General features: G+C 32.3%; 6 protein-coding genes, 1 long non-coding RNA gene, 1 other non-coding gene and 2 pseudogenes across 8 annotated transcripts; 5 read left to right on the top strand and 5 right to left on the bottom strand.

The window, feature by feature from the left end:
- The first annotated feature begins 919 nt into the window (after positions 1 to 919).
- LOC145604287 (organic cation/carnitine transporter 4 pseudogene) lies at positions 920 to 6,667 on the top strand (annotated as a pseudogene).
- Positions 6,668 to 33,202: 26,535 nt separating this feature from the next.
- Positions 33,203 to 37,685, top strand: LOC145604286 (organic cation/carnitine transporter 4 pseudogene; annotated as a pseudogene).
- Positions 37,686 to 39,385: 1,700 nt separating this feature from the next.
- LOC145606036 (uncharacterized) lies at positions 39,386 to 42,995 on the bottom strand. The gene is made up of 2 exons (XR_014105199.1): positions 42,449 to 42,995; positions 39,386 to 39,577 (listed from the first exon to the last, which is right to left on the bottom strand). It is a non-coding gene; the product is annotated as an uncharacterized LOC145606036 (long non-coding RNA).
- A 5,030-nt stretch (positions 42,996 to 48,025) lies between these two features.
- LOC145605684 (organelle RRM domain-containing protein 2, mitochondrial-like) lies at positions 48,026 to 55,104 on the bottom strand. Its single transcript, XM_081661757.1, has 4 exons — positions 54,842 to 55,104; positions 49,836 to 49,904; positions 49,647 to 49,753; positions 48,026 to 48,397 (listed from the first exon to the last, which is right to left on the bottom strand). The coding sequence occupies exons 1-4, from the start codon at positions 54,984 to 54,986 to the stop codon at positions 48,293 to 48,295; spliced, it is 426 nt and encodes a 141-aa protein (XP_081517883.1). The 5' UTR covers positions 54,987 to 55,104; the 3' UTR covers positions 48,026 to 48,292.
- Positions 55,105 to 58,059: 2,955 nt separating this feature from the next.
- LOC145603704 (putative beta-glucosidase 41) lies at positions 58,060 to 62,810 on the top strand. The gene is made up of 13 exons (XM_081659664.1): positions 58,060 to 58,380; positions 58,487 to 58,553; positions 58,709 to 58,767; positions 59,952 to 60,027; positions 60,261 to 60,332; positions 60,506 to 60,593; positions 60,708 to 60,963; positions 61,232 to 61,347; positions 61,437 to 61,660; positions 61,759 to 61,790; positions 61,873 to 61,975; positions 62,087 to 62,195; positions 62,287 to 62,810. The coding sequence occupies exons 1-13, from the start codon at positions 58,237 to 58,239 to the stop codon at positions 62,483 to 62,485; spliced, it is 1,545 nt and encodes a 514-aa protein (XP_081515790.1). The 5' UTR covers positions 58,060 to 58,236; the 3' UTR covers positions 62,486 to 62,810.
- A 526-nt stretch (positions 62,811 to 63,336) lies between these two features.
- On the bottom strand, positions 63,337 to 63,409 carry TRNAA-UGC (transfer RNA alanine (anticodon UGC)). Its single transcript has one exon. It is a non-coding gene; the product is annotated as a tRNA-Ala (tRNA).
- Positions 63,410 to 63,976: 567 nt separating this feature from the next.
- Positions 63,977 to 70,929, top strand: LOC145603743 (mRNA cap guanine-N(7) methyltransferase 1-like). Its single transcript, XM_081659719.1, has 13 exons — positions 63,977 to 64,209; positions 64,929 to 65,068; positions 65,149 to 65,217; positions 65,315 to 65,386; positions 65,495 to 65,596; positions 65,794 to 65,850; positions 66,268 to 66,406; positions 68,087 to 68,151; positions 68,273 to 68,323; positions 68,790 to 68,852; positions 69,602 to 69,722; positions 69,941 to 70,002; positions 70,525 to 70,929. Exons 1-13 carry the CDS (start codon positions 64,143 to 64,145, stop codon positions 70,618 to 70,620), a joined length of 1,104 nt encoding a protein of 367 aa, XP_081515845.1. The 5' UTR covers positions 63,977 to 64,142; the 3' UTR covers positions 70,621 to 70,929.
- Positions 70,930 to 73,685: 2,756 nt separating this feature from the next.
- Positions 73,686 to 78,069, top strand: LOC145605550 (uncharacterized). The gene is made up of 4 exons (XM_081661619.1): positions 73,686 to 74,332; positions 76,023 to 76,170; positions 77,278 to 77,371; positions 77,489 to 78,069. The coding sequence occupies exons 1-4, from the start codon at positions 73,986 to 73,988 to the stop codon at positions 77,788 to 77,790; spliced, it is 891 nt and encodes a 296-aa protein (XP_081517745.1). The 5' UTR covers positions 73,686 to 73,985; the 3' UTR covers positions 77,791 to 78,069.
- A 4,573-nt stretch (positions 78,070 to 82,642) lies between these two features.
- On the bottom strand, positions 82,643 to 84,075 carry LOC145604928 (uncharacterized protein At5g01610-like). The gene is made up of 2 exons (XM_081660916.1): positions 83,501 to 84,075; positions 82,643 to 82,911 (listed from the first exon to the last, which is right to left on the bottom strand). Exons 1-2 carry the CDS (start codon positions 83,940 to 83,942, stop codon positions 82,859 to 82,861), a joined length of 495 nt encoding a protein of 164 aa, XP_081517042.1. The 5' UTR covers positions 83,943 to 84,075; the 3' UTR covers positions 82,643 to 82,858.
- Positions 84,076 to 113,308: 29,233 nt separating this feature from the next.
- On the bottom strand, positions 113,309 to 116,322 carry LOC145603663 (indole-3-acetic acid-amido synthetase GH3.6-like). The gene is made up of 3 exons (XM_081659611.1): positions 115,820 to 116,322; positions 114,734 to 115,665; positions 113,309 to 114,245 (listed from the first exon to the last, which is right to left on the bottom strand). Exons 1-3 carry the CDS (start codon positions 116,155 to 116,157, stop codon positions 113,650 to 113,652), a joined length of 1,866 nt encoding a protein of 621 aa, XP_081515737.1. The 5' UTR covers positions 116,158 to 116,322; the 3' UTR covers positions 113,309 to 113,649.
- Positions 116,323 to 144,179: the final 27,857 nt, after the last annotated feature.

Raw genomic sequence — 144,179 nt, 5'->3', positions numbered from 1 at the left:
GGCCTAAGGGGAGAATTTAGATCACAAGTCTTCACAGATTTGGTAAGATTGAACCAATAATTCAATGTGCTATAAAAGGAAAGAGAGCAAAACATTATACATGTATGATGTATCCTCATAGATCCCCCAAATTAGGGAAAAAAATCATATAAATAATTTATTACAACAACCTATTAATTAAGTACTCTGAATCTCAACCTCAGCTTAAATATGTTGCCCTCAAACACTTATTATGAACTCTAAATCAACCACATTCAAATGAATCAAATCCGTGGGTTCATGATAATTCTATTTGGTACTTAGTAATAAAACGATAATTCTATTCGGTACTTAGTACTAAATCTACCCTGTATATTTTTTTGCTTCAAATAGGAAAAAAATAAAATAAAATAAAACATAAAAACTGTACTCACTATTGTTGTAAGTAATAACAATGTTTGGCACAATTTTAAACTCAATAATTAAGCAGAAGTTTTTTAGAGTACTTATAATTTGAAGCTAATTGTGAGTTAAACTACACAAATCAAAAAAGATATCTTTTTAAAAAAAAAAAATCAAACAAGATATTATATTCATTGGAATTAATAAAGAATTCAAATAAGATTATCAATTTAAAACTTAGAATAAAATCAAAAGAGTCTATGTAGGATCATCTATTTCCTTCATAATCACGATCTTCCCACGATTATTGAGGGACACCAAGTCATCAGCTCACAGCACACCCCCATTATCACGTGACCCATTCTTTTCCTTTTTTTAAAAAGAAATAAAAATCAAATTAAACTAAATTAGATATAAATATCAGATTTTCTGTTTTCCTAAACTCCGTACAAATTTGAGACAAGGCTTTATAAATAAGTACGAAATATTCACAAAAACATAACCCCATTAAAAAACCCCATATAATTTAACATTAACAATGCCTTCTCAAACACTCGGGGATCTCCAACAGCCGTTGATTCTCCCGGCCAATGGGAAATCCAACGTCGTAGAGAAGCTCACCATTGACGCAATGCTTCTCAAGTATTGCGGCGAGTTCGGAAGGTGGCAACTACGACACTTCGTTCTAACGAGCTTAGCTTGGGCGTTAGAGGCCTTTCATACTATGGTTATGATCTTCGCTGACCGCGAGCCGCGATGGTTGTGTACTGGGCCGGGCTGCAGCCCGGCCCAGACCCAGGTTTGTGGGCTACCATCGGGCTCGTGGGATTGGGTTGACGGGCCCGGTAGCTCGACCGTGGCCGAGTGGGGGTTGGTGTGTGGTGAGAAGTATAAGGTTGGATTGGTGCAATCTTTGTTCTTCTTCGGCTGCATGATAGGTACACAAAATATTATTCTCCTTATCTTTCGTTATTTAGTTCTATCTTATTTTGATATAGTCTAATTTAAGTATTTGGCGATATAATCAATCCGTTTCTAAATAATTGCGACACTATCTTATAATGATAGATTTCTAGAGTATCTGATTCTTTCTTCAAATTATTGTTACTTCCGTTTTTCTAGATTTTACCGATATAGTATATTTGTTTAGTCAAAATTACATGATTGTAGCAATTGTTTAACGTTAAGAGTTTAAAAGCAATCTTTGATTTTGTAAAAATCGTTCCAAATATGAATTTTAAAGATGTAATATTTTTCTTAAATAACTTTTAGTATTAATAGTGCATATAATTGATGATTGTCAAAGATTTTAATTGGAAACAATTCAAATGCACATGACTAGATCTCATGAAAATAGTAAGAGTAAGAACCGCCATTATTATGAAATAATTCATGCTACTATACTACTGTTAATTAGTTTATGTTAGTTTCTTAAAGTCCTAATTACTATACTACTGTTATCTTCTTATGATGGTGCTAACAACAGAACAAGTATAACATGTTATTTAAGTACAATTCAAATATTTGATTCAAATAAAAGTACAATTCAAATATAATAGGAGTAGAATTGAAACTTAGGGAATTTTTGGATCAGAAATATGCAATATCAAATACTCATAATTGAGTCATATCACACTCGAATGTTTGTATATTGGTTATTTTAAGGGTTACCAAAACAGAACATGGTTTTTTTAAGTAGTTGTTGGTCCCTTTTGTCCCCGCAAAATTTGTCATGAATTGAAGGATCGAGTATTTTATTTTCTAGGGTAATATTAAGTATAAATCTCGTAATTGTTAATTGTTGTTCACAAAACTATACATAAATTATACTGTACTATTGAACTCTTAATATGTATAAGAGAATATGATTTAATTTGATTAGGGATCTTGTTTTGTCCTAGCTGAATCTAGCTAATAAATTCAATTAAGGTAGACTTTAATTAGCTTCTTGTTTGCACTCTTCTTATGACCTCACTACAGCCTTTTATAATATTTTTATAAATTAATTAAGTATAACCCATGTGCTAATATGTACTGTAATTGCTTAATCCTTGTTTTTATAGGTCTTTCCGAAAAGAATCAAGTAGAGTGGGTTGGGTTGAATTAATATAAATGTCAAATTGACTAATTTTGCGATTAAATTTAGTACTCCATGAAATAACATTTTTTTTTGGAGCCACTGTAAATTAATTTAAGTGACTATTATTTTTGAGAAATATGTTGTGTGTTACCCTTAACAAATTATTTGCACCCAAAATTCAATTTGAAATTTCATCTCACATTGTGTTCTATCCTATACTATTGCACATTTGCACACAATCATCACAATTCACAATGCAAGTACTAGAATGTTCAAAGTTGTTTTACTCTTTACTTTTTCAGGGCTAACCTAGAATATTTCATTAGAATGAAAGCATGCTTAGTTTAGTTGATTTTTATTCCCTTTTTTTTTTTTTTTTTTTTTTTTTTTTTTTTTTTTAAAAAAAGGAAAAAGTATGCTTGGTTTGAATGTCTTTTTACATACTATGAATAAGTAATCATCCAATTGTTATAAAGATGCTACCAATTAAACTTAAGCATATTCCTTTGTACCTTATAATTCCATTGTTTTGCAAGTTGGACATGTTGGCATGAACATTTTGTTGTGCTTGCAATCTTTATGAAGTCAACTTCAACACGTTCAAAACTATGGGACCGAGTTATAATGTTTCTTCTAGTTCATGATAATTTAACGTGTTAGGTTTTTCGAGTGCTTAACTATATATATACATAATTTCTTCTTTCCACATTAAAAACTATCATCATGTATATGCAGATGTTACTAATTATTGTATGGTACGGAGTATTATTGGCTAGACATCTATTATTTGAAATTGGTGATGAATTAACAATGTCAGAAGATAGATCCACATGATGCACGTTTTACAAAAAGACATGTTCTTTAAGATAAGAATAATGATAGTTTTGCTAATTGGAATTATGACATATGTCAACTTCTCATTTTCTTAACCGTATATGTGTTATCCCTTGTGTTTCAAGGCCATTGCAATAGTATCTGTAAAAAAGTGAACACGTAGTTTAAAGATAATTATTGCGTGAAGACCAAAGGGAAAACAAACAACCTTATAAAGCTATAAGTGGTTCAATGTATGAGAGTAAAAACTATACAAAAATTAGTACTAATTTCGTTACTGGTTATGTGCAATGATTAGACATTTTTGCACATAACCTGTAACGGAAGTAGTATAATGTTAGTTTAAGTGATTAAAAAAAAGCTATGTAACTTAGATATATGATAGAGAGGAATAAGAAAATAATACAAGTTTTTTATATATTTTTTTTTATTTTTTAAGAAAATGTAACAATTATTTTTTAAGAAAATGTAACAATAATTCTAAAACCAATTATAAAAAAGAAAATGTAGGGATTGACATCAAACGAAGCGATTCCAAATTTTCTTTCTTTCAAAAAAAAAAAAAAAAAAAAAAGCGATTCCAAATTTTCTAGATGATGAGAAACAGATAAGTAGCAAACTAGTTGAGTTATGGTGGATTGGTGATAAAAAACACACGTCAATATACGCTTCTTTGTTATATTGACGGGTGTGACGAAATGAACGTCTTCAGTCATAATGAGATTGATATTGGTCGTTTGGTCTTACTCATTAACACAAAAGTCTAAAGATTGTGAATCCGGCTGCTACTCATAGTCCAAAAAAAAAAAAAAAAAAAATAATAATAATAAAAAAAAAAATAAAATTGCTACATACTGTCTTTAAGCGTTATTTATTTGACATTTTTTTACATGAGGACGGCCTAGTATGATGGCCTAGTATAAAAAAAAGTGTTAAGTTTCTTAAATATATCATTTGAATTAGGTTTAATACAGGTGAATATGTTTTGTATTGATTTAAAATGACAATCATTTGGTTATGTTTTGTTATAATCACGAGATTTGGAGATTTTGAATGATTACGGCTGCCTGCTAGTGGTTTAGAGTATTATTTTTAACTGCATCTAGTCACTCCTGCTAGTAGTAGGAATTTGTATTTATTATAGTGGTCACAAGTTGTACCAATTGCATGACTAATCATGTCTAGCACTAATGTACTATACCTTAAATAACACCTTATCCTAAAAAACATGGAGTACAAAAGTATATTCGAATCAAGATTATTCCTTTACATTGCCAGCATTGACTCAATTGATTAATTTCGGTGTTTTTTTAGGAAAAAAATTCATTGCTAGCTGTTAGGTTTAATTTAGGCTGTTAGTAGATTTTGATCATTTGGCATTACTCATATTATTCATCTTTTCTTGAAATTAACATTCCTTCTGAATTCGTATATGAGATTATAAAGAGAATTGACAAATACATTAGACTCGATTTATATTCATTCGCTATGGTCATGTTTAGGTTTAAGTTAGATCGATAGATTAAACAAGTCAAGACATTTGATTCCATTGATGATAAATTAAGATATCTATAAATTTTTTGGATTGGTTCAATATAAATTAGAATCTTGTTGTCTTTGTTAATTGGATCTAGATCTGACAATTTCGATAAGGCTAGCCGAATATGGTTTAAGTTGTCTAGATCTAAGTTTGATTGTCGTAAATTGAAACTACTATTTATAAATTATAAGCTTGTAAATTATGTTAGAGGCCAATCGAGTAGCTTATAGTTTTCCTTGTTCAATGAGCGGTCCATCACATGCTATTAACTTGTTAGGCTGTTACTTGGTACCATTAATTTCCTATTGTTGGTTTGTGCTTCCTTTGTTAGCCTCCTTTTGTCTGCTTGCTAACTCTTCACTTAAGTGGCTTTAAGTTTGGATTCTAGCTAGTGGCTACATACCAATTACCAACCTCGTTTGTGTTAATACTCCAGTCCGAAAGTAAGATGTTAACTGAGTGTAATTTGAACTACTAATTAATAATATGTCACTCGTAACACGTTTCAGACAAACTACTTAATTTGTTACGTAGTGGCATACATATTCAGTCTTATATTATGAAATACTCTACCAATAGTAATACAAGGAATAAAATAGTCTCATTCTAATTGTAACTTTGATTTATCTACAGGAGCAGGAGTCTTCGGTCATCTTTCGGATTCATCACTAGGAAGAAAAGGCTCACTAACCATAATATGCCTATTGAACGGGATCCTTGGTTGTCTGACCGCGCTCTCTCCAAACTACGTCGTCTACACCCTCCTCCGGTTCTTGAGTGGTCTTAGCACCGGTGGTGTGGGCATGTGTGCATTTGTCCTAGCCACTGAGCCCATAGGGCCTAGTAAACGTGGTGTTGCCGGTATGTCCACCTTCTATTTCTTCTCAACCGGCATTGCTCTCCTCTCCGGAGTTGCCTACATGTTCCCAACATGGCGATCCCTCTATGTTGCATCCTCGATACCTTCCATCGTGTTCATCACAATCGTTATCCCTTTCCTCTCGGAGTCTCCTAGGTGGTACCTTGTACGAGGTAAAACCAAGGAAGCAATGGAAGTCATGCGACAAATGGCACATTCTAATGGCCGGATTATCCCAAAAGGCGTAGAGCTTACCCTAGATGATAATGCTAACAAGAACAATGATGTCGAAATTCTTAAAGAGGATTCATTTCTTGAAGAAAATGAGGCAATGAAGGGCTCTTTAATAGATGTCCTAAAGTCACCCATCACAAGAGTACGCCTTTACTTAGCCTTTGTGATCAACTTTTGTTGCGCGGTTGTGTACTATGGACTTAGCCTAAATGTTGTCAATCTCGACACCAACCTCTACCTCAATGTACTTCTCAACGCGGTTGCTGAAATGCCTGCCTTCACATTAACCGCGATTATGTTGGATAGGTTCGGAAGGAAGCCACTTACAATAGGGACAATGTGGTTTAGTGGGGTGTTTTGCTTGTTAGGGAGTTTGATGAAGAGTTATGGAATATGGAAGAATATACGTATGATAAGTGGTATATTAGGGATTTTTGGTATGGCAGGAACATATAATTTGTTGTTTATTTACACCGTAGAGTTGTTCCCCACGGTTGTACGTAACGCTGCCCTAGGATGTGTTACACAAGCGTCTCATATGGGGGCTATTTTAGCCCCGCTTGTGGTGGTGATGGGTAGTACATATCCCTTCATCGTGTTCTCGGTTTGTGGAATCATTGGTGGTTTGCTAGGATTTTTTTTACCTGAGACGTTGAATCGGCCTTTGTATGATACCATGGCTGGTATGGAGGAGGGAGAACTAGAGAAGCCAGATTTTGAGCCATTTTTAGCAACTTAAACTATACCCTCCAACTTTTTGTTTTTCTTTTGGTGAATGACTAGTATAATATAGAGGAGTATATTTATGTAGTATGTAACATCTTTTTGATAGTTTTAAGTATGTCTAAATTTATAATTACCAATACAATTCAAGGTGTACTCATCAATAGAGGAGTAGATTGGCATGCATCACGCACTTAATGTAAGGCAATGGCTGTCCTGAAAATGATTGGATGAGTTATTGCTAGATGCTATTGGCAAGAATTGTACTCCAATGAGGTGTTTATGCTCATGCACTTGGTAATCTAATCTATGGTACTTCCTTTATAATTTTAACTTTGAAGAATTTAATTCTATATCATTCTATGTCCTAGCATATAAAAAAATTCTATGTCATTCTTCTGAAATTGAATGTTAATCATATGAGGCTATGCCCCATCAGACGTACAAAAGGAACATAAATTTCATTATCAAATCTGTGAAAGGGATACATTGTCATTAACTAAAACCCAATTACTCGTATAATTCCGTGGAAGAATATCAAATCTTACATACATACTTTCAAATTAGAGACATCTAGATGGTGCACATCATACGCAGGATCAACAAAGTCAACATTGAGGCCCCCAAATAGGTTTTCAAGCGACTGATCAATGGAAGGAAGGCGATGGACAACTACTTTCAGGAGACCGCCTTCATTCTCATAAACAACAAGATGGTTCTGAAAAAGCTGGAAGTCACTAATTTTTACGCTGCACAAAAGTGAACCAACCAGAAAGCTTAGGCAAACAAAATAAACTGGAGGGAAACATATTATTAGTGGTACATACACCCGATGGTATCAATACAATGATTTTATAAATGATATTCCGTGTCCTTTGGTTATTTACACAAAAGCCAAGAGCCGAATCATCTATAAACATTAAAGCTCTATTATTAACCATACAAGCACAGTATAAGCATCAACCAAAGGAAAATTTCAACTTTGATAAGGACTAATCATCTGTTATGTATATGAATAAGATCCTTTTAATGAGCTTTAATCATCGAATTCTATAGCATCTATTTGTGCACATCACATACAAACATCCAGAATTACAGAGAATGACAAATACAAAAAACATCCACTTCACAAGTTCACATCAACTGCCATCATTCATCCCTCCTGCTGCCATCATTACCTTAGCTACCCATTGTTTATTTCTTAGGTAGTATAGGTTACGATCGTGATCAAAAACTAAAAATGCGACCTTCGCATCTTGCGTGTAGTTGTTTTTTAGCCAAACATCGAGAGCTTTAATTCCCTCCAAAATGTCATCTTCAACCAAAAAGACATTTTCATCTTCTCTTTGAATTAGTATGTAGAGACTTTATTGGGTGGATGATGCAATGAACTTTCTAGCACGAACCTACAATACAATAAGACAGTCTCACAACAAGTCAGCAATAACATTAGTGTAATGAATGTATATAGAGAAATATTAGTGTTTTGCTGTCAAGTTACCATGCCGTCACGTTGCTACTGTAAGAACCAGAATTATATTACAGTTGACATTTAGGTTAGTTGCTAGAGATTAGTACAGAAAACAGAGTATTCAAGCAAAGCAAGAGAAATAATCAGCCAAAATATGATAGATTGTATTGCACGTTAGAGAAACCACAATATTATTGCTTTCAAAGACATCCCCCTTACTTTCACTCTTTCAATACAATCTTTTCCTTAGGAAGCCATTGAGCTGTGATCGTTTGAAAAGACATGAACTTAATATTTAACGTAAATTGCCTATCTGTATTATAAATTTAATGCACCTGACTAAACTCTGGGTACAGAGTATGTGATCGTGACAATGAAAAAAAAAATTGTTGCTGAATTTCTAGAAATCTGTCAGAAAATTTTTCTTCCCTTAATCTTCATCATCTTCTATTTACTTCTGCCCAGCTAGTCCAGTTCAAGCAAAGGTGTAGGTTACTAAGCTTCCTTTTATAGCCAGATCTGTCCTAAACTAGATTCTCCAGACTTTAGACAACGTCAGACTGGCTACTAATAGCCCGCACTAGAACTTTGTATTATACAGTCAAGCATTGAGACTTGTGGAAAGCCTGTAATCACATTTAACAGGGTTTAGAAAGGATATAAATTTGCTTGTGCCGATGAAACTGTGAACCTTATTTGTTGGAGCTAGCAAGATAGACTTACAGAAGCCATAAAGCATAAATTTGGGATAATAGTAGACAGTGAACTGAAAGAGAACATATGGAAGAACCTCGTCATAGTTGGTAGGTTGAATTGAGTATGGCTTGCTTTCCTTTCATTTGATGAAATGGGAAAAAAGGACTGATACAAAAAGATAAAAGAAAAAAAAGACTGATACAAAGTATATATTTGAAGGCCAAGGTATGAAATCATTCACAGTGGGAGCAGGGTATGGTTAAAAGAATAAGAAGGAAAGACTACTTATGGCCTTTGTGGTGTCATATGGCTTGATGGTATTTAACAGGTTTTTAGAAAACGGAACATTTCATCACAAAGAGTAGTGAAGTGCAAATCAAACGAACTATATGATGTTTGTGAGATTTGTAAAATTCTTTCAGGTGAGTTTCCAAGTACCTGATTTAGGCATTATGTTCAAGGGGAAATACAGTTTAAGAAGATTCTTTGACTCTGCAAAGAGCAAGTGAGACTATGCAAAACAGACAAACTTTCTTAGAGAATCTATAAAAGGTCTACCGGAGAGAATAATGGTTATGGTTGAACAATCTCAAGAAAAATATAAGGTGTATACAGAGTCTTATAGAGCTTGAGTGTGTGTCAAGGCGAGAAAAATAAAGAGCACAAGTCATTTAGATAAAGGCGACTGCTGTTATGAAAAAATCTTATCTGGATCAAGGGTTGTATAGCCAGTTTGATGCAATGGAAAGGTGATGATGAGGCTATTTTAGAACCGCAAAGAGTAGAATATGCTTAATTGATGACTGTTAAACTCTTCAGATGTGAAAGACTTGCTAATTCTATCCAACATATATAGATAGGTCAAGATTTTTTTTACCATGTTTTCCTGTCATTTCTTGAGGGTCGCAATTGAATGTCCGACCCACTTAAGAATCAAATACATGTCTGATGGGTATGGAAAGATATTGGTGTATTTGGAATGATGGATATGGGAGTGCGGGAGGTAAGATTACTTGATGCAGAATATATAAAAGTTGTTGGGTTTGAGTGTGTTGAAGGTGAAAAGCAAAATTAGAAAACTCGAGATTTGTGGAGGTTGAATAAGCAAGTTGGCATGTCAGGTTGACCGTTACAGTTGAATAAGTAGGTGGAGCTATGAGTTAAAATTAAATGAGCTGTCTGAAATCAAAACGCAGGACTCACAGTTAGTAGTTTACTAATTCCATTCTGTAGCAGGGTGGTTAATAATGATTTTAGTTTATTTAGTATCAGTTATATATGCTCAGTTGATTATAAATGGATATCACTTCATGCATTTTATATCTGCACTTATCGGCTTTCCCTTTGTTTTCTATTTCACTTGGAAAGAGGTCATATTGGTGCTACGATGAAAGCAAATATGTAGTGCTGTCAAATTTCAAACCGAAACCGTTTAACTGTCCGAAACCGACCGACCCAAATGAGAACCGAACCGATTAAAAACCGAATTTTTTGGAACCGAAAACCGACCCGAACCGTATTTTAGTAAACCCGAAACCGAATCGACCCGAGTAATGGTAAACCGTTTAAGAACCGAAACCGTTAACAAACCGAACCGAATATAAACCGAACTGAATGAAAACCGAACCGAAAGAGAACCGAACCGTATCTAAACCGAAACCGGTTCCAACCCGAAATCGTTTAAACTGGCAAAAAAACCGATTACACCGAACCGTTAGCAAACTGCTACCCGTTTGCACCGAACCATTTAAAAACCGAACTGATTGTAAACCGAACTGGTTATAAACCGAACCGTTTATGAACCAAACCGCTTCTAAATCGAACCGTTTACAAACCGTTAGTAATCAAAACTTATGAAGAGTGATGAAGAAACACAAATTCCATATAATGCTAGACACTCTGAGGTGTGTCTCTGATATCTTGAATCTAGATAAACACGTCTATGAGACTATGAGCATGTCAGAATTTTGAGATAATGCTTTATAATGGATGAAAAGCCTGCTGAAAGACCCTTAACATTCCCTTCAGAATGAAAATCTGTCTTGCTGGTAGAGGTATGCTGAGTCCTTTGTACCATTTGCCTATCAAAGATCATCATCTTCATACCTTTTGCAAAGACGCTGCTAGCTTAAAATATTTTCTTCATACCTTACTTTTTTTCATTTGCTAGTTGAAAGTTGCAACCAGTCTACATTTTACTTGCCATAGCTCTACAAATTATGTCATATTTCTATTTTTTATTGCTTCACAGATTATGTACGTAGTACTTGCAACCAGAGTCGAGAGAATGTTAACCACTTAGTGATTTGCTTCTTCTTATATTCTGACTTTTAGGAATCTTTTTCCTCTGTTTGCTCATTCAAGTTGAAAAACAATATATTATTTGAAGGGTTGATCATTTTTAAATGGAATATGTACCCGAGTGGTAAAAGGACTACATAAAGACCAATTGCAAATGCCATATTGAGAAACACAAATTCACATTAAGCAAATTTCAAATGCTTCAAATAGAAGGGGGTAAAAAAAAAAAAATACATATTAAGGGCACATCCATAACACCATATTTGATAAAATTAACCAAAGATAGTCAAGTTACTCAAGTTCATAACATATTGTTCCCAGGGGAGGAGGTGGAAAATAATGGTTAATTACTCACATGAAACTCATTGAATTGCACTGTGCTATTTTGCTACAAGCATATATGAAGTCTAACAAAGTCCTAAAACTATAGACATGGCAGCAGCAGAACAGCATACAAGCAGAACAGCAGAGACACAGCAGAACACAGCAGAACAGCAGAGACACAGCAGCATGGCCAGCAGCAGATATGGCAGAACAGCAGACACAGCAGAACAGCAGACAAGCAGAACAACAGCAGCAGAACAGCAGACAAGCAGAACAGCAGCAGCAGAACAGAAGAGCAGCAGACATGGCAGAATTCACCCTAATGTAGCATCGCCTAGGCTTGAGGAAAAAGAAAAGCTATATGTGAGCAGAATTCAGGAGGGAGGCAGGAGGAAAAAAAGCTATTTAAAAAAAAAAGATTAAAGGACGTCAATACCTTCCGAATTAGATGCAAAACTTTCATCTATCACTTCTTTACCAATTTCAAGGACGTCTTCTTCAATATCACAATCATAACCACGTAACCAATTTTGTGTGGTAACCAACGCCTCAACATTCTTAGGCAAAAGCGCACTCCTATACTTGTTTAAAATACGACCACCCATGCTAAAAGAAGACTCAGAGGCTACCGATGTTATAGGAATGGCCAAAACATCCCTAGCCATAGCAGCTAATATAGGGTACACCCTAACTTGAGATTCCCAATACTTGAGAACATCATAATTCTCCCCTTCAATATACGGTACACGAGTAGTAGTCAAATAATTATCAATCTCCATCGATGGTCGGTTTAATGGGCCATCATCATCATCATCATCATCAATATTCTAGAAAAGTTCAAACAAAATGCTTTTATTAAATAATAAAATTAAAACATACAATTATTATTATGTAATTTTTTTTAAAAAGAAATTAATTAATTACCTTGAATATGTCATCATCGTCACCATTTGATTTATCGGTCACAATTGGGATGGAGGGGGGAACAAATGTACTTGAGTTAAAATCGGAAGACATAGATGAATAAAAGTTATACAACTCCAAAAGAGCATCTTTAATCACCTTTGCCTTTTCATCACATGCCTCCTCAACATAAAGCACTTTCAACATCTTTCTCACTCTAATAAGCTTACAGCGAGGATCAAGAACAACAGCAATTGAAAGGATCAAACTATAATCATCCCAATAGCCCTCAAATTTTTCAAGCATCACTTTTGCCATGGGTGCAAGTTTAGGGTCTATATGGGCTTTAGTTATCGTGTGCTCAATTTTCAAGACACTAGCAAAATACAAATTTGCAGTAGGATATTCTGAACCAGAAAATAACACAGTGATTTCATAAAATGGCTTTAGGAAATTACATATTTTTGCAATTGTATCCCATTCATCATCCGAAAGTTTGAATTCATAACCCATAAACTTATCGATAACCACTTTCAAGGCTTCCTTTGCTTCTTAAGCTTTTCGGAGCATCGTATAGGTGGCATTCCAACGAGTCACAACATCAAGACGTAGCTTACCATTAAACACACAATTAGCCTCAAAAAGAGCATGCTCAAATTGAGTAAGCCTAGAGTCCGAAGAATCAATATATTTACAAACTTCACGCAATTTTTGAACACTATTATCGACTTCTTTCAAACCTCTTTGAACAATAATGTTCAACACATGAGCTGAACATCGAATATGAAAAAATTTACCATTACAAGGAAGAGGAGAAGTCAACATTAAATCTTTCTTCAAAAGATCAACCATAAAATCCATGGATCGAGCATTATCAACAGTAATTGCAAAACCTTTACGCTGAAGCTTCCACTCCCCAATAAGTTTAAACACAAATTTTTCTATCTCAACACCAGTATGAGGAGGACCACAATACCTAAAATTCAGAATTTTAGACCTTAGACACCAATTTTTGTCAACATAATATGCAGTTAAAGTGAGATAACCTCGATTAGTGCATGCTGTCCACTGCACAAGTCACAAGTGAAGCTAACTCTACCTACAATTCCAGAAAAATTTTGCAACAACAAGGACTTAAACTTATCATGCTCAACAATACAATATTTCAAAATAGTGTTTCTACACACATGCTTCACATTAGGGTTCAGATTCGTAAAAACTTCCCTAAGGCCATGATGCTCCACAATACTTAAAGGATAGGAATGCAAAATTATAGCTTTAGCAAGCAATTGTAAATGACGAGTTTGATTAAACAAAGGCTGAACACCACTTTCTTTATGTCCAGGATGATGTGGATGTTTTTTCATGCATGAGGTAGTATGAGCTTTACAAGTGGAGGTACCAGTCGTACCTGGTGCTTTATATTCATTACCGCAAACATTGCATCGGGCATATCTTATCAGAGCAACACCAACCAACTTATCAAAAAAGGTGTAATGCCTCCACACATCTGATGTTCGTTGACGCTTACTACCACTAGTGTTAGTGACTTGTTGTTGAGAAGAATCTTGATTCTGAACAGTGTCTTGAGAATCTATAGTGTGCTCATCATAATTTCCAAACTCTTGCTCCATTACTAAAAAAAATAGAAACAAAACCATATTTGAAACAAAATCAATACTAGGCCACATATTCAGCAATCTTAACAAGAATTACAAATTTACAACACATTCAGCAATCTATCTTGATGAAAATGAAGCACATGTTAGAGTTAAAATGCAGCATATATTCAGCAACAATAAAATGCAGCATATATTCAGCAACAATAAAATGCAGGCACATAGCAAGATTAAAATGCATAGAACAGGTTTATGGCAGGCTAATTACTACTTTTGGTAATTTACTACTGATTTACTAGAAAAATTACTGATTTTAACAGGTTTCTCAGTTTCTGCATAGTAAAGATATCAAAGCTATTCTTATTGCAGGGTATTCTTACAGTTACAACTTGGAGGTAGGAGATGTATGTGTTTTCGAGCTTACTGATGCAATAAATTATGTGCTGCATGTTCATATTGCTAAGAAGTCACAGATCAAGGCTGCTGCTTGACAACTCTTAAGCCCCTTGTATCATTTTGGCTTAATTTGAGCTGCATTTAGATAGTAGGATTATGTGTGTTGTGTACTTGCATGAATTCTTTGTTAGTATGTAGTATTATGATATATTTTGTATATGTCGAACCATAACAGTCGTGCATTAGGTGAAATCTTTGTTCAATCTTTGCGCTTTCTGAATTTCAATTGCATATTTGGACATACAGATGCAGACAGACAATATACTTCAAGTTTGTCAAAGATATACCACAGCTTCACAATTACATATACTTCTAAAGTGAATTAACAGATAAACAGAAGATATCATCATGCTTCATCAATATGTCTCCTAATAGACATCAATACACTGTAAACACTTCCATATAACAAACCATTACATCATCAAACACTATAAATACATATGCTCGTGTAAATAAAACCAAAATAGGAGAGTACAAAACCAATATATCCTTAATTCCTTATAAACAAAACCCATGCATTACAACTTTAAGAATAATTATAATTAGCTATGTTACTATCATATTATAAATTAAAATTAATCGGAGTATTAGTTGTAAGAAAGTGAATAGTATATTTGCTTAAATTTCTCATTGATAATCGATTACTCAATTACTGCATATCTTGTTATTAGTATGCATTACTCAATTACTCAATTACATAATTTCTTCAACACTTTCAGTCAATTCATCCATTCATCCCCAAATTTACATTTTCAATTGCCATGCATTACAACTTGTAATTTACAAGAAATACATATACAAAATATAAATAATAAAAAATAAAAAAAAACAAAACCAATTCATACCATGATACCAACAACACATATCAATTAAAATCTAGAGAGAGAGAGAGTGGTTACCTGAATTTGGAGCAATTAGGGCAGCAAACACCAATGACTCCGTGAATGAGAGGCGCCAGGACAGCTTCAGAATAAGGACAGCAAACACCGTGAATGAGAGGCGCCATGAGACGGAGAGGTGATGAGACGGAGAGGCGATGAGACGAAGAGGCGCTTAGCCGTGAGAAGGAGAGGCGCCGTGAGGATGAGTGGTAAGGTGAGAGTGGTAAAGTGAGAGTGAGAGTAAAAGGGTTTCAAAAGGGTGATAGTGGTTTCATGTAAATCTAACCATTGATTTTTTAATCTATGGTTCAGATTGGTGATCCATGTGTGTTGTGGGAGAAAGAATCTAACCATTGATTTTTTTTAATCTATGGTTGAGAATGGTGATCCATGTGTGTTGTGGGAGAAAGAATCTAACCATTGATTTTTTAATCTATGGTTGAGAGTGGTGATCCGTGTGTGTTTGTGTGTTGTACATTCATCTACAAAAATATTATTCCCTCAATTCTTTAGTATTTTTTTGCCCCATTTGATCGGGATCAGTGCCCAAAACACGTATTAAAACATCTACTAGTATATCTTTATTTTCATACACGTAAAAATTATAAAAACGTTATATTAATAAAATGTATAAATAGATTAATTTAAAAAGATCACTAATGAGCTACTTCGTATAACTTTGTAGTTTGTACTAATATATACGAATAACGATGATACGAATATTTATCTATGAGATATTGAGATGGTTAGATACCACGTGTTAATAATGTGTAGTACATATGATCGATTGAACTGATCAATATGACCTTGTTAATTAGTCATTAGTGTTTTCTTTCATTATACAAATCAAAGCACTTTGTAATATCTTCATAATTTCATAAAAATATATAATGATAAACGAGTCATAATTATCAGTCTTGTTGACTAATCAAGTATCGAATTACCAAATTGCAAATTTCCATTTCACAAGAAGTCAAGAACTCATCAAGTCATGATTATGATTGTATGCGTAGTATATAAATGATTAAATAAGAAGCATATAATAACCTAATTGTATAACAATAATACATTAATACACTAACTCTTATAATCTACTTCGTAATAAACTAGCAAAATCAGTATAACTAAACTTGAAACAGAACATAATATGTATTTATAAAATAAATGAGAATTTGTTTATAATATGTTGCCTAAATATGAAATGATTCGCGACTTGCCGACTTTATTTAAAACTTGTGAACGCAAAAGGTTAGCAAGTACTATCAAATTTCAAACCAAAGCCATTTAACTGCCCGAATCCAAACAACTCGATAAACAATTTATTTTTTGAAACCGAAAACCGACCCGAACCGTAATTTAGTAAACTTGAAATGGAACCGATATGAATAACGTTAAAGTGGTTAAACCATCGAAGAACCGAACCAATTATAAATTGAACCGAAAAAGAACCGAACCAGTAAAAAACCGAACCGAAAAAGATCCGAACCAGTTATAAACCGAACCAAAAAAGAACCGAACTGTTTCTAACCCGAAACCGTTTCCAACCCGAAACTGTTTGAACCGGGATAAAAACCGTTTACACCGCACCGTTAACAAACCGCAACCCGCCTGCACCGAACCGTTTACTATCCGGACTGTTTACAACCCGAACCGAATTAAAACCGCTTAAGAATAAACCGAAACCGAATCGAACCGATAACTATTTAAACCGAACCAAAACCGACCCGCGAGACAATTAAACCGATTCCAAACCGACCCGATTAACTACCGAATCGATTTCAAACCGAACCGAAACCGAACTGTCAAACCGTTTTGACAGTGCTACAAATATGTACAAGTTATGCAAGCAAAAAGCAATTAATTGGTATTTCCATGTAGTATTGTTCATAGTCTTATACTGATTGCTTCTTATTAGTCCGTAAAGCTTTCTTATTATGCCTATCTTTTCCCCTTGTATTCAATATTTTGTCATACCTTTGTGAAGAGGAAATGGACCATGTTTGTTCAAGGTTTATGTCCAATCTGATGGATAGTATACATGTCTAAGATTATGCATTTGTTGGCTAATAAGTGAGATCACTTACAGCAGCAGCAGCAACAACAACAACATTAAAAATAACATCAACAACAAAAACAACAAAAACATCAGCAACAACAAAAACAATGTTAAAATGTAATCTAGAAAAATCTAAGTAATATCTACACTTAGCTAGATATTTCTAGAATAGCCTAGTACTCTAGTTTATGTAAGTAAAGAGAAATCTAGGAAAAGCTAGTGTAAACCAACATACACCACTATAAATACTAGCAATTTGCCATGCAAATGTAAGCTATCCCCATGCAATAATACTTCAAATTTTATCCCACCACTACTTCCACTCACCTAAATTCTAACAAACAACAACAATAACACACCTCAGCTTCGTCAGTAGATACCCTCCTAACGTGCGACATCATCCTATAAGCTTGAAATAATGGGTCGTATCGCATAATCTATGCTCCATTAGATGCAAACACTGCATCAAAACAAAAAATCAGTGATTAAAATTTTTTTTAAAAAAATTAAAATAAACAAAGTGAAATTATAACTAACACTTACTAATTTTGGATTCTTTTAGAGAATTGCACAGTACAAAAGAATTCTTTGACAATCTAGTTGCATGTTGAAGAACAATGACAGTCTGAAATAAGTTATAACTAAATTAATTTGAGTATTATAAACAAAAATTAAAGATGAACAGAATCAAAGAAAAACAAAATTACTGTATTAAACAAAAATAAAGAATTAATACCTTTAGTTCAAGCTCTTCAATTGTATTTCCATTAAAGAATAAGAGCTTGGAAATTGATTTACCCCTTCTACTTTCATAATAATCCATAATTTGCTGGGCAATTACATTAAACTTTCGGTATGTCTGTCTGATTTGAAATCCCAGAATTTCGAGATACCTAGTTCCCCAATTAGTAAATTCATGAGTTCTTGACCCCAAAAGTTTAAAATGCATGCAATCGGAATCTTCTTCATCGCAGGAAATTGTGGACAAGAAAGATAAAAGGTCAGCTAATTGCACCTTCGAATCAGAATCATTCAAGCATTCTTTGTAATAAATTTTCAGAGCGTTATAAGCTAGATTCAAGAGCTTAACGTTAGGAGAACTCAATTTTCCCGATTGCAAGAACGACTCAATAACATCCTTCATCTTCTGAAGAAATGTCGAGTATACATTTCGAGTATGCTAGAAAATTCATCTGGTGATGACGAAGAAGATGAAGACGCTTCCATTACTGTCTTACTGAAGAAATGTGAAGACGAAATGATGAGTGTTTTTGATTTCTTGGAGAAAAGGAGTATTTTCGGATTTTGGGTTTTTTTTTTTTTTGATCTTGAATATTGAAGACAAATAAGTAGTAAAAAAAAAGTCAATATTTCTTAAAGTCAAAGTTTTAAAAAAAAATTTATTTTATTTTGTTTGTTGGTCAAAGTTAAAATTTTTATAACAATATTATATATTGATCGTAACCATCAAATCCAAAATTCTCCAAAGGAACAAAAATTTGGGGATGGGAAATTGTTGAGCCTATGAACAACCCACATGTGAGCATTCTCTTGTCCCACACTAAAAACACTAAAGGGGGAGTGTAGTGGTAATGAAATCCCACATTAAAAGAATTCAAGAGTTACCACCATAATATAAGGCTAAGGGGCTACTCCCCTCATTGCCATATGGTTTTGAGGTGGAACCTCCTTGGTCTTGTAAGTGGTGGACTTGCACTCTCCTGTGAAGGGTGCGGCCCAAACCCGTATTTAACAGAAATGCAGCTGAAGGGAATCGAACCATAGACCAATGTAGTTAGGACAGTCCACGACCGTGTTATAATTAAATGTTACTGACAATGTTATGTATTGATTGTAACCCTTTTAATTCTATTCATATCCTTGTACAGTAATGAACTAGACTTTGTATATCCTGGAAAAATAACTTAATAACATACTCCTTATCAGTTTCTTGTTAAAATTGAAAAAAAACCTTGCCTATAAATCCTATAATACTTGCACGTTTCCGTATTTACTTACTATATTTACCTTTTTTTAATTTTTTTTTTTTTTTTTTTTTTTTTACATTCACCCAACCTTTTACTATAGTTCATATTATTTGTACTTATTTAGGAAAAAAAAAGTTTGGATCAAATCAGAAAATATAAGTTCATATCAGATCATAAAAAAATAATTAATGACACACTTTATTGTTGAACGTGGTTTTATCACTAAATATCTTTAGATTATATAATACCTTTTTTTTATAACAGACTACATAATACTTAATTGACATACGTAGTATATTTGGAATTCAGTAAGGTAGTGTTTGATGAAGGAATTAATTTAATTTGAAATCCTAAATCAATTCCATGTATAATAATGCTTGAATTTCAATTGTAAAAATTGATATTATTAGGAGTTATGGTAGCCCTTGTATCTAGGATTGCCTTCAATGAATGAGTTTCATGATTTCTTAACTTTTTACGATTTTTAAGTGTAAATTTAATGCTTATATGTAGCCGGCTATGTATAGCATTTTCCATTTTTTTTAAACCGTTAGATTTAATGGTATTCTTGACGTTTGGTGGTAAAAAAACAATTACTGTTAAAATAAAAGTTTTGGTGGTATTCTTTCAAAAAAATAAAAAAGTTTTAGTGGTAAAAAAGAATTTTTTTGATTTTGTTTGTTGGTAAAAGTCAAAATTTCATTATTAAAAAAAGGAAAAATTAACAAAAATAATCCAAACTATTAACTTCCTTCTCATTTTAATCCCAACTATGTTTTAAATCAAAATAATCCCAAGTATAGGAGTCCCTTCTCAAATTAGTATGAGACTTTTATTAACCTATTCATCAGGTAATATGAGCAACATGTCAACCTATTATTGGTTAATTAACATTATGTCCTAAAATTTCACAAAAAAAAATAAAAATAAAAATAAAAATTATATCCTAAAAAGTCTACTCTTAAACGCAAACTCCCACCGGCCACCGCCACCACCACCATCTACTCTTAAACGCAAACTCCCACGGGCCACCGCCACCGCCACCTCCACCACCACCATCTACTCTTAAACGCAAACCCCTCCCCCCCCCCCACCAGTAGGGATGGCAATCCAGTCCGAATCCGACCCTACTCTGCCCCGATCCGAGGTAAAAAATCCGCTCCGAGTCCGAGAAAAAAGTAATCCGAGTTCAACTCCGTTAAAATAATCCGACTCCAAGTCGGAGGAGGGTCGGAGTCGGATCCTAAAAAAAATCCGAGAAAAAAATCCGACTCCGACAAATGTCTGACTTTGACGGATTATCCGACTCCTACTCCAATAGATAGTGGATTTTTGTGTGGGTCATGGTGGCCCAAATAGCCCAACATCTCAAAGTATATTAAATAATGTAAAAGAAACTCGGAGTCGGGTCGGATCGGAGTCGGAGTCGGAGGTCGGATATTGAAGTCGGAGTCGGAGTCGGATTTCGGAGTCGGATGTCGGAGTCGGAGTCGGATGTCAGATTTAACATCCGACTTCTTGTCGGATCGGAGTCGGATTTAGCATAATCCGCTCCGAGTCCGACCCGTTGCCATCCCTACCCACCAGCCTCTCACACCTACCCAACAAAGTCCATCCACTAACACCACCTTTACATTCATCCCCAGCAACCAAAAGTTAGTATCTTTCCAACCAAGCCCATCCACCGAAACCCCCTTTCTTCCACCCTCTGCGGTAAATCACCATCAATCAACACCAACAACAATCACCATCAACCACAATTTCCCCTGTGAAAACCTCACCAATGTCTGCAGAACGAGAAAAGGAGAGAAGAATGGGATTGGAGAAGGAGGACATGAAGTGAAAGGCGTCAAAGGAGGAGGAGATACGGTTGATGGCGGGGGAGCGAATTGGGATGTAGGTGGGTCAGGGGGTAGAGGTGGGCGAGTGGTACAGGCGCCGCAATTGGGAGGGCCGGGGAAAGGAGGTGGGCTGATTAGGTGGTGTGGTGTGGTTTGGCTGTGAGGAGGTGGTTGGTCCATGGTGGTTTGAGGGAAGAGAGAGATAGGGGCTGGTGGTTATGGCTGAGGTTTAGGCCAGGTGATAATGATGACAATAATTAAATTAAATAAATAAAAAGTTAATTGTATCAAAAAAAAAAAACAAAAACTTAACCGGTATTACAAGTTGTAGGTAAGAGAGACTAATTTGAGAAGAACTCCTAATAGTTGGGATTATTCTGATTTAAAGCTTAGTTGGGATTAAAATGAGAAGGTAGATAATAGTTTGGATTATTTTTATTAATTTTTCCTTAAAAAAATGGGTGTATGGGGAACACAGCTGTAGACACCCATTTGTGTCTCCCCAAAACCAAACCCAGTGATGAATACCTTGCACGTTGTGTTATTATCGAATTAGGTGAAAGTGATTCGAAAGTCGAGTGTTGCAGTTTAGTTTTAATTAAATTTTTTTCTCTCTGTTTTTGAAAATGACTTTATTTATTTGAAAACGTCCATTTCAGTTTATTTTGGTCCATGATAAGGGTCCAATAATGGTGTAGATGGATGGGGTTTGAAGAGACCTTTCCAACGATATATTATAAGCCCGATTCCGATGAATATTGAGGAAGTTATGGCCAAAATACTAAACTGGGCCCAGTTATTTGTTTTAATGCGGCCCAATGATCTAGAGGAGGGTCCAATATTAATTGTTATTCCTAAAATTATTAGGATTAATTATAGTTTTCTAGAAGTTTCTAGAAAGTTCTTTTTAGTTCTAATATTGTTAGATTTAATAATTAATTATTTTTAAAAGATTTTTATTTGGAATAAAATATGGTTTTGTTATCTTAAAAATATATTATCTTCTGTACGGATTCCGTAGATCAAGTTGATTAAAGATCGGATTCCGCGTGAAGAAAACGCGCTAATACAGGCTGTCGCCAAACGACAAGTCTGTCGCCGCGCGACAGAGTCAATTCCTGGCGACAGCGTGGAGTTTTATTCCTTATCAAATTCTATGTTTTTCCGGATTATTTTCATTATAAATAGCGTCCGAATCCCTGTTTTCAAGATCATCTACCAACAATCAATTCATCATCAACTCTTTCTCAATTCTCTCTATTCCCTCTCAAGAATTACTTAATTCTTTTCTTTCCCTCTCTTTCTAAACTACCTTTTTACAAGATACAATATTCCGCATTCACAAGATCTTGAGTCTCTTAGCCAAGTTCGAAGTTGCCTTCGCCCTAGACGTGAAAGGTTGATATTTTCTGAGGGTTTGATCCAAAACTAGTCAAAACTTTATTTAATTTGACTTCAATTTAATTCTTTAATTGTTGTTTATTATTTTCATTGAAGTTACTAACTTGTGTATTTTGTTATTAGAAAGAGGTACGAGGCTTCAAAGTATGTAATCTTATTACTCTCTTTCAATGTAGAAAGCATGCTTATTATTGTTTTATGATTCCTAGTATCATGTTAGGATGTTATTTTATGCTTTCTAGTATCATGTTTAGGATGCTCTTTACTCTTTTCTAATATCATGTTAGTACCATGTTAGGTTTAAAGCTTTGATCTTTATTGTTTAGTGACATGCTAGGATTTGTTATTAATCTTGTTAGTATCATGCCTAGGATCTTGCTATTATTATTGAGCTTTATTATGCCTTGTCATGCTATTATCATCACTATTGATTTATTTATTATGTTGCTTGTTTTATATTTTATTGTTATTGTTTGATCACACCTTTTATGCAGGTTTAAAGGGAATTTGTACTTGAAATCACGCTTAATAAGATAATTATTAATTTGGTTTAGGCTAATGTGATTTTAATTCAAGTGATCGCCAATAATAGTATTATTTGTGCATTAATATTCAACCAACATAGATTAAACATGCTAGGTTTAATATAATGTTTGTATGTTATTCGAAAAGCGCACATGAATACGAGCAGAACAAAGTAGAGGCCTATTTTATAGGGCGGGTCCTTTCTTTTGTAGATTGGATTCGTACCTTCATCCCCGGACCCTGTTTAGTTCAAGACCTTATGGAGTAGTTGATGGTCCTTTTGGATTGTCTTTTGGGTTTACAAGTTCCTAAAACTTGTTGGCGACTCTTTTTGCTCTTTGTCTTTCCCTTTGGAACGCCACCGTACTTTAGTGTATGATCACAGTGGGGTTCAAGTTTGGGGTTATCATAATGCTTGAAATATTCCCTACAGTTTTTGGCGACTCCACTGGGGAGGATTTCTATTTATATTCCTGAAATTTATTTAATTTTGGCAATTATTTAGAATGAGCGGATGAGACTCGAAAAATTCTAAGTATTTCATGTGCGTGATTTGATTAACATTATTGTCATATGCATTAAAAGGTCCTCATGGGAGTACCCCATGAGTCAATCCATAGGAATTTTACACGTAGGAAATTTGAGAAATATCTTTCATGACTAGAATCGAAAAGATGATGCGAAATCTGGAAAATTCGAAGAACACAGAAACTTGCCAAGGCATGTAGGAACTAGCGTCTAGAAAACAGGGCTTGTCGCCCGTAAAAAGTTTCTGTCGCCTGGCGACAGGAGCTTTTTTGCGGCGACAGTCCCTGTAGTCTGGCGCCAAGTTCTTCCAATACCGAGCCAGGGGTCTGCCTTCTTGCTTTGACCATTTCTAGTGTTGTTGGCTCGATTTTGCTTATTGATTGAGTAATTTTCTCACTTTTCTGAACCCATATGTGTTCTACATATGGAAATAACCCTCTGGGGGGTTCCTGCTTCACCTGCCCAATGGAATATCCCACTATCATGTGCAAAGTTCAGATTTGGGTACGTGTAATGTTTGTGAATCCACCAAACCATGGAGTCGAGTCCGATTTCATCTCGCACTCGCGGAATCCTGTCCATTCGCTCCAACCCTCCTGGTAGGCTTGTGTGAAATGCATATGGATTCATAACCATGGACCTTTTTTACTTAACCCATATCCTCGAACTTTAGAGAACTAGAGCCATGGTTAGGTTGCAAACTCATCTTGTGACTATGTGAACTACTTGTGCACCCTTGCTTGTATATATTATATATGTGTTAACCGTTTGTTTGACTTGTGTTCAAAACTAAATAAATTGACTAATGACTAAAAGGACTTTGTCTAATTAATTAATTAATCTTGAATTAATTAAAGGCTAATAAATTAATCAATTCGACTTAGTACGACTTTAGGCATGTCCATTTAGAGTAAAATTACTGGAAACAGTCCAGATTAATGTTCCAGCAATGGCACAGGAATTTGGACTGTGGCGCTGCAGTTTAGTGTCTGTCGCCTGGCGACAGTTTTGTCGTCTGGCGACAGGCTCTAAACAGTGGCGACAGTCCTGTTGTTTTAGCGACAGTCCAGTTTTCTTGCCCGAGTCACCACGACGAGTCTAATTAACAGTCTACTAATCGGATTAATCAGTTTATCATTTTATTAATGGTTCAAACCATGTTTAAGTCTTTAATTGAGTTTAGGCACTTAAAGTCCAATGGTCATACACTAAGAGTAAAAGACTTTGTTTAATTAATTAATTAATTAATTTGAACTAATAAATAAGCCTAAAGTCGAGTCATAGTTCCTTTAAGTCAACCCGGATTTTTATTCCCGTATACTGCACATATGTCAACTTGTTTTGGTCATAGCCGGAGTTCTAGGAAGAACCACGAGTCTTACAACCTATGGATCTGTAGCCCCGAGTTTTATCTTTAATTAGGCGTTGGTTTCGTCCCAATCAGAGTCACATATTAAAAGTTATGACTAAAATACCACAGCCTGTCCAGTTTAATGCACATACGTGAAGTCTTAATTTAGTTTTTGCTTAAGTCTAGTCACATAGTCTAGCCACATGGTCATGACACAAGTCTTAACATTTCACCTACACTCACTAGTCTTAGCACACACTTTGTACATGTTACCATGACCATGTCTTAGGTTCATGCATGAGTCGATTTTTCCGTCATTTGAGTGGGGGTCCATTCTATTCCTATTTCTTCAATATTTCTTCATCTACATCTTCTTCTTATTCTCCACATACTTTCTTCCATATTTCTTCATCTACATCATCTTTCCACTCTCCACATACTTTCTCCACACATACCATTCCCTTCATTCTTTCATGATCTCTTCCCATCTATGCATGTTGAATCGAGTTCGAGTCATGTGATTGACAATAATAATAATAAAAAAAGGAGTAATGATGAGACAAAACACAAGGCAAGCTTCTCACTAAGATTTCATGCTTTCTTCTTCTTATTTTCAAACCTTTCCCCCATAAGTCTAGCATAGGCACCTTTTGTCTTCCTTAGATTTATTACATAGGTTTTTTTTTTTATTTTTGTTCCCCTTAATAAAATGAGCATTTTATTTCTTGTATATGATCATTGCATTATTTAAAAAAAAAAAAAAAAAAAACGCCGAATTAAGCACAAGGTATACCAATGATTTGAGGCACCCCTTGTAGCCATGTCATATCATCTTCACCCTTCAAATATATAATCCTTTTCTTGATAAACCACTTTGAGCCTCGTCTAACGATAGACCTTTCATTTTTTCAACCCACATCTACTAACCTTGGGATGGGATGGTGTGTAACTTATGCAAGTTCCAAATATGAAAGCTTGAGTGATCTCAAAAAAATAAAATAAAAATAAGCAAAAATGAATAAAAGTGTACAAAAGGGCAAGTGTTCCAATGTCTATGATATAAAAATACCTTTGATAAGAACATGTCTCAGATTGCGTTTCTTATCGAGTGCTCGGTACCGTGCCTGAGAAACATGAATGCCAAGTGAGTGATAGACCGCATGATCGAGATTGCCCACACTTATAAAAAAAATGCGAATATGAAAAATGCAAAAGCAAAATAGAAGAGCAAATAAAAAAAAGAAAGAAAGCTCAAAAATGAGAAAACTCAAGCATAAAAAATACAAAGATTCAAAAGCAAGGTTGCACACCTTGGGGGCTTATTTAGGGTCTTGAGCCTTTATCCCCTTCTTCTCTAACCTTTAGCCTAACCACGTTACAACCCTTAAAAGACCTTTTTGAGGTATACACACACTTGTGCGAGGTTCGGCTAGAGCTACGTTTGGCCTGATTCCTAACGGATACGTAGGCAATCTCACATTGAGGTGCGGCCATAATAAAAATGCATTCATTTTCACATTCACACACTTACACCATGATCATATCAAGGGATCTCCAATGCTCATCCCTATTCACTTAGAACTAGACTTGGGGGCTTGATCTTTACATCATTAGCCTACCTAGCCTAAGAGTCATCATTATTTGACTCTTATCAAATAATACTTTTCCATACCGTTAGCCTTTGCAGTTTAACTTTAGTGTCACTTTCACACACTTCACAGATACATGACCAAATAGACTTCCAACTAGGAACCCTTTGTCATGAAATCTTAACATAACGTTGAAGCATGCTTTGTCATATCACACATCACTCATCACTTATAACCATCATTGTATCAAAGTATGAAGTACTTAGCCTCCGCGCCTAAGTTACCCAAATACTTTCATAATCAAGTCAACTAAGATAGTTTAGGAGGAATTAATCCTTGCACCTTGAGGGATAGTATCAAACGCATATACTTGACTAAGCTCATTCAACATGCACCATCAAACACTTCGATTCTTTTTCGCATCTTTCTTTTTCGGGAGAAAGTCGGTACCCTCCACAAAAATGACGGAAATTTTTTTCTTTTTTGCATTTTCGAGTCGCACATTACACGAGTCATGTACATTGAGTCATGTCGTGTCAATTCACCTTGGGTCAACCTCAAGTCAGTCAGTCACATTGAGTTAACCTCAAGTCAATCATTCACCTTAGGTCAACCCTAAGAAACACATCAAGCCTTAGGTCAACCCTAAGAAAAACACTAGCAAAGTCTTTTGGCAATTCTTTTGATTTTTACAGGATACAACCATTCAGCAAAGCTCCTGTTCGCAGCCAACCGAACGATCACAACAAACATTCAAGTATCAAGCTCTTTTGTTCAGAGACGCGTGGACATATCATCAAAGCTCTTTTGTTCAGAGACGCGTGGACATATTACAAAGCTCTTTTGTTCAGAGACGCGTGGGCATTCTATCAAAGCTCTTTTGTTCAGAGACGCGTGGACATATCATCAAAGCTCTTTTGTTCAGAGACGCGTGGACATATCATCAAAGCTCTTTTGTTCAGAGACGCGTGGACATATCATCAAAGCTCTTTTGTTCAGAGACGCGTGGACATATCATCAAAGCTCTATTGTTCAGAGACGCGTGGACATATCATTAAAGCTCCATTGTTCAAAGACGCGTGGACATATCATCAAGCTCCATTGTTCAGAGACGAGTAAACATTCCTCAAGAAAGCTCCATTGTTCAGAGACGAGTGAACATCAACAACAGCAAGATGGCGTTCTCTAGCTTGTAGAAGGTCGTCAAAATGAAATGCAACAAAACGGTTACTCCAGAGACGTGTGCGCGACGGTGCAAGATACGCGTTTCTTAACTCTTTTATCTGTTTTACTAATGATTAGTTTTGCAGGTATCGACGTTATAAGAATGATTTGGAATCGCAGAACGTTTTGAATCATTCTTCGTCCCTATCGATACTTTGACTTTCGTTTTCGAAACATAAGTTTCTCCAAACTCAGTCAAAGTGGGGGCTTCTGTAGACACCCATTTGTGTCTCCCCAAAACCAAACCCAGTGATGAATACCTTGCACGTTGTGTTATTATCGAAATTAGGTGAAAGTGATTCGAAAGTCGAGTGTTGCGGTTTAGTTTTAATTAAATTCTTTTCTCTCTGTTTTTGAAAATGACTTTATTTATTTAAAAACGTCCATTTCAGTTTATTTTGGTCCATGATAAGGGTCCAATAATGGTGTAGATGGATGGGGTTTGAAGAGACCTTTCCAACGATATATTATAAGCCCGAATCCGATGAATATTGAGGAAGTTATGGCCAAAATACTAAACTGGGCCCAGTTATTTGTTTTAATGCGGCCCAATGATCTAGAGGAGGGCCCAATATTAATTGTTATTCCTAAAATTATTAGGATTAATTATAGTTTTCTAGAAGTTTCTAGAAAGTTCTTTTTAGTTCTAATATTGTTAGATTTAATAATTAATTATTTTTAAAAGATTTTTATTTGGAATAAAATATGGTTTTGTTATCTTAAAAATATATTATCTTCTGTACGGATTCCGTAGATCAAGTTGATTAAAGATCGGATTCCGCGTGAAGAAAAACGCGCTAATACAGGCTGTCGCCAAACGACAAGTCTGTCGCCGCGCGACAGACCTTGTCGCGTCGCGACAGAGTCAATTCTTGGCGACAGCGTGGAGTTTTATTCCTTATCAAATTCTATGTTTTTCCGGATTATTTTCATTATAAATAGCGTCCGAATCCCTGTTTTCAAGATCATCTACCAACAATCAATTCATCATCAACTCTTTCTCAATTCTCTCTATTCCCTCTCAAGAATTACTTAATTCTTTTCTTTCCCTCTCTTTCTAAACTACCTTTTTACAAAATACAATATTCCGCATTCACAAGATCTTGAGTCTCTTAGCCAAGTTCGAAGTTGCCTTCGCCCTAGACGTGAAAGGTTGATATTTTCTGAGGGTTTGGTCCAAAACTAGTCAAAACTTTATTTAATTTGATTTCAATTTAATTCTTTAATTGTTGTTTATTATTTTCATTGAAGTTACTAACTTGTGTATTTTGTTATTAGAAAGAGGTACGAGGCTTCAAAGTATGTAATCTTATTACTCTCTTTCAATGTAGAAAGCATGCTTATTATTGTTTTATGATTCCTAGTATCATGTTAGGATGTTATTTTATGCTTTCTAGTATCATGTTTAGGATGCTCTTTACTCTTTTCTAATATCATGTTAGTACCATGTTAGGTTTAAAGCTTTGATCTTTATTGTTTAGTGACATGCTAGGATTTGTTATTAATCTTGTTAGTATCATGCCTAGGATCTTGCTATTATTATTGAGCTTTATTATGCCTTGTCATGCTATTATCATCACTATTGATTTATTTATTATGTTGCTTGTTTTATATTTTATTGTTATTGCTTGATCACACCTTTTATGCAGGTTTAAAGGGAATTTGTACTTGAAATCACGCTTAATAAGATAATTATTAATTTGGTTTAGGCTAATGTGATTTTAATTCAAGTGATCGCCAATAATAGTATTATTTGTGCATTAATATTCAACCAACATAGATTAAACATGCTAGGTTTAATATAATGTTTGTATGTTATTCGAAAAGCGCACATGAATACGAGCAGAACAAAGTAGAGGCCTATTTTATAGGGCGGGTCCTTTCTTTTGTAGATTGGATTCGTACCTTCATCCCCGGACCCTGTTTGGTTCAAGACCTTATGGAGTAGTTGATGGTCCTTTTGGATTGTCTTTTGGGTTTACAAGTTCCTAAAACTTGTTGGCGACTCTTTTTGCTCTTTGTCTTTCCCTTTGGAACGCCACCGTACTTTAGTGTATGATCACAGTGGGGTTCAAGTTTGGGGTTATCATAATGCTTGAAATATTCCCTACAACAGCTGTAGGGAATCGAACCATAGACTAATGTAGTTGCAAGATAGCATGTAAACCAGTAGGACAGTCCTCAACCGTGCTATAAATGTTGCTAACAATTTTATATTTTGTTTGTAACCTATCAAATCCAAAATTCCCCTTTTCTTTCCAATTGAATGAACCAAACTAATTCCCCTCTTTTCCTAGGGTTTATATTTTTGTTTGATTTTTTAATAATCGAATATAATTTTCTCGATCTTGGGTTCCTTTACAATTGTAATTCAATGGATTTTGTGTGTTTTGAATTCAAATTAATCTTTATCAGTAGTAGACTATAAGTTATCTCATCTGAGTCTTCTAATTAAACTTCTGGGAGCCAATTTGAGTCAGTTGAGAAGAATGGGGTTGGGAATCGTTTTGACGTTGGAGAATTAAGATGCAGTCAACATTCACTTGGAGGTACAGAGATGTCTGGTTTTTTGGACTTTGAGAAATTGAGTGAATTTGCAACTTAAGAGTAATTTTTGAGTAAATTTGATTGATATTGCTTTTGATAAATTTTTTTATTTGAAATTGATTATTTGTTCTAGGTTGTTTGAATGGAATATCAATTTATTCCAAATTTTTGCAATTTTAAGAAAAGTGTTGGAGAAATTAGTTTTGGGTGTTATTGTATATCACTATATCTAGGTTCCTCATTCATGTGGTGCAGCCGTGCAGGTGGCATTGTCACATTTGTAATTGGATTCTGAATTTTAGAATTTTGGGTGTTATTGGAAGCTAGGAAAAGAAGGGGAGGGAGGAAAAGAGGAGGAGAGTGAAGAATGGTGAGTTTTCCTTCCATATCTCTCCATTGTTGGAGGGATTAATTTTCTACAATTTAATCATTTCATTTCTCTCCCCTCAAATTCTCTCCCTTCCTCATTTGCTATCCAAATGAAAGATACTCCATCTTTCCATTTCTCTTCCTTCCTTTCCCTCCATTTCCTTTAATCCAAACTCACCGTAAAACTCACTGCTATCTCCCCAAAAATCTCTGTCAAGCTTTTCTTTTCATTCCAGCTGCCTTTAATGATTTTTCACCAATTTTATGTCTTATTAAAAGTATGCTTCAACAAAGAAAATCATCTAGAGTTCTCAATTGACAATTATGATTTGGCAAATTTTAGAAATTATAATATTACTTGCTACTCCTCCCCCTTCTCCTACTTTCTTCTCAATACATTTTCATCTACAGGTTGAAACATTAAAGTGACAACATATACCAATTTCAATAGTCCAATATTTCAAATTCAGATCAAGTAGCATTATCACTAAATTAAAGCTAAAATCAATCTTCAATCAAAGTAGACATTCAAATTAGCTGCCTTGTTTATCTAGTGATTAACTCCTAAATTCCTAATCCTTTTATAAGTGATCAGAATCATTCAACGTATAGGAATCATTATATTAGAAAGCCGAAATAAATTGTAAGCAATACAATACCAAAACATAGTCATTTCGTGGTTTGCAGTGAGAGAGGGAGGGGGTGATTCAAATGGTAGGGAAGGGAGAGGGGTGGTTTCGGTAATAGGGGTGGGTCGGCCGAGGGTGTTGGGAGGGGCCAGTTGTCCATCTTTGAGGGTTAAGAGGGGGGGCGGCCGGCTGTTTCCGGTGGGGTTAGGGTCTAGGCTAGGGTTTAACAGTGGGGAAGGGGTTTTTTTTTAAAAAAATTTGGATCAATAATGGATTAACACGTATCATGATTATTTGTAATAATCTGTCGCTAATCGATTGGAATTGTTGTTGAAGGATTATTAAAAATAAATCGCCTAAAATTGGAATTATTAAAATGAATTATTTTTCCTATTATATACAAATTACAACCTTTGTTATTAAAATCTATACTAATATATTAAAAGGCGTTTCTAAAAACGTCTATATGCCTCCCGTCAAAAAAAAAAAAAAAAAACGTCTATATGCCACGTAGACTCCTCATTGCGCCACGTCATATACTCAATTCCTCAACACGCCATGTTGCTAACTTTATTCCTTAATACGCCATGTCACTCATGCAACTAATAATAACACTATACGATGCCTCAACTAAATTGAAAAAAATGTGGATGAAGAGGTTTAAACACTCAACCTCTAAGTAGAAATGTCATTGTTTAACCATCTAAGCAATTGTCACTTATGTTATACTTGCACACAAATTTATGTTGTAGCACAAAAGTATTGAAAATACTTACAAATTATTAAATGTCTTTTAAAAAATTAATAGTTGCATGACTAAAAAAAGTAGCAACGCGAAGCAACGCCCGGGCTATACACTAATTATATTATTATAATAGCGTGTTGTTCTTTAAATAAATAAATAAATAATACTGCGTGTTGTATACTTTTATGATACTTCGTATTTTACAGTGTGAAATTGAATTAATTTACTAAGTCAATATTAAAATACAGTCTAGTCTCATCTGATTGTTTCTAGCTGTCTAATATTAAAATACAGTCTAGTCTCATCTGATTGTTTCTAGTAGTCGATTTAATTTGCTCTAATTTGAAATTAAAGTAAAATGTTCTAAAATAAGTTGAAGAGAACACGTTCTATTATATCGAGCAAGGCCAATTGACTAGATTGGTAAATAAAAAAGATCCATAGCGACAATTTGGTAAAAAAAAACTTACTCCGGCGACAATTTGGTAAAAAAGAGTTAACTTTAAGCGATAATTTGGTAAATTAAATAATCTCAGGCGACAATTAACTCAAAAATTACAATAAATTCCGATAAATTACTCGCAAATGCTTAATTTAGTTCTTTTCTTTTTTTTTTTTTTTTTTTTTTTTTTTACCAACCTTTTTTATGGAAATAACAATTTAGTATTAATTTTCACTTAAGTTTCATACCCCTTATTAAGGAAATTTTTTAAAAAGGGCTTGGAAATAAAAAGGTATGACATATATTCATCTATTGAAAATCAAACCTGTTTATGTCACTGAAATATTTTTATGTCATTGTAATTCTTACGAGTATATAATCCCATTATTATAATTCTCGTGCAGCACAAGTGTAGATTAATTTTGCCATCTCAAGTAGGTTGTCAAACATTAGGAATAAAAGTCTGCAATCGGCCCATCAGTTTTCACGTGCAAGTGTCCTAGTATACTATAATCACAAAATATTATAACTATAATTGTGTCAAAACACAACAAGATTCCAACGTATATATTGGAACATTGCAACTTAGTAGAACGTCATAAGTTATGATTTGAAGATAATTTAACATTAATCTTTTTAGTAATTAACATAAATTCTCTAAAATAATGCCTACTCAAAACCTCCCGGACCTTCGGGATCTTAGACAGCCGTTGATTGTCCCGGCTAATGGCAAATCTAATGGTCCAGAGAGGTTAACCATCGATGACATGCTCTTAAAATATTGTGGCGAGTTTGGTAGGTGGCAACTAAGACATTTTGTGTTAACAAGCTTAGCTTGGGCCTTAGAGGCTTTTCATACTATGGTTATGATCTTTGCTGACCGTGAGCCGCGGAGGTTGTGTACTGGACCCGGTTGTCAAGCACAAGCCCAGCTTTGTGAGCTGCCACCGGGCTCGTGGGATTGGGTTGGTGGGCGTTGCAGCTCTACCGTGGCTGAGTGGGGGTTGGTGTGTGGTGAGAAGTATAAGGTTGGATTGGTGCAAGCTTTGTTCTTCTTTGGTTGCATGATAGGTACACAATATATTCTTTCATATCTTTGAGTTCGTTTATTTGATTAATCTTTTCTTATCTTTTCATTTCCAAATAAAAGTTTCATTTATCTTTTGTTCAAATTATTGGGTAGGTTGAAAAAAATAAAATAAAATCGAGATTTGATTTATTAAAATGTGTAACAAAAGGTTATTTTACCATTAATATGGACGAAAAATTATTTTATTTAATGTTATTAGATTTTTATTTGTAGTAAATATAATATTTAGTTTTTCAATAAAATCCATTTAAATAATAGGAATATTTAACAAATTATATTCATTCAACTCCAACAATGCGCTAATGTAAGTGTTGGACGTTAAAAAGAATTATAGGAAATTTGCACTCAAATTTTCAAATTCTAATTAGATTAATTTTGTACAAGTGAAGCATACAAAAATTTACTTTTAATTTAATTTCTGATTTGTTTTACATTATTTTTGTACAAGTGAAGCATACAAAAATTTACTTTAATTTAATTTCTGATTTGTTTTACATCTCTCGCATATGTTATAATAGTAACAATTTTATTTAATTTACACCAATAACGTTGTTTAAAATAAATAAAAATAAGTTGAACAAAATAAGTCAAATTATTAATGTTTGGCTTTGAGTGCTTTGATAATAGTTCTAGTTGGGCCGATTGAGGGAAATAAAAGCACATTTATTTTGTGGCGTGCTGACTTCCGTAAAATGGGCCGGCCTTTACAAATTTGGGCCTTTACAAATCTAGTAACTACTTGTATTTTATGCACTATTTCACTGAAAATTTTACACTACATCCCGGTGTAGCTTCTGCTACCTACACCCCCCTCCCAAGTGACGTCATTTTGCACATATAATATTTCAAAACTGAACATATTTTATTAATAGTTGTAAATGAACATACAATTATTTATAATTGAACATTTAATTAAGGAGCATTATTATAGATGAAAAATGTATAAAATTTATAATTTTGTACTTGTTATTGAAAATTTTTCAAGGTAGCACACACTCCTTATTGTAATTGTAAGAATCATTTCCATGAAAACTACAACATAGCACACACTCTTATTGAAATTCCTTATTAAATTTTTTAAAATAACTAATTCATGATATAATTGGGTGCTTTAATTAGTAGTATAAAAATGAACTTTTAAGTATATGCACATATTCATTTTAAAATTAATGCATTTACTTGTTGATCATGAATAAGAACAAAAATGAACATTTATCAATACGTAAATTAACATTTATATATAATGAAAATGAATATTTATCAATACGTAAATCAACATTTATCATCTATTAAAATGTGAATGACGTTATACTAATATATAAATGAACGTTTAACAAAATGAAAATGAACATTCATAAAAATAAAAAAATTAAAGAAATAATAATAATAATAATTAAAAAAAAACTACGAACTATAATCTTTGTTTCTCTTCTCTGAAACGGTTTCCTTCGCTCTGCAAACAAAACAGAAGAATGTATAGATATAATTTATTAGTTCTTCAATAAAAATTGCTAAGATTATAGTATAATACTTACATTGATTTACATTACTATATATGTAAATGAACATTATGAATTTCATATATGATCAAAAGATTTCATAGTATGCATAAGTCAGTTTCTCAACTCACATGAATGAATATTTATGCATTTCATAAATGTGCATAACGTATCATAAAAATGAATATTTTTTATTTTGGCATATAAAGTCAAATATAAACTCAAATAGATTCAAATATACAAATGAACATTTATAATTCAGTATATGTTCATATATTACCTCGGAATTGTAGAAATGTTAACATCTATACCATAAGTTTTAATATCTTTTAAAAGTTCTTGAACTACAATAGGAGATTTTTACAATGACTATGTAGTAATATATAAATAAATATTTGTACTAATCATTTATTAACATGTGAATGATTGTATACTAATATATAAATGAACATTTATCAAAATGAAAATGAACATTTATTAATTTTTTTTTTTTTTTAAAAAAAACCACTACAAACTTATTTAATTAATGCTTACTTTTCTCCAGATTTTTTTTGATGTTCTTCTCTGAAGCTATTTCCTTCATACTGCAATAAAAAAAAATGAAGTACTTCATACTCAAAATTCAAAATGTACTTGTTCAAATTTTTAGTTTTAAAACTAAAAATAGTAAATGTTCCTGTAACACAATTGCAGCAATAAATTATAAAAATTAGGGTTTATACTCTTTTTCGAATTAAATATGAACAAAATCACTTACTCCTTTGAATTTCGACCTTGATTTGTTGAATTATGTAGCAGTTGAACAACTTTTTTGGATAATTTGTCGCAAAGTTTGTTGAAAATTTTGGATTAGAAAATGCTGAAAATGGGTGTAGAGAGTGAAAATGCAGAAAATGGGCGAGGAGAGAGAAAGTGAAAAAAGATAAATGGTGGTTTGATTTTTACTGTACAATTGCAGAAAGTGGGTACATGAGGGAGATTGTTAAACGCATCTTTAGAGGGGGGGTGTAGGGTGTGGTACCTACACTAGGGTCTAGTGTATACCAATTACTATTTCACCCTTCCAAGATTTTCTTTTTTACTAAGATGCTTATGAAATAGCAATAATAGCAAGCAACTAAGGGCATGTTCTCATACGATTATTTTCAGTTCAGTTCAGTTCAACTCTAATAAGTTCAGTTCAGTTCAACTCCTAATTTCCTTCTCTTATAAAATATTCAGTTCAGTTCAGCTCCTAATTTCCTTCTCTTATAAAATATTCATTTCAGTTCAGTTTAGTTTAGTTCAGTTCAGCTGAGTTCAGTCAATGAGAATAGGCCATAGCGTATATTTTCATTTTAATGACAACTTTAATCAATTTCAGGAGCAGGAATATTTGGCCATCTCTCAGATTCATCTCTAGGAAGAAAAGGCTCACTAACCATAATATGTCTATTAAATGGAATCCTCGGCTGCTTGACCGCCTTCTCTCCAAATTACGCCATCTACACCCTCCTCCAATTCCTAAGTGGCCTAGGCACGGGTGGTGTAGGCATGTGTGCCTTTGTCCTCGCTACTGAGCCCATTGGACCAACTAAACGCGGTGTTGCTGGTATGTCCACCTTCTATTTCTTCTCGGCTGGCATTGCACTTCTCTCGGGAATTGCCTATGTTTTCCAATCTTGGCGATCTCTCTACATTGCATCGTCGATACCTTCAATAGTCTTCATAGCAATCGTTGTTCCTTTCCTCTCGGAATCACCTAGGTGGTACCTTGTACGTGGTAAAACAAAGGATGCAATGAATGTCATGCGACGTATGGCATTGTCTAATGGTAGGACAATACCACAAAACGTCGAGCTTATCCTAGACGATGATGCTAATAACAATAGAAACAACGTTGTAACACTTAAAGACGACGACACACTACTTGATGAAGAAGCAAAAGAGGTAATAACAAAGGGCTCTTTACTAGACGTCCTAATGTTACCAATCACAAGAGTACGCCTTTTATTAGCTATTATGATCAATTTTTGTTGTGCAATTGTACACTATGGACTTAGTCTAAATGTCGTCAATCTTGACACTAACCTCTACATCAACGTACTACTAAACGCAATTTTTGAACTACCATCTTACACAATAACCGCGATAATGGCTGATAAGTTCGGAAGGAAGCCAGTAACAATAGGTACAATGTGGTTTAGTGGGGTGTTTTGTTTGTTAGGGAGTATAATAAAGAGCTACGGAATATGGAAGAATTTACGAATGTTATGTGGAATATTGGGGATTTTCGGTATGGCGGGAACGTATAATTTGATGTTCGTTTATACAGTGGAGATGTTCCCTACAGTGGTGAGGAATACGGCCTTAGGATGTACCACACAAGCGTCTCAAACCGGAGCGATACTAGCACCAGTTGTGGTGATGATGGGTAGTACATTGCCCTTTGCTGTGTTTTCTATATGTGGAATTGTTGGTGGTTTACTTGTGTTTTATTTGCCTGAAACTTTGAATCGGCCTTTGTATGATACAATGGCTGGTTTGGAGGAAGGTGAAGTTATTTTGAGCGATATATAAAAGAGTTGTTCTTATACGATCCTCAAGGGTTGTTAATATCATTTTCCTTTTAATTTTTGTTAGGCTGATTTGGTGTATATTTTGCCTTAAAGGAGTAGAATTGAACTCTCAAAATCTACTTGTTGAGTGTTGACAATGTAACGTATAGTGTTTCAAAAGTCAAATTTCAAATTCTCAACTAAATTCATTTGTGATTGTACTCATTATTTCTAGTTCACATTTACTTATTGTTGATTATTTCATGCATAAAAAATTGATTAACAATAAACATGATTAAAATTCAATCTAAAGCATAATAGTTCATTTTTTGGAAACTTATAGATATTATATTTATGATAATATATGTCGCAGATTAGCATAGTTTTTATGTATATTTTGTATCCTTATCATACTAGGTTTTCTACGCTGATTAGGACTAGTATTGTAAACTCTATATACTACCTCCGTTACATATTATTTGCAACGATTTGACATAAAATAGAGAGGGAAAATGTCTAATCGTTGCAAATAATATGTAACGGAGGTAGTATATTGATCAATGGTACACACTCTAATTTGAGGAGTTTTTTCGAAATCTAACATGGTATCAGAGCTTAGGTTTTAGATCCAATTTTGCAAAATAGTTCATAGTTGGGTTATTGGGTTATTTTTTGTAAACCATTGATTTTTTCCTCCATTTATAGACACTGGAAACGAGTCATTCTAATGAATTGAAGTTTGATTTAGCAATACGTCAATAGTTTGGGCTTTAATTTAGAGTGAGTCCTAGTTGGGTCAATTTTCAATCAATAGATATGAAATAATCTAGCCCCATAATTCTAATTAAAAGCAATAATCATAAACCCATTAAAGTTGTAATTTGGGGAGTTATAACAAAATTATTATAGGACGTCATATTAGAGAAATTTTCAACTTCACCAATCACCACACTTTCTATGGGACCAAGTGACCAACTCTCTATATAATGACACTGTATACATGGCCCTCCTAAAGATTCGGTTCCAATTATTCACAAGGAGCAAAATCATCACTCTTTTTCTATCGTTTTCAAGCTAATCTTCCAACTACATTTCCTATATTATATACGTAGTAATAAAAAAAAAGTCAATCACAAGTTTTTACCCTAAATCACACATTAATAAAGTACCCTGCATTTACATACACACAAAGAATGGGGAGTCCATATTTTAGTTGAGATTTGTTAGGGTGTAAATTGCCAAATCCGATCACCCTTAATTTAGGTTTGAATACGGGACTAACTTCTTTTATTTGATTTACCAATTTTGTTGATTTACTATTATTATTATTATCTATGGGTGATGAATAATTAATTAATAACAATTTCATTTGGAATACAATCATCATTGAAATTGGCTTTTAATAAACGAAAAGAGAGCTTCTTTTCTTTCTAGCTTGTTTGGTTTTATAACGTAAATTCAATTACTACGAGTTTACAAGTACACTTGTACTTAGCTGTTAGTGGTGAGGTGATAGAAAAAGATTAATTAAGTAAATAATCTGATCATTTTTCATTCCTAAGATATATATAGTCATTTTCCTAAGCAAGCAAAATTGCCACATTTGTTCTTTAGTGAAAATGAGCAAATAAATTGGGCAACCAATTATACCTTATAAGATATAACCGGTTGTATGACATATATGTTGATGCATATATAATTTTCAACATAGTGTGTGATAACTTTCCTCAAATAAGCAAAGAAAACTGCTTGACATATTCACAAATGGAAGGAGAACAGTAGCTGCTATTCATCCACCAAATTCACTTAATTACAGATCTCACAAGGTGATTAACATACAAAGCGGATAATTACGATCAAAACATAAAAGGAGCTGCAGAGAAAGCTGGGAAGACCATCGGAAGAGGTTCTCGGCTGTTAAACATGCAAATAATGAAATATGTTAGAAAAAATTAATTAGTGACACCATAATACAAAGTATTATTAAAACCACATAAAAGCTCTCTACGAAACATTATCAATTAAACTTGTACTCCCTCTGTCCCTAATGATAGCGAGTAGACATCACTATATTGTAAGTTATTTCAAATTAAAATTAGACTCCTTACTTTTTATTGAATAATATTGCATAGTATCTCATATAGTCATATAACATCAAGTGATACCTTTATTTCATCATCATTTTGAAATAAGAAAATATTACTCTAGTATGGTACAAGGTATATAAAATTAGTGCTCGATATTAGCAGACTAATAAATGGCATTACTTAATTTGAACCTTCATATATATATGTCTTTATCATTCTAGAAATTTTCTTATACATAGTTAAGGCTGCTAATACTGTATTGGTGCAATTATTTGATTAGATAAGGATAAGAAAATTTACTAAATTCAATTGCTTTGCTAACCTACCTTGTTTGACTAATTAGACATTCCAAATCTCACTTTGATCTATCTGACATAATAATCTAATACTCCGTACTATGTAGTTTGTACAGCATTAAAGCATACATGCCAATATTTCCAACGTGTTGCAGTTTTGAGAAAAAACGAACCAAATATTTTTCGTATATCATTATACCTTAAAAATTATATATACAAGTATGAAATAAACTTTAATGGACAACTTGATGAACCCTTTCACAATTTTTATCACTTATACGTAATATTAATTCATCAATCCCATGATTCATGATTTAATACTTTATTATTTACACTTGATACTGAATCTTGTGACATGTTAATGTTATATGAACTGGCAACAAGAAAAGTCTACAATTTTACACACTTTCATCATTAATTAACTCCTTTGTGCACATCAACGACGGATTATGCTCGTAAATATGTCAACGTCAAATGCTTGGTCATGTGAAAAGGAGATTAGAATTACATGAGAAGAAACAAGTCAACAAATCAAAGTGAGGTATTTTTTAATGTCAACAAAATATATTGAATTATTGTTGAATTATATGCAATAGGTGTAAATGTATGATTTTAGCATGATGACTCAATGCCCTTGATTTATCCTTTATAATATTTCCATCCAATTATTATTTGGATCAGAATAATTTATAAAGTATGAATGGTTTAATTCTTGGAGAATTTAAAGAATTTAAATCATTATTTTGACTAGTTCAAATGAAAAAATGAAAACAATAATCTATAAATATTTTTCTTAGTTTTCTAGAGCAAAAGGTTGCTAGATTATAATATCGAGAGTCACCACCCTAATATATATATATATATATATATATTGACATAGAAATAAAAATCACACGTAAAAAGATGTATGGACGACGTTACAACATATTTGGTTGAGTAAAAGGGTTAGAGGTTTAAATCATAACTCTACTGTTTCTATTTTTTTATCTGAGATCTATTAATTATCAGATCATACATATTGTGAGTTTGTGACATGTCAATGTAATCTGATCCACATATGAATGACAAACTAACTAGAATTTGCATATCCAAACAGCTATTTGAATCCAACTGTCATACCATATCCAATACAAGGAATATCTACACAAATTTCCATTATTAGCATTAAAAACAAACGAGTGTACGTTTGGAATTACCACCCCAAGGTCAAACCTTCTCCACTTCCTTCCAAAATATATCCACCAAAAAGCTAACAAAGGCGCACTATATAAAAGTTGATTGATTCTATTTTCGAAACTATTTTCTTCCACATTTTACTCGTGCTAAAATTAACCTACTAAGAATACTAGTTTGAGCTATCTCATTTTGATTCAATATAAAAGAAAGTTAAGAGTTTTAGAAATTTTTAGTCTTTGATACATGGTAAATGTTGCCTTTTATTTGCACCAACCAAATAAATTGTAAGAGCACACATTATTTTTTTATAAAGAAAAATATCCCTTGAATTGACATGAAATTAAAATTTATGAAATAACTTAATTGATTAGTACATCATTGTTTTCATATTAATGTTGCCTTGTTATAAGAATCTTCTCTCACTATAGTAGTTATCTTAACTTATAGTTCTTGTATTATTAGAAGTTATCGTTTCTTCCAACTTGGAGATGGAGAAATAATTCAATTATGATGTGAGAGGTTCTTAATTTCAACATGAATACGACAAAAAGATAGGTAGTAAGTTTTCTACTACGAATATATGTATGCTTAATTAGGTATTAAATTGGGTAACTATGTTTAAAAATAATAATTATAAGATAACACTTAAGAGTCGCTCACAACCTCCGTTAACCAAATAATTTCCGCAATTTATATTGATCATGAATTTATGTATGTGTTAAGATCAACACTATTGTCATGCTCAACCTTTAGTATTATACGAAGTATAGGTCACATATATATATAGATTAAATTATTTCATGTTGTAAGTAACACACTTTTTAACTTCGATTTTTTAAACTTAAAACTCATCCATTGCTTAATCTCTCCCGAGAACATAAGGCAATTTATAACATGCATTTAATACGCCCATTAGCATTGACCGTATTTGTTAGCTCCTGAGATTGGATAAAAATTCAATTTAAATCAAGAGAATTTCAACGAGTAAAAAAATCTAATTTAAAAATTAGATGAGGACGATCAGTAAAAGGATATGTTTAAACAATTCAATCATTTATTTTACTCCAATTAAATACATACAAATGTTAACTAGTTGTTATTATTTTATTTTTTTAATTGTGATGATGATGATTATAACTCCAATTTTTTTTGTTAAAAATATTAAATTATAATAATATTACTAATAATAATTTTTTTTTTTAAATGAAGGGGTTAATGATCCATACCCAAAATTATCATAGGAGCGGGAACGAGCATTGACCTCGACCGAAGACGAACCACACCGCTTAACATTCCTCGGAGACGCCGGTTTCCGGCTAACCGGCTTCTGCAAAGTCACCGAGACGGCGTTATCCTCCGATATAGCAAAAAGCGATGGCTTCCAATCGGCCGAGGAGCCCCTAATGGGAGCTCGTTTACGACGTCGATTAACAAGGGAGCGTGTCTCCTCCGTCCTCGGGGTCGGAGGAGACGTAGGCTCCTCTTCATCATTAGAAAAAGAAGAAGGGTTTATTGTGGTGCAACAAGTTACACATTCAAAGAGAAACCTCATCTTCTTTTTTGTGTTTGTTTAGTTGAAGAGGAGGAAAAAAAATGAAGGGGTGGATGAAGTTATATATTGTGAATGTTTAGAGAGATTTCATTAAATGTTGGTAAATCTTGATGATCACCTTGATTGTGAAATTATGATTGTATGAAAGATTGTGAATTTTTTGAGGACTTTTGATTTGCTTTAATAATAGATCAAGATTTTTTAAGTGGATATTACTTTTCTTTTCTTTTATTTTTTTTTAAAAAAAGAAATGTAAAGTGTGTGTTGTAGGATTGGTTCGAATTTGCTATCAAGAAAATGACGTGTTATAATATTTAACGATCTAGGGCCTGCTTGGATATTATTTTATAAAAAAAAATAATTTTCTTGATAGAGCAAACATTATTTTTTTTGAAAAATATAGAGCAAATATTATTGGGACAAACTTTACCTCGAGGATTAAAAGTTAGATTAGTAATTTTTTTTATGTGTTTTTGCGAATTCTTTGACTTGATTACTTGCTTAGCATTAGTTCAAGTCAGTCAGCTATTTTAAATCAATTAGTCTCTTAGGATTCGACCTTTACTTAATTATCCGACTACATAGTAAGCATTGTTTGGTATGAATCTTGAGTATACCCCGTATAATCATTGCAAAACTGTTTGGAATATTGGTAGATTTTAAATTATCATTGAACTTGTTTAAGGGTTTTTCTTACACTTTGAGTATCTCACATAAGTTTATTTATATTCCTTGAATGACTAAGTCAAAACATAATCAAAGATAAAATGAAATAGTACGGAGATAATAGCTAGAGTAACTTAGAGGATATGGCAATGCTTTGGAAGAAAGCTGTTTTACTCATATTCTTGAAAATAGTTGTTAGGTGTTGTAGAAATGCAGACAGGATATGGAATCTCTGACTTATTGACAATAATAATTGTGTTATTCGTTGTATGAAGTTAACAACTTCGTGCTGTTATTGTTATACTATTTAGTTCGTATTTATCCTAAAGTGTAACATACATATGAATAATTAAATTCCATGTTATTAATCTTACCAAAAAAAAAAAAAAAAGAAAAAGAAAAAAATCCATGTTGTTAATGATCATATTATTATAGTAATTTGGTATATGATTCTAAAAATCACAAGTAAACTATAATAAGTACAAAATAAGTTGTATGCACATGTGCTAATGCACAAGTTTTGACCACTAAAATATGCAATTATGTAATACCCGTATAAAAATTATATTATGTTGAGACTAATCCAACAACACATTTAACAGAAATAATACAAAATCTTTATGTAATTGTAAAAAATGATGATAAAATTGTTTCGACATGTCGACTTAGCCTAAGGAGTATTCGTGAACAGAGAGAGTAAGGCCTAAGGATGTGACTTGATTAGTCACGTCGATTTACAAATTGCTAACTCATAACAAATACTTATTGTTGGCAATATATGATTGAAACCAATATTAAATAGGCGTTGTTAAATAAATTTATCAGTCACCTAGCTAAATAATACGTTGTACTGCCTTCATATCAAAGGAACAATAACGAATTTTCTTTTGATTTGTTTTTTGTTGCTTGATTGTTGCATTCAACCTTCAAAATTAATAAAAGTAAATAACATTTAATTTAACATGAACGTGAAATGCTACATGTGAATAGTTCTTTAGTTCCATATAATTAAGATATTATTTGTGGACAACAAGAATACCATTTTCATTAGGTTAGAAATTGGACAAGAAAATGCCGTGTTAAATAGGGAAATACATTGGTGTAATTACTATGCAGAAGAATAGTATCCAGGTTTTATGTCAACTTAAATTAGCTTGATTCCTATTGTGTTTGTTCTTTTGAAAGTGACTTGAGTGAATTTCTACTAATTAACAAATTAAATTCTTTGTTTTCATGTCCCTCCAGGTGTGGATGATCGATATTCGATGGAGCATTCACAAACATGTGCAAGCTCACACATCGCACACATTGCATACTCCTAGGAACTACCGGGTGCACCTACGACGACTTTTATATATATAGCTCTATGTGCGATTAAATGTATGTGCAACACGTTGTGTCAAACTGTGTCTAGGGTGCATGCATTATTATCGTTAATGTGTATCTTTATGATTTCATGTATATCTTAGTGATTATGATAGCCTTCAATACTCACTTGTAACATTGTAAAGAGTTGTATCAATTTCATAAATACAATCAAGGTCCCCAACCTTCTCTTTCTCATATAGTAATTGTAGATAAGTTCACTTCAAGGATTATAAGCTCATATATATCATATAGGTTGCGTTTGATCAACTTGTATTAAGTCTATTAACATATAAGTGAAGGAATTATGTCTTCGATAAGTGCAATTACTAGATATATCAAGGATCACTATTATGGAGATAATAAGTTCATTCTATAGGGTCGTCAATATCTGGTGCTAGATATGATAATTGATCTTTGGGTTAGATAAATAGCCCAAAGCCTTATAGAATGGATCCTATGAGGTCACACAACAAGGGTATTGGGTTAAACAAGTAAGAGGCCCATTAATGGGCCTCATGAGATTATGACATACCATGTAGAGTGTTGGGCTAGAGTAGTGTGTTTAGGATAAGGGTTTTGGGCTTTTGACATGGGCTCTTATTTAGAGATGTGATCTATAAATAAGATTCATGCTTAGGGTTGCTAGCAAGCAGTAACAATCAACATACAGTAGATTGTGAAAGAAGCAACCAAGCCCCGAAACCCTAAACACTCTCCTCACTCACGGCCCTCTTCTCTCCCCTTCACGTCCATACGTGAGGCGCCCCTCATGGTGGCTCGTGGTGTTCGTCGTGGTGGTTTGTGGTTAGCTCGTGTCTCTCTTCTCCGTTGAAGGTTGATTGAAGCGTTCAATCACGACTAACTAGCATTAGTGGAGGTTTAACCTGTGCCCGTGGACCAAGTAGAGGAATCACGCTTGGGGTTCATTATCTCCCTTTGTTCTTGCTCGATCGCACGTGGAATCACGCTTCAAAGGTACAATTATTTGTTCTTTATGTGTTATGCATTAGATCCTTGGATTAGGTAATGTATGAATATGATTCATGTTTATTTCCGCTGTGTAGTACCTATAAACTCCTTCAATAAGCTCATAAATATATTTGTTAATAAGTTTAGTTTTAATTCATGTATCAAGCACAAACAACAACGCCTTATATTAAACAACGTATAAAGCTAAAGATTATCTAGTACTTGTATAAGCTTTGGTATAATATGATATACTTGTATTCTCTTCAAAGAAATATTGTGTTAATTATACAGCAATAATGTGTCTTCGACCTATCTTTTCACTAGTTAATAAAGAGTTAAGAGTAGATGTTATTATATTCTAAAAATCGTACACATGCCCAATTTGGTTCATACTAAAATAATACAATAAGTAACATATTTGTCACATATTTTACATAGTAAACATTTGTCTATGTGGGCGTACAACAATGGAGGGCCGCCAACACAAAGATAGGAGCAACGTGGTACACACTCACCTAAGCCTAACTGTCACTTTAACCTCTCATTCATTTTTTTTGATAGTTTAGCGTTACATGGTTGCCTTCCCGACAAGGCAGCAACAGAAAATAATTAGCTATATATGCAAGTACCTAAAACTGTTAGATATTTTGGAGGACTAGTCGACAGCACTAATCGACATGGAGTACTAACTCCGTTTCATATTATGTGCAACAAATGTTTTGACACGAACTATTAGGTAAAATTCGTTTGTTAGTGTTTAATGCAGAAAGAAAGATAGAAATGCTTGATGAGGAGATATATACATAGAGAGAGAGAGAGATGAAAAATTTAAAAGGGTTATAAATGTTGTATATAATGTGTAACATACTAGCGTCTATTTCTTTGTAAATGTTGCACATAATATATGAAACGGAGGAAGTTTATCTATGACATATTTCTAAATAGTTACAAAAGTTTATTTATTAGTGTATATTCAGAGAGTCAAAGTTGTGGCACTTTTTAACCATTTGTTTGAATTATTTAGAAACAGGAGAAGTATTATGTATTGTGGTGCTCTCGATATTTTAAGCAATAAATTTCTCTACTTGATGATTAGGATCACTTAAGACCATGTTAGGTCATGATTAATCAGAACAATCCAATTTTAATTTACAATTAAATAGGTAATAATAATAAGCTAAAAAGAATGAATTTTTGAAGTTTATATATACGAGTAGTTTATAAAGGATGTTAATGGTAAATGTTCAAAACCAAGAATAGAAGGTGTAGATGATGGAGGAAGTTGCTCGTGCTTAGGTTTATAATAATGAAAATTTTAGCATTGTTTAATATAAATCACTAGAATGATGAAATGATAACATAGGTTTTAGATTGATATCTTTGATCTTGAGATCGTTTCCGATCCTTTATCATCCTAGGGTGATTAATTGTGTATTTATTGTAAACACCTTATCTTTTTTATACGTAACTACACGTATCATATATGCACAATCAAATAAGTGATGGTGGGATACTTGGGATTCAACAACTCATGCTTCGGTTCCATCAGAAATCGATTTCTCAAGGTGGTGTGTAGATGAACCCTTAAATAGTTGATAGCTACAATTCTCAACTTATTTGTCCATAATCCATATAATCTTAAGTACGTATTAATTATAGCCTATGGAGGGTTGGAATTACACCCTTTGTTTCTATTTGTTTGTCTCATTGGTATTATACCGATTTTGAATTTTGTAGGTTCATCCTTTTTACTTTGTAGTGCATACTTTTTTTTGTGTATTATTAATATGTGATTAAGGATGGTTAATACTTCTTTCAATTACTTTAATCACCTCATAATAGAGCGTGTCTTAAGACTATGTTGCAAGTAAAAGAAAACAGATGAAGTAATAACTAAACAAAAATCTAAAAAGTTTTGACCTATTTTGCCTAGATATTTCGAATCTGATCTTATTTGATTGTGACAATAGACTCATTATAAGTTGCGACTCTTGTGAGTGTGGACTGTAGAGCGAGGGAGTCTATGGGACACTGACGCGAAAGAACTCGAGTGATTGTCTTGTCAAGGAGCAAACAGAAATCTGGCTGCTCATTGGATATGGCTCTTGTATTAGTATAGTGATTATATGAGCAAAGAGCTAACTTATGTAGCAATTAGCGGTGGCCGGTTTTAATACAAGAACAAGAAGATCATCTTCGCACACCTAGTACATATGAATGATCACTTCAGTGAATTGACAAACGGAACTCTAACCTCAATCTGTATACTTTAATTCTCTATTAAAAGGCAAGTTCCAGCCATATTACATTCACTCCTTGATTACATTTCAATTCAAGAAGTATATACTTGGTTCAATCTCAGTAATCCAAAACACACAAAGCTGGATTTGGATTTCATACTTAAAGGAAGCTCATTAACTGAAGTTCTCATAATGAGTACAAAAATAGATCAAGAATATACTATGACCATGATAAGAATGTTCCACATCAAAATGATAAAATAGAGCAAGTATTTTCATCGTTGAAAATTTGAGCCGAATGGAGGGTTTCCAAATTGCTGTTGTGTTGGGGGAGGTCTTGGTTTTGCATACTCGGCAAAAATCACCCATCCATCTAAGAACTGCAGTAACAAATACAAAAACAAATTATTAAACCACAAATTCAGCATATTGCGCACTAGCTTCTGCTCACTAGAATAAGGAACTTCTGTTATTCCAGATATATAGTATTGAGTTGAGAGCGACTAAATGAAAGACTAGCATTCAACAACCAACATTATAACCAGGCATGGAAAGTAGAAAAGTTCTAAAAAAAAGAGTGAATCTCTGAGAATCAGAAAGAGCACCAAAAGGCACTCTATTTTATCATCGTACTGAACTTGTATTCGTTGGGGATATGAGTATCCAACATTCCAACAGTCAATATGAAGTTGCAGCAATTCCTTATCTTTCGTAGTAAAATCATCAACACTTAACTTGTCTACTCACTTCCAGTGAGCTTTCTTCCATATTCATAGGGGTTAGGGTTAATCCATATCCAACCCAATGCATATCCAAATATAAGAAAATCTAAACCAAATCCAATAGGGGTAGGATCTCAAGTAAAATCTGACTCTATTTGTTATCCAAATCCGACGCAAGTCTGAACCAATCTGAGGAAAATATTCCGATTCAGATCCCAGATATAAAAATCAAATCTGGATTCAACTTTCATAATCTAGCATTCTAACCAAAATTGAGGTGGATCAGCACTGAGTTTGGCAAATCTGGTAGTAATGTTTCAGACATATCAGATTTGCTCCAAAAAGATGCAAAGATAATAAACCAGTCATCATGAGATTCCTTTTTTTAAGGAAGATTTCTTTTGTTACAAAATTCTCAAAACCTATAATTTGTGGGTGAAACAAAAATCATCTCCGGGTTTGGGTAGCAATCCTATCTAAGCAACTTGTAAATGCAACCTCCACTAGTGAAGTAGTCAGTAGCGATACCTCATTACCTCTTGACTAAGGCTTTGTTCTTTTCACCATATTTCAAAATCCTATGCTTTTTGAAATTAGACTAGCCCACACCAGGATGTCTGATCAAACCAGACCAGAACTTTAAAATCAAGTACAGGTATGGTCAAATTGAGTCTAACCACACCCAAAAAAAAAAAAAAAAAAAAAAAAACCATGACAAAAAATCAAGACCAGACCACACCAGAAAATTCAAACCAGAGCACATCAGACATGAACTTATAAAATCACACAAGGCACCTTATTTTATAGCCTAAATTTAGCAACTAGTTGTAAACAAAGTAAATAAAGATGTTCATAAACTTCATAGGTTAAATTATTAAGAAAAATTAGATAGAAATTGATCACGCACGTTGCCATCCATGCCCGCCTTTCCTGCGCTAGCCTCTTCTGTAGTAGCATATCTCACAAAACCAAACCCTTTAGAATATCCTGAGACACGATCAGTCACCACTTTGGCTGCAAAAATGTAACCTCGTCAGCAATATCCCAAGCACCCTGGGAATATAAATTCAAATGTGAAAACTTTGCATAAACGTACCATGAACCACTTCGCCAAACTTTGAAAAGGCTTCTCGCAATCCGTCTGTAGTAGTACGTTTGCTAAGACCTACACACAAGACATTATTTAAGTATCAGCAATATTAAGTAGAGACAACTTCTTCAAAGAGATTGGCAGCAGCATATTATTCACCAAGAAGACAACACTAAAGTCAGTGGAAATACAAAATCCACGTCATTTGCATACAGCCTGATTAAAAGTAAAACAATTAGGGCCTGTTCTCATTGACTGAACTCAGCTGAACTGAACTGAACTCAGCTGAACTGAACTGAATATTTTATAAGAGAAGAAAATTAGGAGCTGAGCTGAGCTGAACTGAACTGAATTGAGCTGAACTGAATTTCAACGTAAGAGAACAGGCCCTTAATGCATGATGTCTAAAAAGAAATCACAGCAAAAAAGAAAATCTAGTCTATTGGTAAAAGGACAATATATAAGTATCAGTGGCTAAGATCTTAGTCATATAATATAGGAATATGATTAATTTCAAAAGCAAATAGAAAAAAGACCCTAGGAAACATCCAACTGCATTCCTATGAGGTAGATGCCGGCACATACATGAATTACATACACGCAATAGAAGAATCAGAAGGCAACTTGTTCCTACACATAACCAATCATTGGCTCATTTAAGATAAACAAGTCTTCTCAGACACATTTTAAAGGCAATGAAATTGCTTCACCGAAGAAATTAAACTTTTCATCATAAAATTCACCCCAAAACCCAATCTACACAAAATATATGCTGCATCAATATTTCTAAAGAAATTGATTCATTAACTTCCAGATTTGAAACTGTATCATTAATAGCAACACTATAACCAGCTATTCAAACAAAAGCATCCACCCTATGTTGCATGGGGAAGAACTTTGCATTACAAAGGCTGCTGGAAGGTAGAACGGTTTGATGGAACAAAGCTGCTGCTTCTAAGCTGTAATGGGCCTTTATCGATTAAAAAAAAAAGATGCTCTTTTGTTTAAGCAGCTGAATAGCTAAAGGGATTTTGATGAGCTTGCTATCCCAGACATTGTCTTGGGTATTAAAAAGGTTTTTAGTGTGGTGGATGGGCCAAAACGGAGAAATATCAGAAATCATTGGTAGGATCAATTCCTCAGGGGAAATTAACTGCAACACCAGGCAACCCCTTTTCCTTAACACATTACCTACAAGACTACCACTAACAGTCTAGTCACTGGTAAATTCAATGCAATATGATGTGTTCTTTGAGGCAAAGACCATGATTCTGTAAGTACCTTCTTCAAATGAGACAAGTCTGCTGGTATTCGGATTAAGGATTTAAGGTTGTGTCTGAGTTGAACTTCAATAGAAGGCCTGCAGTGCTGGAAGTGGAAATTCCTAAAGCTATAAAAACTAGTAAGAGGCTTTTAATCAGTTGTAGCTGAAAATAAAAAAATTTTAACTCTAGAATTAAGTCTCTTAATGCAGATTTCCAGGGAGATCATTTACATAGTCTGCTGTAGGTGCACTGATAGTCAAAGAAGCTTGTTGCTTTCTTGCTTTCCTATTTTAATCTCTCTCTAGATCCACTTATGTAGCTTAGGCTCTGTTCAACTGTTCCTCTCGGTCTACATGAAGAGTTTTAATCTTCAACCCTTCCTTGAAAGTGGGAAGACAGTTATTCTGATGCAATTTTGAGAAGGTTGAGTTTTAATTTTATTTTCAAGAATATTGAGTTCATTCTGGTGATTAATAAAAGTTCAACTATATAAAAAAAACTATTTCCACCCTTTTCCCAAATAAATAAAATAAAATCTATGGGAAAATGATCAACATATAGGCATTATGTAAAAACGGGTATAGAAATAGCAATTACGGTAATGCTAGGAGGACCCCTTTTATCATATCTTAATTAGGAGGAATGAACTTGTAACAAAGGAAAAAATCAATCCAGCCAATGCATCCATCTGACTCCAATACCTAAAATTCAGATCACTCACTTAAAAAGAGAGTCTTGCTTCAATAATCTTCCATCTAATGATTTAGAGAGCCTCAGCAGTTTGGTTACTTTCTCTCAGCTTTTTGAGCTTGTTTCAGGGTAAAAAGTATTTCCTCAGCGGTAAATCCACTTAAGAAAAGGTCTCAATGTTGAGGAGCTAGTAAAATGAACTAGCCTACAACTTATTGGAATTTGCAAACACAAGAGCTCTTCTCTTTTGGGATTTAGCATTAGTATTGTAGGCAGGATCCTGAGGATGGTGACAATTTTTATTTGCTCAAAGTAGAGATGGGCTTAAGCAAGAGGAAGTTTTGACTCTACGGAAACTTACAGTTCAAAAGCATTTCTTTTATGGAATCTAAGAGTTATTTGCTCGCACAACCAATGTATAAATAGGCCCAAGGCGATAAGGATCGCCTTAGAAGTGCCTCAATGCATCTCATTAAAGCATGGTGCAAATAATATAATAAAATACAAAAAAATTGTGCACCTCAAATTTCAGTGCGTCTTTTGGTATGTCAAAGCACACCTCGGTGAAATCAACCCGCCTAGACCAAAAAGGCACATGGTTCATGTCACCTTGGACCTAGGCGCACCTTTTTTATACACTAAGCATAACCAAAAAGGAGAAGGACTTTTGCACTAGATCTACCCAGCTTTGCCCAGGTACATGCATAAATATTGGGGCAAAAAGAAGGTGAGCACATTTCTCAAATTTTTCCAATATCAATGAAAAGGAGGAGAAATTTCATCTATGTAAATGTGGGACAATCATATACTCCATTTCCTAGCCATAATCTCAATGTCTCAGTCAACATCCAAATCCCCAAACCTAGCCTACCTATCTATGAACCATATCTGAAGTAAAACAATGCAAGCCACTTGTGAAACCATACTTTGCAGTTACAGTCAAGGCCTTTGTTGCTACAAAAGAAGCTCTAATTAACATAACTTTAGCCAATATTTGACAACGAACTATCATTAATTACTTATCCTATCAACCCATTAACATTTAAACTTCAATTTTATTTCTCCAGGTCAAAAGCTTACATCCCACTAAAGCTAGGGAGGTAAATCCAAGATCTAATTTTACTCACTCAAGACCCATTTTTCCAACCCATTTTTCAGAACCCAAATTTCTCTTTTCAGTCAATTGATCAGTCTATCTTCCTTCAAATTCAGCCCATTCACTTTAGAAACCAAAAACCCCTAAGTATGTTTTTTATCCCACAAACACACAACACCAAAACTAACCTCCACTCATTGACATCTACACATGACAGCTTCAAGGTTCCTTTCAAGCGTGCCAGACTCTGGAGCACTGAAAATCATTGTTAGGGGAAGATGAACCTGAATACTACATAATTGAAGACAAGTTGGAAATTTGAGCAGCCGATAATATGATACACAAGCCTAGTAGGCATGGTAATATTAGTATTATTACAATGTAAGTTGGTAAGTGTTAGGTTTGAGAGAAAGGAATAAAGTTGGTTAGAGGAAAGAGAGGGAAAGAAAGAAATATATCTATAATTGAGGGAGAGGAGGACATAGGAGGCAAAAAGAAAGTTATTAAGTCTAGTTTAGGGAGTGCCCAACCACTATAAGAACTAGGATTGCAATTACCCTCAGTGAAAACTTAATTGTATTCCTAATATACTTTAAGTGTTCCCCCAACATCTCTCCTTAAATCCATCAATTATCAAGATACAACCATTTATCACTTTTCTCCCAATTTTTCTCCTTGTCTAAGTCATCATCTTCAAGAATCTGATCTATTACACTATCTCATAATCCAGCATGATATCCATAGCCTTATATTTAATCTTTAAATATCATTTGCAACCTCATTAGCTAGTAAATTGCATCCATAACCAAAATATAATTATCTGAAGAACAGTAGTCTAGAATTTTGGATGGATTGTTCCCTCTTAGGAGTTAGGAGTAAATTAAAAGCAAAAAAATAAATAAAAAAAAAAGAGAGAGACCCCCCCCCCCCCCACCCCTCCAAAATAATCCCAAGAGACTTCAGCAAATCACCCCAGCACTTCTAAGCCCCACATCAAGTAATAGTTAAAACATTACAGCCTATAGTTCCAAAGTCTATACAACAACAATTTCCTCACTAGATTCCTTCTCTAAATACCCCTCCGACCATATCTTATGCTCCTGCCTTTTCACAACTAACAAGTCGTTTCCTAGCCCACTCCAATACTCCATACAATGCTTCAACACAAATCCAAGGTGTAACATCCATAAGCACCCAAAAGTCAGTCTGAAGAAGCTTTCTTTTTAATATAGCTTCATGTGAATTCGATTTTAACCAAAATAAGCTTGCACAAATCTACCTCTACAACTCAACTATACAAGTCTCCTCTCAAACCCTCAACCATATACCAGTGTCTGCCATATGCCTATCTTATATGAACCACTCCAAGAAATCACCACCTACTCGCCTTTTAACCTCTTTATAGAACCATACCCCAACTCTTCTTTGATGCCATCTCCCTCATCATTATCAAAGTTTTGGTACGAAGCGAATAACACCAAAACTAAACCTTCCCTTAAAACCAATCCGAAATTGGCCAACTACCCATCCAATTCTCCGTCATGTTTAATTTAATTCCTTAAACCACATCTAATCACATAGTGACCTACACAAATCACTCTTCATTTCTTCAAAAAGACATAAACTTCATCTAATTTTTAATGAATTAAACTAGTTTAACAAAAACCAAAAAAACGATTCTTACTTAATACTTAGTACATCCAATAGCTCGAATCGGTTACTATTCATGTGGTCAAACTAAAATAATTCTAATACACATTGGAGACCGCGCAAAAGCAGAGCAAGTACATCAATCTTATGCTACAAAAACCTAACTTTATTCATTTCACTAAGATTTCTTCCGAAAACAAGCAATATAATAATATAATCTACAATCAAATAAGCTAAAAATCCAATATAAATTAACACAAATAAATAATTGAAAATTAAAGGATCAAATTAAAAGATAATTAAAGAGATACCGGAGACGAAGAGGTTGGGAGAAGGTTCAGCCTCAGGCTCTTTCTGAGTGGAAGGCGGAGGTGTGAAGTTGAATGCGGAGGTTGCGAAAAGACGATTAAGCCCTCGAGGAGCCACCGCCGCCATTACTGCTGCTCTCATCGCCATTGCCGACTTTGAAACAGGGCTTAAGGTTTTACTTTTTGAGGTTTTTCTGTGGCAATTGGCGATTGAGAGACAAAAGGAGGCGACAGAGTTCGAGTTTGCAACCCTTGGTCTAAAATTCTAAAACAGTTTGCACTCAATTAATGAGTGCAAAGTACGAGTACTAGAGATGGTAACACGACAACACGGTACGAACCGCACATGAGAAATTAGGTTAATATTAGGAGTTTACAAATCATTTAGGGTCTGTTCACATTTACTTAATTTTAGTTCAGTTCAGTTCCAATTAATTCAGCTTCAATCAGTTCAGTTCAGTTCAGTTCAGCTCTTAATTTTCCTCTCTCATAAAATATTCATTTCAGCTCAGTTCAGTTCAGTTCCAATCAGTTCAGTTCAGTTCAGCTTAGGGCCTGTTCATATTTACTGAATTGAGCTGAACTGAACTGAACTGAACTGATTGTAGCTGAACTGAACTGAACTGAACTGATTGGAACTGAACTGATTGGAACTGAACTGAACTGAATTAAGCTGAAATGAATATTTTATGTGAGAGGGAAATTAAGAGCTGAACTGAACTGAACTGATTGGAACTGAACTGAACTGAACTGAACTGATTGGAACTGAACTGAACTGAACCGAACTGAACTGATTGGAGTTGAACTGAACTGAACTGAACTGAAATTAAGTAAATATGAACAGGCCCTTAGTTCAGTAAATGTGAACAGGCCCTTAACTATTTAATTTGATCAGGTTAGTATTGACATTTTCAACGCAAAATTAACATTTAAAATAATAAAAAAGAAAAAAATAACTCAACCCACCAGTTTTTTAAAAAAAAGTTATTTGAAATTTTGTTAAATTTGTATCATTATGTATTTTATTACATTAAATTTTCTCCACTTTAATAAAAATAATATTCAGAAATAATAATGTTGTTCAATAAATTTATTTTTTATTTCAGTTAAAATAAATGAGTTCAGTTTATTTTTATTTCAATAAAAATAATTTTTAATCAGTTAAAAATAAATTATTGATACGAGTAATAAATTATTGATAAGCTTGCTAGATGAGTCAGATGAACCTCATCTAACCATTTTGAAGGTTAGGATGAAGATTAATAAACAAGAGTTATCACTTAGGGCCTGTTCTCATTGATTGAACTGAACTAAACTTATTAAAGCTGAACTGAACTGAACTGAAATGAATATTTTATTTGAGAAGAAAATTGGGAGCTAAATTGAATTGAACTAAAAATAAATGTATGAGAACAAACCCTTATCAGCAAAACAATGGAGTCCTTATTTGGTGATATATATCCAAGATTTTGACAGTTCATTTGAAAATGGAGGGAGGAATTCTTGTCAAGTTTATAATCTTAAATTTAATGTGGTTTTTTTTGAAACATAGATTTGATGTGGTAGATGATATAAAACAACGGATCATTAATGACTCGTTTATCTTCGTTTTTTTTTTTAATTATACCTATGAAGTTTTTTTTTTTTTTTTTTTTTTTTTGGGGGGGGGGGAACTAAAAACAAAAAATAAGAAACCACAAAAAGTAGAGCTGATTATACTATATATAGATATTGATTTAACCAAATCTGACCGCTAAAAGCTAGTATTTAAAAGCTATTGTTGAACGCGCTTTTACTCAATAACTCTATCCAAATTGTTTTTTAAGTCCATCCACCTTTTAAAAATTATACTTAGGCGTTGTTTACTTAACCTTATTAAACTAATACTTACAAGAATAATCATAATATATATATATAGTTAAAATAATTTCAGTTCAGTTCAATTCAGTAAAAAAATTGTTAATTATAAATAATTTTTAATTAGTAAAAATAATCTTAAAGAATATTTGTAATAGAGAATTAGCATAAATAATTTCAATTCAATAAATATAATTTTAACTCAACAAAAGTAATTGTTAATTTGAGTTAGATATTTTCAATCCTTTTAACCAAAAGATAAACATATATAACAAAAAAAGGGACTGGACCAGATCTGACCTGACTAGACCAAATCAACCGATCTAGTCTCAAGGTCGAGAAATGAATCTTTTGGATCTTTGGTCCAATTTGATCTAATTCCCTTTAGAAGGATCTTGGATCGAATTAGTTTTTTGCACAAATTTATCCATTAGAACTTTTAAAAAGGTTAAGATTTAGGAAAACTTTAATTTTATGAGTTTCTTTATATTTCGTATTTGACTTACATACTGATTTTCTTTATTTTTTTCAATTTTTTTAATAATATTATTTAAAGATTTAATTTTTTCAAAAAAATTCTAAAACCGGTCCAATATGGGTTTTGGACCGATTTTCTTACTCGGTCTAGGTCTGATCCTAGCTTAATCAATGCTATTTCAAATTCTTGAAATTAAATATCCAATTTCTGCTCCGATCTAGCCAAGTCTTAGATGGGTGAATAACACTAGTAATCATATCACTAATATATGAAGCCGGTCTCGCAGCCAGATCACGAGACAGCTCGGGCACAAAACTAGTATAAGTATATAACCATACATCAAATTAAATATTTTAGTATAACACCAATTGGATGTTGTGTAGTGGTGATTGCTTGATTGAGACTACACTTGGGGCCTGTTCTGGTTTACTGAACAAAATTAAATTGAACTGAATATTTTATGAGAGGAGGATATTAGGAACTGAACTCAACTGAACTGAACTTAAGCCGAAGAGAACAGACACTTGGTAGGGGGGACTTATGTTCGATTCCGCACAACAATAATTGAAAGGGAGCTGGTAATTAACCACCCGACACTGATCTCTAAAACCGAATTAGCTCAAAGGGTTTAATGGGTGAAACACCAAAAAAAATGTAACCATACATCACCAAATATAAGTTGGTGCATTTAAAATAACTCGAACCATTCGAGTTCGGACCCTCTTTCGATTCTTCCCTTCCATTTCCATGTTGCACCTTGCACCTCCGCAAAGATAGACAGACCATCACAACTTTAGTAACGTGTACTCAAAGCACACCTCCTCACACATACGTATATAAAAACCACATGTCCACGTTTTTAAACATTAGCTTTACCTCCAAACCCCATTTTATACATTTTTTCAAGCAACCCAGAAACTAATTTCCTAGTCACTTTTCATTTGATTTTTTTTTTCCTCATCTTTAAAGCTAAGACAACAAATAAGAAAAAACACATTAATTTCTAATATAGTTACATATTTTAGGATTTATTTATGAATATATATAATTTAATACTTAGAAAATGACGCCTTCATTAAAATTTGCTCTGTTTTTTGCGGCAAATTGCTTATTTTTCTTCTGTATAATCCCAATTAATTCTCAAATTATTAGTAGAGCTGATTTTCCAGATGGGTTTATCTTTGGCACCGCTTCTTCAGCTTTTCAGGTTTATTTATTTATTTAATTCCCTTTATTTTTTCTGTATTTTTTCTAAATTTAGTTGACCTTTTAAAATCTTTTTTTATTTAATTTTTGGTACGTTTTTTCTGCAGTTTGAAGGAGCAGTAAATGAAGGAAATCGAGGGCAGAGTATATGGGACACTTTCTCAAGGCTCCCAGGTTTTTTTTTTTTTTTTTTTTTTTTTTTCTTTTATTTCAGTAATTTTCAAAATTGGTTAGTTCTAAATTTCTAGTAAACTTGTTAATTACTCAATTTATATTGAAGAAATTCTTAATTAAGTTTATGTGCTCTAATTGCTTCATTTATTTGTTAGGGAGGATTTTGGATTTTAGTGATGCAGATGTAGCTGTTGATCAATACCATAGATTTAAGGTAAGTTTTGTCAAATTTGTGATCTTTGTTGTTTGTTAATTTGAATATTTATAAAGGTCAAATGTATATGTGCTTTAATTGCTTCATTTTTTTTTTTTTATGTTCTAATTAGAAACTTGAAAGAGTTGTCACCTTGTAACTCTTTACGATATGAGAGAATCTTCTAAATTATTTTTTATACGAGTATAAGAAAAAGTAGTCAAGTAGGTGTTAGTTTGATTTGTTTGTATTAATCATTAACAAACATGTACAGTCAAAATGAGAATGTCAAAGGCGAATCTTATACTTTGCGTAGTACTCCGTAACTTATAAGTATACCAATTTGATGCAACTTTACAACTAAATTGGAAATATCAAGATAAAAAAAAAGGTGCTATTGTTTTGATGGTAGACTCTGTGGATATTATTAGTGACGTTAAAGAGAGAACAATTATTATAATGATAGGATTGATAATTTGATAGTGATTTATTCAGAAGTCCAAGTATTTGACATTTTTATTTGTACTTACTCTGCCTTGATTGTGATTTTTGGAAGGAAATGTTGGCTAGTCCTTTTCTCAAGATAGTAACCTAACTTATTTAAATTTAAAAATACGATATAATAAAGTTTATTATCAACAATCAATATCGTGCATTTAGATGTGATGATCAATCACATCTACAATATAATCTGCTACTCGGTTTGCTTCCCAATAGACACAAGTCCATAACTAGAGTCCAATAGTCCATAAAAGAGAATGTAAAAAAGTATGTATTTTGGTAGATAGCCTTTGCTAAATGTTGTCTTACAACAAAATAATACAAAGAAGTTATTTTTTTTAATGTATTAATAAATAAGTTGAATTAACTAATTAAGCACATGCATTCCCCCATCCGATGATAATGTATACAAGTATATTGTATTGATGGCTACCTAATTTGAATTATTTCTAAATGACTTCATGCTAATCATAAGGCTTTATGATTAATAAATTTGTATAATAGTCAAGTAGTGGTTTGTTTCATGATAATATAATTAAATATTGAAATGTAGTAGTCATGTTAATTAATTCATGTGTTTTCTTTTCATATATGCTTTAGTGTACTCATTAAACAAAATTAAATTGAAAAATTACAATTCAAAAGTATTAACATCTATATTCTTTGTTTTTATTCCCTTTTAATGGGATTATAATAATAAACAGAGCGATGTAGAGTTGATGAAGGATTTGGGAATGGATTCTTACAGATTTTCGATTTCATGGCCAAGAATTTTTCCCAGTAAGATTTCTGTAAAAGTCAACAACAAAAAAAAAAGAAAAAAAAGAAAAAGAAAAAAGGTTTAGGAGTCCATCATCATACTATACCATTCTCTTCTTCATTCTTTATGTTTTGTTGATTATTTTGATGATAATTTATAATTAGTCAAATATTTTCTAAAGTATTAAGAACAAAAATTCTGACAACTCTTTAACAACAAAATTATTAACTACTTTCTTCCTTTTACATCACAGATGGTACAGGAGAACCAAACCCTGAAGGGATAAATTACTACAACAATCTTATCGATACTTTGCTTGAGAAAGGTGACTAAGTTATAGCAATGAGCATGTACTCTCTCTGTTCGGAATTAATTGTCAATTTTGTAATCTAATCTAAACTAGCTTTGTGACAGCTAAATCCGGACAGAGATAATAGATGATTTTATAAAAAGCTACTGTATAGCAAAAATGGCATTAACAAAATATCTGTCAATCAGGAATTCAGCCCTATGTAACCCTGTACCATTGGGATCTTCCACAGGCTCTTGAAGACCGTTATGAAGGATGGTTGGACAATCAAGTAATGTGAGTAACATTTATCTAATAAGTATGAATGCACTTGTTTATTAGTAGTAATTGAATGGTATTAGCTTAGAATTCCGACTAATGTGTATGGACCCGATTAACTTGCTTCTCCAGTAAAGACTTCAAGAATTTTGCATCAACTTGTTTTGAAGCTTTTGGGGATAGAGTGAAACATTGGATCACCTTCAACGAGCCCCATGGTTTCTCTATCAGTGGCTATGATTCTGGTGTACAAGCTCCCGGAAGATGCTCATTTCTTGGTCATTTGGTTTGTAAGAAGGGAAAATCATCCGTTGAGCCTTATGTGGCAGCTCACAATATCCTCCTCTCTCATGCTGTTGTCTACCATACTTATCAAAACAATTTCAAGGTAATCACTTTCTCTACACATTTTCTTCATAGTAATATTTTCCTTTCTACTTCATTTTTCTCTTGAAATTAACTTTTATGTTTTTATGGCCTACTACTCTTTTAAGTTTTGAGCCATACTCCCATAGTCCCATTTAACTTTTTCACTATTCTAGTTTCCATGCAAATTCCTGATGTATAGCTTAATATACGATGGGGGGAATAAATGATTACTTATGTCAGGATTCATGAGGCAAAGACATTAAAGGAAACCTTGTTCATTTTGCTAGGAAAAGCAAGGAGGGTTAATTGGGATTGCATTAGATGCAAAATGGTATGAGCCAATAACAAGTAAAAAAGAAGACACAGATGCTGCACAACGGGCAATGGATTTCTCGCTTGGATGGTGATTGCTTCAACTCTGTACATTGTTTTCTTAGTAGGATTGCTCTGCAGTAAACTGTATGTATAACACTAAGTATGTAAAATGATCAGGTTCCTTGATCCACTGTTCTTTGGTCATTATCCTGATTCGATGCAGGAGCTTGTGGGAAGCAGGCTTCCTGAGATCACACCTGAGATATCCAAACTACTGACTAAGTCATTGGATTTTGTTGGCATTAACCATTACACGACATTGTATGCTCGAAATGACAGAACCCGATTCAGGAAATTTGTGCTTCAAGATGCCTCAACTGATTCTGCAGTCATTACTTCTCGTAAGAGATCAACCCTCTTTAACATCTATTGCTAATGATGCTAAGTTGCTAACTATATTTTTGAATATGACTAATTAAATACTTACCTTTGGATGCAGATTATAGGTTTGGTGTACCAATTGGAGAAAGGGTAATCTCCCTATTGCATTATTTTCCAATCATAATCTTTACCAATGGTTTTGGCAATTTACACTGTTATGTTCTTCTTGTAGGCTGCTTCAAGGTGGCTAGCCATCGTGCCATGGGGACTGCGTTCATTGACAAAGTATGTGCGGGATAGGTATAGCAAACTACCAATGATCATTACTGAAAATGGTAAACTCTCTGCTCCATACTCTAGTTTTAGCTCATAGTATAGCATCAACTCTTACAATGTTTCATGTTTACCGTAAACAATTAGACTAATAAAAGTTTAAATTGTGCTAGGCATGGATGAACAGGATGGGCCACATGTAGCCTTAAATGATGCATTGCAAGATGATAAAAGAATAGGTTTTCATAGAGACTACCTCTCAAATCTCTCTGCTGCAATTAGGTATTTGCGAAATTTAGTTCTATACTTCTTATATAGTTATATTTAATTGCTATTTCTGTAGAAGATGCGCTAATTTGATATAAATGTCCAGGCAAGATAACTGTGACGTACGAGGATACTTTGTATGGTCATTGCTAGATAATTGGGAGTGGAACCTTGGCTATACGCATCGGTTTGGACTTTACTATGTGGACTACAAGAACAATCTTACAAGAATACCTAAGCATTCTGTCAAGTGGTTCAAAAATTTCCTGAGGCTCGATGATAATAGTCTGCACAAAGATTCCTAACTAAATTTGCTTCGTTTCTTCTTCCATTATGTACATCATTCGTTCTTGAACTTGTATATACATTGGCTCAATGTACATGACAGGACATAGAGAATACTGTGAGGAAGAAGAAAGGAACTGTCAAGTGGTCGAGATTGGTACCAGTTTTAGGGTCATAAGAAGCCATTGACAGTTAATTTCTTCATGAAATATATATGTGATTGTACAAAACCAATCATTTTGAAGTTGTAGCAAATTATGTACATGTACTATACACTTGAAAGGAAGTCATCAGACTTTACTTAAATTCATATAATCATATTTGGGTAGGAGAAGCCCTTTGTAACAGGCAGTGATTGATGATCCTAGGCATTTCTGTATTTTAGTTTCAAAGCAGACATGTACCCCAAAATTCCTCGAGTTATCAATAATCATGCTTCGAGGATTATGGACTTTTCGGGTTTTGTTTTGTCAATCAAACGAACACTTGTACTTGATTATCATTTATATACCAAAATATCTGAAAGAAGTTAGTATTTATGTTGGCCTTTTTGAACTTCTGTAAGGTTCTTTGGCAATCTGACATACAAACAAGTATATCAGTGTACAAATGCTGACATACAAACAGTTGTGTAAAATGGTGTTTTACAAGATAATTCTGCCAACACAACTGAAACAATAACAACTTAATTAACTAAATGACATTTTTGTTCTTTGCAGACATCCAATTTTTTTTTTCAAGATGCATGAAGAAGATTTTAGACAATATAATACTAAGTGCCAAACATTGTCTCTACATGCAAAATAATGAATAAACTAACAAAATCATAAACTAAAGTATGAGCAGAAAATAAACTACCCACGCGCAAAAATGGAGATGCGGGGGATCGAACCCCGTGCCTCTCGCATGCAAAGCGAGCGCTCTACCATTTGAGCTACATCCCCAATTGATAGTCTACAATTTAGTAAGATATATATATAACAACAAATATCTAGTACTGTATAATAAGTTAACGGGAAATTTTTTTTTTTAATTTTTTTTTAATGGGATAGGTTGATGTAATTTTATTATTAAGCGACACACGAAAATTCATGTATGTGAATATATCAAGCTCGATTCTCCGTTTTTTCTTTTCAGATGGTAGGTTCTTTTTTTTTTTTTTTTTTTTTTTTTTTTTTTTTATAGGAATTGTAGGATTAAATAATAATAGTCATTCGACACTTATAAAATAATTTTAAATGTCTTGTAATTCTTTTTTTTTTTTTTGGTGTTCACCATCTATGCTAATCCGAAATCAAGTATTTTTTCTGGGTGGTTAGATTCCGGGCCCCTGCTACTGTTGCAGGGGATTGATCACGAGTCCTTCTTACCAAGTGTAGTATCAATCACTATTACACCAACAACCAATTTAAATTTCTAAATTCTACTGTAATTTTTTTTTTCTTGGGTTAAAATTTCGTAACCGTGGATATTGTTCCACACATCACCATAAAAAAAAAAAAAAAATTGTCTCTCTCTCTCTCTCACTAAATTGTTAGTTGTTTCCCTCCAACTAAACACTCTTTCTCTCTCTGTCACACACACCTGAGCTTAATTATTCCAGGGTTTTTATTATTCTCAATTTTCCCACATTCAATTTCAATTGAATTAATTACCCCTTTTTTTATTTTTGTCATCATGAAACGTGGCTATGAAGGTTCATCATCTGGCCCTTCTCAATCGCGATTTAAACACAACCCACAAGGTAATTTTGCATTTTCTGTAACAAAGTTTTGATTTTGATTTTGATAATTTGATTGTTTTTTTTTTTTTTTTTTTTTATTTTTACTTTTTTAATTTTAGGGTTATTTATCTTATGATTAAATTCTTTTGTTAATTTTGTTATTCTTGTTTTCGTGCGTTACAATTGTTGAATGTTATCTCTGCTACACTTGTTGGTTAGAAAAGTGTTGAGTTTAATCATACTAGAATACTCCAGAAGCTGTGGAAATTACAACTGCAGTTTTTAATTTTTATTATTTAAGAGAAAGATTTTGCTTTTGCGCGCAATTTCCATTATACACCCGGTGTAATATTAGAACGATAAGGTGTATTAGAATTTCTGGAAATTGGAATTATTGTGATTTTTTTGTTTTGAGGGGACAATTTGTTTTGTGTGGCCAATTTCATCCTACACTCGGGTGTAAATTTAAATGAAAAAGCTATGTTATTCGGACTGTACTTTTCACCTAAAGTACCGGTGTTGGACCCTCTCAACACTCTGACATGAATAGGACACTTGGACATTTTATTTTTTTCAGTTCAAAATAGCCGAGTTGGACATTTAGACACATGCCCATGTCTATGGGTGCCCAAGTCCAAGTAACATAGTGCGAAGGAGTGTAATTTAATACTTGTACACGGTAAGGCTTTGTATATTGGTCCATGGAATGAATGAATGATATCTTGTTAGTGGTATTTTAGGAGATGTGGAATTCCGTGAGGATGAGAGTACAAGAATTTCTGCTCGGAATGTAGCTGATCATTACAGTTCAAGGACTAACCAGACATTGGAAGAACGAGAAGCGAGCCCAATTATCCATTTGAAGAAACTTAACAACTGGGTACTCTTTGTAAGAATGTACAAGTGAGTATTCTGTAGTGTTTGTAATGAAAGTTTCTTACATTTTGTTCTGATTTGCAGATAAAAAGTGTGTTAATTCAGCTTTATGCTCGTCCTGGGAGTGCTGTTCTTGATCTTGCATGTGGGAAGGTAACATTGGTTTTATCTGGTTAGTGATTATAATTAAATCATGTGATCATTCAGCAAAGTTTTAATTGTTTATCTTATTTGCCTCACCATGTGTTAGGGTGGGGATCTTATAAAATGGGACAAGGCAAAGATTGGATATTACGTTGGAATCGATATTGCTGAAGGCTCAGTATGTCATAAATTCTTACTTCTTCTGTGATCACTGACTAGTCTGACAAATATGTTCAAGCACTTTTTCAATGAATTGCAATGTAGCTTACATTTAGAGACTGTGCAGATTGAAGATTGCCGTACAAGGTATAATGGTGACGCAGATAAGAACTCCCGTCGTAAAAAGTTTAGGTTCCCTGCCCGCCTCTTGTGTGGTGATTGCTTTGAGGTAGTTTTGACTTGGCAGTATTTTTAATTCTGATTGATCATAAGTTATATTTATATGATATGAATATATGATATGTGTTGCTATGTTACCCAACTTAAATGTACCTGTTAGCACTTAGCAGCTCATGATATCATTGATAACTTGATCATTATTGGACATAGCTAATTATGCTTCTTGGTATATGCTGATAATTTCAGGTTCGGCTGGACAGAGTATTAGCAGAGGATGGCCCCTTTGACCTTTGCAGTTGTCAGGTGAGTTGTATTACACAGCTGAATCACAGTTTATCTTATCTTGTCCAATTAGACTTCATCAGTCCAAGGGTTTTCTCTTTTAGTAACCTAACTCAGCCTAACTTAATGCTATTGAATAAACCTGTTAGCAGATTGGTTCCTGTTCAATTTTTTTTTTTTCTTTTTATAATTCCATTATGAATTTCTCAATTTCATGGGACTTTTTTTCATAATTCATTGTGAATTTTCAATTTCATGGGACTTTGGATCTAAGCTAATCTTAATAAAGGGTGAACATTTTGACAGTAAATTGCATATCCCTTAGATTTAGAGTCTGGTCTTTGTCTATTTCCTCATGGATCATGAGTCTTAGGTTCGAAGATGCTTTTGTATTGGTAAACTGAACTCCTTTCATTTGCAACTCTTTGATGTCTGCAGTTTGCCTTGCACTATTCATGGTCTACTGAGGCACGTGCACGGCGAGCTTTGGCTAATATTTCCGCATTGCTTCGACCAGGTGGCATCTTAATTGGAACAATGCCTGATGCAAATGTTATTGTCAAGAAGTTCAGAGAAGGTTTCTTCTTTCTATCAATTTTTCCTTCTGTTTGTAACTGTGTTCGTGGGAAGTAGTGAAATTTCAAGCAAATGTATTGATTTTCAAAATTTTAGCATTTCTCATGGACTCATACTAAACATCACACGCAAAGGTGATCATATATTCTAAGATAAGATAATACTGTACAGTGCTTTTTAGCATATTGCTGAAGCTGAAATCGTACCGTCGTATGTAAAAGTGGTCCTTGTACCCTTCTATTACTTACGTAATTCTTTCTTTGCCCGAACAATTGTTTGCTTACATGGACCGACTAATATACTGACTGTGATACTGTTTTATGATAGAAGGTGGTGTTATGAATATATTTGCTGATGGGTGAGGCTATTACTTTTCTGTACTTCTGCTACTACTCTAATAACTTTTTGCTTTATTGATGCTAAAGTGCATGGGAAGTGGAAGTGAATAAAAATTGAAGAATTGTGGAGTTAGTTTGGTTGAGTAAAACATAGGAAGTTCTAGTTCCCACTAAATGAGGATATTTCTTACTTAGTCTTCCCTGAGTAAGTTGAACTTTATATGGGAAGTTTACTTCCCCATGATCAACTAACCAACTTTTTTCACCTCCTAGGAATTGAAACTTGGGAAAAACAAGTTCCTATGTTAACCCAAACAACCACTTAGAAACATTTACAGGCAACCAAATTTAACGGAGAGCACAGAAATTTGCATGTACTCTTTCTTGTGCAGACTAGCAAACATCTTCGCTTCCTAAAAACTTTTGTATGTGGCATTATCCACCTCCACCTGGCTCTCAGGAGTATCTTTCCTTACTCCCTTACATCCTAATTGAATACCAATGATAGCATTTTAAGTTTACACTGTTTGAGTGTTTGGTATGCATAATCTAATTACTGTTATAAAATTCCTTAACCTTTTTGTTTAAGGTTTTTCAGTTTATAATTTACAAAAATGTATTTGAATAGGCTGGTAGTAGCTCCTTTCTACAAGTTTTAGGTTTGAAAATTGAGACTAATGTTTTTGCATTTCTCAAATTCGTGGTTTTGAATGATGGTCTAATGAACAATGTTGCTTACCATATTGTGACAAGCTTGATTTGGATGCTTATATGTTCTGATGTCCTTATTTATCCAATATTGTTGGAACATATATTTATGATGATACATCATAGCGAAAGATGTCCGAAATTGCCTACTCCATGACATTTTTCTCATAATTGGGCAAAGTTATGACATGGAGTTAAGATTACAGTTAGAAGACGAAATCATCTCCAAGGTCTCTGCTAATTCAATATTTGCATGTCTTGATTTTTAATAATGGATTATACAATGGTTTTCATGTGGTCATGATACAATTCTTAGGCTTTAGGGATCTACTATATCTGCATATGTGTGTAATTATATGCTGATTTGGTCTCTATTCTTTGACTTCTACCTTTCAGCCACCCTTCATGCTGTTGTGGTGGATAATTTTGCACTGAATTGAAGTACAACAATCCAACTTGTAATGGAAAATTTAGAATAGTTGTACACAACTGAAAGACAAAGTTGTTGTTGGCAGTGTTGTAGTTTTTAGGATGGGATTTCTTTGTTTAAAGAGTGCTTTGTGTTATGCTTCTATTTTGTCCAAAATTATTACTCTTGCTTCAGGAGATCCTAATTTCCCTTGAATAACATGCAGTGGAAGGTTTACAATTTGGAAATAGTGTGTACTGGATACGTTTTGATGAGGATTATGCTGATAAGGTGCTTTCTCTCTCTCTTTTGTGTTAATTTTCCCCTACTGCCAATGCTCTATTTCATGATTCTTCTATAATGGTTGCTTGAAATTGTCTCTTTATGTAACCAATAACTTTTTTGGCTTCAGAAATTCAAAGCAACCAGTCCTTTTGGTATCCGATACAAGTTTCACTTAGAGGTATTGATTTGTCAATTTTTCTTTTGACATTGCTATCTTGTGAGAACGCTGCTTGCATGATTGTGTAATCTGTTCGGGCAACGCTCCATAAAATTTCATCGAAATGGTTATTTATTCAGATTCATCGATTCACAATTATTACTATCCGTTTTAAGAGATAGGTGGCTTCTATATGACCAAGGTTTGTGCATTATTCTAAATGACTGGTCTGCTGCAAAGTTTGTTGGGGTTCTTGGGAAACCTATCTTTGACCTCATAAAATAATTTTAGATCTTTATCTATCCAAAATTTGCCCAAATAGGAGTGTGTAATTATCTAGGCTTTGTAAGTTAAGAAAAAGAAGTGCTTTTCTCTGGGTTTGGGTATTGTAGAAACCTACAGGTTTCAAGGTTTTGTCACAACCATTTTCTCTTTTCTTGCCTTTCTTAGAATTGTATCTTATGGAATTCCTAATTTCCCTTCGCAGGATGCTGTTGATTGTCCTGAATGGGTTGTCCCTTTTCCCGTTTTCAAGTCACTGGCAGAAGAGGTATGGATTACATTATAGCAGTTTTTCAATCAGCATAACACCCATGTCTCCTTCTAGCCATTGGTTCAGATTCGGTAATGTGCTGGGTTATTAGACCAATATCATCTATAGTCTACCCAGTAGCTTTGTTTGCCGACCGCTCAGTATAGAATAAACAAAGGTGTAAAGGATATGATGTAAATTGTCTAAAAAAAAACTTGTTAGCATGCAAAATTAGCTCCAAATAGATAATAAACATGGGAAGGAATGATATTCACATGCTTTCATGTCGTTTTCATTCAAGGTCTTAAACCTTTTTCCAATATCAAACTGTCTGAGCAATTGAGCATGAACCATTTTTCTAAAACCATCAATTTAAGTGTAGAAGAATCCAATCTCACCCCTTTTATGCAATAGAATATCCTCCATGGATGCTGTCTTATTATGTTATTCATACATCGTAGCTTACACCTTTCCGCAGTAGTTCATTTCCTGCAAGCTTGCTTTTACAAATCTTATGGTTATATCACTTTTGTTTCCGAATCTTAACTTTGCAATAACCTCTATGGATGCTCTTAATGGAAAAAGTCATAGTTAATCTGGCTTTTTTCAACTCCCACATGTTGAGGGGGTAGCAGATGTTGCCAATTGGCACTACCTTATTTTCCTTCAATTTTTATCTCCATTTTGGAGATTTTGATACTGTTATAATGCTTTATCTTGCCTTATGGAGGAACAAGCTACATTAATGCTACTGGTTCTATTTGCAGTATGACTTTGAGCTCGTGTTTGCAAAAAACAATCATCAATTTGTTGAAGAATATTTGAAGAAACCTGAATTTGTTGAGCTTATGAGGAGGCTGGGTGCTTTGGGTGATTCCCATGATAATAGTGAGTTCTGTACTTCGTGTTCATCTTCCCTCCCGCCCACTCAGTAATAGTAACTTGTAAGATCGCAACAAAGAAAATGAAACAAAATGCTTGTTGGACATCGAATGATTTCTTTTCTGCATGCATCTCCTATGATGCACAAATTTGGTAACTAAAGGTCTTCTTTCACATTTGCCACTTTCCATAATATTGATTTCTCTAATCGTCTCTGATTTCAGGCACATTGTCACCAGATGAGTGGGAAGTAGCTTACTTATATTTGGCTTTTGTGCTGAAAAAGGTAAACCATGTTGTGTTGATTCAGCATTACTATCATACTATGAAATATCTCTCAGATAAATTGCTATAGGACTCTAATATAGCGTAAAGTACATGCTTCTTAACTTTCCATCCACTTGAAGGAAACTGGGGTGTGGCACTACTAATTTTGCTTCATACTCCAAATACTTCGTAATAAACAATGGAGATTTAAAAGTGGCCAGGCAGCCTTACTGAATACTCCTCACCCCCCCCCCCCCCCCCGGGATGAACAATTTATTATAATGCAGGCTCGGGTTATGCATCTCTTCTAGATATTGGCAGTGTCTCTAGGAGGTTATACTAGTGTCGGTTTATCTTTTCTCACAGCCTTTTTCCATTTATGCCTCTAGCTTTTAAAAAAGTCTCAATTGTCAATTTATATTTATTTGGACTGATCTATGCATCTGCTTTAATCTTTATTATGAAATGCTACTACTACTCTTTGATTAATCAAGTGATATATTTAATTATATTCTGAGATTCTTTTTCTGTTTCATCTTAGCGAGGCCAACCGGACCAAAAGCAAAAGCGAGTTGTGAAAAAGGGTGACAACGATAAGCCCATTCAAAAGGAGGACATCATGTACATTACTAGTTGATTATAACAGGATACTATTTCGACTCAAATTCAACTGCGACAGCAATCACCAAGGTGGGGCAGGTCCTAGTCAAGATGCCAAAGTAATGGCAGTAATTCAGATCTGAAACTTGGGACGTGCTCCAGTTGCACGCTTTGCTAATCAGAGATTACATTAAGCTCTGTCCAGCTTAGTATCATGAGACTTGCGAGGCAGCAGAGCAGGACTTGACAAAATGCAGTTCTCCCTGATCGGAGGCAACATTAGTCAGGTTTATATGTCTGTACATTACAAGAAGACAATAAACTATACTCCATAACATTGATATTATGGCTCTTTTCTTCGAAAGCTGGTATATTGGTGATAATGTAGCTCTGATTAATTTATAGGCAATAAAACACAATCATAAGAGAGTTTTGGGTTTGAGTTTAACACAATAGTGTAATCCTCTAAGATAGCTGATGGTCAGATAGATTGGTTGCCATACCCCTCTCTTTCCTTAATTTCGAGTTGGCGAGTCACTTGCTAGTACCGACATTGGCGACATAAGCACTTTCTCAGTTATACTGTAACAGTAAGTCCTTATACTCCGTGGCATAACCAGGCCATTGGATAGAAATAGTAGAGCCAAGCCTTCTCTAAAATTAGCAAGTGCAATTCCCAGGAACGCAGCTACTCGTACAGGTACAAGCTATAAAGCTATTGTTAGAGGATCTTATTCTCATGACAAAGGATTAAAACAGAATTATGAGGGTGTTATCTGTTTTCATTTTAGTTTTTTTAATTTTTTTTAAGCTGATGCCAGTTAAAGTGCTAAACTGCCCATAGTTTCTAGTCTACTACACAATGGAAACGTATTAGAAGTGTGATTTCACACACTTATATTTTCCATACCAAGACAGGAAGTTCACTTCAACTCTTCTAGTACGTGGAATGGAAAAGTTGAAGGAGTCATTTTAATTAATCTACCAAAGTACAACCTACACTGATACAAGTGCATCTAGGCGCATAGCACCTATATGATTAGCATGCATATAGGAGAGTAATATGGGGTTTTTATTATATTTTTTCATTTGATATTTTTCTACAGTGGTACATTTTTGTGTATTATAATGTACCATTAAGGTACAAATTGTATTAATAGTACTTTTTCTGTACTATTATACATGTGATGGTACTTTCTGTTATCTTATGTCGTTGATTATTTTCTCCTAAAATACCTACCACCTATCACTTATTAGGCTGTAGTGGTACATTTTGTCATCTTATATATTTCTTGAACATATAGGTGCTATGCGCCAATACTTAACCCAAACGAAATATCCCCATATGTATTCTCGGACGCTTTGTCTTTAAACATTAATTAATAAAAGCACTAACTTGATTTCCAAAAAAAAAAAAAAAAAACTCTGATACTCTATCTAATCTCTTCCCTTTTTCAGATTAAACTTTGACTTGGTCACCAACTCATCGAATTATCGCCCCTTTTTATTTGACGATGCACCTTGATGACTATGCAAAAATTAATTAATGTCAAATTTCACCAATGAGATAGTACTTTTATCTATTAACCTATATTAAAAGCAAATTTTTTCATGACACTTGTCATGGCGTTGTGAAAAATTTTCCCGCCTTTTTCGCTTATCTCTATTTTTTATATTTTTTTTTTTTTTTTTTTTGCAAAATCTATAAGTAAACTATTTATATCTTATGATTTTTTCTTTCCACTTTGACAATTATATTCCATATATACCCAAATGAAATAATTATGAATATCTTTTACTCCCTCCGTTACTTTTTACTCGCAACAATTACCATATTTAGCCGTTACACATTACTTGCAACAAACTATTTTCTTTCCTTTTATAGTATGTTTTTTTGTGTGATTTTACATAATTACCCTTACTTTTGTTTTTAAACACCCTAATTAAACTACTAATTTTATCTCATTAACTTAAACTCTACATTAATTAACTTAATTATTTCCACCAAAATCATTCCCCTCTCAATTAAATTCATCATCACTTTCAATTGCCAACCACCACCACTACCACCACCACCACACCCAAAAATTCTCTCTCTTTCTTCACCGATCTCCCCTCATTACAACAGCTACACCTCGCCGGAAGTCACGCTGTTGTCCCCTCACTTGTCGCCAGCTCCGTTTTCTTTTCTTTTCTTCCTTGTCGACGCCTTCCTCGTTGTGGGCTTTATGGGTCGAAATCGGTGGTGGATCGAACTAGGTTGTGGGTTTTGTGGGGCGAAATCGTGGTGGATCGAAGTAGGTTGTGGGTTTTGTGGGGCGAAATCGGTGGTGGATCGAATTAGGTTTGTGGGTTTTGTGGGGCGAAATCGGTGGTGGGTTTTGTGGGTCAAAATCGGTGGTGGGTTTTGGGCGAGAGGTGGTGGTAGGTCGCAATCGCGCGTTGGTGGTGGTGGTGCTTCAAAATCGGGGGTGTGGGTTGTGGGTTGAGGGCGACATAGATGGTGGTGGTGGTTCAAAATCGGGGGTGTGGGTTGTGGGCGACATAGATGGTGGTGGTGGTGCTTCGAAATCAGTTGCGGGATGTGGGCGACATAGATGGTGGTGGTGGTCGAAGTCGTATGGTGCTAGGTGGTGGTCGTATGGTGCTGCTGCTAGGTGGTGGTGGTGCTGCTGCTGGTGATAGGTGGTTGTATTTTATTTTTTTTTATTTTTTTTTTGGGTTGGATTAATACTAAACACATGCCCTTATTTTTTGTTAATTACACTTACTAATCTTTTGCCTAAGAGTCCGCAATCTACTAGTTTGTTGCGAGTAAAAAGTAACGGAGGGAGTATATACTTTATATAGTATTTTGTAATATTATTGTCAAAAATATTTAACAACCGTACATTGCATGGGATTTTAACCTAATTTTTCTATATTTTCCAAATCAAAACAAAACAAATCTATCTCATCTCCCGTCAAAAAAAAAATCTATTTTATCATCTCTAAAAAAATATAAATTCTCCCCCCCCCCCCCCCCCCCCCTCAATTCTTATTTTTTTTTTTCAAATAAAGAAAATTAATTGCTCTTTATTTTTATTTTATTTTGTTTGTAAAAACAAATCCATAAAAGGGAAGTCCTTCTCACTAAGCAAGATATCAAGAACACTTCTTAAAAAATTAATTAAAGATACACTCAATTCACACGTGGCGTATGTAAACGAGACTTATCCACTTCCAATTCCATTCTAAAAATCGAAAAAAATTCCCGAAAAAATCTCTCTCAATTTATTATTCCATCTTTACTTCACTCAATCAAATTCCCATTTTTCCCATATTAATAAATTATTATCCATCCTCCAATTTCCCCCAAATTCCATAAACCCTAAAAAATTCAATCAATCGATCAAATCCACCATGGGCGGCGGCGGAGCCATGAGAGCGGCGGCGAAAGTCGCCGGACTCGGAGTAATGACCGGCGGATTTCGCGCTGCGAGTGGAGCGGCTGAAAGTCAGGTGAATTTAGCGGCTCGGAAAACGGTTCGACCGGTTTCTTCTGGGTTATCTTCGAGCGGTGGATTGACGGTTGAAGAAACGGTTCAGAAACCGGCTTGGGAGATTGATGATTGGGAATTTGCTGGTGTTGAAGATGAATTCGTTGTTGATCGGGTTGATTCGGGTCAACCCAGATTGGTTTTTGGACCTGTTCCTACTATTGAAGAAACTAAGGAAGCTACTTCTGAACTTAAAGATGCTCTTGATCAGTAATTTTTCTATTTCTCTATTTGATTTTATTGGATTTATGTTTTTTTTTTTTAATAATTTTTTTACTATGATGAATTTTTATATTGTTGAATTATATGTTTGTGGGTGATAATTGTGGAAATGGTGCCGAATTTCGTCATGGCTTGTGATCGAATCTCGTCTACATCATATATAAAATGTTATATTTATACGGAATAGTTGTCATTATTGTTTTGGAGTTATTTGAATTTTGGTGATTTTCTTAAGTATTGATTAAATTTTGTTTTGATATGGGAAAAAGGAGAGGAAAGATTTTTACTTTTTTGTAAAGGGAAAGGAATGTAATTATTTTTTTTGAAATTGGTGTGTGAACTAATGATCAACTATTGGAACTTTGAGCATTAGGATTTTTGTCTGCATAAGAAGCTGGTTGTTAATTATGAATTTCTAGTTAAACTTGCCCAATTAGGTAGAAAAGATTTTGTGTTTGTATGATTTTGTGATGCAAATGCCTCTTTCTAGTGTCCCATTGTAGGATGGTGCTCATGTGGGAAGTCTTTTCGCATTTATAGTGCTCAATTTTTGAATAACTGTTGGAGTTCCGAAAAATTCTGATTATTATCTCAATCTTTGCGAAATGCTAGTGTAATGAACCGTTAGGCTTGTCAACACCTTTGTGGTTTCGTATTCTAGTTCATTTGTAGCTGACTAGCGAGCTCCTTTGCTATTTGTAGATATGGCCGTATGGGACAACCAGACAATTCCTTATGTCCATCCCTAGATAGCTGCCAGGCCTGCCATAACACTAGTTACATGGTGATACCTTATAATTTGCTGCTGCTTAATTTGAATTTATAAAGTACAAATTCCTCATTGTTTTCATTTGCTGCTAGGCCTTTAGATACCTCATTTTGACTCTTAAAGAGGCTACTTGATCCCAAATAGCTGCCTAGCTGGAGTTGTGCTTTGAATTTTGACCCTCATTTGTTATGTTTTAGTTACTATGCCTTTTTTTAAAAATTTATTTTTATGATCTCTATTTCTGACACCCGTTTTTCGTCTGCGAGTGCATCTAGGCACATAGGGCCTATGTATTTGGCATGTACATAGGAGGGCAATTTAGGGTTTGGTCGTACATTTTCTCTCCTGTTTTGGTACAATGGTCATTTTTGTGTACTACTATACATGTATAATGTACCATTAAAGTATAAATTGTTTATATGTACTTTTTATGTACCATTATGCATAGAGTGGTACTTTTTGCCATCATAATTTCCACCCTCAAGTTCCCATTAAATACATAGAGGCTATGCGCCAAGAGTTTTCCTCCATCTACAATCTTACAATTGTGTTAGCTTCGTCAGAATTATGGTTGTTGGCTTGTCACTGAGAACTTCTGTAGGAACTTTAGGATTGACGTTCTTAAGGGATGAATTTTGTGATATATAACTCAAGTAATCAACTGAAATTATTCACCTCAATTATCCTGAATTTGGATTTGGCCAAGAGAATTACTTTGGCCTTTGCAAATGGATCAATAAACTGGCTCCTATCAACCCTTGGAGCAGTTTTGTCACAGCATTTAAATATCTATGAAGTATCAGACTTTTTTTTTTTTGGCTCCTTTCATCGTATAGCTTAGATTTATCTATTGTATGACATCATTGTGTTGGCTGCTGGGTTATTAATATGAATGGTACCTATTTGCAGAGTATATCTCTCTTCACCAAAATCTTCTGGAAGCGTGGACACAATCCCAGCTCTCCATGAGACTAAAGCTTGCATCACTCAGGAGTCACGTGTGCCAAAAAGTGCAATGCAGGCGTTTAGGTTGCTCAAAGAAAGCCCTGCTGCCCAGGTATTGATTTGTCATTCATATGCGTATCTTGTCTTCTACTCATGGCAATGCTCATTAGCTAACTTTTGTAGGTAGAGCTCTACGTATAGTATTGGGCTATATGTATAGTATTAGTTATTATAGAATTTATCAAACATTTGACTACATACTAGTCCAATAAAATTGACATTAACTATCAGAACTAGTTTCCTTGTAATTAATTACTGCTGTACTGACAATGAGAGTTTAGAAGCTGTTAATGGAGGAGAAATGTCTGTTTTTGGCTATTCTCTTCAAAGTTGAAATTTGGATGGATATTTTCTTGATTATATATGTTTGGATATTGTGATCAAGGGTATATTGAACTTTGTGGTTGAAATGTGAATTTCTTTGAATATTGGCATTTCTCATATCCTGATATGGCCTTGTTCTCTAAACATAATATTATGGAACTGAATAATTTTATTGATTATAATTAATTATTGATCGTACCAGAATTTATTGACTGAAAAACTGATTTTACTGATTTGATTTGCTGTTGAATCTGTTTATGAATTTGTTAATTTTAACTGATTAGAACTCATTTTTACGTAATAAACTTGCATATACTGATTGAAACTGATTTTTATTAAAATTTCTCTGAAGGTGAACAAAACAAAGTATAGGTTTAAGATGTGAGATTCTTTATGTGAGCATAATCGTTGCTGGAAAAAGGATTGCCTTTGTGTAGCTTTTAGTTATTTATAGCTGTTTGCGGCTCAAAGTTGTATCTTTTATTTGAGTGTTTCTGTCATCAATTTTTAAAGCTGCTTGCAGAGTTCAATAGAATAAATGTGGACAATGAAGAATTGAGGCATTGTCCTAATGCTTGACAAGGGTTAGAAAGGACTACAGTATATAATGCCTTTTCTGCTTTTGTTCTTGGTTTTTTTATTGCTGACTGCAAAATACATTAGAATTGAGTACTTGCAACTTGCTTGTTTACATCGGACTTTCCATTTAAAGATAATGTCAATATGCTCGGACTCTTGTTGGTTTGGATGGAACTGTATGTAATATATGTGATATTTTCTTGAGTTTAATCATCTAACTTTGATTGTTTTCCCCCTTATTCTCTTCTCTTGGCAGACTGTAGTTGCTTCAATTGCTTGTGATCCTAATGTGTGGACTGCTGTTATGCAAAACCCTATTCTTGTGGAGTATCTCGAGTCAGAGAAAAAAGGTAAGAAACTTGTTAAGCCCGTACTTGAATTCTAGTTAGAGTTATTCCCTATGTTTTTATTTTCTTTCAAATATGTATATACATGTGAAGTCTGATCATGTAGCACAACACTTACAGCTACTTTATTTGAGAGTCCCGAGTTGGAGAACCAAGAGTCTACAGAGAGCTCTGTAAATTCTCCTGATTACGATGATAATGAAAAGCCCGATGGTCTGATGGCTTTGTTAGAAAATGTAAAGCTTACAGTAGTCGACATGGTTCAAAACTTGGCTGATATGGTCCAGAGCTGGTTTGCCGTCCCAGAGGCGGATAAAAGAGCTGGATGTACTGATGATAACTCCAGGACTTACTTGGCCGGAGGTTCATTCATGGCACTTGCCATGATGGTGATCATGGTGGTAGTGATGAAGCGAGGTTAGACTTGAAATTCCTCAGCTGTCTAATTTGTCGATCCTTCAACATCTAGTCGTTTTTGCTTGCAAAGAACTATAACAGGGTTCAGGTTTTATTTGAGTGCTATCAAGTATCAATGCATGGTAAATGTTATGTTAGTACATTTCTCATTTTGGTACGTATATGGCTTTTTGAGAAATGTTAGTAATCATCGGAAGACGTCCTTGTACAGTTAAGTTCACGAAGAATAATTGGAAGACTATTAAATGGGTATATAAAGGAATATTCTGTGCTTTATTTCTAAAGTTGATTGATTACCCTGTTGAGCTTGATTTAAGAGTGATGATAATCTATAATAGCAAGGTTTACCACATCTACCAGTATACCACATTACCGCCCACATTAGTTCTTTCTGTGAGCTATTATGTTTTATACTTCTGCTCTCCATCTGAAAGATTTGTCGTCCACATAAACCCAACCTATAACCTATAACAGCAGGTTGAACTAATAGTTACCTCCGCTTTGACTTGTGATGATCTTCGGCGATGGGGGTAATTATCTCAAATAGGTTCCCATACATTTGGCCTATTATATTGTTTAGGGACGAAATGGTTAGTCTGGACACCAAACATGATCCTGTATATGTGGCCTATTGTTTAAGGACGAAAGGGTTAGTCTGGACACTAAACATGATCCTATAAAATCCGGAATCAACGACAATAATGATAAAATTAGTCTGGCCACCTTCAGGACATATTGTCACCATCCCCTGAAACTGCAGGTTGCAAGTGAGATGAAGGTTATGTTGTGTCTTGTATGTGCATTAAGACAGCGTTTTTGGAGTGTCAGTGATGGGTAAATTATTTCTATTTTGGTGGTTTAAATCAATTAATTACTCATAAAACTGTAACATTTGATTGAAAGTATAATTGGCAAAGAAAGACAAACATATGAAACAACAAGGGAAACTGCATGGGTTGTCTTAATTGTTGAAGACAAACAGCTCCTTGATGCCAGCTGAATTTGTTGTCCAGCTAATTTAATCAAAGTGGAAAGAGAGAGATAACGACATAGGCTATGATTATTTAGCATTTTTTAATTGCAAATTAAATTAATTTAGTGGACTAATCGATCTATTATAATCCTTCTTTTGATTAAGATAAGTATGATTACTCCTAAATTAATTATGCTCTATTGTCTTCCATGATTACTTCTATGTAGCAGGAGAATAATTGTAATTCACGTAAAAAGTTTTTGGTTGAAGACAAAGCTCGCATAGTACGTACTATGGACTTTATGGAGTATATAATAGAAGTAGGTAGGTTTAGGGTATGTTCACATTTACTGAACTGATTGGAGGAATTAAATAGAGCTGAAATGAATATTTTATAAGAGAAGGAAATTAGGAGTTGAACTGAACTGGACTGATTGGAGCTGAATTGAACTGAACAGAAATTAAGTTAAAGTGAACATGCCTTTAGTCACCTCGAATCACATACATGTTAAGAACGGTGATTTTGTTTGATTTGGGATAACTGAGTTATTTATATACTTTACTATACAATTGTTGTATATAAGATCTACCAGGCCATTACTTTCGGGATTTCAATAGTGTTGAAAAAGCGGATTGGTGAAAAATTTAGCAATATTCAAAATGATTTAAGTTACCAAAGATATACATACATAAAAAGATTGTAATCTATACAACTTCTAAGTTAAAATCGTGTAATTGTATGTACGTCCCTCTTTTTTTTTGGCTGCAAAATGGAATTTTCAAGCAATATTTAGTACAGTATGTTATACTAACAAAATACCAATAATAACCTTAGTGGTGTGGCAAAGATAGAAGATGAGTGGGCTGGTAATCATTGGGGGTATATTCAGTAAATCGCATACCCATTTACCTCTCTCCCTTTTACACTGTGTGCCTTCTACTTGGTTGACTACTACAAAAAAAAAAAAATGAAATTAGGAAACTTACGACATTAACACACCAAAGTATGAGTGATAGGTAAATTCTTAAATGGACCTGTTTCACACTAATTTATTGTGGACCACTAACATTAGAGATTTATTAATAAAAAAAAAATGTCACTATAATAAAATGAAGGTCACTATGTTGAAAATAAAAGTCATTTTGGTAATATATAGGTGTTAATTTTTTAATGAAATATTTTAAAAGGTCAATATAAATAATAAAGGTCACTATGTTCAAATTAGGATCATAACGTCATACTTCAAGTTCACAATAGTATTAAACATTATACAACTTTTAATAAAGGTTACTATGTTAAAAATAAGGTTACTATGTTAAAAATAAGGGTCACTATGTTCAATATAATGTCAGTTGCGTGTGTATAAACCTCGGGTCCACAATATTATTATTGTGGACCAGGTCCACGCAAGTATTTCTGTGAATGATATGCTCTTAAAGGTCCAATTTGGTATTAATTTAACGAGTTTCATTAATCTCATCTATAACTAAGTAAACTAACTCACTAAATTGTAGAGTAGTTAAACTGACTTTGTGACACACTCTCCTTTAATTTGAAACGGAGATAGTAAGAGCCTGTTCTGATTGACTGAACTAAGCTGAACTGAACTAAATTAAACTAAACTTATTAAAGTTGAACTGAACTGAAGTGAAATTAATCTGAAGAAAACAAGCCATAAACAATTAAACTCGACCCAAAAAAAAGTAGATGAGGCAGTTAGAACTCTTGGAAGGGACGAGTAACGAGCGTGGCAGTGGGCCCGAGTTTCACATGCTCGTTATTTATAGTCACATTTGTCACAGGCATCTAAAATGTACTGTTTTTTTTTTTTTTTTTTTTTTTTTTTGAGGGAAAAATGTACTCCCTCCGTCCCTAAATTACATTCCTCCTTTCTATTTTGGGTATTCCAAAATTACATTCTTCCTTTCTATTTTAAGTAAGTTTTTTTAGTAAATCAACTCTCTTTTTCTGTTTTATATTTAATGCTTTCTCACTCATCCTTACCTAATCTCACTCATAATCCTTGTGCCAAATTACAATGAATATGATTGGTTAAAAATTTTCAATTAGGAGCATGTGATTGGTCCTTTTTTTTTTTGCAAAGGATTGATGACATGTCATGAGTAATAACTACTCTATCTTTGTACTTCCCATTGCATTATCCAATTATTGTTATTTGTCTTATTCTTCCCTCCTTAATTCCCGTGTAAATTTCCAAAGAGGAATATAATTTAGGGACGGAAGGAGTACTGAATATAAAATACTTCGTAATACAACTAGTCAAAAATAAAACAAGTGTAGCTAGATAAAACCCAATTCATATGTAGCCCCCAAAAAATATGCTACAATCCAATAGCTGGAGAACAAACTTGAATATTTGCAATTATACCCCTCTATCAAATCAATTAACGTACAGCTTGCTGTCTTCCATTTGCCAGTCAAATCAGCAATTTGCATTTGTGGGTCCCACCGTTTTGTTCACCAAAAAAAGCTAATTATACGTTGTCATTTGGGTCCCATTTTCTCAATTACTATAAATAATTATTCTAGTTTGGACCCACCTTTCCCGCTCTAGCATGCAATGTTTGTTGCTAAATTTGCAATTATTGATTTTTTAGGTGGATCCTATGATCAAATATTATTGATTATGATCTATGATCAAAATTTTAATCAAATTTTTTGATAAATTTTGGTGTTTTCTTGCACATGTTTGAAATTTATTTAATGCTATAAATAGAAATTTTCTTTCTTTGGGGGAAAATGTTGATATTTTTTCAATGGGTGTATTGAATTTTTACTAGTTAAAGTTTGATTGATAAAAACTTTCTAAAAAGAAAGCTTATATTATCATGCTCTCAAACACTTTCCTCTTAATGGGTAGAAACACAAAAAGAAGAAAATATTATAGGTAAAGCAAAATTCATGTGAGAATGTGTACAAGAGTGTGATAGTAGATGGATTACTACTACTCTTTACTAGTACGAGTTCATACCGACAAATCTCAAACACATACGAGTACTATATATAATCATAATTATGTATTAGTGCTCTTTAAAATGATGATTTTAATGATTCATCTTTCACATGATTCACATTACACTATTAACAAGCATATTAAACATTCAAAGTTTCAAACGTAGACTCCATCTAAACTTGACCGAGAAAAAATCGATTGAAATTAACCTTAATCTAGAAAGTCCGTGAGATGTTTATTTAATATGCACCTTTGAATATATAGATCGAGAATGACAAACCTAAGTCCAAACAAAATCTAATATTCACCTTAAATTTGCATATATATATAATTCGAAAACTTAACTCGATAAAAAAACTGACAATCTTTCAATGAACATCAAACCCAAAAATTTAAATTGATTATCTAAGATTAACTCGACTGACACAATTGATATGCCTTCATTAAGTTAAAGTTACATGTCATAAAGAATAATACTATGTTCATGTTAATATTGAAACATTACAACGGCCAATCTACAAGAATACCAAGACCTTTGAAATGTCAATAGTCATTAATATGCTTCAATTAATCCACTAATAAACTCATCCCTTTTCATAATCTAATTATTCAGAATCCTTTTTGTTACATTCATGTTTAGTTTCTTTACCTTTCATTCAAATTCAATGCCATTGAAGTGTTTAGCATAAATGCTTAACTCAAACCTCTTAATACAAGTGTCGATTCGTCGAATTTGCTTAAACATCCATGTAACAACCAAGCAGTATCTACTCCTCCATTCTTTTATCAGAATATACTGTAACAGATTAACAGATTCATGTGGAAATTTACTCGTATGATAGGATTCTTGACTCGAAACTTGTACTTTTACCTTTGACAAAGTTTTTAAACTATCAAAAAAATGATAAATAAAAGAAAACAAAATTTCTAGTAAGAAGGAATCTGATACAGATACATTCAAAATTTGATACCAAAATTTCGGATCTATACAAGTTATCTAACAAACCCCATTTCACACACCTATTCAAGATCATCTTAACTCACAAATTATATCATCATCAATCAAACCACACAGTGAGAGAAAGGGGAACATATTCATAACACAGTTTCATCAATTCTTATTCTTCATCTTTCTGCTCCAAATCCTTTGTCTTTCCTTCCACTATAATTTATTAATCCTGTGAAAAAAATCAAAGTAAAATTATAAAATAACCACTCATTTTTATCAAAATTTAATTAAACTTATAATAACCACTAAATAGTACATTTATGTAGATTAAGCGTAACGTAAACAAAAACTAACTTAAACTAAAGCACACTCCATCACCAATTAAATAAGATTAGCACCCAATAAAGTTTTGTACCAAAATCAACAAGTTGGAGGCTCAAGAATCTTTGATTTAGCAAGAAATTTTGAACACCCAAATCAATTACACCCCTAATTATTTGATTAAATATCAATTACACACCTAATTAGACAAATTCAAGCTAAACCCAAATCAATTTATCACCTAATTAGAGAAATTCAAGCTAAACTCAAATCAATTAAGCAACTAATTAGACAAATTCAAGCTAAACCCAGATCAATTACACATCTAATTTGACAAATTCGATCTCAGAACTATTTGCATGAAATTCAAAAAATACCCAAATCAATTAAAACACCCAAATAAAAAAAAACCAAAAAAATTACAAAATTAAACCCTAAAAATCATAAATTGAACTAAAAATCAAACAACCCAGAAAAATTAAAGCACAAAAAATTACCTTCTTGAGGTCTGCAACTAGGAGGATCTTCAAAAAGTGACAAAGAAAGTTGTTTTTGAGCCATACCAATATCAAACAAAATAATCCCAGATTTAGGATCAAAAACAGTAATTTCTTTAACAGGTAACCAAATAAAAAGCTCTTCTTGTGATAATCCTTCAACACCCATAAGTTCACCATAAGTAAGATTAGCTTTTACAACACTTTCAAAAAGAACCCTGTTTTCGAATTTTGTTAAACATGGACCGTCAATATAAACTTCTAGAAGTCCGGTTTCATCATTGAATTCGTATGATTTAACTTCTTTTGGGAGTAAACCGGCTGGTAAACCTTTCTTCTTCAGAAGGTCGTGGACTGTCATGGTGGATGATGACGTGGAGGAGAGAGAAAGTGTGAAACAGAGGATGGTTAGAATTGTGAGTTTTTGTTGCAGAGCTGCCATTTCTTTTTATTTTTTTGGGGGAAGAAGATGAAGGAGGTTTTTTGGGGTTTTGATTTTGAGTTTTATTAATTTGGTTGTTAACAAAGAGAGAGAAAGAAGGAGATATTTGGGGAAAAGAGGTTGAGAAATGGGAAAGTTTAAATGGGTGTTCGATGTTTATTGACAGATTACGTAATTGCCCTTTTACGGTGGATGGGATTTGAGGTGCAATTGGGAAGATTGATGAGGGACCGTCGGAGGAAGGGGTGTCTAATAATTTAGATGATGCTATGATTGGCTCTTCCCATCTTTTGCTCCGTTCGTTTCTGAATACTTGCAACATTGATTACATTATGCTAATCAGCTATAGGGTTTTTTCTGTGAGACTGGCCATACAGTATGGACGAGGTTACTAAAGTTAGGCCCTGTGAACTTATTTTTACTGAAGTGAATTTAATTTTAATGAACTGAAATTATTTTTACTGAAATTAAATTATTTTTACTGATTTTCTATTATAATTCTTCTTTAAGAAAACTGAATTTTACTGAACTGAACTTATTTTTACTGAACTGAAATTATTTTAATTGAACTGAAATTAATTTTAATGAACTGAACTTTTTTTTCCTAAACTGAAATTATTTTTACTTAATATTATTTTTTTAAGGTGAAAAGAACAGGGCTTTACTCGAGCTACTGGGATTACTCGGTCAGGAGTTATTCGAGTTGTCGAGGTTACTCGAGATACATGGTGAGGGGTTACTCTAGATACTCCTAACCGAGTGACCCTTCAAATAACCCCTAACCGAGTAACTCTTCGGGTAACCCCTGATCGAGTATAACCCCTCGAGTAACCCCTGATCGAGTAGCCCCTCGAATAACTCTTAACCGAATAATTCCTCAAGTAACCCTTGATCGAGTAACCCCACAAATAACCCCTTACCAAGTAACCCTTGACCGAGTAACCCCTCTAGTAATCCCCGACAAAGTAACCCAGGTTATTTTTTTCCCTAAATCTCTTAAGAATTTATTCAAATATCAGCCATTACTTATTGCATCAAATATTTATCATTTGATTAGTAATTACGATTTGGGATATCGCCCTACGATTTGGGATATCGCCCGACACACTCTTAAATAATCAGAATTTTGGAGGGATGGCTTAGAATTGTCTCATTAGAATTTTGGGTTATTCTTATAATTATATAAGAATATAATGTATTCATGAAAAATGGAATAAATTGATTTTTTTCCCCTAAATCTCTTAAGAATTTATTCAAATATCGGCCATTACTTATTGCATCAAATACTTATCATTTGATTAGTAATTATGAATTGGGATATTGCCCTACGATTTGGAATAGCGCCCGACACACTCTTAAATAATCAGAACTTTGGAGGGATGGCTTAGAATTGTCTCATTAGAATTTTGGGTTATTCTTATAATTATATAAGAATATAATGTATTCATAAAAAATGGAATAAATTGATATCAATCAACAAATAAACTTATAAACCTTGATGCAAAATTTAACATATTTGTTACCAACTCCTAATTGTTGTTGTTATTTTATTTCTTTTTTTTGTTTCCGGAGTGTCACCAACTCCTAATAGATGGAAGCACAATGATTGTAATTTGAAAAATATAAAGAGTATAACTTTTCGTTATATAGGGTTATTAGATTAAAATAAAATGATTTTTAATGAAGCCAAAATATAGTTGAAATACCATATTCAATAATGTAATCTCATAATAAACATCAAAGTATTTGCTCAATGATCTATGTTTGAATGCACCTGGCCTGAACGACGACATAATTCGATATGGCCTGAACAACGACATAATTCGATAGAATATTATGAGCTTTTGAGAATAATGAATTCTGAATTTTATGAGCTTTTGATTGAACTTGGTTGGTTTGGGCTTGAACCATTTTACGACTTGAAATTTTTTAACCTATTTTTTTAACTTGTTTTATTAGGCTAGTAATAAACCTGCCCAAATACTTATAACTTAAATTGTATTGGATTAATTTGGATGATTCATTTAGATGGGAAAAAATAATTATAATGGATTATTAACATGATTTTAACCCTAATAATTATTATATGTGGTTTCAAAAAAAAAGTTATTATATGTAATGTAATACACTAATAATATAGATTATTTTTGTGTCTGCAACAGATGTCATTTTAACATGTAAATCAACTGTAATTAAATAAATCATATCAATTAATTATTTTTAATAAATATATTCAAAAATGTGAAATCAAATGCATCATTTGTTAAAGTTGTCATTCTTGCTTGACTCATTGCTTTTAATTTATATGCATGTAGGATAGAGTTTTTAGATTGATCACTTGGCTTACTAAGTGGCCATGTGTACAATCTTGCATTTAGGTGCAGGTAGTAATATACGTTGTTTTTTTTTTTTTTTTTTTTTTTTTTTTTTTTTTTTTTGGATTATTGCTTGATTGCTTAGATTAAGAGTCATCTTAAGTAGTCAAAACCCTAATCAAATAATCAAAAGTGTGATATTGTTTAGCTTTATATCCAGATTCACATTAAATATACAAATACTAATGTATTTGCGTGGATACAAATTGATCCCAAATTTTGAATACCTGACACCTTATTTTGAATGTTGACATTACAACATGCACAATGCAATGACACGAGTCATACTCACAACTTTAATTTAAGGAGTTGTTGAGGTGATTTAATTAAAATGAGGAAGCATACGTAGATAAGTAAATTGATTATCGTTAGGGGCCCTTGATTATGGGAAAGGAAGGCATTATAAAATAATTTGGTTAATTGCATGATTTTAGGGATTTGATATGGCACCAGTAGTTAAATAATTAGACATGATTTTGTCCTTAATAAGGAGTATGAAAGAATATTGTTTTTAAGTAGAAATTACTTTGCTTTATTATGTTTGCAATAGGTACATACATTTTATGGTTGGCCTGCCTACACTTTGATTGATGTTTCTCTTTAGTCAAATAGTTAAACACTTGAATGTGAGTAGTATGCGTACTCTTTAAACAACTTAATACACTTCTCGCTATTATTTAAAGTGATCATCTACCTACTTTATAAATTATGCATGATTATTTAACGTAGATTATACGAACTTTTGATTTTCTAACCTAAAATAAAGTCAACTATTGTAATATGGTTAAGACAAAATGGCGTTGTGTTTTGCTTGAATTAGCTTAACTTTTGTATACTTATCCATAGAGTCTTATCTAAAATTTGTGTAGTTATGAAGTAAAGTTTTTAAACTTATCTATGTGAACTTCTAAGTTGAACAAACCCTTATTGCTTGTAGTGATGTATCAACTGCTCCGTAAAACCGTGTAAAAAAATAGATCATACTAATATATTATATAAGATGTACACGTTAGGTTGTAATAATTTTTAAGGGCTTTGTCCAAGTAATGCATGCTTCCTTTTGTATTAAAAAAAATATCATATAAGATGTATGATGAAAGTTCAAGTCAAATTTAATTACGTGGATTTAAATGATACTCCGTATCAGGTGTTTATTTCAAGTGATGTGAAGACCAAAGGAGAATAATGGAATATGCAAACGCCTCTACTTTGGTACGGGTGGAATTAGCGGATGCCACCACCTTTTGGCCTAAAGTTTTTTTTTAAAGCCGGATTGGATAAGTCCTGGGGTTGATGTTGGTGTAGCATGGTGGAAACTTGTCATGTTGGTATGGATCAGATCAGAGGTGGTTAGGTGGCGATGTTGGTCAAGTAGTGGTGATGGTGGTTAAGGGGGAGTGGTGGGGAATAACTGAGGATAGCATGCGGTTGTGGTTAAGGTCCTGCCTTATTATGTAATTAAGGTGGGGTGGTAGTTGCGGTTGTTGTGGGGCGGGCATAATCGCGGTAATGCATGGTTAGCTAACAAGAAAATAGAGGAAGATGAAAATAAGAGCGGTTTGAGTAACAATTATGCGGCTAATATTACACCCTAGCCTTTTTCTATACATTAAGAAAACAAGCTAAAAAAAAAACTATTCTGTATATGTTATTTGTGCCTAAATTAAGGGTTTTTTTTTTTTAATTTTTAATCACCGGATTTTGTGAACACCTAGTCCTATAAAACAATTTTTATAACAAATCAATTTGCCTCTAATTTTTAAAAATTGTTACACTAATTACTACTTTTTCCCTTTATGCATTTAGTTACCACTTTTAATGTAGGGCCTATATGCCAAATTGCCAATCATTAAACACATAAATAGGGTCATGCAACTTTTGCGCAGCCTCAGTGGCAAAATCAACCTTAGTGGCTCAATGAAATACAAATTGGATAAAAAAGGGCTTAGGTCTCCATCTTCCCAACAATCGATAGTGGGCCGTAGTAGTGCTCAAGACTTAAGAGCAACCCATCTTCTAAATACCTTTTTCAACATCATTTTATGTTGAAAATTAAATTATTTACATTCCATTTCCCTGTTAAACATTTCAAAACTTACTGTTACTTTTTATGAAGGAAAAAAGTGCATATTTGGACAGTCCATTCATACTATTATCCAAACCTAGCCCGAAAAAGGCCACCTCAAATTAGCGGTTATGGACATTTATTTTTCGATTAAAATTCGGTCTAGCTGTTTATATGGTATAACTTTTTATAAAATTTAACTTTTGTCAACTTATAGGATAAAATTGTTCATCATATGTATAACTTGGACTTAAATAATATAATGAATTATCAATTAATTGTTGGTGTAGTGGTGATTGGGATTACACTTATTAGGGATAACCCGTGTTCGATTCTTCGCAACAGCAATTAGGAGAGGACTGAAACCTAACCACTCAGAACCGATCCCCGAATCCGGATTAGCCCAAAGGATGAACCGAGTACAACACCAAAAAAAAAATATAACAAATTAAAAAGCAACTCCTATCCTAGTGAAATAAGGAATAACTCAAAAATATCTCTTTCACAAGTACTCGACCATTTTCAGAATTTGTGAGATACGTAGTGGAAAGTAATACGGAGTACTTAGTAGTTTGAATAATCTATAGCTATATTTTACATGTAACAATTGAGACCATTATTAAAAAATAACAAGAGAAAATTTCAAATACCAATAAGCATTTGACAAAACTATGTAAGACTGTAGATGCATGCTCATACATACACAGTACGAGTACAATATTGTTCGCTTTGGATCAAGCCTGTACGTTTTTGTTTTTGCACTCTTTCCCAAAAAGCCTTGTAATACTTTATTGAGCTTCACTGTACAAATAGCTCTTTACCTTGCTATTTCTTCCATGTGGGAATTGGGATGAAATTTCCAACAATCTCAATGATTATGGACTTTCCTAATTCCTATATGTGATTTTTAGGGCCATACAACATGTTAGTAAAATCACCATTCACTCCTGGGCCGTTTCTAATGTGAAAGACTAGGACTTTAGGAGTTTCATTTGGCAATGGTAATGGTGGTTACTTCGTGGTTTGGGGTTACAAGTTCGAGTCCTCCCTAACTTATATGGGGACTCTAACTCCCTCGTCTTCTTAACATGTATTGTAGTAGCAGTCAGCATATTCTAGCACTAACCCAATCCACATATAATGTGAACGTAACTATTTGGACAACAACCCGTTTACATCACCATAAAAAAAATATATATATACACGGAGTATTAAACTTACTAATTAAAACTTGACAAGTGATCTTTCAACTCAACATATCAACTCAAAAAGTTTCTTTTAAACAAAGTAAACATAAAATACATTGTTTCAAATCAGATTGTATGAATATGAGCACATATAGGACCAATGCACTAGTAATTCATTCACAAACTAATGTATATGCTATTTTTTTCCCCTTTATAGATAGCTTCCTATTGTCCTAAGTTTAAATCCAATCGATCTTGGATTTTCAGATTCCAAATCTTTTATCTAAACCTAAATTTTAGGTTTGGGCTAGGATGAGATTTCAGGTTGGGCCACTTTTGACAATTTTACTAACAAAGTAACAAGTCATATTTCATAAGCCAGCCCTTATATTTAGGTCCATGTACACCTTATATTTAGGTCCATGTACATTAATTGACTTCAAATCTTCAATACTCACCCTTGGGCCATTTTTCATTGCAGTACATGCTTTAAACTCTACTAGTTGAGACTCAATGATAATCTTGAACCAAAATAATGGATAAGTTGATCCAAAAAAAAACACACTATTTGACCCAATTGTCACTGTTAGGCCCAAATTTATGTAGACCCAAATTTGTATAGAAAAGAATTATAAGGTCATACTACTATTTCCTATATTTTCTAGTTCATTTATGACCAACTTATGTTCCCTCAGTTTTTTTTTTTTTTTTTACGATCTCCGATAAACATCTTTGATTATTTACACGTTCAAAAATGAGTAAAAATTCTAAGAAATTTATTTATAGATAGATTCCCATATGACAAATTCCCATATGATATAATTTTAATGATAATAACAGTGAATTTTATAGTCAAAGTTATATTAAGTTGATCATAAAGGTCAAAATATAAAGATTATTAAAAAGAAACAATGGGAGTATATTATATTAAATTGATACTTATACTCTTTTTAATTTCACAATAATATGACATATGGTCATTTTTAAGGAATTAGGTTGTGAAAGATCATAATACCTTTCACATATGATCTTCACCAATCCACAATATAGTACTACTCCATATACTTACTTAAATTTTCATTAAGAGTATTATGGACAAATCAAGATTATTTAATTGAATCAATTCTGGTTACCTTAGCTTATTTATATTTGATCAAACAAATAATTTTCAACTAAGAAAACAACTATACCCATTTTAAATTAAACTAATAATTTCAACTTAGTGCTTGTATGGGAATTAATAATCCACATTTTAGGGATCTTTATCATGTTTATTTTGGTTATGGGCAAACGATATAAGGTCGGCTTCAAAAATCATAAGATGAAATTAATTTTGGTTGCTTTAATTTGGTAAAATAAATGTTCAATCATTTGGGTATAATAAGAACTGATTGGAAACTTGATAGAGTTGGTTGGGTGTTAATGTGAGTTAAGTTGCACTACATATTACATTTTACGGAGTAACATAAAGTGGAGTAGTTATAATATATGGAGTAATTATAAACTCATACTTCCTCTGTTTTCTTTTAAATGCAACACACCTTTTCGGTTGACAAGATTTTATGTTCACATACAAAACTAACAAAATTTTATCAGACCATGTGTTTCTGTACTTGTAAACGACAGACAATTTGCTAGATAAAATTTTAAATGCAACTAAGAAATTTTTTTCAGTTAGATGATACTTGTTTATGTTAAATCTGGCTAACAATCAGTAACTTTGCCCAAATTTTGGTGAACAAGATCATAGAAATGGGCAAGGAAGTCCCGGCTTAATGTATGTTTTATTTACTATTTACTATTTACAGGTCTTCGAGAAACACAAGTTTTATCTTAAATTACATGTTAATAAAATTGTTTAAAATATATTACGAAACTACACGCAATGCAAATTTAACAAGATTTGTCAACATAATTTTATCCATAAAAATTAGTGTACATGTGGTCAAATTTTTTAATTTTAATCTTTAAAAAGCATATGGAGCAAACATTTAAGAATAGAAGGTATATGTCAAGTGATGTTACATACTTACATACTACGTATTTTACACTAAAGACCAACTATTTCATAAAATCCTTTTTTTTTTTTTTTTTTTTGGACAAGAAATCCAAATATTCATTTATATAATCCAAATTTATATTCATAAAATTCCAAATATGTTACGTTTCCACGTGAACTTTTAGAACTACACTAATTGTACACGCTTTAGTTTTAAGCTCAATTATGATGTTTTGTTTTTTTTTTTTTATTTTACAAACAAACAACATCAACAAAAAAACATTATTGTTTATGTAGATAGTTAAAGTGCATATGCATATAAGCATATTGCATTAATAATGTTAGCACCATATCAATCAGGACAATCACTACCTCCATTTTAGATAATAATCGCAACAGTTTGACTTTACATTATTAACAATTTCTCATATTTACTTTTTTTGAAGACATTTCACATATTTACTTTGTTTACATGTTAATAATAAAAAATAAATAAAATAATAATAAAATAAAATATAATAATAATAATAATAATAATAATAATAATAATAATAATAATAATAAATTGTCAATGTAAAATTTTTTGGATTAGTCTTTATGTATACTTTCATTATATCAACTTTTTTTTTTCTTTTTGTCATAGTAATATACAATTGAAAATATTAAAAGTGAAAGTTGTGCAATATTACATGTGCTAATTAAACTGTTGCGATTAATCTAACAAAGAGAGTAAAAATAAATATTTCATTGATTTTATTGTTATTATCATATTGGTTTTTATTTTCATTTTTCTATTATTAAACTTTGTAATAATTTTACTACTATTTATAAACAACATTTTTGCATTACGTATTTATTATGCTTTGTGTTAGTTCATGCCATGTTGAATATAAGTTTTATCATGCACATACATATATACATAAGTTATGAGTATTACTTAATCGTTGTAAGAAAAAAAAAAAGGATTACTTAGAGCCTGTTCACATTTATAGAATTGAACTTAACTGATTGAATTGAACTGATTGGAGTTAAGCTGAATTGAACTAAACTAAATAGAGCTGAAATGAATATGTTGTGAGAGAAGAAAATTAGGAGCTGATGAGCTGAATTAAACTGAACTGAACTGAACTGAAATTAAGCTTAAGTGAACAGGCTATATGCCAATGAATGTTTAGCTAAGGTAACTACGAAATCGTCTATACAATTTTGTCAAATAATTTTTTTTTTTCGTTTTTTATGGGTTTCATATTTATTAATTATATTTAACAATTACATAATCGTTATTAATCTTTCCAAAAAAATGTACATAACAATATATACATATATTTTATCAGCCAAAATGCCAAATAGGAAGTACGGAGTATTAAATAAACAATTGATGATAGTTAACTTTTTAATTTCAAAGGTTTTTGAGTTTTAATTAATTTTAATTCTAAGTTTTAAGTTGAAATTATCTTTAAACGAGTGATAAATTCAAAGTATTAGTATTACTTTTAGAGGACCAATTAAACCAAAAGCTGCTAATATAATGGTTGTAGTCCAAAAGATTGATTCATATACTCTATCACATAATTTGTAATTATATTCTTAGTAAAGATCTCAGCTCCTTTACCAATTTTCTTCTATTTCATATGTACAATAGTATTATTAAAATAAAAATAAAAAATATATAAAAAAAGCATAATTTAGTTTTTGTACTAAATTAATTTATTTGTCTTCTAATTTTGTGAAGTGTATGTATAATAAAGGTAATTGAATTTTAAAGTCGCCTCAAAAGTTTTATTTTATTTTATTTTTTTAAGTCGAGACTATATTTTCTATTTGCATACTCATAGTAGAATTATCTTTTTAACATACGCGATACAAATAAAATAATCTTAAAACTATTTCTTTGTTTTTTTTTTCTTCGAAATTAAACTTAATAATAAAATTAATAATCCTAATATAGAGACTCTTGTAGCAATTATCAACACGTATAGCAAGTCATCAATCTAACATCAATGTATTTAACAAAGAAGACAAGAACCATATATATGCAAGTATGCAAACTTTTTTTTTTTTTTTTTCTTAATCTAATTTAAACCGTGTGCATCACTCTAACTAGTAACTAACCAAGTAATTTACACTAAATTCCAAATTAGAAGAAGAATTTATATATAAAACATCATTAATATGCCAAATTGATGTGGAAACGACGCAAGAGTATACGTCCTTATGTATCATGCTGAGTAATTAAAGATACACTACACAACTTAGACGTGAAATATATATATATTTTTGTAAAAAGGTGATGAAAATGTAGATTAGTTTTTTTTTTTTTTTTTTTTTTTTTTTTTTTTTGTTCATTCATTATTGTGTTTACATGAGACATGAGTAGTTGAGACATTAATGTTTGTCCTCTTAACGTGTTGCAAATCATAATTTTCGGTGCAAAATGACAAGCATTTGTTCTTTGATCATGTTTGTTTATAAGTTTATAGCCAAATACAACAAAACTTTTACCAATAAATATTGTGTGTGATGCTTCACACTAGTATGGTGTTGTGACGACACAAAAGACCAGACCATTTTGTTTGGATAATTGAGGTGAACACATAATTAAATCTGCAACTAAATAACAATAGAATTAGAAAAAGATGTAATAATATAGGTATCCATTACCATTTATTGGGTCATGCAAGTCATGCCACTATTATGAATACGATCAACAGAAATGACGACTGTTGTCTATATTAATTAGCTTCCTCGATTTGAATAAATTGTTACACTTCACGTACTATATTATAGAAATTAAATGCTTTAAAACTAAGTGAGAAAAAGAAAATTCATATTCATATTAGGGGGAAAAAAAGAAGAATAAAAAGTGTAATTGTTAGGACCATCTCAACCAAAAGCTTAAGCCTTTAGGCAAGAAATATGGATGCAGCACAGGCCCACCCATACCTAATACGAATTAATTCCACTTTAAATGAGGGGTAGATGAGATTCGAACCCGTGACCTTTGTGTCACACTGGCTCTTGATACCGTGTTAGAGGACCATCTCAACCAAAAGCTTAAGCTGATGGTTGAGGCACAGGGATGTGTTTTATACTCTATCAGTAATAATATTATTTTAAAAACTAAGGCACTGTTCTTTTTACCTTAAATAAATAATATTAAGTAAAAATAATTGCAGTTCATTAAAATTAAGTTCAGTTCAGTAAAATTAAATATCGGTTCAATAAAAATAATTTCAGTTCAGTAAAAACAAGTTCAATTCAGTATATTTCAGTTTTCTTAAAGAAAAATTATAATAGAAAATCAGTAAAAATAATTTTAGTTCGGCAAAAATAATTTCAGTTCAGTAAAATTAATTTAAGTTCAGTAAAAATAATTTAAGTTTAACAAATATAATTTTGTTTCAGTAAAAATAATTTCAGTTCAACAAAAATAAGGTGAAGAGAACGGGGTCTAAGAAAGTGAACTAAGATTGAAGGACTAGATTGGTAAATTGTTTCATCAAGTCGATCTACTAATATAAGACTTGTTATATTCTTTGATCTATTTTTGTAAAATATAGGAAAAAAATCGATAACTAAGGGTTCGTTTGGTATCACTATGATTTTTTGTTTTTCAAATTATATGATATGTGTCATATAATAAACAAAAAGTAGTCAAATTTATTAAAATCATGAAAATATAAAAACTGACAATAGAAAAGTGAAAATACCTTTTTCTTGTTTCTTGTTTTTCGTTTTTTGTTTTTTTTTTTAAAAAAAAGAAAATTAAAAACAAAAAATAATGTCAAACAAACCCTAATTTTTTTGAACCCTTGTTTAAAGCATAACATAAGATGGGTTATAATATAATTGTAATTATTTGTTAATGTTCCTAGCATTTTGAAGGTAAAAGTCATCAATCTAGTCCAAAACTAATTTTAACAGATATAGGACCAAAACGAAACTAGCTGGATATCAAAAGATCATCGGGTATTAGCTGGTCTCGAGACCAGCCAACTCTGGCTGGTCTTTTGCTGAGAAATGTATATTGACTACGGAGTATAATGAAAATGACCATTTTCTAACTGAACATGTTTTACAATTTTCATGACGTATGATGTTCATTCTTATAAATAAATGTTCATTTTCATAGGGCCTGTTCACTTCGGCTTTATTTCAGTTCAGTTCAGTTCAGCTCCAATCAGTTCAGTTCATATCCAATCAGTTCATCTCAATTCAGTATATGTGAACAAACCCGTAGTATGATGTTCATTTTTATAAAATAATTTCCATTTGCGGTCATTTTTATATAAATACTCTATTTCTGTTTTTGAAACTTTCAACAATAATGTTTTATTATTCTAGTCTCACTAGTGGTCCTTTATATCATAATTTTAATATTTTTCACATTCTCTCTCCTCTCCGCTTATTGTAAAAATAATATTTGTATTTGAAAAAAAAAAAAGTTGATGAAGTCATGGATTAAATTTTTTGAGTTTTTTTTAGGAATATTATGAGTAATTTTAAAGGATGATTAATAAGTACTTGTATATTTGTATTATTATCCAAAAAAAAAAAAAAATAGAATAGTTTTTTTTTATAAAAAAAATAAATATATTGAGAAGGGGTGATTTGGGAAAGTGAAATTTATCATTCAAATCCCTCTCCACTTTGTATGTTAGATACTGAGGTTTGAGAGAGTATTTTAACATCAAAATACAATGCTCCTTCCGTTTCAAATAATTGACATAGTTCTCTTGTTCGTTCATTCTTGAATAATTGACACGTTACTAAAAATGACAAAGACCCACTTATATTTTATTACTTGTATTTTTCTATGTTACTCAATGGCCTACCACTTTTAAGGTTTATACATAGTGGGGAATATAAAATAATCTTCATCCATCACTCAAACATTCCACTAACTTTACTTTACAATAGCTTAAATTATGAATAAAAAAAAAATATTTCACTAACTTTACTTTACAATAAACAATTTAATAAAATACCCCACTTAATTATCTCTTAAACTTCATACTTTTATAATGTGTCAATTAAGAGTTTGTTTTGTACACCTTATTTTTAATTATTTCAATTGTAATAAGTTCACATAAGTTAAATCTAGATAAGTTAAGTTTAGAAAAATAAATTTTGATAAGGCTTACTCAAATACAAATTATAACTATAATAAATTTTAATAAGATCTAATAGGTTCAGCTTAGGGGTGTCCATAATTCGGATAAAAACCGAAATCCAATCCAAACCGAATCATCAATTCGGATCGGATCCGAACTTTAAATCGGATCGGATTGAGATTTTTTGGAAATTCGGATTGGATCGGGTTGACCCTAATTGGATCCAATCCAAACCGAAAACCGAATTGTAAAATTAAGCTTGTATAAATATGGATTTCTTCATTTTTTGAAGTTTAGCTCAAATACTTACTACTACACAAAATAAATTAGGGAGACTTTGTATTAATTAATTAATGACTTGACGTTGAACTATTTTTTTTAATCATTATTTTAAAGACTTTTATTTATATTAAAGCTTTATTTTTATAATTGTATTAGGAGCTAAAAAATAATGTATTATAATTCGGATTTTCGGATCGGATCCAAATAACCGAATTTTCATTCGAAATGGATCGAATTGGATCAAGAGAGAAATTTGGATTGGATCGGATTGGAAAATTGAAAACCGAATTATATTTCGGATTGGATCAGATTTGGACTAAATCCAAACCGAAAACCGAATGAACACCCCTGGTTCTGCTAAGTTAGAGTAATGATTGTACTTATATTGAATTGTTTGATAACTTAAAAAAAGAGGGAAACACTATATGGTAAGTCAGTTACCAGTTACCAGGTTACAAGTGGCTCAAACACTGACAAGACATAACACTAACACGTGTGGCTCTTGAGGTGTTTTTGGATTGACTTTGACGACCATTAATGAATGAATAAGGACTATCACCCCGCACGTGAGGAACATTTGCTTTGTTCCCTGTCGGGCTACTTAACTGGGCCTCTTTTGGCCCAATTTGGGCCCATGACTCTTTATCATCAACAGTCAACATTGTTGTTTTTCAAAGTGGAATACATTGTCTAGACTTACTATCTTTGGGATTTGATCCTACACCGCCGCTCAAAACCTCGATCTTAGTGGATCGACTCTATTACATAAGTTAATTCCTAACTTTTTCTATCTTATATTTCTATATAGGCATAAGTAAGCAGTTCTTTTCTTAATGTATTGGACCAAAACCTTATTAATTGATCTTTACGGTGCTTCCTCTCTATCAATTAGATCTTTTTTTTATCCATAGATATAGAAAAAAGTATCTAGGCATATTTTTACTTCTATTAGTATGAAGTTTTTTTCTTTGCTACAGCTCAAAGAAATCGTCGTTTTGGACGATGCATTTGTAGCGATCCTTTTTTTAGTATTTACTAGAAAATTTGGTCTTCTTTTTTCTTTCAATAGTGGAGATAGCCGCACGTAATGACAGATCACTGCCATATTATTAAAAGCTTGTGGTAAGAATGGGTTTCGTTCTAGTGCCCTAAAATAATATTCTAAAGCTTTCGTATGTTCTCCATTACTTGTGTGAATAAGGCCTATATTATAGAGTATATAACTTCGATCGTAAGGATTGGAATACAAGCATGTGTTAGAGGAGAGTACAGTAAATAATGTAAAAATATAAGCCTAGGGCCTAGCAAAGTTTGATAGATCATATATTAGGACGTATACATATTCATATTACAGAAGAGTATGGTCTTATATAAGTCTAAAAGATTTTATCATAAATCAATTAGTAAAAGATTAGTCATTTTTCCTTTATATCTACAATGTGAGAAATGAAAAATAACTCACAGGTCTCACAAATGGATTGTTTTTCCTAATATATACATAAAAATGTTACATAGAATAATCTATTTAAATTGTGACATTGATACGTACATTCTTATGTAATGCATGATTATTAAACTAGTAATACGAATCAATTAAAAGGCTTCATATAAGAAGGAGAATATTCAGAGAATTACTCGTATAATTTATTGATTCTACATATGGGCATATCTCCTCCTCATATGATAATGATAATGATAATGATACCTTAATTGAGAAATATGAGATGATAAAACTATTAATCTATATCTATACATCTATACTTAGTATTTAAAAAAGCAAACCAAAAAAGACATATGTCATCATTCTATTACACTTCCCTATCATCTTCTTCAACTCAATGTGCCACATGTCGTCATATATTTTTTATTTTTAATTATACAATTCTTCTTAACTCTTTCATTAAACACTTATCTTCATCTCCCCTTTTTAATTCAACCTTCTTATTTTCTCTCTTTAATTTTAGTCCCTCCATCTTCTTTCTATTAAGTCTCATTTCAAATTAAAGTCCCAAAATTTTTATTTCTTTATTTATGTTTTCAATTACATATTACACTCATAATTATTTATTGGTACTTCCTCACTCATCTCTCAATGCAATTTTCTATGAACAAGCCGTGCATTGCACGGGCCAAAAAGCTAGTTTAAGACAAAAGAAGATACATAGTAGTTCCTTTACTAATTATTATAAGTTTGTAACATACATGTGTCTCATTTCCAACCTTTTTCCATTAATTATTGTATTTGAGCGAATATGCTTGGAATTTAATTACCACTTCAATCTGTAATCCTAAAGGGATTTCTAAGGCGTTATCCATTTAGTTTTGATGATTCATGATGTGCCGTTGTAATTTGTAATTAACTCACTCCATACCCTTTAAACTAGTAATTTCCACTAAATACAACTATCCAATATAATACTAACGCAAATCATAGTTTAATTCTCCTACATTAAACCTAACAATCACCAAGAAATTCAGTAAATAGTTCAATTCGATTCAATAACATAACCAAATAGGTAGGATAAATCAGTGTCATGTTTCCTTTCTCATTATTTTTTTTTCAATGTTCCATTATGTTTATCTTGTGCGAATCAAATGTCCATTAAATATATATATATCTATTTCAGATATGGGTAGTTTTTCAAATGATTTTTGTGTCGGATTCTCACCATTCTAATCACTTTCGTAACAACTGTGATTTTCCCTCTCCCTTCCTCATGTTGCACTATTTTATGTAGATTGAATACTATTATATCATTTCAATTCAATTGAAAGATATGGTTCATTTTCAAGCAGCTCCCACAATGACATGACTTAACACAAACACGTGTGAATTCTGAGTTGGATCTGCCTTTGACCGTTACCACCTTTAAATATTCTTCTCCGCACGTGAGGTAAATGTACATTGTTTCATATTGGGCCATCAACAAGGCGTCAGTAAGCCCAACTTGGGCCCAAATATCGCAATCAACAGTGATGTTTTAACAAGGTGGACTGGTGGAGTACATCCATTCTTTCCTTTGCTTTTCATGTTATCATTTTCTTAATTAAACAAACAATTAAATATTTATACTTTTATTAAGTTTTTGAATTAATATAATTAATTTGCACTAGAATATATGTTGAATATGTTTTGTCCTCGACGAATGATCCAATGTGAGGTTTACTTAGGTTTTTGGGAGTAGTACTACGTATATAAATATATAATTTTCCCTAGGTCTTAATCTCTAATCTCAAGATTAATAAAAAAAAATTTTCTCATTTGTTGTGGACGTAGCTAACGTAAACTTGATATTCGTTAATCTATCTTACATCCGTTATAATAGTGCTAAGAAGTTGACTACATAAATTTTCTTACACATAAACCTCTCCAAAGATCTTAAATCTATCATGAATAATGAAAAATATGTTACTGCTCTTTATACATACTATATATCGTTATACTTGTATTACTTTGACTTTTATACTTGCTTGTCAATATATATTAGTTTAACTATTAATATTTATAATTATCAACAAGTAAAAAATGTTTACGTTTGTCAAGTATATATAGATATTTTGTTATTTTATTATTGGGTACTCGTATTTAATAAGCATGCTAAGGCCAGATTACAACTATAAACATCAATTAGACTTTCTAATTAACTAGCTCAGAATAATAACTCCCTAATTGACTGATTAAATTGCCAAATATATTCATAATTTCATACACACATTATTGAAAACTCTAATGATTTGTGTAACATAAACTTGAACCTAGGAGGTAATAAGCACATCATGAGAATTGAGAATGGAAGACTTGAATTATTAAATTTGTGAATGTTTGACTTGTTATAAGGTTAATTATCACACCCATCTTGTGATACAGTATTATTTTCGGTGCTAATGATCCTTACAATGTCAAATATTATGGAAAACTATATCTTATTTTTATGTGTACCAACGTTTGCTCAGTTTGGGCCGACCAACTGTTCACTTGTTTGACAAGCCCACGTGGATTGATGTAATTTAATAGGCCCCATTCGACTATTTAATTAATTAATTCAAACATAAGCTATAAAGCTAGGTATGAAATTGCATAAGCATTTTTTAAAAAGAAAATTGATCAATAAAATTTTTAGCATTGTGTATAAGGATTTTACACTTAAAATATTAAACTAAATTAATTATTAAATATCAATTGCGTATTTTGTCATATATTATTAATTTTTTTTAGTTTGAAAACTTATTACCACATCTGTTTCATACTATTTGAAACTTTAATATATTTTTTGTGAAATATAAAATATTTAAAGTTGTAATAATATAAAACAGATAGAGGTAGCAAAAGTTTCTACCCTTAGAGATGGATGCATGCATGATGTATCATTTTCCTTATTAGCTAAGTTACAAACAACTTACAAAGTCAATTAATAGCAAATCAATTAATTATGACTTATGCAAATATATTGCTTGTAGATTTATAATTGATGATGTTAAACAATCTCACAAGAAGTCAAACTCATATAAAAAGAATTAATCTATTATATGATTCGATATCAATATATATTACTGTACTAGTCTCTTCAAAAGCTTTTTCCTAAATTATATAATTAGTTTGGACAAGTTGTTTCAAATTATACTTAGTATCATTAACACTGTAGTTATTTTGTTTTTATGAAAGGGTAAAGTTATGGGTGAGACGGACTCACGTGAGTCGACTATCATGTTTTTGGTGTTGTGGGCCTCGCGATCGGGTTTAGTTAGCCCGCGCCTTTTTATTGGACTTTTGTTATTGAGCCCGGTCTCACGGGAGTCCGGTCTCACACAAAACCTTTTGTTATGAAAGAGTATTTAATTGTTAATCAAAGAAATATCAAGTCAATAGCTCAATATGAAACAATCTTTTAAGATTTCAATCTAAAAAAAAAAACGATCTTTTAAGATGATGAAATAACCTAACATCCAAAATCTATATGGTTCACCTCATTTCCACTTATTTTAGAAAAAAAAAAAATGTTCACCAATAATTAGTTTTGATAAAGGTTACTTAATTTAAAAAAAATTTTATTAAATAATTTATTTTAACATCTAAAATAATTTTTATTTAAAAAAAAGACCTGTAATTTCTATTCGTCACTTTTTCTTAGGCGGCGAGTGAATATTTTACTTCTAAAATAAATTAAAATTTTAATTTCAATTTAAAATAATACCTAACTTTATTTATTTGGCGCGACAAATGCTTCTACAAATGCCACCTTAGTTATATATACTAGCTTAGATCCCGTGCAACGCACGATCTTGAACAAAACTTCTATAATAGATTGCAACTTTTAGTAAGTTTTACTATAATATATATATAGCAGTATAAAAAAGAGAATTTTATTTTGTTTAAAAATAGTTATGACAAAAACATCAATGTTGGTACTCACTTGATAACTCTCACATCCCTATTTTGATGAAATAATTTGATTGACACAAGGTTTTAAGTAATAATAATATATATTATATATTTTGAAATTATAATCACTTTTATAGATTAGCTAAAATTACATATTGCATTATATATAACAAAAAAAAAAAAAAATTCACTGTTAATAAGGTTAACGTTATTTACCTCTCATCGAATGTTTTAATGGATTTGTTATTAAAAAAAAAAAATTTAAAAGTACTCTATATATGTTAAAAAAAATTTGTTATTCATAATTTTTTTTTTTTAATTTCAAAATAAATTGATGGAAGACTTGTGCACCAAGCTAAGTTTCGACACGTCATTATTGCTAACTTAGCATTGGTGCAAAACCATTATGACATTTAAATATTTAATTGTAGTAATACACATCTTCTATCTAATGTACGGGTTTAAATGATTAAATCCTCTATCTCACTTTTCATGTCACATTTGTGTCTCACTTAACTTGATTGGTTATGTACATAGTACTCCATACATATTTATTAGCAAAATAATTTGATTATATTTAAATTAAATAAAAAGCATGAAAAAAGAAAGAAAAGAATAGAATAATAAAAAAAAACTTAATTTAAAATATTATTTTAATACATTACCATGTTTAAATTCATCATGATTTATGGATACCTAGTATCACTACAAAATGTCCATATAGAAACGGAATTCTAGCGACGGAATTTTATCCGTTTCTAAATTAGAGACGGAATCAAAAAATCCGTCTCTAAATTAATTTAGCGACGGAATTTAAAAATCCGTTTCTAATTTAGAAACGGAATTAAAAATTCCGTCGCTAAATTAGCAACGGAATTGAAAATCCGTCTCTAAATTAGAAACGGATTTTTTTTCCGTTGCTAAATTAGCAACGGATTTTTTTTCCGTTGATGAATCTAGCAACGGATTTTTTTCCGTTGCTAAATTTAGAGACGGATTTTTTTTCCGTTGCTAAGTTAGCAACGGATTTTTTTTTCCGTTGCTAAGTTAGAGACGGAATTTTTTTTCCGTTGCTAATATGAGCAACGGATTTTTTATTCCGTCTCTAGATAATTTTTTAAACTAATTATTAAAAATATCACATTAGAGACGAATTATGTAAGTTAAATTCATCTCTAAACTAGAAAAGGATTTTCAAATCCGTCTCTAATTTGAAACGGATTTGAAAATCCGTTTCTAAATTAGAGACGGATTTGAAAATCCGTTTCTAAATTAGAGACGGATTTTAAATTCCGTTTCTAAACTTAGAGACGGATTTTTTTTTCCGTTGCTAATATTTCTTTCATTTATTATCAATTATGTGCGTAAAAGTAAACAAATAATATTTGGTATAGTTGGTAAGAGTATCAATATTTGACATTGAGGTCACGGGTTCGACTCCTACTAACAGTAATAATGCGATTGGAGATTCAAGGAGCGTTACATGGAAAGCCGAGTCGGGTTGACCCGAGTGAGGTCGACCCAAATAGCAGCTTTTTTTTCTATTCAAAATATTTTTTCCGTTGCTGAATCTAGCAACGGATTTTTTTTTTCCGTTGCTGAATCTAGCAACGGATTTATTTTTTCCGTTGCTGAATCCAGCAACGGATTTATTTTTTCCGTTGCTAAATCCAGCGACGGATTTATTTTTTCCGTTGCTAAGTCCAGCGACGGATTTTTTTTTTCCGTTGCTAAATTCATTTAGCGACAAGGTTTTTACCAACGGAGTGATTCCGTTGATAAATCCGTAGCTAGCTATGTCCAGCGACGGATTTTTAGCAATTAGCAACGGATTTCACCTGTTGCTAAAAGGCCAAATTTTTGTAGTGTATAAATAAAGGTATACAATTATACGAAATAAACTTGTTAACTAAAAATAGAAAAAATATTTTTAAATATACAATAGTTTCAAAATAAAGATTTAACAAAAAAACAGGAAAAACTTATTGAAGGGAAAAAAATTAACCAGAAGATGACATGTGTCACTATTGGTCTCTCTTTTAGTATTATGTTATGTTATGTTATGTTATTGATTAGCTTTATATACTTCATGATTTAAACAAGTTGTACTTATTACAATGCTCACCCTAACATTTTAGGTACTTGTATTCTCCTGTTTTTCATATATATTAGATTATTTCAGGTTCTTGTAATCCATGGGTGGTGTTTTTTATTAATTATTTTATTTTATTTTATTTATTTATTTATTTATTTATTTTTTATAATTTTTATGAATTTCCTCACATTAATTATCGCATGTCTTGGCCTTTTTATTCACGTAATTTTTTTTTCAATCTTTATATCATCTTGAATTTGCTTCTGCTATGCGCCCACCAATCCTAACATATATAAATCAATATATACATATCAAATTGACCCTTATCACATAAAATAATTTTTTTTGTGTTTGCACATTCTTCATGTCTTAAAATAGACAACTTGGGTAAGTTGATTCACCTATTTTTTAGGTATCAAACAAATATTAAATTATTGAACCTTATCAAAATTTATAGACCTTTAATAACTAGAACTTATTTTAATTATAAACTAGACTAGATAATTCCCAAGCCATGCTCGATTATTGAAATTAATACGGAGTAGTAATTAAAATATAGAAATCTCTGTAGAAATGTAAATCAAATAATTAACCATAAGTAAAAGAGTTTAGGAGCCGAGGGAAATTTTCTTTCAAAGAAGGCTCCACTTTAGACTTTTAGTAAAGGTATATAGATTGAACTTGGATAATTTATATCAACCCTTATTAGAAACTTACCTGAATTTATTTTTCAGCTCAATAATATTACTAAATATGATATTTGAAGACAAATATATCGATCAAATTGTTGCACCTATTTGAAATGAAGGAGTAAGTGATAAGGTGATAAAATACGGTGAAAAGAGCCTAACTTTTGTTATATGTTTCCATACTAGTATAGTACCCGCACGTTGCTCGGTGGTGATAGGTAATTTTTTCATATTTCTTTTATATATTTTGTTATTAATATCATTTTACAATAACTTGGCTTTTTTTTTTCTTTTTTTTTTTAAAAGGTATATAAATAATAAAAAAAAAAACATGTACATAGTCCTTTTTTTAAAATGTTTATTATTTTATGTTGCAGCCTAATAATTACTATGATGTTATGTAAAATTTACTAAAATGATGGTTAGACAAATTGTATTTAATGTTTCATGCATGTCTATAGAGCTTATGTATTTAGAGTGGAAGCTAAAAAAATGCATATAATTAGCTATCAAAATCTAATATTGTTGTATATTGAAAAGATTCAAAAGTAGTAAGGAGTATAGAATAATTATTGATGTCAAAGTCAAGTTTCGTATTTTTAGTTTTAAGCCTAGCTAATCCTTACAAGTAAAAGGAAAAGGGTTAAAAAATTAAAAATAAATAAATAAATAACTTGATGACATCATAATTAAATTTGGAGGGAAAATTTTTAATGAAAGCTTGACACGTAAGACCCTTTAAGGAATTGATGACATCAACACGTTTTGTTTTAGTAATAGTTAATAGATTTTATTTGGTTTGTGTCTAGGTCAAATTTTGTAATTTGTGAAGACAGTTTCATGGAGATAATTGGTAGATAAATTACAAAATGAATGTATTATTACTCCCTCCATATTTAATTAAGTGAATGGTTTCTCTTTTACACGCGTGTCATTGCAAAACTTGACTGATAAAATCTTTAAGTATTAAGTAAAAAATTATAACAATTATATATTAATAAACTATTCATTGAAACAATTCTAACAAGTACCCACAAGACTGTATAAACATTCTTATGTATAAATCACAAATATTAGTCAAAGTGTATTAGATGAATAGTTACAAAAAGTCAAAACGTTTCACTTATTTAAATAAGTAGGGAGTAACAAAATTGTATTTTAAATATTATCTTATGATTTAAGAAGTTGTTAAAATTTAAGAAAACAAGACATTGCCATTAACAACTAGTCAACTATGATAGGAGGTTGCATTCTTAGATATTTTTTAGATTATTGCCTATTTGGCTATTTAGCCCTCAAATATCTCAAGAAAAAAAATCTTGTGTGAATGAATTATCATTATTTTACACTGCATAATGTTGTATTCATCCTTATAATCAATGAAAAGATAATAATGGTGCCTATAGAAGTTGATAGATGTATACACATACAATAATTTGAGTGGATAGGCATATTTCATGTTTAGTCATTCAGAATTGACACTAATATCTTCTTCAATTCTGGTGGAAAATGTGACAAATAATGAACAAATGATGAACAAATAATTTTTGAATTTTATTTATATAGAAAATTAGAGACTTACTAGGACGATAACTCAACAATTTGTTTCCTTTTTTAGTGAAAATTCCAAACGGATTCTAGTCAATTAATTCATTGCTTAGCCTATTTAGTTTAAGACAAAACATTATGACAAGTTCAACATTTTTGACTTTACAATGTGCTCAATCATACTCTGTATAGGTCTCATTTCTTGTCAAAGATCAAAAATTAAATTTTTAATTCTTGTTAGATAAGTGACAAATTTAATGAATGAATAAAGAGGGTTTGGATTTATCTTTATGACTGTAGTGTCGATTATCATATTTAATTTGATCTGACTATGGATGTGCACACCTTCATCATTTAAAATTGACTTATCTGAATTTATTTTATTTACTGTATGTGACAAAGAATTGACTGGTTTGAATTTCTTTGAATTAACTGAAACAAATCTAAACTCATTGTTCATGAAAAAAAAAATTTAGAGATTAAATTTCATGATAACCTTATTCTAAAAACCGCTTCGATTATAGCAAAATGAAAATATTTATGGATATGCCCAGCTAATGAGTAAATTAAGTAACATACACTATCTTATTTGTTAGGGTTAGGTGCACTCGATTAACTTGTGGACAACCTAAACAAATGAAGGGTCATCATCGTCGATGTCAAAAAACAATAAACAAATATTGTAATTTGAAAAGCTAGTCACTTAGATCAACAATAATACAGTTAAAGACCTGAGATACCAATTCAATATTGCTTTACATTTTAAGTACACTGCCCTAAAAAAAAAAAAGAAGAAAAGTACATGCTCCGTAAAAATTAGGGTTCCTCTTATATCTCGTAAATAATTGAATATTCATGATTTACAAGATAAATTGAAATGTTTTCTATGTTGTCGATATCAAAAGACATAGCCAATATCATGATTTGGAAAGCTAACTACTTAAGCTCAACAATAAAGTTGAAATATCGGTTAAGTTAACACTACAGTTAAATCTTACTCCGTATTAATTTTTAAATTACCCATTAACTCTCTATTTCAAAAGTATATATGATGAAAATGTGCCATGTGATTCATAATAATTGTTATGTACTTCAACTAAAGGCATAAATATTTGGACTATCTCTAGTTGATAAAAAAAATCATTGTTGGATTGAGGAAATTCAAGAGCTAGAATATCTTTCCAACGGTTATTAGAATCTAGATGATGAAATGATGCACTAAAAAAAAGAACAAACTATGGATTTATGTATTTTTTATATTTTTTTGTTATAAAAAATGTATAGTACACCAAAAATAAAATTAAAGAAGACGACAAAATTGCATGGAACAGTTCTTAACAGCATTTTTAACAGTATTATGCACAACACAAACCTTATCAAGATATCTTTATTGCTTTATCATAATTATTATTATTTCGGATAATATGAGGTAAATTATTTAATTTTATGTTTGAAAAAAAATCAATTTTTTTTTCATATAAAAAAAATATGTGGTATTATATGGACATCTTTTTCAGGGCTACTCAGAAAACTGTCTAGTAAAAACATTAAACGAAACAGAAAAATGTTGGTTTGTTGAGACAAAAGGGTACTATTGGGAAACATCTTCTGATATGATGTTGATCACTTCTTTTATCTTAACTGTCTTGCACTCAATTACCAAACTCATTTTTCTCAATTGTCTCTTCACTCTTCTTTGTCTTTTTGACCCGGCCCGGATGGACCTCCGGGTGACCCTACCCTTTTCCTAATGTCTAGGGCTCACTATTTAATTCACCTTGGTTCCACGCCACCATATTCAATAACATGACTACGTACTCAATATGTTCACCACCAATTTAGTTGTACATATATATATACTCCCGTCGTTTCCAATCGTTTGATTTTTAAATTATGAGAGAAAAAAGTGACAGAAAATATAGTAATTTTTTGTGATAGTAAAGTGATATAATGATTTCTCACTTACATATATAGCATAGAGTAATCTTTAAGGGATGATTTTAAAAGAAAGTAGGACAAACAAAAAAGGGAATGAAGAGTACATGGCTTAGCTTATTACTATTTAATATGTTGGGCATTTAAGTTTTTACACCACTAAATTTATTGTTGTGTCGAGAGCTAAATCGTGATTTTCTAGAGTGTGTAAATAGCTCAATTATCAGGCATGATTGAATTTATTCTCTATGATAGGGATTCTTTTAGTTCTCCCCTCACATGATCGGACACTAAACTTCACCATGCCTTCATCACAATATTTTCTCAACTCGTTACACTCTAGTGACTCATACGGAGTATTTCTCAAAGCAAGTCCTACTTAAACAAATTAGAAATTCATTAGTATGACTATACACACGATAGGAATTGAAAATACTATAGGTAAATTTTTTAGTGAAGTGAATACATAAACTTCTCGTTTAATAGTCAAAGCTAGGGTATGAACTTATCCACAATAATAAATAAAAAGCATAGAAATTACACGATAAGTTTAGAAGTTAATTTATAAAACCCGATTAAAGTTGTACTTTATTAATATAAGTTTTCCTCAATCTACCATTTTTATCAAATATGTACTTACAACTTATAAAGCTAAGAGTTACTTATATATTTATAGGTATTTAGTTGATAGTTGTTTAACTAAGATATTTTGAGTAGGCACTCGTCTAATCTAGAGGTTGGTAAATAAGTTTATCGAGCTTGACCTATTGTTATCAAATGATCAATAGGTTTTGACTTATGAGTAACTAATAACAATAATACATGTAAGGATGAAAGGAGCTCAAGAGAGAACATGTTTCTCGTGTCATGGTATCATAATATCTTACGTAAATCACTTGTCAAAACTCACATAGTCACATGCATGATTTGGCCGGCCATAGACCCATCTCACAAGGATGGAACCGTGGAAGGAGTGAAGGAGGACCTCTTACCATTAGACCAACTTTAATTCTTACTATGTATACATTTATTTGACTTTTTTTTAGTGCAGACAATAAAATACATACTTTGTATGTTATTAGGAAGTTTATGATATTGTTGTATAATATTATTGTATAATATTAATTATATCTTTTATAATTTGAAGTAATATTTGATCAATTGCATTAGTAGTCAACATTGTGCGCTACAAACTGACTAGTATAAAAGTCAGATTGTTGCTGATAATGAAAAATAAGACGAAGGAAATACTTTTTCAAATTGAATAAAAGATTCTATTGTACTTTTTGCTAATGCAATTAGGATTAAGAAGGTTTGCTTCTATTCCTCAATTCTTTAAGGGAAGCAATAATTATGGAGGTAACTCTTGGTCGTATTAATGTGATTATAGTCAATTGGTATTGCCGATTAACTTGTTAAACAAAGGGTTAGGATGCCTAGCAAGCCTCATAACTAATTTGATAGCACTAAACATATTCTAATTAATTCATCATTGACTTAAAATCAATTGTTAAATTAGTTATTGCAGGGAAGTATCCAAAAATATTCTTCCCTAACTATAGGCTATATCGCACATAATGTATATGGAGTATATTTTATAGTCTATAACACCATCCATGATGAGAAATTTTAGGGTCATTTGACCATAATTATTGTTCTTGAAAAAGCTCATCTACATTGACTACACTATTAAATTGTACTCAAAATTTGATACTTAATCTCTCCTTTGAAGAATGTCCATTTTAAATTAATATAACCATCAATTCAGATCTCTTAAATCAATCAGTTCAGTTTGAATCAGACTATGACTATTTAATTGCACGTAAATGTTAGCTGGTTTATCATGGATTATACACCAATTCATTCATGCAAACTTTTGAGCCAATATCGTTCAAGTACAATTACATTTCAGACTAATTTATATTTTACTAATATTGATATATCTCGAATCTGAATCAAATCATTTCAGGTTGAGTAAGTTTTGTCGACTATTCAATAGAAAAGGGTTAAAGTGCAAGGTTTTTAAAAGGATGAAGTATTAACTACTACAATAATTATCCTTTTATGCCTGAGTACAAGGAGTGTGTGATCAATAATTGAAGTGTGACACTCGTAATGGTGCAAAATGAATCGTATAAATTATTATCTCGAGTTAAGCACTGACAACATCAATTCATTTATTAAATGTGCGAAGATGCTCCTGTACTAGTCAATAACCAGAATTTTTGAACCAATACGTTTTTTTTAAACAATTTTTATTTTATTGTACGTAACTTCTTTCTTGCTACTTAGTAAAACAAATTATTGGAATTCAGCCAAACAGAAATATTAATATAGAAAAAGTCAACTAATTCTATTGCTTAAGGATTATAATTCCTTCGAAAAAACAAAAAGTTTATTCGCCTAACAAGTTAGGAAATTTACACTAAAAAAAGCTAGCAACATATATCCTCAAATAATAAACTTTATACTTAAAGAGTTAGCATTTGGATAATTAATTGGATAAATAGACTTTGAAAGTATAAGTCTAACTGGATGATCTGAAATGACTCAGATTAAACATTAACAATACAGAATAACGTATTAAAATAAATACAAAAATTTACAATAAACCATGACACATACGAGTATTCAACTAAAAATATGACTAGAAGTTAAGTTGTTTAACTCGTCACCCAAATATGATCTAAACTAAATTGACGCAATTTAAACAAGTTGTTTACAATTTTAGTGATAGATGGAGTTAGTTAGAATATGATAGCCATAGACTTTTGGGCACCAATAAGTTGCTTAATTACCAAGCTAGTGGTAAGGTTTGCATCTCACAACCACGAGGTTGTGGGATCAAACGAACCCCACTAGAGGTACTTTGGGGTGGGGATTCTCTTACCCTCCCCCCACACTTTCAAAGTACCTAGCCCGTTAACGCGGGCTGGGAGGACCTGTAAGAGGCTCCGACCCGGTATGGCCCCTTCTCCTTATCAATTAATAAAAATAAATAAATAAAAAATAAGTTGCTTAATTGTCAGGCTAATCAACTATAGCATAGAATTTAGAGAAGAATTTGGAGCAGTACAGTACTAGTAGTAAATGCCTGTCACACATGGCTAGTCCCATGACAACTTTTTAGGGTGATAATGAGATGATATATTCACTAAAAAGGGGAATTAAACAGATGGCTTAGATTCAGTAGCAATGAAAATAAGTAAAGTAAAGACCTAAATTAATGATGCAGAAAAGTTGTTCTTCTTTAAGAAGTTTGAACATTTTAATTAATTATTTAATTAATTAGTTATATAATAATTAACAAACATAAAAGGAGGGGAAAAAATATAAAAGAATTTAGAGTTTAAAGGGAGGCTTGGCTTTACCGTTTTAGGAAGTGGCCCATGAGACTTCATTGGGCAGATTTTATGCTGAATTTATGTAGGGAACACCCATTATTTCCATTACAAAAATTATTTTTATTTTTAAATTGTTTTTGAGGCATAATTTTCAGGTCAAATAAATTTTCCACCATATTAAATTAGTGATTTTTCTTTGGTTCTATAATGATTGTAACATGTGAATATTTTCAGGATATATGAATTACTATAATATTTATTATATAAGAATAATCTTGAAAATGTATATTTTTAAATATATACTCAATTTTTTATTATTCTATCTGTTCTTTTCAGTCTGTCCCATACAATTTTGTATAAATTTCAATGTATGTATTATTCTAGCATTAAAATCTCCAACAACGTCTTATACTATATACATTTTTTAAAAATAAGTTGATATTTTAAAACTATACATCAAGACAAGTCTAACACATTCATGTAATTATTAAAAGTTAAATTTGTGCATTAACTAGCATGAAATTTCATAATTTGATACAGTCTCTTATCAATAAGTATAGAACAAAAGGAAGTACTCGTAATTTTTTAAATGATGATAAAAATTAGTTAAATAATGTATTAGACCTTTTCTCCAATCAAGGATAACGTATTTGAGTAACATACATCATACATGTTGGTCTTTTTCCTTTAGACGTTGTCATCCACATGCATGTTTACATCTCAACAAGTAGTACCATAACTTCTTTGTATGTCATCTAAAAAGCATGCTTGTTTTAAAGTTTGATTTCACGAAATTAAAGTTTGGACCAGATTCAGAATTTGTCCATGATTAGTTGATTTGGTGAAACTAAAAATGTATGTTATTGCAAAACATAAAGTTCGTACAATCTAATTGTTGAATACATTGATGTAATTTTAACTTTGTGAAGTTGCAAATTACAAGTATTGAGTACTTGACATAATTCAAGGTGTTGTTATGCTAAAATATCGACGATATAAATCAGTTTTAATCATTCGTTGTCCATAACAATTATCTTAATCAAGTTAACACTACTCTTAACCAATTATTTTCAAGAAAAAAATCTCCACTAGTATGAAGTAGGAATAATGCCAATTAGAAAGTAATTGTGTTTGAATAACAACCGTAGAAAATAAATAATAAAATAAAAGAAGAGAAGTGAGTGAGGAAGTGAAACATAGAAGTTTAGTTTCTACAAGAAAAGGCTTTCTTCTCAAACTAAAATTCATAAGAATGCAATACGTAATTGGATATATTTCGTTATCATACACCCGCCCACTTTTAACAGACAGTGATAAATTACAGTCACGAATATACCAAGACAGTTATAGAAATAAAAAACGTTCCTCCTTAGAAAAAAAAAGGAATTAATTAATTTTGTACAAAACGAAGCCTAAACATTTTCATTGTCCCTACACATTGCTCATGAACAAGTGCTACAATAATTCATACATAAGATCAAAAAAAAAAAAAAAAAAAAAGATTAAAAAAAAAGAAACTAATTAATTAAAATTAGACTGATGAATAGTACTCCCATCTAAAATGGGTCCTTGAATTGATCATCCTCCTACCCAAAATGATCACAAAAACAGCTCATTCATTCTTCTTCTTCTTATCCTCCATTAACATTCATTCATTCAACCACAATTTGGCCATGAAATTACTCTTTTACCCCTCATCTTTCTTCATTACCATTGCACCATTGCTTGTGACCCGGGACCCATTTTGGACATTTCGGACTACGGTATGATGACACAACTCTTGAGTTAAGCAACTCTACAATGGGTGCAAACTTAACACACCTAGGAGTTTTGTACTGATTAATAGACGCCCCTAAACTAATGGCATAATCCATAAGCTTATCAAACGTTCCGTTTTCGACTATCTTGATCTCTAGTGGTCCAATAGACTTGTCCGAAACCCGGCCTTGACGGTACACACTGTTTAGGGACTCCTCGATGGTTAGGCAACAGTCCTCAAAAACCGAAGGCGGTACCATTGTGGTGCCATTTAGGCTTAGCTCCCAAAATAGTACATAGTGTCCTGGTATGGTTGATAGGTCAGCATAACTAGTGTACTCTAGTAGGGTGGCATCGAATGGTTGTAGGTGTGTTACGGCATTCTTGACCGCGTTTTGGAGCTCCACCTCGTCGGTCTTGTCGGAGTCTATGCTTAACACCACGTTCTTGCGGCACACGAAGTTGAATTGTGGTGCCTTGTTCTTAAACCCAGCCACCCTTAGAACGTCGCCTACTCTGTATCTGTACAACCCTGTGTATGTATACGTACAAGTTTAGCAAGGTTCCATCATAAAATAAAAAGTCGGTTATAATAATAATGTAACAATGAGGAAGTATTAATGAGGGTTGCCTAATTTATCATTGTGACCATATAGTATGCTTTTTTTAGTCTCATGGGGATATTTTGAAAACTTTTAAGGGGTAATTTGGGAAATTTACTACGGAATATTATTAGAAGCTCGAAAATTAATAAAGAAATTTTGAGAATTTTCAAAGAATGTGATGCATATAACAAATATAATATCGGATCTTATCCATATAAATCCAATACATTCCTCACACACCTTTTTTCCTCTCTAAAATATCCCATTTTTTGTCATGAACAAATAAAGGCCCTTATGTGAGTAAATTATGGATCCACACTAATTATTCACGCATCGTGTTAGGCCTATCACTACTCATGTGTAACAAATAACAATCGTGTAGTTAAAAAAGACCGAGAATAATTAAGTAACTTACCGGCATAAGTAGTAATGACAAGTTCGTACTCATGGCCGAGCTTGACATCGGTGAGCTCAACAAGGTCTTGCTGCTCCTTCTCGGTAAGAGATTTCGGCATAGAGATGGAATTGGTAACGCCATTGACGTTACGCTGAACGGGTAAAAACTCGAAGTAACCCATGGTAGGAATAAGGGTGTAGGAAACCTCGCTTGGCTTGCAGAGTGGGTTAAGGTTAACACCAAAGTAACATTCAGAAGAGGCATACATGGTACAAACAAGGGGTAAACCGTTACTATAATAATCAAGGGTAGGAATATATTGTGCCATGGTCCCTGTCACAATAACATCAACATATTTTGTGTTAGGCCACAGCCTAGTAATAATCCCTTGCCATGACTTCTTGCTACATTCGAACTCGATAAAGTCCGCCAACTTCGGGTCGGGTTTCAGGACCCGCATCACTGCATCCCGGACAGATGGGTCAGTGATTTGCGGGTTGAGTGACCCGACCCGGATGTCATGGGCCAAGAGGGTCCAATGTTTTTCTAGGAATTTAATGGCCCGGATAAACCCGGAGGCAAAAACTGCCCCGACCCGAAGAACCTCGTTGTGTTCGAATAGGCCACAGAGGAGTTGGGCGTACATGGACTGGTAGGAATCAGAGCATAAGATGGCTTCATTAGGACTAGTGTAGTTTGTGTAAGAGTCGAAAGGTCGGTTTTTGAAATGTGAGCTTTTGTAGTAGCTGGTTAAAACGGGTCGGGCCAAGAGCCCGCCCGGAGTCTTAGCCTCAGATTTTATGAACAAGAAATACATCCCTTTGCCTTTGTCTAAGCCAGGTACAAATTGACTCATAACTGGCATTAGTAAGCTGTATAACATGCACCTTCTGTCTAACTCCTCTTCAATTGTAGGCATCAATTTTCTCTCTCCTCCAGATGTTCCAGAGCTACAACCAACAACAATTTCCAAAAAAAAAAAAAAAAAATCAATCTCGAAATTTAATGCAACAAAAATAATACAAAACAGAACGACAGCAGCAGCAATAACTAGTTTAGCTGGTTAAAGTCTTAAGTGGAGTCGACCAGTTTTATTTTACATACCTGGTAAGGAACTCGGAGATGGGATGGGAGCAGAGGATGGGAGATTTATCCCCATTGGCAATACGAGTGATATCGGATTGAATATCTTCATACTTAATAACAGGGATGAGTTTCTTGAACGTATCCCTATCAGTAGCACCATTAAGGCCATGCCTCTGAAGGTACTCGACGTTGGAGTTTCGAGTTAAGATTTCAAAGAGAACTCTTTTTTGAAGTTGATCAGCATTTTCAGTAACTTCCTCAATGAACTCAAGAGATTTCTTGTTTTGTTCATACATGTTGTAAACTTCCATGGGTTTTTTTGGGTGATCATATGTTTCTTTTGGTGCCTCAGGCATGGCTATAGCTAAACTGTTGCGGAATTTGTTAATTCGTAAATAATTTTATAGAGAGAGAAAGAAGAGAGAGAAATGAGATGGTTTGTTTGTTGTTGGTTATGGGAGTGTGGGTGTAAAGGAAAGAAGGGGAGATGTGGGTTTTTATAGAAGAAAGAAAGGGGAAAGGGGAAAGGGGGTTTGCTTTGCTCCAACTCAGGGTTCAAAATTCATAATAATAAAAATAAAATTAAAATAAATAGAATCATATTAAAATTAAAAAATAAAAATAAAAGGGTAGTTATATTGGTGGGTAGAGTTGTCAATTTATGTGAGGTTTTATGATTAGTATAATTTTGGGTTATTCAATTTGTTAACAATTAACGTTAGCTAGCTTGCTTGACCGACCAACACATGGATGTTCCATGCTATATAAGCTTAAGGTCAAACCACAACTACTCTTGGAGGCATAATTGATATGTTAATTGGGATAAATTTTCTACATTATGACAATAATCTTAATTGTACTATTGATAATTAGGAGTTGAAATTGCAATTTAGGATGGGTGTAAGACGTATCTACTTTAATCATGAGGATAGAGTGTTCAGTTTTTAGTAAGACTACATTAATTGCAAATTTGATATGATGTTGTTGATTTATCCTTTATAACATATATTAGTTGATTCCCCATTTGAGTGGAGTACACTATAAATTTTTAAACATATAAATAGTTTATGACTATGTTTATGAATATATTTTTTAATTTTTCCCGAATATCCCAAAGTATATAGCATGAGTTGTTGGTTTTATGAGGGAAAGTAGCAACTTTCTTTTGATTGAGGAGAGAAAAGAATACACATAAAGAAAAAGGTAAAGGAAAATTTTAATCACATTTAATAACAATGAAACTTGTTAATTGATCTTAAAGAATCAAGATTCCTTTTTGATACTCCTAAGTGGATAAACATTTCATAGTTTCATACCAATGCATGTTTCTAGAGCTCAAACATTAATCTAAGGAAATAAAAAAGCAAATCCATAAAAAAAAATACTCAAGGTCTTTTTCATAAACGATTGTGGAATCATATATGCATATCTAATTAATACATACTTGTATGTGTTACACATAGTCTTCTTTTTGATAGAGATTATGATTTTTCTATATTTAAAAAAAATAAAAACTATCAATTTATGCTAAGAGATAATTCCTACATTTCCAATAAAAAGATCATTATGAATTTTTAAATCAAAATTTACAATCATATTGCAATAGTAAAATATAACAAGAAAATAATCTATAAAAGCCATATGTGATATGTCTCATGTCATCATGTCCGTGTCTTGATAATGTAACAACATTTAACGTGAGAGTTTCCTGCCGTTTAAACCTTCTCGACCTTAAATATAAATTAGTCGCTATCTGGTGAGGTATTCTCACAACCTCAAATTCAACAAAAGTAAAGGGTGCATCGTAAGACATCTACCAGTGAATGCATTACATATCTATTAATATATTAACCGTAAAAAGTAAAAGAAGATTTTTATGTACATATATCAAAGACAATATAATGTCATCTAAAGTCTAGAGTTGATAATTGCAATATGAATGAATAATATACCAAAAATGTGTTCGTGCCGTAATTACCAGGAAAGGATGATTACGTGGTTAATTAATTGTTGTTTAGAGATAATACTAATGGTCCCTCTTGTGTTTAATTGTTGCTAAACATACTGGACACCCTTATAATCAAAGTTTAGTTACCTTGCCATTTCGACAGTAACTTTCTTAGACAAAATTATACAACTTTTTAATCCTTTTCTACCAAGTTGACAATGACTTCCATGAACTTGTAATTAAGTGCGTGGAAGTACCAAATACTAACTAATGTCCAGTAGGATTAATTAATTAGTTAACTATCTAGTCTTATTATATATTTGTATCTATTTATACACGCCAAGTAAAATTTTCCTTGTAACAAAATATACTCTTACTAATATACGGATTGGATATATAGTTTGACAACAAATATTTTTAGATTGTTTGGGAGTAAGATAAATAGTTATTGGAGAAGTTTTTGTTTTTCATCTTCTTATTTATGTATTTCTTTTACGGTGTTAGTCTTTTTTTTTTTTTTTTTGTGTGGAGGTGTATTGATGAATTTAAATATTAAAGTTTTGGTGAATTGTGATTAAATTGTTAATCACCAAATTGTTTTTTTTTTATTTTTTATCTTTTATCTTTATTTTTATTATTTTGATTACAAGGAGATTTCAACACAAATAGTTAAGTCATGAAAGAGTATAAAACATATTCCTAGGCCTCAACCATCAGCTTAATATTTTAGTTGAGTTGGTCCTCTAACTAGTCATCTCATCATATCTTGTTAAAAGTCATTGATTTCGATAGAAATCACCTTATGTCATACTTAAAGTCATCCTATCTCATAATACAAAACCTTATCGAAATTAACTTAATTTATTAATGCAAGTATCTGTCAAAGCTTTTTTTATAGCATATCACAATGGTACAACAAATGAATCTTAACATAATTTGGGGAAAAAAGAACCCGCTCATACACATTTTTGTACTAATTAATCTTTCATTCTTTTTACCTTGTAAAAATTTAATCTATTTATTTATTTTTATTTTTTTTGAAACAATTTTAATCTATTTATTTTATAATGAAAATCGACATTCAATTGACCAATCACAATAAATTAAGAATAGTCAAATTTAGGTAAGGAGAATACACTCTTAATGTTTGAAGATTTCAACCATTTAAATATAAATTTACATACTATGTAATAATCAAATTAATCAGGTATATGTTGACCTGTGCGAAATTCTGATCTGATAGGCTGTCTATACCTTACCTACTATCAACATTAATTATTGATCTAAGCTTTGTGATTGGATATTGAATTCTTGTATATAATCATAAGAGTTTAATTTTTTTTGGCTAATAGTAGGTAAAGAACAAAAAATTGGCGCAAAAGGTAAGAACAAGAAATGGGGCGAATTGGTGGGTTCCCGGTAAACTCGCGAGGAGTAACTCCGGCAACAGGTGTGCCAGTACAAAGGGTGGAGTGTCTCTTATTACTCCAACAAACCGGTTTCCCGTATTTTGTCCAAAAGGTATAAATTCACCTCTATCCTATTCCTTTTCAATATCTAACTTTGTCCAATACATTAGGACGAATTCTTGGGATTGTTTGACACGAAGTATATAATGCATTGTTTAAAATAATTGCACCATTTGATATTCTTATTACTTATTGAGATGGAATTTGAATTTTTATTAATTACCAATTATCATTCATCAATAAAAAATATAAGTTATGTTTATTTTTAATATTTACACTCAATCTAGTAATTTATCACGCAGTAACTTTTTACCCAATATCTTTGTACATTACATATGCTTCGTGCGTATTAGTAAAATGATGCGGTGAAAGTTATTATACTTCGTATAAGAATGCATGATTGAAATAATTTTATAAAATTGCTTGATTTACTTGTATGACTAATGAGATTAATTAAGATGTGTTTTACTGTTCACCTTATTAGACATGAACTTATTTAAATTTAACTGAACTTATTAGCTAGACCTTATTAAACCTGTTAGACTTGATTGAGCTTATTAGAACTTATTGAACCTTATTATTAGACATGATTAGAACTTATTAGACCTTTTAAACTTAATACTGGAACTTATTAGACCTTATTTAACTTATTGGAACTTACTTAATTAGATCTTATTGAACTTATTAGACCTTATAAAACTTAGAACTTATTCAACTTATTAGACCTTATTGTAACTCATCTGAAGTGATTAAACCTGAAACTTATTTTTATAAGGTGAAGAGAACAAACTCTTAGTCTGTTAAGGCAATTGAATATATTTTGTATTAGTACCGAACGAATAAGTTCAAGTTAGAAACTATTATTCATTTTGAATGAGAATATTAATATCAACTACATTCTTCAGTTAGTAGCTTAGAGTGTAGAGACCTTGGTCCATTTGGTAGCATAGAGCTAGAAGACAACTCAAGACAACTCAAAGGGTACGTGTACCTCTAACAATATCAAATACCTTTAGCTAAGAGAAAACCAACTAGCAAGTTAACTTGATTTAACGACGACTTTAAACAAAAACAAAAAGGTAAGTTGACTAACATACATAAAAGTATATAGTGGTTACATTACATATTGCCTTTTAATTTTATGATGATAACTCTAATTTTCTATGTAATTTGATGAAAAATCACTAGAGAATTGATGTGGTAAAACTTTTCCTTTACACAAGCAAATCCATTTGACAATTTAACATGGCATTAGAAGTGGTGATGACGCTACCCATTGTTTGAAGAATGCAATTGAAAACTTGATTTTGGAGCAAGAAATCCCACAAAAAAATAAAATTATTCTCTTCAATTTATATTGATAAAATGTTTAATTCTCAATTTTCCAATTATACATTTTTTCCTTTTTTTTAATAAAAAGTTTTCTTGTAAAGTAGCTCTCAAAAAGCCATTTATATTACTTAATTTGTTACTTAACTATATTATATATATGATATCAAAGTCTTTCCTTATATAGCAACCAAAGATCTATATAGAAAGGTACGGTGAACTATGAACAATTAAACTATATTATTATACTACTAAAAGCCTTAATTAAGTTCATATCTTCTTCTTTCCTCAAAAAAAAAAAAAAAAATATATATATATATATATCTTCTTTTAATATTTTTGCCTAAGTTCCATTCCCCACCTAAAAGGAAGAAATTTTAATACAAAATAATGATATAATGGACCTTATTCACCTTAAGCTGCAATCTAGAGTTATAAATTCATTTTAATCCAAAATTAAATCATCTCGCGTAAAGTTAATCTTTCTTTATTTTAAAGAAAACGAACAAGAAACTTGGATTTTCCAACTTGCAAACTAAAAGCCCTACTCAAGTAATGACATTGCTTGCATAGAACTCCGATTTGATCCTTACAATCATACTACTCCGTACAAGTTTATTTAATTGAATTTTTTATTAAGCATTTGAATTGTTTTTGTTTTTTCTCTCATATGATTACATTTATTTTTCGCTCTGATATATATTTAATGTCACGATAATTTATTATATCAATGTATAGTACTCTATAACATAAAACGATTTATATTTTGTATGATAGTATCTTTCTTTTCTCTCACTCTACAAGACATTAGTTTTCCCTCGCCATACGGCGTGGTATATATAGAGGTTCGTTATTATGATAGTAATTAGGAGTTTCTAGTGAAAGTATCTTGTTGTTTTAGTGAGAAAAGAACAACTACTACTTGTAAAGTTGCCAGCTGTCTCAAATGCTAAACTTTACCACTTTGACACGTGTACGAATAGGACTTCAATGCCTTCACGTAGCAATTCTCTTCTCTATCTAATTTCTCCTCTAACATTGCGAAAATCTTTGCTACTTTTTCTCAAAGCGATGTATCAACTTTTGTACAAAGAAATTAATAATCAATTCTATCTAAGTTCTTCAACTTAAATTATCATAAATTGCATTTCAAGCCATAGATTCAATTCAATAATCCGGTAAACTTATTCGTATCTAGATATCAATTGTAACTAACATTAATTTATACAAAATATGTATTTACTTGTACATCAAATTTGACCTAATCCACCTAAATACTGATTTATCAACATTTTTTAACAATATGCTATATAATGCGACATTTAGCATATTCTCATATGTAAAGCAACATTACTATAAACATAACATATATTTCAACTATAATAATATTATTATTAATATATAAGATCAATGTTAGTAACCTTGTCAAGTTGTAAGTGTTGATTTTCACATTGTGAACTTGTTTGGCTATCAAAGTAAAAGCAAATTGATAATGATCAAGTAGAAAAGTAATCTCAAGCACAGTGTTAGTCTTCGCTTGATTTTGGATAGCTTTAGAAGTAAACGGTGGCTTAGATAGTGGGCGACGGTTGACCTAACATTCATTACGATGCCGTAGGACATTCCTGACCAAGATTTTTAGAACATTGCACGTCCAAACAATGTGGTGGCTCCATATTCGTTTAGGCAAAATCTTGCATGAGACATGTTAGATTGTGTAGTTTTTCGTGTTTAAGATAATTAACATTAATAAACAATGTAATAAGAACAATGATTACAAAATTCCTTTAGTACAATGAAATATTTTGGATAATGCTAGAATATTCTATATATCTCCTTGATTTCTAATATTGAGGAGCGAGCTCTAAAAAATTCAAGGCTCTTTGTTTACAACTTTCAGGATTTTTTTTCTTCAAAATTTAGGTTATTTCGATCTGTAGAAATTTTCTCTTGAATTAAACTAATTTTACAAGAATACAAGATTTTCTTTATATTGAAATTAACTTAATTTGATATGTTGAATAACATTCTTTCGACTTGAACAAAATTATACTACGTAATAGTTACTATATTAATTAGATCTTTGTACTCAACTTGTATATATCAAAACCGTTTTTTTTTATATATTTTTTTAATTTTTTAAGAAGTTATACAGTACACTCACTCAAAACGAAGAAAATAGTAATGGTAACGAAAAGTGCACAAAGGCAGGTAGGGCCGCAAGCAAATGGGCAGGGTATTGTGCTTAATGAAGGGAATTTTGTAATGAAAATTAGTACAATTATCTCTCCCAAAATTTAACAAGTTAATTAATTTATGCTATCTGTTTTTCTAAGAAATGAATGTTCAAGGCCGAGAATGTTGTGTGCGCATAGTGTGTGAAGTTTATGGGAGACACAAACAGTAATGCAAATCTTTGACCGTTGACTTTTTCCAATCTGAAATTTTTTAATTTAGTCCATCTGCTTTGAAGTTTCACTAAAATTTCCTAGTACTGGTTTTTTTTTTTTTTTTTTTTTTTTTTTTTTTTTTTTTTTTTTTCTGACATAAATCAAACAAGGGAGTACGTGAAATTCTTTAGCAAATTTTAATTGATTCTCGTTTCCAATCTTTAATTATCAACACATATGTTTAGTGTAATCATTAGAAGCAGAAATTTTCAAGAGATGTTTAATTGATTCTCTTCGTCGAAAAAATTGTTTAGGTCGTTTTATATTTTAGTTACTGTTTGATCCGAATCTTTTTGGCATGGTCTAATTTGATTTGAATTTTATTATAATTTAAAATTTGACGTTAATGAATAAGAAAAAACCTTTGATAAAATGAATCTTCTTAGTATTAGTCTCAATGTACTTTTGTATAACGTAGTAAATTTCTATTACAAGGCGAGGAGATGGAACAAGTTAAGGAGCTACTTTGGTCGAGTGGCTTCTACAACTAAGGAGCTGACTTTATATCATTTTATTTGTTTTAATCATAAGAATACCATTCCCTCCATTCCTTTTTTGTAGCAATTACACCTTTTGTTTTTGTTTGTTCTTTGGTTACATCTTAATTTTCCTCCATTTTCTTAAGTAAAACTTCTCTCTCTCCCTACTCCACACTATATAGTAATAGTATGCATATATTCAACTAAACAATGCCATACCCCTTCATTGACATCTACAAAAACAACAATTTTAACCAACTCAATAAAAAGGAGATGGAGTGTAACAATGCAAGAATCAAATAATTATACAAACCATTCTAAACAAAAAACAACTCATGCAACTAGCTAGCTATCTCATCGATTCATCTGCTTATTAATTTAAAATAAATCGCTAATATAACATTAGCTAATTTATCAGTTTCATCTTCTTTTCAATTATTGCGTCATATTGTCAAGGGAAACAACTAGTTTCCTAAAATAAAAAACTTCCCTAGAAGATTCAAGGATAATGTAATTTTTTTTTTCCCTATTCAAACATGACTAGAGGATCCATAAAAGAATAAATTAAAATGGATTAAGCTATCAAATAAAAATGAAATGAATTGAAAAGACGTGTAGTGGGTCAATCAAACAAAAAGAAAATTAATCAAGCAAATCCCTGCTCTTTTCCCTTTGTCTCCCCATTATCCTACCTCTTCCTATACTTCTTTTTTTGATTTCTGAATTCAACCCTCTATTCATGGAGATGACCCTTAGCTAGTGGCTCAAAACTAGGCATAAAATGATGTGGTCCATTAACAAATTAACTATATACTAAATGGATATATTTAGATATTTAATCTTATAATATGATTTTATAGTATATGAAATTTGTATTAAGGTTTAGTGGTCCATGCATATTATGCATGCTTACTACATCTATTTATGTGTTTGACCCCTTAATTTCTGAATTAATTTCTCCCCATAAATTAAACAGTGACATTATTGATGGCTTAGGCCTTGGATTTGCTTTGTTGCATGCAATTGTCCTTTTTCTCTGCTTTATTTGTTCCCTCGTGCATCTTCCTGTCATGAAGGATTATGGCCTTAATTACTTTTTTTAATTGGATTTTGATTAATTAATTTGGCTAGATAACCCCTTAATTCATGTCTATTGCTTCTTTACAAGGGTTAATTAGGTGTTTTGCACTTGATAAAAACAATGTGTACTTTAAAGAGCCAAAATTTTCTTTTATTTTAAGTAAGTTAATCCGTTGAATTATTTTGTACGGTCTACTTGTTTTCAGTGATGTCAAGATTGTTGGTGACAAGAAGGTGATAATGGAGGAAAAAAGGTGTAATTCAATAACTAGGGTTGAAGTTGGGAAGTGGGATAGACCTATGCTACTTCAGATGAATACTACAGTACAAGAAAGAGGTGAATCGTATTCTATTCAAATTGCAAAAATTAAAAACAGGCTAGGAATGAAGCTAGGGAAAAAAATTTCATTATTGCAGTTAGGTTGCTTCTTAGCAACTGAAATGACAAAGATTGAGAGTCTATATATATGAGTCATTCAATTCGAGTCTACTTAAGGCCTGTTCTCTTACGTTGAAATTCAATTCAATTCAATTCAGTTCAGTTCATTTCATTTCAGTTCAGTTCAGTTCAGTTCAGCTCCTAATTTCCTTCTCTTATAAAATATTCATTTCAGTTCAGCTCAGTTCAGCTGAGTTCAGTCAATGAGAACAGACCCTTAGGCTAATTAATTGATAAATGAATCATTGTTTAATAAGGTTTTATTCTTGAGATAATTTAGGTCTAACTCGATAAATATAATAATTTTAGGTACAATTCGAGTTTGAAATAAATTATCAGATACATGTAACTTTTTCCAAGTTCAATAAAGAAAATCTAAGCACGAATTTAACTATTGTAGGTTGCTTTTTAACATGCTAACAAATGAACTTTTTCCGTTTTATGGTGTTCTACCCGATTCACCCTTTGGGCTAATTCGGATTCGGAGATCAGTTTTGGGTGGTTAGGTTCCAGTTCCCTCTCAATTGTTGTTGCAGGGGATCGAACACGGGTCCTTTCTACCAAGTGTAGTCTCAATCAATACTACACCAACAGCCAATTGATAACGCTGACAAATGAAATTTAGTCTCTTCAAAACAATTTACTGCTTAAATGAGTACAACTCTTTTCTTACAAACTTTAAAAATACTTTGACAAAAAGCCATCCTAAGACAATGGTGTACTACTAACATGGTATGACTTTCTTGTACCGTGTCAACTTTGAATTTCATAGCTAATAATTCATGGTAGTGATCATAATCATAATGCATGAAAAAATACTAGATTTTTTTTCCAAAATTAAATAAAAGTGGACCGACCATTGTAGTAGTATCTTTTTTTGTAATCCAAATTAATATCATGACTAATTTCCGAACAATGTACCTAGCCAAAGTACTAGGGTGTTACACAGCTGTTTCAGAGATTTTCTCATGCATCTTACTATTTTATCTCTACGTACTAATATTATGTATTAATTAGATTTTCAACATACACATAAATTTGAAGATTCTATGATTAATTAGCCGCCCCTCTAATATAAATTCCTTCAAGTTATAAACAGCTAATGACAATTAATTTAGATCATTAAAATTAATCACACAACCATGTGAGACAGCCCTTGTACTTATGCGAGAGATTGAGGCACGAGGATGACGAGCGCGATTAATTAATTTAATTAGCTACCGAAATAAAGAGCTTACACTTTAATGATATGCACCAGTTGTCATTAGTTAAAGGATTAAGCCCATGGTATTAAGGCTTCCTTTATTTCTGTTAATTAATGTAATGTAATGTCACACTTAGAAGACTAATCTATAATTAGTGGTCCCTAATTTCGTGTCGCCATTAAGGTGTGACAAGAAGGATATTGCCACTACCTGTGCCAACAGTATGGGAACACACTTTTACATAATCTATCGTAGAGGATTGATTATGAACGAATCGTCGTCAAGGCAGGATCTTGCCTTAATTAAGCGCGTCGTTCTAGGTTAATGTATATATTAAAAAACCTTAATTTAACTTAAGTAAGTTGGTAGAATTAGAGACTTTAATTGGTTCTCTAAGATCCAAATCATGATCATAATTAGGTAAACAATAGTACTTCACATGCAACATTTGGTTTGAAGGTAATCATGGAACAGCTTGCTCTCAGGTGACCTTGTTTTGAAATAAGAACCTAAGTTTTCTAGTACTTTTTTTTCTTGTACTATATTATAAATAAAATGGTTTGTACATACATCTTCTCAAAAGGGCAAAAACAAAAGTTTGTACACGAACGGTTATCAATGTATACCTATTATATATACCTAGTTGCATCTTGTTCCCATTGTATCATGATAATGTGAATAGTATTGGAGTGTTAACATAGACCGATAAGTGTTTTGATTAGCTCGTAAGACATTGTTTTAATCTGAATTAATCAAAGGTCTTGGATTTCAACCTAGAGAAATATGCAACAACTATTACGAAAGTTCCCCCCTAATAAAGTGGTCTGATATTGTTTTAATTAGAATTTGGATTAGTTGGAGTTCAGTAGGTGCAAAGCCATGTCTTTAATAAATGTAGAGATTTAACAGAGTAAGGGAAAAGTCTCATTCCAAGGTCATAATAAAGCTAATAAGGCAATTGGCCAGGGCGGCATGTTTGGGAGGTGATAGTAATTTTTATAATCAATGAATAGATAACTTTAAATTTCCCTATTTGTGCCAAGATCTTATTGTGAAAGACATTTCAAATATGGATTGTACTATACGTAGCCTTAGTAACTTTCATAACTCTGCAAAAATGATGTAAAAATAGCGATTAGATACATCAAATGACATCTAATAAGATAAAAAAAAATAAGATAGTTAAGTGGTCAAATAGTATGGAAAGAAGATAGAGTTTCGTTGTTGATTAAAAAAAAAAATTGTCTTTTTGACATTTTACAATATTTAAAGCAAAATTTGATTCCATTATCTAGTTATTTTATTCTAGCAAGAATAATTAAATTTTTTTGAGGTACTTTTGTGACAATCGTACTTCGTACATAACAAGGGCCCTATTGTCAATGGCTTAATATTAAGAATAGTTATATGTCTCCAACTTGCACACGGTCAAAAATGGTTGTAATTATATACTTAACTTGCATATATATAATGGAAGCATTCAAACATAAAGCCATTAAGGAGAAGAACATATACACAATTATATATATATATTATAACATACTATATATACATATATTTAGATAGATCAACACTTACATATATATCTTAATCTTGTTTAGTTATATTAAGGACAATAAGCACAACCTCCTACATGTAACACATACATATTTGATTGATTGTCACAATGGAATATCTATTGGCATGGTATTATATTGGAATATATATTTTGTACATTACAAGAGAAGAAACTTTCCTTGCATGGACAAACTACTTGATGAAACTTGATTTGATAAGTCATTATAAACAAAAAACTACCTCTAGATTTTAATCACCAACAACAAATTCTAGTGTCTTGATGAGGAAGTCATTATAATCGCGAGACTTTATAGAGAAGTTACCAAAATGAGGTAGGAATGTAGGATGTCCTCCTTTGGCTTAGGCTCCTGAATGCACAACAAGTATATGTGATACTCTTGGGGTGAACTCATCAACTATGATTTTGTTTTTTTTTTCACCTTATTTTTAAATTTTAATATACTACATAATTATTACTCCCTCCGTGTTTTTTTTTAAGTGATACATATTGACCAGCACATAGTTTTAGGCAATTTAATTGACTTAAATAAAATAAGAGGTAAGTGGGGTAGTGGAGTATTAAAAATTTGTTAAAGAAAGATAGTGGGGTTAATAATTTATTGAAAAGTAATATATGTGAGAGGAAAGATATAATAAAAAAGTAGTAGTGGGTTTGGGTGGGGACCATGAGAGGAGAGAGATATAATATTTTAGTGTATTGTTTTGCCAAAAAAGGAAATGAATCACTTAAAAAAACACGGCCGGAAATGAAAAATGTATCACTTAAAAAAACATGGAGGGAGTATTCTTGTTATTTAGACTAGATTAAGGGCCTGTTCACATTTACTTAATTTCAGTTTAGTTCAGTTCAGTTCAGCTCTAATCAGTTCAGTTCCAATCAGTTCAGTTCCAATCAGTTCAGTTCAGCTCTTAATTTCTCTCACACATAAAATATTCATTTCAGCTCAATTCAGTTTAGTTTAGTTCAGTTCAGTTCCAATCAGTTCAGTTCAGTTCAGCTCAGTTCAGTAAATATGAACAGACCCTAAATCAAAACAGACAACAAGACCAGATATTTTTATACTAAATCGGCAAGATTATAAAGATAAACTTGACAAAAAGTTTCAAGCCATACTAGATTATACGAAGTTAAATTTAAACCTATACTAGACTAAACCTTAAAAAATTAATTAAGATAAGAAAACACCTGAAATAAGGGACAAGAACATTAGCTATACCAAAATTTTTAACATATGTTTTTTTCAAATATGTATGGACTAACTTCTCGTCTCTAAGTGATAAGCTAGTTGATTAGGTTTTTATATAATTCAATCCATTAATATAATTTATATCCATACGATGCAATTAGAGAACAAACATATTTTTTAAAACCAACTCAGTAGTTAATAGAATAAATTACACTATTTATGTACAATTTTCTTTAATTTGATGTTACATTCTAACAAATACATGAGTTTAGAAATGCAGGTGACATTAGATATAAATATATAACAATTAAAATTTACCATAATTATTTGTTATGACTAAATTAATAACAACACATCAATCTTGTTCTCGAGTACATCTAGATAATGTGTTTTCTTAATCATTCCATCAATTTTGCTTATTTATTACAAGATTTTAAATAAGTAAAAAAAAAATATTTAGAGTTGAGATACACGGTATATACCTAATTTTAAGTGTGATCATAAATGACTAATTAAGAGTTTGTAATTTATATTGATTCTATGACCATCACAGAATAATTTTTCAAATGTAATCAAGATTTTCTTTGAAATCCCCACGCAAGGTCACTTCAATTCCAAATTTAAGTAGGAAAGTACTTAGCAATCATGGGATTTTCTCGTATACAACATCACTAAAATTAATAATTGTTGGAATCTAATTTATCTACTTTAGGTGAAAAGTAATTAAAAGTTCACAAACATCATGAAAAAGTTCTCAAAAATTTTCAAAACCTAGCCCAATAATTTGGTCTCTATGTTTTCAAAGTACTCAAAATTGAGTACTACTATAGTACTAATTTGGCTTGACGCATTGTTCAACCGAAGGCTGCTTAAAAAGGAATCGTGCATTATACTTTGCAGAAAGAATATCAAAGAAAATAATAACTTCAATTCCTATTCACTACTTTTTGTGTTACCATTTAACACTTATTGGTCGATTATTTGTACAAAAGTGATATCCAAGATTATCCTATTCACAATGAAAAATAGTGTAACCTAGTAAATTGATAAAATAAATATTTACTATGTATTAATTGTATATCTTATCTCTTATCTATACGTAAGTACAAGCTTTAACAATGTTATCTATTTATAGATAATGACTCACAATGCGACACCTTATATTCTTACACTTAATACTTGATAATGACATGGTGTGCTGTCGTGGTATCCTTACAGATGACACGATATGATGACTATTATACAATATCTTTTCAATCTTTTCTTAGAAAGTGGAGACATTTTGTCTCATGAATGAGACTCCAAGGCATGTTATTAAATGATCTTACCAACATGGAAAATAAGAACTTGATGACATACCATTAATCATGGAATCTTATGGATAATGTATGTATTAAGGGTAAAACTAGCTAAGCACCCATTTTTTTCGTACTAAGTTTGTAAATGGTCGGGTAACTCGATCCATGTGTTGTTCGTGGCAAACTGTGACTGCTTGTGGTGAGTAGACACATGTCATAAACAACCACCTAAGTAAAGAACCGTTACACATTTAATAAAGAGATTGATTGAGTTTAGATAAGACAACATATGGTGACAACTTTGCTAGTCATAAGTTAATGCAATTCATCATATTTTACAATATATATACTATAATTACATAGGATGTAACTCGCCCAAACAATACTCACAACGTGAATATTTTTCTATTGGTCATATTTACTCCAATAATATATACGAAGTATATGTATTTTTTGTCAACAATTATTAATATATGATGTGTTAAGTAGTGCATTAAAAAAATTACTCCATAGTTATTTATATTATCATCTTATCCTTTACTTTGTATAAAGTAATTTACTACGAAGTACATACTTTTCATTGGCATCCTTCTTAATTAGATAAGTTGAGCTCATGGCAAAGTTTGCCAAAAGTAAACACTAAGGTTTTTGGCTAGCTACTCCGTATATGTTAGCTCATTAGAGACACTACCATATACTGATATACTGGCCTATAATTTACTCCTTTAACCCCTTATAATTTGTATGATCTTTGATTTGAAGATTATTCCTATAAATTTCCTTATTACGTCACTAAATTATGTAAAACTGTGCTAAACTCGTATGAAAACTTTTGTAAGATCGAGATAGAGCAATTATCACTTAAAATGATCGATGTTTAACATGTTTGTCATATTGACCACGAATGTCCACTTATAATTCTAAAGATGTTTGTTGTCCTTGATGTTTTGATGATAACACAAGTCAAATGGACCAATGCCTTGATAAGCTTTGTAGTTTGTTTGTGACAAGTTGCAGGGATAAATTGAGAGGCAAAGGAACAAGAGTTAAAAGAATAAAGAGATCAGTAGCAGAGTTCCTGTGAAGGAACTAAAGCTTCGGAGCAGAGGCTAAGGAAAGAAAATTCGGAGTAGAGACTGCTCAGAGAAAATAAAGTCTGGAATATTTTATATTTTAGGTTTTATGTAAGTGAAGTTAATTAGGAATTGATACTTAGTGAAATGCGTTTGAAAAGATAAGATTTTATTTGATTGCTAGAAAATAGGAAATGTTGTTTGGAAAAATATCTTTTCTGATTTTATCTTCTAAGTTAATATCTTTGTTTTCTGACAGGCTAAAGTCGTATCACCTAATCAAAAGTAATTACCTAAGTCCTCTAACTAAAGTAGATAGGGAAGTAGGGTCGAATCCACAGGGAAACTAGTCTTTCTATTCCTAATTAATTAATAGCAATCTAAATTATTAGTAACAATTTGTTGTGATTTAAAGATTATACTACGAAGAATATAAGTAGGGAGAATAAAATAAGAGGAATCAATGAATTAAAGACCTAGGGCATAGGTTCACCAATAAATAATATTCCAGGGTAAAACATAATAACCAATCATTAATGCATCAATTAACCAGATAATAAAGGGCTTTCGCTACGTATTACAATCACAGAATTAATCTACCGGTATTAAATCTCATCTCTCGAATCTCGACTTAACCATTTATAGATTAACCTGCCTATTGAAACTAGACCTAAACATCAATTCTCATCTCTCGAATCTCGAATCAATATTGTCAAACTCATGCATAAAAGATCAGGCCTAATCTAGTCACAGAGCATTAAATCAATCAATAGGAAATTAATATAGCATTGATAATTAACAACAATAAATTACCCCTTCATATTATTTATGGATCCCCATAAACCCTAGAAAAAGAACTACTCACACATAATTAAATCTAAACTAATCAAAGCAATAAAATAAAACATGATAGAAGGAATAAAATAAATAACTGAGATTAAGAGAAAAGAAATCGTTACCAAAGTAATCAGAATAAAGAGTTGAGTAAAGAACAAAGTATAAAGTGTAGAGAGAGAAAATAAGCTTAAGTAGAGAGAGAAAGTCTAAGAGAAAGAATTACAATAGTAAAGAGAGAATAAGGAAATGTAAAAGAATCCTAAACTTGCTTAACAAAAACATATTTATAATAAGCAAGAATCCTAAACTAAAACAAACTAAACGATGCTTAAAAGATCTATCAGAGACACGCGCCTGACCGGGCGCCACACCGCCCGACCGGGCGCGCCTTTTTGATCAGGCGAAGGGTTGTTGCGATATAAGTCTTCTTTGCCCGATCGGGCGCGCCATCGGGCGGACCACCGGGCAGACCATCGGGCGGACACCCTTGGGCCGCTTGGACTCCTCGTTTAGGCTCGTAACTTGGCCCAAACCAAATATCCTCTTTGGGGCTTTAATCATTCGGTCCAAATGCCTCGTCTTCACACAAGTCGAGCCCTTATTCACCGGTTTGATTACTCTAACCGATCTTGGGCTACGAAAGATGGCCGTGCTCCTCCAATGCTCGTAGTTGCTCCATAAAATCCCGGGAAAGTACTCCAAAGGTGCAATTCCCTACAAAACTCAACCAAAACTACAAAAACACTAGAAAACACATATTAGTAATAAAAGTGGCTCTAAAGAGCCAAAAACACTACTAATAATGACCAAGGGACGGGGGTAAAATATTACATAAACTAGACATATCATTTTCAGAAAAATATCTTTGAAAAACTAACTCCCTTGCGCAACTAACTGTTGATTCAGTCTTCACCACTTGCGTATAAGCTGCTTCCTTGAGGATCAATGTGCCCTGGTTTTTAGGGCATGATTGAAAATCTGGAAGTGGTGAAAAGTAGTGGCGTTGATATGCATCAGTGGTGGCGTAAGTGGTGGGAGGTGTGGCGTTTTCACCAAGCAATGTTTTCTTGTAAATATCAAAGTTACTCTTAGGGTAACTTCACCTTGCTCAAATATATCTTTCTACCTTTCCTGTTTTCTAAAAGAGTCAAGAGTCGCATTCCACTTAAGTGTTTTTCTTAATTACTTTCACTAGAGTTTTATTTACTTGAGTTGTAATTTGAGAATTGGAAGTTTGAGTGAACTCTAAGAGAAATCAGAAGAGAGAGAGAGAAGAGAATAGAGAAGAGAAGAGTGGCAAGTAGAGGGACTTGCTGCTGGGAACTTCTAGTTCGTAGAGGAACTTGAAGATTGATTCTTTAGTTTGTAATAGGTTGTTTGCCCTGTTATAGTGAAGAATTTTTCCTAAAATCCCAAGTGGTCGTGGTTTTTCCTCTTGTTAGGACCAAGAGGTTTTCCACGTAAAATCTCTCTGTGTTATCTTAAAGTTCCTTTAGCTTAATTTTATTAATTCCGCAAAAAGTTGACTATATTCTTCAAACTACAATCCCCCCCCCCCCCTTGTAGTATTCTTCTAGAGTAACAATGTTCCACCTCAAATTCATATGAAAATAAGAGGAATAACCCCTAAGCCTTATAAAGTAGACATAACTTTTTTGATTTTTTAATAGGGATCGAATACAAAGTACATCTGTACATTCCAACATTATTACATTCTTTTAATGTGAGATAACACTTTCATTCACATGTGGATTTAATCATAAGCTCAACAAATGCAGCCAAGGTAATGATTCTCGGTAAAGAAAATGGGGTATGAGCCTAGGAGCATCAGCACACGATAGGCTTATAATGTCATATAGATTGAAGATGAGCATAAAAACAAAGATTAGTACTTGGGTAGTACCAATTTCAAAATTGGTCACGTCTTTTCTTGTCTCAAAGTATCTTCCCCCCAACAACTTAAATGGTGAACGTAATAGGCAGTCTTTGTCTAGCTTTAACTAGTGATATGTGACGGAAATGTCCACCTATATCATGCGCGATATTATAGATTTAACACGGAAGAAGTGATAGTTTCAATGCAAAATTTATAGTCGTCCTTGCATTCTTTCATCACACTATTTTTCGTTGTTCAGATGTTCCATTAATAATTATTAAAACTTGAGAAATAACAAAGTAAGAACTACTAATGAAAACTTTAAGTGTTCAACCAAGTTTTGAAACAAAGAATTTAGGAAAGGAATTTGTAACAACCACTCATACTAAACTACAAGAAGTTTTAATTGAGAAAAGTATACAAATTTACTCTTAGGATCCTAATAAGTTTTGTTCAGTTTAATTCTTATCTTAATTTCCTTCTCTCATAAAATATTCAGTTTAGTTCAATTCAGTTCAGTTTAGTTTAGTCAATCAGAATAGGCCCTTAGTATTACATAAATTTAGTGGGACGAAGGATGTAACAAACATTTTATTTTCTTTTGGAATTGACTTAGCTCATCCTATCCTTTGATTTCAATCCAATTAAAGGTGAAAAGGGTGATCGATGCATATATAGATCATCCTTTTTTGGGGATTTATCTGTTGAAGATGACTCATGAAGTGATGCTTGATTAAATATACGAAAAATATCTTTGAATTTACACATTAGAAAACTATATTAGCTAATGGACATCACACTTTATTTTGTGTGTGTTATTTTTTTGTTGACAGCCATAGAGATCAATTTTGGATGCATGTTTTACATACTTTAGGCCCAATCAATTCAACTTATTTTATTTAAATTCAGCTAAAATAAATTTTAAGAAGATATATTATATAATTATTTTAATTAATTTCAGCTAAAACAAATTATAAATAGATATATTTCATAAAAATATACGAGAATATGTGACTATGTACGCATAATATTCATGCTTTTTGTGTGGGTTTGACTCAGCCTGTGCCTAGCTCTATTCATTTGTGGAGATGAGGGAAGGTTAAAAGATAACCCTACATCGAATGAAAGTGCTTTCAAATGTAAAAAAAGTGGCCTATAAGCTCTAGAGTACAACACGTATAAATCACTCTTACTTTTACTCAAGGCCCCAATAAGGAGGAAAAATACAGATGAAAAAATTATGAAGATTGGATTGAATTTCAGGATTTAAAGATGAAAAAAGCATTCACATGTTTGTAACTTTCTTTTTCATGTACTCCGTATCTAACTTATTTTTATCTGAATAGTAAGAGTGTAGTTAACTTGAATAGTAGTCATTTGCTAGATATGGAGGGCCAAGTCTAGTCTTTTCTAGCTATACATCAATAGTAAATTAGTAATAACACCTTAAATTACTTTTACAAGCTCTTTTTTTCCCTCCTACACATTGGTTATAGTAGGCTTTATATCCTTAGATGGGCCAATATTAAAGAAAAAACTACTATGCTTATCATTTTAGGGTAAACATACATCATCATCATATCCTATCTTAAGAGGTAGGGGGATATCTAGAGACGAACTTGTATTGGGGGCTTAAAGAAGATAACGGAATCATACATGCTTTTAAGTTGAGATTACACTTTATCCAATACTTCATTCTAGTGTTTTAACTTGAGCTAAGGGCCTTTTCTGATTAACTGAACTGAGTTGAGCTGAGCTGAGCTGAACTGATCCGAACTAAATAGAGCTGAAATGAATTGTTTATGAGAGAAGAAATTAGGAACTAACTGAACTGATTGGAGCTGAACTGAACTGAAATTAAGCCGAAGAAAATAGGTCTTAAATCTCTTTTATATTTTTAGAAAACATTAAAATTGCCATGTTTAAAATTTACCACTACTCTAAAAAGGAAGGCTTTTGGAGGGAGGGCGGTGTAGGTGAGTTTTTGATGTCATTATCTAAGCTTTTGTACTTTGAAAAGATGCCCTTAAAAAAACAACTCCGATTACTTTGGCTTTTAAGTGAAATAATGATAATATATTGTGATACCATATCTTTTCACCTTTATGTCTACTTATTGTAAATAATCTTTGTATGAAATCCTTTGATAGTGTGTCAATAGATGTGGCTTCATCTTCACAAAATTATAATGGCACAGTTTTACACTTACTAGCTAGGGTCATTATCCAAAACACTTGTTAAATTTATCTGATTTTTCCATGCACTATTGTCGGTCAATATGCATGGCAAAACATTTGTAACACTGTTTTGTATTCGACAGTCAAACCAATTTGCAATTTTTAGCATCATTTTTTATAATTATTTATCTTTTTGTCTAGTTAATGGAATCAAATGCTGACAAAAAGAACGTCATGCTACTGTTTATGGCTCAAAGAGAACAGTTTATTATACTTAATCTTTAATTACATGTGCACATCTTTATTAATTTGAAATTGTACTTGTTCTACAACATACCAACAAGTATAAATCTTAATTATGCACACCTTTATTAAATTGTACTTGTTGTCATGTATCATATTATAATTAATTGTATTCCTTTCATTTATCACAATAAAAAATAAAAAAAAAATAATAACTACAAGCAATAGACCGGGAAATAGAAAGTTAATCGTTTCAATTTTTGACCTAGTATTTTAGAAGTAAAAGTTTGTAGGTCATGGAAATAAATCTCATTAAAAGGCTTTTAGATGGTTGAAATTCCAATTTGAAAGAAAGGGGTTGATGAGATTGAGGCATGTAGGCTTTAATAATATGTTGATCAACTCAACAATTAAAAACTAAAACTGATGGTGGAAGCTCAAGGTTAATTTATATACTCTATCAAGAAAGATAAAGTAAAATATAGTTTTAATTTAGGTAACTATAAAAAGATGTTTTGTCATTTAAAAAAAAATATTGAGAACATAGTACGTAAATTCGTTAGAAGGAAAACATGAGCTCAAGGCGATCAAATCCAATCTAGGACCTATAATAGAAAGAGAATAAAATAGGAAATTGAATACCAGTTGCAGTATATAAATGTATTAATTAGGTTTATGTTCACTTTTCCAGAAAAAAAAAATGTTTGATCAACCTAGATAAACATTGAGAACATAGCAGATTCTTTAAAACGAAAGCATACATACTTTTATCTTATATTATTTCAATATATCATATTCCATTTTGCATTATACCAATAGTTACACCCACGGATAACTGGATGCACAATTTAATTTTATTATTATTATTATTATTATTATTATTATTTTTTTTTGGGTATTAAATTTCATAAGTTAATCTAAGAAAACAAATAAAAGTACTCCAAAAATTAGAACTATGGAAGTACTTATCATTTTTTTTTTTCATTTACTTTGTGGTTACTATTGAAATCAAATGTGCAACTTAAATAATTTAAGATTAAATTATTTTACTTTAACCTCAATTACTTGAGAAACAAAGGAGATACAAATAAATAATCCAAGGATTACTTTAATATAATAGACTAATTTATAATAAAGAAATTATACGTAGTCTATCCTCGTTGCATATTGTATTCCAAAGTATTTTCTTTTCATCATATTGTCAAATTTTAAAACTTTGATCATAGTTACAAATTTATATACTACCTCCGTTAACCATTATCTGCAACTTTGGGGAGAGGAACGGACTCCAATGCAAAAATTCTTAATGGTACTTAACAAAAAGTAAGGGTATGTCATTAATAATTAATCAATCCAAATCTAAAAAAAATAAATAAAAAAAAATAATTGATAGAGCCATCCAGCGTCTCAGCCACCGAAACCACCGACGGAACCACCACCTCCACGAACACACACCAAAACCCAGATCGGCGACCACCCTCCAAAACCCACCGACGAAACCACCAAAACGGCAAAACCCACCCACCAAAACCCAGAACCTACGACCCACCCACCCACCTACGAAACCCACCCACCCACCAGAACCCAGAACCTACGAAACCCACCCACCCACCGAAAACGACCACCTACGAAAACCACCCACCGAGAACGAACACCCACTGAAATCCACCCACCGAAAATGACCAACCCACTAGAAACTAAACCCCCAAGTCGAACCCAGAATCACGACCCACCCCAATTCGAACCCAAAACCACCTAAGAAACCGCCACACCCACCGAATACACAACCAACCCACTGACAACAACCTACGTCGTCTTCTTCTTCGTCGTCTTCTTCTTTGTTGTACCAAATCTGGATTGAATTTGAAGGAGGAGGGAGAAAGGTAATGGGGAAGATGAAGAAGGTGAAAAATTAGAGTATGAATGAGGAGAAATTGGATGATTTTGGATTAGTTTGGTTGATTTCAATGAGTTATTGGGAAAGATGGATTAAATTTGATATGAGCTGTTAGATTAATTAGGTAAGCTTGGTAATTAATTAATCATGTTTTTAAGATTATAATTGATGTTATAAAGTTTTAAGTAAGGGTATTTTTGTAATTTTATTAATTTTTTTTTACCAAATATGGAAAGGTTTGGAAATGTTGCACATAATCTTTAGCGTCCATTTTTGGTAAAAGTTGCAGATAATGGTTAACGGAGGTAGTATTTAAATAGTTATCCCGTAGGATATGTCAACTACATGATTTTTGCATTATCATGTAAAGATCTCGAAACCATTATATGAGTTGAAATATGCCTTGAATCTATTATAAGTCGTAAGTGAGCTAGAGCTAGCTAAGTAGCTTGTTGGAGATCGACACATCGAAGGTTGGAGCTATAGCTCACGGGATAGTGAACTATCGTTCAAAGGTCGTAATTGGACAATCGCTTAGGTCACTATTGAGTGTGCGATAGCTCGAAGGTCACTTTGGCGCGCTAGGGTTGAGCAAGAGCTCGATGACAAGTGTGTTGGGTACATGTGACAAATTAAGTCACAACCAAGTAATTATTACTACTTTCTATATCCTTGGTCTCCAAGGCATAAAGACCCTTGGTCTCCAAGGCATGATGACCCTTAGCCTCCAAGGTTATTATACTTGCTCTCCAAGGTCAAGGCTTATATTTGTAGTATATATATGCATCATATTCCTCTTGTTTTAAGGACATGACACAAGTCACACAGCTTCTAGCTCATTAGTGAGTTTCTTAGCTCTGTTTGAAAATTAGATCCAATATAATCTAGAGAGTCATACCGTACTCTTGTACCCTTCGGGGTTGTACTCTCATACCCTTTTTCATATATTGGATAATTAGTACTCGTTGTTGGTAGGTTGTTTACCTCATTTGAGGGTTTTTCCCACGTTAAACTTGTGTGTCTCTTATTACTCTTCTTGTCCATCTTTTATCTATTTCTTTCTCTATATCATTTTGTGCTTCCGCTTGCGCTCTTAAATCCTAACAGTGGTATCAGAGCTAAAGGTTTTTTGAGTGTTTTTTAAAAAATCATTTTTTTTTAAAGATGTCTTCGATGACAAAATTTGATATAGAGAAGTTTGATGGCAAGGTTAGTTTCAGCATTTGGAAAGTCCAAATGAAGGCTATTCTTACCCATAGCGGTTTGAAGAAGGAATTAGATGGCAAATCAAAAAAGCCATCTACTATGACTAATGAGCAATGGGAGGAGTTAGATGAGAAAGCCTTATCAGTCCTTCAACTCTGTCTGTCCAAGGAGGTGCTTCGTGAAGTTATTCACGAAACTTCAGCTACAAGCCTATGGTTAAAACTGGAGTCACTATACATGACCAAGAGTCTTGCCAACAAATTGCGCCTCAAAGAGCGATTATATACAATTCACATGACGGAAGGTACTCCTATCCAAACTCATCTTGATGAGTTTACCTCTATTTTAATTGATCTTGAAAACTTAGAAGTTAAAATTGATGATGAAGATAAAGCAATTTTATTGGTTGTCTCACTACCCAAATCTTTTAAACACTTCAAGGAAATCATGCTTTATGGCAATAAAGAAACTTTGTCATATGAGGATGTTAAATCCAATCTTTTTTCTAAAGAGAAATACGATCTTGATGGTGTTGACAAATCTTTTGAAGGTTTGTATGTTGTGGGTAGTAATTCAAGTACCAAAAAGCAGTCTAGATCGACTAGACATAATTCCAACATATCCTGCAAATACTGCAAGATGCATGGGCACGATGTTTCCGACTGTTACAAACTTAAGAGAAAGCTCGAAAGAGAAGAAAATGAAAAGAAACAGGAAATTTCTGAAATAAATGTTGTAGATTCAGATTCTGAAGTTGTTCTTTTGGCTACTTCTCACCCTAGAAGTAGAAATACTAATTGGGTTCTTGATTCTGGTTGTGCTTACCATGTTTGTTTTCAGTATGATCTCTTTGTTGATTATCAATCAATAAAGAATGGTTCTTTTTTTATGGGCAATGGTTCTCGTTGCAAAATTCATGGAGTAGGCTCTGTTCGAATCAAGACTATTGATGGGAATATTAGAACATTATCTAATGTTCGATATGTTCCTACTATGAAGCAGAATCTAATCTCAATGGGTACTCTTGATTCTAAGGGGTACATGTTTTCAGCTCAAGGTGGAGTTCTCAAAGTCTCCAAAGGTGCTCATGAAATTATGAAGGCCGTCAAAAGTGGAAATAATCTTTATGTACTTCAAGGTTCTTCAATTCCGGCTTCATCATACCAAACTTCAAATTGGCGTTGGCTTCCACGTCAAGCTAGTTCAAAGATGTCACTTTCTATTATTTCTAAACCTGAAGATCATTTGGGTTTAGCATGTGACATATCTGCCTAGTACCCTTCGGGGTTCATACAACGAGTACACACTATTATGGAATTTGTGCCAAGGTGGAGATTGTTGGGTATATGTCACAAATTAAGTCACAACCAAGTAATTATTACTACTTTCTATATCCTTGGTCTCCAAGGCATGATGACCCTTAGCCTCCAAGGTTATTATACTTGCTCTCCAAGGTCAAGGCTTATATTTGTAGTATATATATGCATCATATTCCTCTTGTTTTAAGGACATGACACAAGTCACACAACTTCTAGCTCATTAGTGAGTTTCTTAGCTCTGTTTGAGAATTAGATCCAATATAATCTAGAGAGTCATACCATACTCTTGTACCCTTCGGGGTTGTACTCTCATACCCTTTTTCATATATTGGATAATTAGTACTCGTTGTTGGTGGGTTGTTTACCTCATTTGAGGGTTTTTCCCACGTTAAACTTGTGTGTCTCTTATTACTCTTCTTGTCCATCTTTTATCTATTTCTTTCTCTATATCATTTTGTGCTTCCGCTTGCGCTCTTAAATCCTAACAAAGTGAGCGATGAGCACGAACAGCTTTGTGTTGAATTCTCTTGTCTAATTTCTATCTTATATAACACTATGTAATTAAGGCCAATGGCTTCAACTAAATAGAAGGTTTGATATATGTATGTGTGGGAGCGCGCGTGCGCATGTACATGAAAAATATAGGATGATCAAGTTCATTATCGATTTTGTAAATTTCAACCAAAATAGGCAAAACAAATTCTCTAAAGATTTAATGGTCGTTAAAAAAAGTAGTGAATACTACGTTATATAGCATAAACAATGGCCCTGTTTGGTAGTAAGTTTATTGGGGTAAATTAGCTTATTTGACTAACTTTAGCTAATTGATTAGTCATTCAAGCTAATACAAGTGTTTGGTAGTAAGCTTATTGAAAGAGCTTATTCCACTAAATAAGCTCTTTTTGAAAAATCTCATTTTAGGAGCTTTTTCAATTAGCTTATTCATTAATGATTGTGAAATGACACTTATAACCTCATTTATTTAAAATCCTATCTAAACTACCTACCCCACAATTAGCTTATTGGTCATTTCACATACTCAATCACCTTTAAGCTATCAGCTATTTACCAAACACTTTTATAAAATCAGTTAATACAATAAGTTAGTCAAGTTAGTTAAGAAAATCAGCTAGTCAAAATCAGCTAACTAAATCAGTTTCAGCTCCCAAACAGGGTCAATATCTCAATTGTTGCGACTATTAAACACACAAATTAAGACTCCGTTATTTTAGAATGAAATTTACTTGAATTAGAATTTAACTGAAATGAAACGAACTAAAGTGAAATAAATTGAACTGAAATTTTTTACTGAGAAGTCTAAAAGAAGGGGCCTAAGTATATGGGATTTGCCACTAAGTGAAGTGGTTGAACTGGTAGAAGGAAATAGTTTATCCTAGTCTAAATCACAGGCGAGGTAATAAGTTGGGAATTTGACACCTAAAAAGCAATAAATCTGAGGCTGTAATATTTATGGACCAAACTTCTTGTCGATGGCTTTTGTAGAACATCATTACGTTGCCAAATCCTTTATTAAGCAGCAAGTTTATCAACAATCATGATTTGTCATGGTTGTGAAGCAGAAAATACACACCATGTTGCATGTATGATGAGAAATTAATTAAATTCTATAATCATGGGCTTTTTGCATGGATTATAGGACCTACTAACAAATCTAACCAAGAATGTAGTATTCCTAAATTGGCTATGAAAATAGAGGGTTACTTAAACTGATTTTCAGACATGTCACACATGCTTAATTAGTGATACACTCTTTAAGTTAGGTATTACTTTGTATGTACTATTTTTTTTGTTACACATATGTTGAATGTATGTCGTAGATATCAAATCTTAAAACTTTATCAATTATAAGATATCATCATCTACTAAACGCATACTGTTTTATTCGAGTTCAAGCGCATGCATGAAACAGTACGAGTAATACACTTATTCCTTGAGATACTTTTATTTGAGACCACTAATAAGGATCAAATTGATAGAAAGTTAAAATATCGCCGGCCATATCATGTCAACAAGGTGATGAAATTAAAGTGTAATTATGTCACGATTAGGACTGATGGCACTACGTAAAAAGAGAGGCCTCAAAATTAGGGGTAATTAATAAGAATCTAGTTGAAAGGGGGGTTTAATTAATGAGAATCCTAAGTGCACTTAAATGACAAAGACTAAGAAAGTAGAAGTCAAAATCCAAAGTAAGTGACTGATGTCAAAATCCAAGTGATTGGGTTGATGTAAACTTAACAACTTTATGCCCATCGGTTAGTGTCCCCAATTAGGCAAGCCAATTAGGTCCCACTTAACACGAACACCCGCTTGTCCACAAGCTTACTCTCTCTCCTCCAATAGTCTCTCTTTCTCCTACAAGATCATTGCTCTCATATGGTAGGGGAGGGAGAATGGGGGAGCATATTATATTATTTTGCATTTACTACTATTTACTTATTGTGACTTGCTTTTTATGTTCTTTTTAAAGTCTACAATGTACTCGTGTTAATACATGATAAGATAAAAGAGAGTTAATTTTTCTCTGAGTGTAAATGTGAATGGATATATATACTCCCTCCGTCCCTTAATACAATGCCTCTTTCCCTTAATACATTGTATTAAGGGACGGAGGGAGTATTAAATAGGCATATAAAAAACTAACTTGACCTGGCTAGATACAACCTAATATGAAAGAAACACGATCTAGAATTTGATTGAATTGCATGGGTACAATAACGTGACTCATATTCGACTAAATTGACCTGACCCAAACCCCACATGATGACCCCAAAACACTATCATCAAAACTTTCAATGAAGATTAATGTTAGAAAATATTTCTCTGAGATAAAAGAGCATAAAGAAGTCTAAAATAATTAAGGACTTTAAAGGGCTATGGTTAAAAGTTCAAAACATTTCTTATTATTATATAAGATGTGATACAATTTTGAGCATTTTTTTATTTCTTGTTGAACTTTTTTGGTTTTTGATCACTTTCCATGTTGTTTTGTTAGGAAGATATGATGCCTATGAAAAGAAGAAGAGATAAAGAGGGATTTAGATTTGAGGACTTTTAAAGAGTCACCTGGCCAATCAATGTGGGGAACATATTGATATACAACTTTGAAAGAAGCACAACAAATTGGAAATATATAGTAGAGATATAATAACTAAACCTAATGAAGAAAGATGAAGATTTATAGGTCGCATAAGTTTGTTCCTTAATAGCTTCAAGTTGATGAAGGGACTAGAGACATGTGTCTGTCATCCAATATAAATAGTTTCT

The sequence above is a fragment of the Chenopodium album genome, chromosome 22 (genome assembly GCF_948465745.1).
Source record: "Chenopodium album chromosome 22, dcCheAlbu1.1, whole genome shotgun sequence".
NCBI classification, from domain to species: Eukaryota; Viridiplantae; Streptophyta; class Magnoliopsida; order Caryophyllales; family Amaranthaceae; genus Chenopodium; species Chenopodium album.
Note: the sequence above shows the minus strand (reverse complement) of the source record. Positions and strands in the feature narration are given on the sequence as shown.

What these genes read in the sequence shown, in the direction of transcription:
- LOC145603663 (XM_081659611.1), bottom strand. Translation starts at nt 116,157, where the DNA reads ATGCCTGAGGCACCAAAAGAAACATATGATCACCCAAAAAAACCCATG. An exon ending in ATCTCCGAGTTCCTTACCAG is followed by an intron (nt 115,666 to 115,819) that starts GTATGTAAAATA and finishes TGTTGGTTGTAG; the next exon opens with CTCTGGAACATCTGGAGGAG. An exon ending in TGTCATTACTACTTATGCCG is followed by an intron (nt 114,246 to 114,733) that starts GTAAGTTACTTA and finishes ATACATACACAG; the next exon opens with GGTTGTACAGATACAGAGTA.
- LOC145605684 (XM_081661757.1), bottom strand. Translation starts at nt 54,986, where the DNA reads ATGGCGATGAGAGCAGCAGTAATGGCGGCGGTGGCTCCTCGAGGGCTT. An exon ending in TCCCAACCTCTTCGTCTCCG is followed by an intron (nt 49,905 to 54,841) that starts GTATCTCTTTAA and finishes TCTTGTGTGTAG; the next exon opens with GTCTTAGCAAACGTACTACT. An exon ending in GTTTGGCGAAGTGGTTCATG is followed by an intron (nt 49,754 to 49,835) that starts GTACGTTTATGC and finishes ACATTTTTGCAG; the next exon opens with CCAAAGTGGTGACTGATCGT.
- LOC145603704 (XM_081659664.1), top strand. Translation starts at nt 58,237, where the DNA reads ATGACGCCTTCATTAAAATTTGCTCTGTTTTTTGCGGCAAATTGCTTA. An exon ending in ATCAATACCATAGATTTAAG is followed by an intron (nt 58,768 to 59,951) that starts GTAAGTTTTGTC and finishes AATAATAAACAG; the next exon opens with AGCGATGTAGAGTTGATGAA. An exon ending in GTGTACCAATTGGAGAAAGG is followed by an intron (nt 61,791 to 61,872) that starts GTAATCTCCCTA and finishes TTCTTCTTGTAG; the next exon opens with GCTGCTTCAAGGTGGCTAGC.
- LOC145605550 (XM_081661619.1), top strand. Translation starts at nt 73,986, where the DNA reads ATGGGCGGCGGCGGAGCCATGAGAGCGGCGGCGAAAGTCGCCGGACTC. An exon ending in CTTAAAGATGCTCTTGATCA is followed by an intron (nt 74,333 to 76,022) that starts GTAATTTTTCTA and finishes ACCTATTTGCAG; the next exon opens with AGTATATCTCTCTTCACCAA. An exon ending in TCTCGAGTCAGAGAAAAAAG is followed by an intron (nt 77,372 to 77,488) that starts GTAAGAAACTTG and finishes CAACACTTACAG; the next exon opens with CTACTTTATTTGAGAGTCCC.
- LOC145603743 (XM_081659719.1), top strand. Translation starts at nt 64,143, where the DNA reads ATGAAACGTGGCTATGAAGGTTCATCATCTGGCCCTTCTCAATCGCGA. An exon ending in TCAAGTCACTGGCAGAAGAG is followed by an intron (nt 68,853 to 69,601) that starts GTATGGATTACA and finishes TTCTATTTGCAG; the next exon opens with TATGACTTTGAGCTCGTGTT. An exon ending in GGGTGATTCCCATGATAATA is followed by an intron (nt 69,723 to 69,940) that starts GTGAGTTCTGTA and finishes CTCTGATTTCAG; the next exon opens with GCACATTGTCACCAGATGAG.
- LOC145604928 (XM_081660916.1), bottom strand. Translation starts at nt 83,942, where the DNA reads ATGGCAGCTCTGCAACAAAAACTCACAATTCTAACCATCCTCTGTTTC. An exon ending in TAGTTGCAGACCTCAAGAAG is followed by an intron (nt 82,912 to 83,500) that starts GTAATTTTTTGT and finishes TTTTTTTCACAG; the next exon opens with GATTAATAAATTATAGTGGA.